This window comes from Microtus oregoni, unplaced genomic scaffold (genome assembly GCF_018167655.1).
Source record: "Microtus oregoni isolate MIOR12 unplaced genomic scaffold, Mior012 000059F_ref0000304, whole genome shotgun sequence".
Lineage (NCBI taxonomy): Eukaryota > Metazoa > Chordata > Mammalia > Rodentia > Cricetidae > Microtus > Microtus oregoni.
The window spans coordinates 11,698,990-11,843,168 of NW_024543835.1; the positions used below are offsets into that span (position 1 = coordinate 11,698,990).

At 45.3% G+C, this 144,179-nt stretch overlaps 4 protein-coding genes across 4 annotated transcripts; 2 read left to right on the top strand and 2 right to left on the bottom strand.

Annotated features, from left to right (window-relative positions):
- The first annotated feature begins 42,372 nt into the window (after positions 1-42,372).
- On the top strand, positions 42,373-43,390 carry LOC121439052 (mitochondrial intermembrane space import and assembly protein 40-like). The gene is made up of 2 exons (XM_041639544.1): positions 42,373-42,718; positions 43,028-43,390. The coding sequence occupies exons 1-2, from the start codon at positions 42,379-42,381 to the stop codon at positions 43,102-43,104; spliced, it is 417 nt and encodes a 138-aa protein (XP_041495478.1). The 5' UTR covers positions 42,373-42,378; the 3' UTR covers positions 43,105-43,390.
- A 16,643-nt stretch (positions 43,391-60,033) lies between these two features.
- LOC121439023 (transcription factor SPT20 homolog) lies at positions 60,034-66,437 on the top strand. The gene is made up of 2 exons (XM_041639515.1): positions 60,034-61,204; positions 66,316-66,437. The coding sequence occupies exons 1-2, from the start codon at positions 60,034-60,036 to the stop codon at positions 66,435-66,437; spliced, it is 1,293 nt and encodes a 430-aa protein (XP_041495449.1).
- Positions 66,438-72,792: 6,355 nt separating this feature from the next.
- On the bottom strand, positions 72,793-73,767 carry LOC121439024 (eukaryotic translation initiation factor 3 subunit A-like). Its single transcript, XM_041639516.1, has one exon. It carries the CDS (start codon positions 73,765-73,767, stop codon positions 72,793-72,795), a length of 975 nt encoding a protein of 324 aa, XP_041495450.1.
- Positions 73,768-73,889: 122 nt separating this feature from the next.
- Positions 73,890-95,092, bottom strand: LOC121439025 (transcription factor SPT20 homolog). The gene is made up of 3 exons (XM_041639517.1): positions 94,004-95,092; positions 74,409-74,678; positions 73,890-74,306 (listed from the first exon to the last, which is right to left on the bottom strand). The coding sequence occupies exons 1-3, from the start codon at positions 95,090-95,092 to the stop codon at positions 73,890-73,892; spliced, it is 1,776 nt and encodes a 591-aa protein (XP_041495451.1).
- Positions 95,093-144,179: the final 49,087 nt, after the last annotated feature.

Genomic DNA, 144,179 nt, shown 5'->3' on the forward strand with positions numbered 1-144,179 from the left:
CACTTTCAAAGTTCATGATATCACTTCATTTTGTCTCTAGAATTTTGAGTCCTTTGTAATAACTTCCTCGTTGCATCATGATCATGAAAATGTCTGAACCAGTTGTAAGAACATTGATCTAAGTCTTGTAGGCATTAGCTAGTATCTTTTGAGGTGGGAAAAAGAATGGATGCCCCAATGTTACAGAGGAACCTTTGGTGACTGTCCAGGCAGTCAGTTGTTTCTGTCATTTCTAGAGTTTTGAAAGTTGTTTGCTCTGTCTCTCCTGGCGTCTCTACCTTCCTTCTTTCCAGAGTCCTCTCTGATCCCAGAAGTCTCGCTTATAGCCCCTGATGAGCTATTTTCCATTTGGCTCTTTATTACAGCAATCACAGCAATGTATCTTCACACCGTGTAGATATATCTTCACACCCACGACTGGACAAGGTGCAGAGTGAGAGATTTTGGCTCCATCAGCCCTAACACAAGAACTAATAAGTAGTTTGAAGAGGGAAAAGCTTTCTTCAGCATGGGAACTCTAGAATTGGAGAGGGCAACGGACTCAAGTGGAGCGAGATCGGTGGCAGGAAACAGGCTAGGGAGTGATTACAATATCCAAGTGGCAAGTGATGAGGTCAATGTTAGAGGCGATGTACTTGAATCATTCCCCAGGCTGATTGAACAGGACTTGAAAACTGATTATCAGAGTTGAAAGCAAGAAAAGAGCCAAGTTTGACATGAAGTTGGTAGCTTAAGGGATAAAATGGTTTTTGGCGTTGTCACATATAACAGACTTTTTTAGAAAGGAGAGGTCAAGATTGTAAGTGGTTAGAACACAGTGACACCTATTAGGCTTCTTGCAGAACAAGGAGTGCCATTATTCTTTCACTTCTAGCTATTTGGAGCTTACCACACAGACTTCCATAGAGCAAAATCCTGAGAAACAGTATCACGGCCCTCAAAGACATCGACCTTCTAATCCTCAAAACCTGGGAATATCTAACCTTCTGCCTTAGTTAGGGCTACTATTACTATGATGAAATACCATGACTAGTGAAATCCCTGGGGGACCTCTGCTCTTTTCTGAAGGGAAATGGAAGAGGAGTGGATTTCAGGGAGAGGGGAGTGGGGCGGCACTGGGACTGGGAGAAGTGAAGGGAAGGGAAACTGGTTGGGATAGATTGAAAACAACAAAAAAAATAACTTTAAAAAAAAAGGAAAAGAAAGAAATACCATGACCAAAAGTAAACCGAGGAGGAAAGGGTTTGTTTGGCTTACTTTTCAAGTCACTGTTCGTCGTTAAAGGAAGCCAGAGCAGGAACTCAAGGCAGGAACTTGGAGGTAAGAATTGATGCAGAAGCCATGTAGGAGGGCTGCTTACTGACTTGCTCCTCATGGATGCTCAACCTGCTTTCTTACACAACCCAGGACCACTAGCCCAGGGGTGGCACCACTGACAACCTCCCCCATCAATCATTAATAAGAAAATGCCTTAAGGCTTGCCTACAACCTGCCCTTATGGGAGGCTTTTGTTTTATTTTTTTTTATTTTGTTTTTGTTTTTCAAGACAGGGTTTCTCTGTGTATGTCTGGTTGTCCTGGAACTTGCTTTGTAGAACTGGCTGGCCTCAAACTCACAGAGATCTACCTGCCTCTGCCTCCCTGAGTGCTGGAATTAAAGGCGTGAGCCACCACTGCCCAGCAGGAAGGCATTTTCTTAACTGACGTTCCCTCCTCTCAAACGACTTTAGTTTGCATCTTTAGCAGAAAACTATCCAGAACCCCTTCCAATGGGAAAGAAGACTTCTTAGAAAAGAGAGAGTAAGTAGGAGGCTTGAGATGAGGATTGTCTTAGTTTGGCTTCTATCACTATGATAAAACACCATGGCCAAAAGCCACTTGAGGAGGGAAGGGTTGGTTTCAGTTTACAACTCTCTGGTCACAGTCTAATACTGAGGGGCATCGGAGCAGGGACCTGGAGGCAGGAGCTGATGCAGAGGCCATGGAGGGGTGTTGCTTATGGACTTGCTCCTCGTGACTTGCCCAGCCTGCTTTCTTGCAAACCTTGTGACCACCAGCCCAGAGATGGCAGTACCGAGAGTGAGCTGGGCCCGCCCCCATCAATCATTAATCAAAAAGTGCCCCACAGGCCTTTCTGGTCCTGGGCATTTTCTCGATTGAGGTTCCCCTTCCAAAACTACTCTCGCTTGTGTTAAGTTGACACAAAACTATCCGTCAGAGGGGTATTCTTCCATGATTTTCTGGGTTGACTCAATGGACTCACAAGGGTACTTGTTAAAAAGAAAAGAGGGAGGTAAAAGAGAGAGAGCTACAGTAAGAGAAAAGAAGAGCATCGTTTAAAGAGGCTGTGCTGCTGGCTTTGAGAAGGGAAGGCAGGTTTGGGGGTCAAGGAGTGCCGATGGCTTCCAGCTGCTGGGAAATGCGAACAGACTCTCCTCTAGCACATCCGGGACAAAATGCAGCCTTGTCAACACCTTTGTGTTCTGCTTAGTGAGCTCTAGTTCAGACTCTAATCTCCAGAACTGGAAATAATCGATTTATTTTGGCTTAGGTCACTACATCTGTGGTAATTTGCTCTAGCAGCACTGATATCTTAATCCATTCAGGCTAGTCTGAGAAAAATACCTTTAATGGGCTCGTTTATAGACAAGAGAACTTCATTTCTCACAGTTATGGGGCCTGTTTAGTTTAGTTTAGTTTTCCTTGGAGGACGCAAAGATGGAGGAGACCCGTATCTAGCCACCCACAGTTCCCTGGATCTACACTTGCAGAAGACTATACCTATCAGTCAGAGAGGCCTGCATAGTTATCTGATCTGATTGAAACTGAGGGAAAGGGGATATGACTCAGCTTTTGCAGAATGCCTAGTATCATCTGCCTTTATTTGATATGATAAAATGCCCTGTTTTCGGAATCACAAATGCTGGAAACCAATCAGTGAGAGGTACCAATGCCTCCAAAGCATCCACATGAAAAGAAGACTGCTGCAGAAACTCAGGCTCTGTGAGCAGGCAGAGCTGTTTCACGTTCCTGTGACTTCGCTGAACTGTACAACTTCTCGGAGTCTATTTCCTCTCCTGGAAAAGGTGGATGCTAGCAGACTCAGAACTAAGTCACTTAAGCAGGCGTATGGTAAGCACTCAGTGACTGATCATTAGCCACTGTCGTTCTATAGAGTTAAGTGGAATTGAAGAACAGATCATCTCAGTTCATAGCTAAGTCTCCGTTTGTGTGATCTCATTTTTCACTGTGGAATTCATCCCTGCCACTGGTGTGCATACAGGCAAGATAGGCAGAGGGTCACCTGTGACATGAGAGCAGAAAGGAGTTGGCAGAGATGCTGGAAAGGAGACCAGTATGAAAGGTCAGAAAATGCAGACCTCTGAGAGGGAAATGAGCCTCATCCATCCAATGACCTTGGAGGTGCAAGCATGTAAACAAACCCTGCTGGAAACACATGCATCGTGGTATGATAGTTCCTCCAGAAGATAAACTCTGTCTTTCCCTTGAAATAGACGCATAGAAGCTTTTGGGCTTCTGTGGTAGTCTCAATGAGAATGGACCCCATAGGCTCATATGTTTGACTGCTTGGTCCCCAGTTAGTTGGTAAACATGTTTGTGGAGGATTAGGAGGTGTAGACCTGTTGGGAGAAGTGTGTCCCAGGGGTTGGACTTTGAGGTTTCAAAAGCCCATTGCCAGGTCAGTCAGTCTTACTCCCTTGCCTGCCTGCCCGCCTGCCTGCCCGCCTGCCCGCCTGCCCGCCTGCCCGCCTGCCCGCCCGCCTGCCTGCCCGCCTGCCTGCAGATCAGGATGAAGCTCTCAACCTCACGTCTGCCTCTGTGCTGCCTGCCATGATGATCACAGACTAGTCCTCCAAACTTGTAAACAAGCCCCCAGTTAAATGCTTTCTCTTTTAAGGGTTGCTGTTGTCATGGTGCCTCTTCACAGCGATGGAACAGTGTTTAAGAAGTTGGTACCAGGGACTGGGTTTTTACTTTAATAAATCTGACCATGCTGTTTGTTGGAGGAATATGGAAGACTTTGGGCTTTGGACTAGAAAATCAGTCGAACATTATTTGCAGGGCTTAATGGCATCCTGGTAAGAACATGGAAGATATTAGTGCTGAGGGTAATATACGGACTATAGGGGCCCAGCTCAAGAGGTTTCAGGAGAGAAGAATATTATTGGATGGCCTAGTAACCATTCTTCTAATATTTTAGCAAAGAATCTTGGTGCTCTTCGCCCTTGTCCTAAGTCTGCTAAAGACTGACTTGAGGAATTTTGGTCGAGGAGATTTCAAGATAGCCTGGTCACATGATTATGTATGATTGCTCTTATGCAGATCGACAGTGAAAAGGAGCAGGCAGGGTAAAGAGAAACACAAAATCTACAATTAGGAAGGAAAAGAGAACCAAGAAATGAAGTGTTGAATCTTAGTCCTGTGCTCAAGCAGATGAGAAGCTAAAGAGAAAGGCCTGATGCTGAGTGGAATAAAGGGAGTGGTAACCTCAGGACAAAACCGGGGACCCAGCTAATCCTGCAGTTTATTAAAGAGAAGGGCTCGAGAGATTTCCTAGGCCTGAACAAAAATGGAAAGCTTAGGAAAACGTAATTCAAAAGGGGGCCACATTTCAATCCCTGCATGCAGAAGAACTTGGTAGTTTGGGCCAAATGGTCTACTTTAGACTCAAAAAGTATACGAGAAAGGGGTGTTCAGGTGGAGGTTCCACCCAAACCTCCTCCCCTGGAGCTGCCTCCGTCTAGACTCTGCCCCTGAGAAAGCCTGCCATCAGTGGCTCCACCCCCAGGGGCATTACCCTGCGCCTGAAAAAGCCTACCATCGGAGGCTCCACCCCAAGAGTATTAAAAGCCCCCACCTCATGGTTTCCCCTGAAGGTCTCTTCAACTTCCCCTGGGGCCACCCAGGGGTGCTGTGCTCAGAATAAACCTGGATTTATTGATTCGGTTTGATTGACTTATTACATCAGCGGTTGCAGATTCCCATTAACCAGAATTTAAAATTAACGAAGGTTTATGGAATATTCCTCTGAGTTTAAGAAAAGCCACTGAGGTAAGCAGCCATCACAATTAAACGTTTTCCTGTATAAGAGCTATTGTGTCTCTTCACAGCAATAGAAACCCTAACTAAGACAGCCATCTAAATGCTTTGCCATCAGACAGAGGAATACAGGCTTTTTAATTTCCCCTGTTGTTTTTCAGTCCTGCTTTGGTCCAGTGTTTCCTCACTGTGCTCCCTTTCCTTCCTTTTGAAATGGCAATGCATATTCTGTGTCATTGGATGTTGGATGTATGTGATTGACTTTTTGCCTTTGCTTTTACATGGGGTTACAGCGAAGAGATTGCCTTGAGCCTCAGAAAAGACAAGGACTTCGGACGTTTAAACATTGTTGAGACTGTGACAGACTATGGGGTCTTTTGAAGTTGGACTGAATGCAGTTGGTATTATGGTCTGACTACAAGCCTGTGGAGCCAGAGAGTGAAATGCGGCAGTTTGAATGAGAATGGCCCTCATATAGGCTCATGTGTCTGAATGCCTGGCACTCAGTCATTAGAACTGCTTGGGAAGAACTAAGAGGTATGGTCTTATTGCAGGACGTATGTCATTGGGGGTAGGTTTTGAGGTTTCAGAAGCCCATGCCAGGCCCAATATCTCTCTGCCTGCTGCTTATGGATCAGAATGTAAAGCTCTCAGCTACTACTCCAGCACCATGCCTGTCTCCTTCACATGTGATTGTCATGGAGTAACCCTCTGAAACTGGAAACAAGTCCCCAATGAAATGCTTTCTTTTTATAAAAGAATTAAGCGGCAATGAAGAGGGTGCCTGAGCTGGCCTTCCTCTGTAATCATATTGTTGACTACCTTAACTGTCATCATAGAACCTTCATCCAGCAATAGATGGAAGCAGGCACAGAGATCTACAGAGAAGCACTGGAATGAGCTACGGAAGACCAGCCCAAGAGAGGGAGGAGTGATAATATGAGCAAAGGGGTCAAGACCATGATGGGGATATCCACAGAAACAGCTGACCTGAGCTAGTGAGAGCTCGCTGACTCTATCTGGACTGATAGCGGGAACACCTGCATAGGACTAAACTAGGCCCACTGAATGTGGGGGACAGTTGTGAGGCTTGGACAGTCTGTGAGGCCACTGGCAGTGGGACCAGGATTTATCCCTAATACTTGAACTGGCTTTTTGGAGCCCATTCTTTTGGGAGGGATACCTTGCTCAGCCTAGATATAGCGGGGAGGGCCTTGGTTCTGCCTCAAAGTGAAGTGTCAGACTTTGTTGACTCTCCATGGGAAACCTTACCCTTTCTGAGGAGTGGATGGAGGGTGGGGTGGGGGGAGTGGGAATGGGGATAGTCATGTAAAATGAGAAAAGATTGTGTTAAAAAATTTAATTAAAAAAAAGAATCGCCTTGATCATGGTGTCTCTCCACAGCAGTAGAACAGTAACTGAGAAAGTTTTCTAACATTTCTATGAAAAATTGTAGCTAGTCTAACAGGAATGTTGGAAATCATAGATGCTACCTCCCCCACCCCACCCCCACCTCCCATTTCTAATTAGTCCCAAAATTAAGTGCTTTACTCAGGGGGGGGGGGGGCTTCCAGTCCATGAGAACCTCAGTTAGTGGACCCTCGAAACACAGGAAAGAAGAAAATCACAAGTTACTGAACAGTTCAAAGATGTGTCCATTCATATCTATGAGACATAATGAAAAGAGCGCTCAGGCTCGGGATCCAGAGCAAACCAAACCAGCGTCACGATCGATGGTCACTAAGGACACACACTATGTGTGTCCTTCCAACTATCTGCTGAAATCCTGGCCACCAGTGTGGTGGAATTAGGGAATGGACCTTTGGGATGCGGTTAGGCCACGAAAGTGGAGCCCTAATGAGTGGGCTGGTGTTCTTATTAAAGGAATTCTGAAGAGCTTCTTCCCCTGTCTGCCATGTAAAGTCAGATAGGAGATGCTATCTACGGGCAAGGGGGCTTTCCTCAGACCTGAATCTTGCAGTGTCTGGATCCTTAACTTCCTATCCACCACAGCCCTTAGACGTTTTGTTGTTTATAAGCTCCACAGGGTAGGAGGTTATAGCAGCCCAAATGCTCTAAGATGAACATACTTTTTAAAGATACAATTACAGAGTGGGATGTTTACAGCACGTGCTGTAATCTCTACACCAGAGACGGAGACAGGAGGACTGCCACCAGTTCAAGGCCAGCCTGAGCTACTAAGTAAGATCCTGTCACAGAAAATATATGCAGAAATAAATAAATGTGAAGAGAAAAGGGAGAAAGCAAGGCTTGATCCCACTTAGGGTTTACGCGCCATACAGGATAGGAGAGCGTCTCAAGAGCGGCAAAGGCATGCCTTAGTCCACGTGACCCCTCACAAGGGTTTCCAGGAACAACGACTGGAAGGGAAAGCCTTCTTCATTAGCCACCACACTTTAGTGCCTAAGCCAGTCCATCTAGCACATGTTTTCACAAGAACTATCCTGTGTAATTGAGAAAAACGGAAATTACGTTTACTGTTCAGAAAAAATAAAATTGTATTCATGCATATTTCTGTATATAATTTTGTAGATAATCACTAAAATTATGTGCGATTATTTTAAATGGTAAATATAAATGTATTAGCCAAATATGAGAATATTACAAATATAAAACAAAGTAGTAGAGTTCAAACAAATATAATTTTATACATTTATAGATTTATTTGTTAAATTATATGTATATTAAGGATCACTATTTTACCTTGCTCAAAGAAATTCACGTAGACAGTATCTCTTATTCTATTTAGTCACCCAACATTTTCAAAAAAGTTAAAAACTTAAAATATTTTTAAAAGAAAAAAATCGTGTCATCAGATCCATTTTAATAAGGCTGACTAATGTTACTAAGTATATAACACTGTCTAATACCAAATTATCGTCAAAATAAATTGCTAAGAAAAAATGATAACCCCAACTATAATTTTAGTTTTGTCAGATATAAAAGCTAAATGTGACTCCTAGCCTACATTTTTCTGGAAAGATTGTTCATTACCTATTCATCTGGCTTAGAGAGCTAATGCCTTTTGCCATCACCGTTTCTATAACAATTTGGTCTTCACAGGGCCAAAGGCTGAAGGTGTCAGCTCTTGTAAGAACCTCTCCTATCTGGGATGACATTTACACTGTAAGTGGAGCCCCACCACTACGTCCCTACTTCTCTTTTCACACGTGCCTTTTCCTCTATTGTCTGTGCAGAAAGGGGGCCTGGCATCTGTCTGTTTCCCAGTCAGCTGCCTGCTTTTTCCTTCGCCGCTTTAGGAGCTCCCGCTCTGGGCCGTCACCTGTGGCTATGTCCTGCTTCATGTGTCAATTTGCTGGCACAGGGCAGAGGAGGGTGATACAGGGTATGCCAACAGCCCATGCCCTTAACACCCCTGCAGACCTCTTGGGAATATACCCAAGAGATGCCCTATCATACTACAAAAGCATTTGTTCAACTATGTTCATAGCAGCATTATTTGTAATAGCCAGGACCTGGAAACAACCTAGATGCCCCTCAATGGAAGAATGGATAAAGAAAGTGTGGAATATATACACATTAGAGTACTACACAGCGGAAAAAAAAAAACAATGACATCTTGAATTTTGCATGCAAATGGATGGAAATAGAAAACACTATCCTGAGTGAGGTTACCCAGACCCAAAAAGATGAACATGGTAGGTACTCACTCATTAGTGGACTCTAGTCATAAATAAAGGACATTGAGTCTATAATTCATGATCCTAGAGAAGCTAAATAAGAAGGTGAACCCAAAGAAAAACATATAATTATCCTCCTGGATATTGGAAGTAAACAAGATTGTCAGGCAAAAATTGGGAACTTGGGGGTGAGGGTGGGATGGGGGTAAGGGGAGATGGGGAGAGAAAAGTGAGAAGAGGAGGATGGGGAGAGCTTGGGGGAATGGGATGGTTGGGATGGAGGAAGGGTGGATTGGGAGCAAGGAAGTATATATCTTAATTAAGGAGCCATTTTAGGGTTGGCAAGAGACTTGACTCTAGAGGGGTTCCCAGGTGTCCAGGGAGATGTCCCCAGATAGTTCCTTGGGCAGCTGAGGAGAGGGAGCCTGAACTGGCCCTATCCTATAGTCACACTGATGAATATCTTGCATATCACCATAGAACCTTTATCTGGCGATGGATGAAGATATAGACAGAGACTCACATTGGAGCATCGGACTGAGCTCCCAAGGTCCAAATGAGGAGCAGAAGGAGGGAGAACATGAGCAAAGAAGTCAGGACCGCGAGGAGTGCACCCACCCACTGAGACGGTGGGGCTTATCTACTGGGAGCTCACCAAGGCCAACTGGACCGGGACTGAAAAAGCATGGGATCAAACCGGCCTCTCTGAACATGGCGAACAATGAGGGCTGACTGAGAAGCCAAGGACAATGGCACTGGGTTTTGATCCTACTGCACGTACTGGCTTTGTGGGAGCCTAGTCTGTTTGGATGCTCACCTTACTAGACCTGGATGGAAGGGGGAGGACCTTGGACTTCCCACAGGGCAGGGAACCCTGACTGCTCTTTGGACTGGAGAGGGAGAGGGAGGGTAGTGGGGGAAGGGGGAGGGAAATGGGAGGCAGGGAGGAGGCAGAAATTTTTTATAATAAATAAATAAAGAAAGAAAGAAAGAAACAAACAAACCCCTGCAGACACAGCTTATGATGTATTTAAGATGACTGGCAAGCAGGGGGTATCTCAACGGCATTGCAAGGCAAGAAATATTCCTTAGCTGAGTGCTAAATGTGACTCCAAGGCCCAAAGAAAGAGGCGTCCCTCTGAAGTCACTCCAGTTCTCAGCCTCGCTCCCTGGTCTCCAGGTCACTCTTATCTCCCCCTTGCAGAGACAGCACCCCTTTCCTCTAACTTGCTTAATATACATTTTCGGTCCTCTGGAAAACAACCCCTCTGGTGTTAGCACCGCGTCAGAGGTACATAGTGGAAGCTGCCACCACTCAGCTCCCTTAGAATCTCTTCTCAGTTCTGCTTTTCTACCCCTTGGCTTCTGTGTGCTTTTCCAACGGTCTGGACCAGAGCATATTTTTGGAAGACTGATCTCCAGCTACTTAAAGTCCATTGAAGAGCTGGGGACTGGCTTACGAAAGCCTCGCTTTATGGCTCCAAGTCAGGACAACCAGAGTCCTAACTCATACTCCAGAGCTCTTGGCTGTACCGCTAAGGCTAGGCCTTTCGTCTGAATCACATCTAAATCTTCTGCCTCTTCCGTGTCCAATTTCCTTAAGCACCAACTTTTAAAAAAAAAAAAAAAACACTTGCATAAGAATCCTCATCTCCAGAGCGTCTGGAAAAGTGACCTAAAGTGTCTTTCCACCAATTTTTAGTATGGACAAAGGTTCTCTAGTTCTTAAGCAATTCACTCCCCTGACGGGTAGAGTAGTCCAGGGTCTGTCTCTAGTGTAATGTATCAAATTCTTCTGACTTTTCTCTCCACCGGAGTGGGATGAACGGCACACTATTGCTCTAGTCTGCAACTGGATAAATGCTGGACAAAATGAACGCTTGTCCCAGGAACAAAAATAGTAGTAGATTTAGATCTTATTAAAGAGGACGCGCTGTTCACAGAGAAACCCGGCTTACAAAAATGGGCAAAATGAGGGCATTCAAATTCTGCTTCCCATTTCTATTTCCTGTCAAGATGTCACAGAAGAAAAACACTTTACATGCCCTTAAGGGAATAAGCCAACTGCCTGGAAGGCTATTTGGAGTAGTGCAGAGATTCAGCAGGGCTTTCAGAGAACTGGCCCTGACCCTCATCTAGCTGTTGCCCCTGTGGTCTCTAGACAGATAGCTTTAGCACTTGCCTGAAAATGGTTACAAATGCAGACTTGAGGCCCCATACCAGCACTCCTCAGAAATCTTGGGGTCTGGGGCTAGAGAGATGGTTCAGTGCTTAAGATCCCATGCTTCTCTTGCAGCACACCCGGGTTCAGTTCCTAGCACGTACATAGTGGCTCCCAGGCATCTGTAACTCCAGTGCCAAGGGATCTGATGTCCTATTCTGATCTCGGAGGGCATCAGTCATGCAAGTGCTACACATATATACATACAGGCAACACATTCACACACATAAATCTAAAAATAAAAATAATAATCTTGGGGTCGGGAGTGGACTGCAATTTAACAAGCCACCCACCCCCCCACACACACCAAGGATGCCTTTAATCTCCGTCTTTAGTTTCTGTTAAAATGAAGGAGACCTCAAAAGTAATGTTGCCTGGATGGAGTGGGTAGGACCTTGGACTTCCCACTGCGCAGGGAAACTTGACTGCTCTTTGCACTGGAGAGGGAGGGGGAGGGAAAGTGGAGGGAGGGGGAGGGAAATGGGAGGAGGGGAGGAGGTGGAAATTGTTAATAAAAAGGAAAATAAATAAAAAAAATAATGTTGCCAAGTGGAGTAAAGACCTCTGATTGCCATTAGGAGTTAAAGAGCTGTTGTTCTTGTATTTACGTAAACAATCCAAGACAGCTGTATACCGAACCCAAATACATCTAAAGCTCACTCTTTTGTGATCTTTGGTAGGGGACGGTGGTGACAATGGAAAGGGCCTTAACTAGAATCTTAAATTGCTTCTAGTCTCACAGCGGAGAAGTCTGGTAGCTTCTCAGGCCCCAGAAAACTTTATTTTAACCATAAATGAGAATAAGTGGTTTATGGAAAGGAGTTTATGCTGTCTCCTGGGTTCCTGAACTTAGTGAGGTTCCAAAGGGCTGGAAGACAAGGTGCCTTTTAAATGACAGTGCTACGGTGAAGAGTGGAATCCACCTCTGACAGGAGACATGGCACCATCTCCTCCCTCAAGCTTTAATTCGGTTGAGCAGATCAATCACTAGGCCAAGGGACTGCTCCTCAGGAAGGCAGGTCCGCCTTAAGCTTTGCTAGAAGGTATGAGGAATCATTAGCCCTTTAAGGAGATTATGTACTTTTCCTTCCCAGAATTCTTGCCCGCTGCCCCCCAACACAGTCTGTATGAACTGCCATGAGGTTCTGTTGGGTCTGCCTGCCTTTTCTGAGCGAGTCCTGGCCCAGAAAGGTGTAACTTTCCCTTTCTCTTTGTTCTTTCAGATGCTAGACAGAGCCTAAAGATATGTTCTCTGCTCCTTTCTCTAAAGTTCCCCTTCCCACTGTGTGGCTTAAATCAAACCACGAGACTTTCTCTCATCCCCATCCTCCTCCTCCAGGTAACTCCTGATATTTACAGCTTACCTGCCCTGGGAATTTTCCTTTAAATGATAATAATATTGCCTTTGAGATTTTTTTTAAAGTCCATTCTTTTGTTTTGTTTTGTCTTTGAGACAGGGTTTCTCTATATAGCAGGCATGGCTCTGTACTCCAAGCTGGCCTCGAACTCACTGAGATCTGCCTGCCTCTGCCTCTCGAGTGTTGGGATTAAAGGCATGTGCCACCAACGCCCAGTAAAGAGTGTTCTTTTTTTGTTTTGGTACTTTTTTGTTTTGTTTTTCAAGACAGGGTTTCTTTGTGTATCCTTGGCTGGCCTGGAACTAGCTCTATAGATCAGGCTGGTGTCAAACTTACGGAGATTCACCTGCCTCTGCCTCAGCAACCAGTGTTCTTAACCACAGAGCTATCTCTCTAACCCCAAGCATTTGAATTTATTCTTAATGTATTAATGAGACTAAGAACAAGAGGGGACTCTGGTTTCTCGGGTAACAAGTGGTGTCTCTGATGGGACTCCCCAAAATTTTTGATAATGGTAGAAGCTGATTTTTTTTCCTGTTCTGTGCTTTCAGTAGTTTTTAAACTTATTTATTTTTTGTGGATTTCACATCATGGCTCCCGATCCCACTTATCTCCCCGTCCCCTGATTTCTGCCCTCTGCCCTTGCAACCTCCCCCACAAAACAAAAGAAAATTTGAAAGAAAAAGCAAACAAAAAAGAAGGGGGGGGGAGGAGAAGAATCTTGTCTCTTGTCGTGGGGGCTGTAGTGTGACCTTGGGAGTCCCACAGTTCACCCTTTAGTCTATTCATGTCCACTTGCCAGTGTTCATTGCCGTGAGTCATCGGTCTGGCTCAAGACCTCTGGCTTCTGCTGCACTATCAACAGTGGGCTCCCTCTGGGGCTCCTCTTGGATACCCTGTTGTTGTCCTGTGTCGTGGAGATCCTGCAGTTTTGGATCTGTAGGTTCGTCGCCTTCACCTGCTCCAACAGTTCATAGAAGCAGTGGATGCTGGAGTGGGCTAACTTACCGGCCTGGCTCTGGGACTGGGTGGTAGCTGGGTTGTCAGTCTGCCAGCTCTCCCTGGGCGAGCTCTCCAGCACTGCTCCGGCTGGCTCACGCAATGCAGCTTACAGCAAGAAGCAAGGCCAGTTCTCCTGCTCTCAGGTCCTCAGATCCGGATACCCACACTCACGACACAGGATCTTTAGCCCAGGAGAGGTGCTAATTGATGTAGCAGGCATAGGGGGCAGGGCAAGGGTGTATCTCCTGCTCTCACACCCTCAGGGCTGGCTCACCTGTACTCGGATGGATAACTGGGTCAACTCTAGTGTGCTGTCCAGGCAGGGTGCAGGGCCTGCTCTCCTGTGTGCTGCAGCCAGTGTAGGGCAGGGCTGGTTCTGTCACCCTCATGACCCCAGGGCCGGCTCTCTCACCTGCTGCAGGTGGCAGCGAGTGAGCAGAGAAGGGCATCTCTCCCTCATCCATTGCCACCACATGGCAGTTAAGAGGGTCGGGGTCAACTCTCCTGCTCGCACACTCTCAGAGTCGGTTCACCTGCATCCAATGATAAGGTCAGTGCTAATGTGCTGCCCAAGTGAATCACGTGCCCATGGTGAGGGATGTGGCCATCATTCGTCAGGGAGAAGAGAGGCAACTCTCCCCTGACGGGTGGAGCCAGCTGTCCTGCTGCAGTATCCAGCAGAGGGCAGGGCCAGTGATCCCAGAGCCTGCGAAGAGCAGAGCTGGCACAGTACAGCCCTCAGATTTCCACACATGTGCTTCCTATGGCCCCCTGTGCTAACACCAGCCATAGAGATCATCGCCGACCCCAGCTGCAGCAGTACCATGGACCCAGACATGGCCCTCAGCAGCAGCTCTGTCCCAGATGTCACCATGGCCCCTGTGGCAGCACAGATCACCCAGGTCAGTATGGCCCTGGCGACAACATGGCCCTCGGACACTGAGGTGGTCTCAGGTAGCTGATCAGATCCTGGTCATCCTCATGGCTCTAGGTGGTAACAGTAGCCACGGACATCAACGCAGACCCTGGCTGCTATAGGGCCCAGAAACAAGACATGGCCTTCAGCAACAGCCCTGGTCCATATGACACCATGGCCCTGGATAACAGCACAGGCCACTCCAATCAGAATGGCCCTGGCAGGAACATAGTCCTCAGACACCCACCTGGCCACAGGTTGCAACCCAGACCATGAGCATCTGTGTGCTCTCTGGTGGCCATAGCCATCAATACAGACCCCAGCTGAATTAGGAACATGGACCCAAACGTGGTCCCAGGCAGCAGCCTGGGCTCATATGTCACCATGGCCCCAGGTGGCAGCACAGACCACTCAGATCATCATGGCCCCCATGGCAGCATGGCCCCCAGACACCAACACGGCCCCCAGTGGTGACTCTGACCCCTGGCATTAGCATGGCTTTCAACGGTGTCAGGAACTGAAGGCATCAGCGCAGATCCTGGCTGCAGTAGGACCATGGACCCAGACATGGCCCTCAGCAGCATCCCTGGCCTGCATGACACCATGGCCCCAGGTGACAGTGCTGGCAACCCAAACCGGTATGGCCCCAGTGGTAGCACAGCCCTTGAACACTAACATGGTCACAAAGTTGGGGTCTAGACATGGGCTACTGGACATCAACACAGACCCCAACTGTGGTGGGACCACAAGATGATGAATTTTGAAGACAGGGTGCATGAACAAATTTAGATGAAGCAGAAGAAACTGAAAAGGTGTGGTCAGTTGCCAACCAAATGCAGCGAGGCTGCAGAGACCAGGGTTCAAGTCAGGTGTTTAGAAAGGATATTTTAAGTTAATACTCATTTACTGTGATAGATAAGATTTAAATATCTTCTAGTAATGGAAGCAGAAGACTAATTCATAAGCAGAAATACTCAAAATATTTTTTTTAAGTCTTAGGAAAACGTTTGTTTGGGATTTTTTGTTTTGGTTTGGTTTTGGTTTCAATGTGGCAAAGGACACCTTACACCTTCAGCTTTTTTGCGAACATGCTGGATTTTCTTTCCCTTTTCTTTGCAGTATGTGTTCACCTTGGTGTTTTCTGGAATGTTTTCTGTCCAGTGACACCTACATGATTTACAAGTCCTTATCCACAACCTTTGAGGTCACTGCTAATAGGGGAAGCGCAAGGACTTGAGACATGACAAATGCTGGGTGGGGTCACTGTACCTACAGACAAGGTTAGGGAAGGCTGTGGGTTAGTCCTCAAGCTAACTGTCAAGGATTACTTCAGACTATAGGAGTACAGTCATCCCTTCCCTCAGTAGAAAATGGAGACTGGTTACAGCACTTGTGGTTACTCGAGGTTCTTGTATAAAATCCCATAGCATCTGCACAGAAATTAGCTCTTTCCATATATTTTAAGCCATCTCTTCTTATTAGAATTCCTGATGCAAAGTGAATGCTGTGTTAATAGATGCCATACTGTATTGTTTAAGGAATAATGACAAAGGGGGAGTTTGTGATGCTCAATGCAGATACAATTTCTCCAAATATTTTCTATCTATAGTTGGTAGAACCCATGAATGTGGAACCCACAGATATAGAAGGATGACTGCATTGGGAAGTTCCTGGAATTGGGGGAATACACAAGGGAGAACAGCCCCCTGTGGAGACTCTCTCAGACCAAAAGCAACGGTATGATTTATATAGGCACAATTGGAGCATTTCCCAGAGTGGTTGCTTAAACAAGGCCAAGTTCAGTAGGTAGTTCAAGATCAACTCCTCGTAGTGAATCTGGGTGCTGAGGAATAATTCTTTGGTACACTATGAAGACGTACTGCTCTCACTGTTAATAAAGAAATGACTGACCAATAGCTAGGCAGAAAGAGGTTAGGTGGGCGAGCCAGACTGAGAGAATGGGGAAGAAGGAGGGCAGAGTCACCAGGCAGACAGAGGAAGCAGGAGATGAGCATGCCATGCGGTGGTAGAGCATAGATAAGAAATACAAGCTAATTTGAGTTTTAAGAGCTAGTTAGTAACAAGCCTAAGCTATCGGTCAAATATTTATAATTAATAATAAGTATATGGTTATTTGGGAGCTGACTATCAGGACAAAGCTGACTGATGAGACAGAAGAACTCTACCTACAGCTGGGCACAGGTGATTTACTGAACCCCGTGCCCAGCATTAGATTTTAGGAATTGTGTTGACACATCAAGTCTTTTGGGTTGGCCCCAGAGATGAAGGCTGAAAGTAGCCATATGTCTAACAACAAGCTCCCTCCCCACCTTTTAAAATCAATTTGGGCCTATTTTCAAAGTCAGTAGTTTCTCACTTCTTCATCCATTTTCTTGGATGTTACTCATTTAGGGAAGCTCTGACCACATTTTATCTTACAGACTTGCAAACCTTCTGTTATGTTAAACCGTTTTGTCAGGAATAGTTACACACTTAAATGCTGATGTTTTGTGTCTTGAGAGAAGGGAACAAGGTGGGAAAATTCTTTATTCCATGTCATGGGGTCTTCAGGACCACTTCCAGGTCAGATGAGTGGGTCAGGGATGCCCAGGATACAGCATACAGTCACACTCATAGTTATTATGGCCTATAAAGCAGATATCAAGTACAACGAGCAAAGGACCAGGCATATGAGGAGAAAGGAGTCAGAATCTGGCACTTCCTTCAAAGGATTCTCTCTCAGCAGAGTCATGCAGGATGCTTAATTCTTCCACTAATGAGCTGCGGTTACACGTGTCAAATATTGTCAGCCAGACTAGCTCATTAAGGATCCGGTACTCAGGATTCTTACTCCAGGGGATAAGCACAGAGGTAATCTCTATTAGCAAATTCCAGGCTCTCGGAGGGAAGCAGAGGTTCAGCACAATATTGCTTGTATAGTTTAGAGACAACGTCTTGGTTACTTTTACATCACTGTGAAGAGACACCATTACCAAGGTAACTTATAGAAGAGTTTATTAGGGCTTGCAGTTCCAGAGGGCTAAAGTTCATAACCATCATGGCAAATACCATGGCAGCAAGGAGGAAGGCATGTCAGTGAAGTCGTAGCTGAGAGCTTACATCCTTAAGGCAACAACTACAAGACAGATAAAGAGCTAACTGGAAATGGTATAGGCTTTAGAAACCTCAAAGCCCACCCCCAGAGGTATGTCTCCTCCAACAAGGCCATACCTCCCAGTCTTTCTCAAACACTTCTACCAACTGGGGACCAAGCATTCAAATATATGGGCCTGTGGGGGCCACCCTCATTCAAATTCCCACAGTCAGCCACTCTTAGTAAAGGCTCGAAACCATCTCCAGTTCTCAGTCACCATGCCAATCAGTGTCCAACTTTAAGCAGGAGTTTCAAAGGTAAAGATTAGACTTGGGATGTTAATGCTTATCTGCAGCTATTCCAATCAGAAGACATTCATTGTCACGTTTCTCTTTAGTTAGGACACCAGAGAGACAATGGGTATGTCTATAAACGATTTACCAAATTGAGGGAAATTGTTTATTTTTCCTCTGATCTTATTTAGGGCCTTTGCTCCTTGAATCAATTTTTATCTCTTTTTTTCCTGGAAAAGTGATTGTCAAAATATGGTCTGTAGATTAAACACAGCCTGTGCCTGATTTTGGAAATAACGTTTTATTGGAACACATTGCTGGAACATATACATTCGTTCTGATATTTTTTATACCTGTTTCCACTTTAAAGTGCAGATTTGGGTCTCAGCCTAATGGATTTACTATCTGACCCATTAGAGAAAAGGTTCAGCGATCCTTATTTTAGACCACAAAAGTGCAAATAACCCATTTCTTATAATGCTCTCATATGTGTTCTTGCACACACGTGTTTTTCTTATCAAATACAATATTCATTCAATAAAGTAAAAACATTGAGCATAAGATCAGTTCACTGATAATTAACTCTTGAGTTGGATTATTCATGAAGTGACTTACCTATGTCCAGTATACAAAAATGTCACTCTGAGAAAAAATACTCTCCAACGAAACAAGAAGCTGTTTCTTCTATGAGAGAATGGAAAGATGCCCCTACCTTCATCAGCTCTTAAATGGGTGCTTTGCCTTCATGAAGGAATCCAACTAATTCAGGGTCTCACTAACCAGAGAAAAGCATGAAAATTGTATTGATTTCACATGTATGGCAGGATCTTCACAAGAGAGCAGCATCTGAAGAAATCACCAGCGCTTGATGCTTTTATACTTTTTAAACAAAGAATAATTAATTTGTGAGGGAATGAGAGGGAAAAATGGATAGCCAGGCTAGGGAGGTGATTTTTAGGAATGCTGCTGAGAGAAGCATGCAAGGAAGTGGAAGATAAAGATTGCTTTGACGTTTGTTTATTCAGCTTGATTGCAGCTCAGGTTACTAGTCTTTGGTGAGCAAGGCTATTTTCCAGATTTGATATGTGAAGACATGCCTCCCTAAAGAATTTTTATGGCTCCGGGAATAGCACACCAACTGGTTATCCAATACCAAATGAACAGTCCTGGAAACATATACAGACAAGTAACATTATATGGACTGATCAGATTATATTTATGTATTTAGGAAAATACACACACACACACACACGAATTAAAGAAAAAGAGGCCTTGAATTTGAAAGAGAGCAAGGCATGGGAGGGGTGCATGGGTACATTTGCAGGAAAGGGGAAAACAATAGAAATACAATATAATCTCAAAAGATAAATTATTTTTTAAAAAGAATTTTTATGATTTGTGCATGCAAGGAAAAACAGGTCAAATGCCCCCCTTTGAAGCTGAAGTTCTTCAAGTAATTTTAACTGAAAGACGTGACAAATTTTGAGATGGCACATCCTTACCTCCTTACTTTTTTCTGCTTTAGGAACAGGCTTTCAAGATATTGGAAAAAATTTAAATCTTCGGGGAAATTTACCACTTCTCTTGGTTCTGGAAATTTTCTAGTGATCACTTATGACCTCAAAGACTATCAGTTTAGACTAATAACTTGCAAGGCAATTTTCAAAGGGTGGAGGGTGTCGCTCATTGGTAAAGTACTTGGCTAACGTGTGAGGCCCTGGGTTCCGTCCCAGCACCTCCAGAAAACACAAAGGATGGCAGGCAGTGTGAGTGAGTCTGAGGAAAAGCCCATAATCAAGGTAAACCAGAGGAAGATGTAGAATCTCTTAAGGCATTTCTAACAACCTAAGCAAAATCACTGCATTGTAGAAGCAAGCACATCTCATTCTTATTTATTTGTCATTCATTCACTCCAGGAAATCTATTAGCATGTTGTATACAAACATCTATTAGTGTGTTCTAGCTGTTATGGAAAAGGACGTAGATGATGTTGTGGTTTGAATGGGAAATGACCCCCTAAGCTCATGAATGTGAACGTTTGACTCCAGTCGGTGGTGCTCTTTGAGAGAGGTCCTGAAACCTTTAGGAGGTTGAGCTTGGCTGCAGGAAGTACGTCACGTAGGATGGACTTTGAAGGTGTATAGCTCTGCTCCACTTCCTGTTCACTCTCTCTGCTTCCTGTGTATGAGTAAAGAAGTAGTCAGCTAGCTTTCTGCTCCTAGTGCCATGCCGGGCCTTACCTACCATTGTGAACTCTAGCCCTCTAGAACCATAAGACAAAGTAAACCTTTTTCTATAAGTTACTTTGATCATGATAATTCATCACATAAAATCTAGAATATAGATATTAGATAAACAGCAATCAGGGACAAAATAGCATCACGGTTAACAATGTAGTCAGATTACCTGAATTCAAATTCTGGCTCTGCTATTTACTGCTATGTCATTTTGAACAAGTTACTTAACCTCTCTGAGACTCCATTTTTCTAATCTATAGACTTAATACCTTATATCAAGTGAACCAACTATAACTCAGATAACCACATGGATAAATCTCTAGCGTCAGAAGCCTAAATAGTGGTTACCCTTGATGGGAGACAATAGTGTAATTTCTAGAAGGAAACACAAAGGGAACTCCAGGAATAGATAATATTTCTTAAGTATAAGTTTGTGTCTGAATGTATGTCATGTGTGTGGGTATGCAAAGGCCAGAAGAAGGTGTCAGATCCCTGGAACTAGAATTCCAGATGGTCGTCAGCATTATGTTGCTGCTGGGAACCAAATTTTATGTCCTCTGGAAGAACAGCAAGTTCTCCTAACCACTGAGTCATCTCTCCAAGCCCAGGAACAAATAATTCTTTATTGTGAAAACATATTGAGTTGGTATTTGCATGAACTTTTTCTATAGGTATGTAAAACTTCTCTGAACAGCTAAGGGGAGAATGCCTATAGGGACAAAGTTCAAATAAATTTAGATTTAATACAAGTTTCTGCAAAAATCTGTTCTTTATAGTTTTATTCCTGTTAAAAATTAGAGACAGTGTGTGTATCTAATAAACAACCTTTAAAAAGATAATCTTGGTGATTGTAACATGGGGAAATTCTATCTACCGATAATTGAGCAAAAGAATTTGCTGCATCTTGAATACATTTTCTCTCTTTAAAAATGAAGTTATCACTAAAAGAAAAAAACAGCTAATGACCCCCTAGGGTTGTTGAGAAGCTCAGATGAGGTATGATTCTTGAAACATATGGAAAAGTCCTTAGCTTTCCTAGTCTGGGAAGCTATAAATAAATAAGGAAGGCATTCAGCCTCTCTTGCTCCTTGGAAACTGGGAAGGAAAGGGTTAGCAAGAAGCTGCAGCTCAATCTCTCTTTCTACTGAGGTCGTCTCTAGTAAAGAAAATATTCTGAGGCAACCAACTATCCATGTGTACATGTTGATGACCAATCTTGCAAATCCACTAACAGCATTAACTAGTGAAAGAATCCTTATCTGTGGAATGCTCTTAGTAGGATTCACCTGCTTTGTCTACTATTGTTATGGTAAACAAACCTGGGATATGTGTGTGTGTGTGTGTGTGTGTGTGTGTGTGTGTGTATTTGTGGGGCATAGCTCCCTGGAAAATATACATAAACTATATAACCATCAGAGTATAAGTAATGACTATATATATTACTTAAAAATTTTATATGTTGGGCTGGAGAGATGGCTCAGTGGTTAAGAGCACTGACTGCTCTTCCAGAGGTCCTGAGTTCAATTCCCAGCAACCACATGTTAACTCATAACCACCTATAATGAGATCTGGTGCCCTCTTCTGGCCTACATGCAGGATACTGTATAAATAAATAAATAAATCTTTTAAAAAATTTTAGATGTTAAGTCTAGGCTAATGCACATCTTAATGGACTAACATGAAAGACAGCTACAGTGACACTGACCTGACTTACCCAGGCTGGGTCTGTATCTCATAATTACTAGTATTACATCATAAATGAGGTTAGTATCCAAAATGGGCAAGATTATGCTCCTTCTAAGATCTCTAGGAAGAATCTTCTTAACTTTTGATATTTACCCACAATCCTTAGGGATTGTGGGTTAACCTTTATAACCTTACTTTATGTTAATTACCTTTGCCAAGATCATATTTGAAAATAAGGCCAAATTCTGAGGTACGAATTCAACATAACTCTTTTTTAATGTATCTTTAACAATAACCCCTGGGGTGAGTCATGGATCTCTGAGGTAGCAGGCCCAAGCCAGGGACCTCTGCGGAAGTAGGCCCAAGCCAGGAACATCTATGGGAACAGGCCTGAGCCAGCAACCTCTGTCAGAGCAGGCCTAAGGCAGTGACCTCCACAGGAGCAGTTACAAGGGAGCCACTGCTGAGAGAGCAGGTCCAAGCCAGAGACTTCTGTGGGACCAAGCATGAATCAGCGACCTCTGGGGTAGCAGGCCTGAGTCAGCAACCTCTGACAGAGCAGGCCCAAGGCAGCAACCTCAGTGGGAACAGCCCCAAGCAAGCAACCTCCGTGGGAGCAGGCCTGAACAACCCCCAGTATTTCAGAGCAACCCCTGTGAGCACTGAGCGATCTCCGAGAAGGCCGAGTAACCTCTAGGGTGACTGGAACCATGGCCCTGACTACACTATAAGGAGCAACCATCTGAGCCTTGGATCCACTGGCACCTGGAAGATTGATCATCAGAGACACAGACAGCCCCAACTACACCAATCAGAGGAAAAGATGGGTAGACACTATGATAGTATACTTGACCTAGCAACTCCAGAGAAAAAAGGTTTATTTTGGCTTATAGTTTCAGAGGGTCTTAGTCCATCATGGCAGGGGAGCCATGGCAGAAAGCCTTAGTTGCTGCAGCAGGAGCTTGTTGCTGAGGCTGTCCACAAGCTACATACCCCTGGTGACCTACGCAACTCCATCACCCTTGCTTTATGTTCCAGGCCCCTTGCCGGCACAGCACTGGCTACAGACCAAGCGTTCCACACAGGAGTCCCTGGGGGACTTGTTCAGATACAAACCACTACAGAAGCCAGAGAGCTAGACAATAACAAGTTTTGATTCTTAGAAGTCTAACTTTCTACTTCCTGCTCTCTCTTAACTCAGGAAAGGTGAGCCAGAACTGTAAGGACAACTGTTGAGACTCTGAATAGTACATGCAATGGGGAAACATCACCAACCCGCAGCCCCCAGGACCTGAAAAATATCAAGAATGTTCTGAATGGCCCAATGTAAGAGGACACAAGGTGCTTGTGTTCACAAATAAGCACTATGGCAACAAGGAATGGTAACCACGCAGGCTTGTCTCCTGGATCAGACCCGTTTCCCACCCAGAAAGCTGGGAATGCGCATACTTAGTAGCCTGGTGAACTGTGCTATCTACAGGGTCAAGCCTCGCCTGAATTCCCCAGACTTTTAAGTTTGTTTATCCCAGATTCTTCATCTCTAGACCTTTATCTTGAATTCCATAAACCCATCCTTACGGGAGATGTCACTTGTACTTTACAACAGCCTAGGTGACTTCTGTGCTAGCTGTAGGTCTGGCTCCCAGAGACTTTTATGTTTGTCTCAGTCATTCTCCCTAGACCCTTATCTTAAGCAATGTTTCCAAGTCAACAAAACCAATCTTTATGGAAGAGGCCACCTGTACTTTTATAAAAAGTTTCAATGTAAACACGTCTTAAACTTGATTGTACACACAGGATGGAGTTATTATCATCAGGTAACTTTTTCCCAAAATCGTGCTGTCCTTAAATATGGCTAAATTATACTACCAGAGGTCAGACTTGAGAATTTTGACCCAACATCAGCTAAGTCATGTTGAACTGGATTTTCTTCTTGCCTGTGGCAGATTGTTACTCTGCCAGCCCTGATGTTTGCAAAGTCCAGCCACAGACCAAACTAAGACAGAGGCAGCCCAAAAGGGTTAGTTTCCGAAAGGGGGCGGGATGATTCCACTGAGAGCCATTTGGGTCTAGATAGTTAATGGTTCCTGAAACAAGGCCTTAGCTCTAGAAAAGACAGAGAATTGATTTTCACTACTGCTCAAACCCAAAACCTTGTTCATCTTCTAAATTTGCTGGCGGTCGTTTATTTTAACTGAGTACCATTTGATAGAAAATGAAAGAAGAAATCCTTCAGGAGGCTTTCCATCACAACCCGCCTCTTCTGCCAATATTTCCGACCACCCTAACTGATTTCAATTACTCTAATCCATAACTGGTTCCCAGAGAGACCCTGAGACACTATTTACAGCCTTTCCTTTGCTATAAATAAACCATATATTGTTCACCAAGTGTGACCCCAGTATGGTTTTGTGCATAAATACTCAAAATGCCAAGCAAATGCATTAGTCACCCACAAGCTCCTTTTGCTAATGTAGGGAATGCAGATCCACAGGAAGTCATAGCCAAAAGGCTCGTGATGGCTCATGCATCCCCTTTCTCCTCCCTCCAATATACAAATAAAAAAATCAGTAACTCTACAGAGTAGAATCTTCTGTGGGAGAGTCCTGGTTCATTCCATCTCCTTAGATGTAACCTAGCTGCAGGGAAAGAAAAAACCACTTTTGCTCTGCTTGAGAAATGGGTTTCTACTATCGACTCTAAGTTGTGATATGGAAGCAAGGTCTTCTGACTTGATCATCTCGGGATGTTTTGTAGCAGAATAAGGCTGACTGTAGCCAATCAGGAGTCATTGAAAAAGAAAACTATCTAGGTGCTTTTGGGTGGCCATGGCTTTAGTCATGCGGCCTAATAGGATATTCATTGGGTCAATACGTAGAGCATGTTGTCTTCTCTCTTGCTTGTGCGACTAGGTCCTGTCTGGCTAATGAGAGGGAGAGGACACTTTAGATTTCCCACTCTTGTCTTTGTCTCCCTATCACAGCCTTCCCCTCACATAAAAGGGTCCATTCTCTGAATGTGACAGTTCTGCATCTCCATTTTTCAAAAGCCTTTGCAGTGTCCAGAAGGTCTCTGTTAGGTAAGAGCAATTCCAAAAATACAAAGAATCTACTTCACACATTCTTGTGTTCACAAAACTTCGCAGGGCATTGTTTTATGTCAGAGATGTAAATAGCTGTGGTCATGGGGATGAATGAGAAAATGTCTTTGCTTCCTTCATCCATAACCACTTCTCTGATCATCACAAAACCCTGTTTCCTTAAGATCCTCTTTGAGATCTCTTGTGTGGTCACGAGAAGAAACAACAGGCACAAATTTTGGTTTTGTTTTTTTGGAATAAATACCATAATGGAGCTCCAGGTTAAGAACATTTGCTGCTCCTTCCAGAGAATTCAGGTTTGGTTCCCAGCACCCACGTCAGGTGGCTTGCAAACACTTGTACCACTAGTTCCAGGGGATCTGAGACCCTCTTCTGGCCTCTTAAGGCACCCACACATATGTGACATACACGTACGCAGCCACATACATATAAATAAATATTTTTTAAATCTTCATTTTAAAATTCCATAATGATGCTGCATGTGCTGGTGCACACTTTTAATGCCAGTACTTGGGAGGCAGAGGCAGGTGGATCTCTGAGTTTGAGTTTAGCCTGCTCTACAAAGCAAGTTACAGGACAAGACAGAGAAATCCTGTCTTGAAAACCAATAATAATAATAATAATAAATGAATGAATAAAATGCCATAATGAAACCTAATTATTTACATCTCTTTATTTTATATTTTTATTGATTTTTATAGAGCTCTACATTTTTCTCTGTTCCCCTACCTGCCTCTCCCCTCCCCCCTTAACCCTCCCCCAAGGTTCCCATGCTCCCAATTTACTCAGGAGATCTTATCTTTTTCTACTTCTCATGTAGATTAGATCTATGTAAGTCTCTCTTAGGGTCTGCATTGTTGTCCAAGTTCTCTGGGATTGTGGTTTGTAGGCTGGTTTTCTTTGCTTTATGTTTAAAAACCACCTAAAAATGAGTACATGTGATAACTGTATTTTTGTGTCTGGGTTACCTCACTCAAAATAATGTTTTCTAACTCCATTCATTTTCCTGCAAAATTCAAGATGTTGTTATTTTTTCTGCTGTGTATTTTTTTCTCCATTGTGTAAATGTACCACATTTTCTTTATCCATTCTTCAGTCGAGGGGCATTTAGGTTGTTTCCAGGTTCTGGCTATGACAAACAAAGCTGCTATGAACATAGTTGAGCACATGTCCTTGTGGCACAATTGAGCCTCCTTTGGATATATATGCAAAAATGATATTACTGGATTTTGAGGAAGGTTGTTTCCTAATTTTCTGAGAAATTGCCACACTGACATCCAAAGGGGTTGTACCAGCTTGCATTCCCACCAGCAATGCAGAAGTGTTCCCTTTTCCCCACAACCTCTCCAGCATAAGTTGTCATCAGTGTTTTTGATCTTGGCTATTCTCACAGGTATAAGATGGAATCGCAGAGTTGTTTTGATTTGCATTTCTCTGAGGACTAAGGATGCTGAACATTTCCTTAAGTGTCTTTCAGCCGTTTTAGATTCTTCTGTTGAGAGTTCTCTGTTTAGGTCTGTACTCCATTTTTTTTATTGGATTATTTGTTCTTTTGGTGTCCAATTTCTTGAGTTCTTTGTATATTTTGGAGATCAGACCTCTGTCTGATGTGGGGTTAGTAAAGATCTTTTCCCATTCTGTAGGCTGTCGTTTTGTCTTGTTGACCATGTCGTTTGCTTTACAGAAGCTTTTCAGTGTCAGGAGGTCCCATTTATTAATTGTTTCTCTCAGTGTCTGTGTTGCTGGGGTTATATTTAGGAAGTGGTTCCCCGTGCCAATGCATTCAAGTGTCTTCCCACTTTCTCTTCTATGAGATTCAGTGTGGCTGGCTTTATGTTGAGGACTTTGATCTTTTGGACCTGAGTTTTGTGCATGGTGACAGATAGGGGTCTATTTTAATTCTTCTACATGTTGATATCCAGTTATGCCTACATTATATTTGTTAAGTATGCTTTCTTTTTTCCATATGATATTTTTTGCGTCCTTGTCAAAGATCAGGTGTTTGAAGATGTGTGGATTGATATCTGGGTCTTCTATTTGGTTCCATTGGTCCTCCTGTCTGTTTTTATGCCAGTACCAGGCTGTTTTCAGTACTATAGCTCTGTAGTAGAGTTTGAAGTCAGGGATTGTGATGCCTCCAGAATGTTAGCCAAGCATGGTGGTGCATGCCTGAAATGCCAACACTTAGGGAGTGGAAGCAGAAGGCTAGTGAAGCCAAGGCCAGCCTTCGTCATTCTGGCTCAGCCTTCAGCAGTCGACACTGGGGATATTGCAGAAGTCTTAACTGCCGTCTCTCTCCCCTCTGGTGTCTTCAAACCATTTTTCCATGAATTAATATTTCTAAAACATTATTGTTTCTCCTCATTTCCCTCATGTCCTCCGTGATCTGACCCCTACCCAGCTCATAGATTTCCCCGTATGTCCTCTATAATCGTTTATGTCAACTTCCTTGTCTTCTTGAAACATACCATACTTCTGTGCCTCTGTCTTGCCATGTGTGTCATTTCTGTGACAACCTTTACTAAGTGATAATTCCTACATCATCTATTTCACTTAAAGTATACACTTCAGTGGCTTCTGTATGTTCAGAGCTGCGCAACTCTTATCATAATCAACTTTAGACCATTTGGGCCTCACCCGTCCACCACCATTCCCTAGCCCCCAAGTTCCTTGTCTCAGCCCTTGGCTAGCACCGATTTAATTTGTCTATTTTGGATACTTTATGTAAATGAAATCCTGTAATACATGGCCTATTGTAGCTGACTCCTTTCATTGGTATTGTTTCAATATTTCATTGTTCATTATTGATAAACAACATTCTATTCATATACATAAGACATCTTGTGTGTGTTCCATCCATTTGTTGATGGATTTTGAGTTATTTTCATTTGGGAATTATTGTGAATGCTGAAAAAAAATTTTCTCTAAACACATATCTCCAAACTTTTGAGTATATGCATTTCAAAGAGAAATTTCTGGATTATATGGCATCTGTGTTTAACCTTGCGACGAACCAGTGAACTGTTTTCTAAAGCAGCTGCATCATTTTACATTCCCACCAATGGTACATGAGAGTTCTAATTTACCCACATGTTACGGACATGTATTATCTTAAGTATACAGAACTAAGGAACGAAGAAAGCCTGGGGGCAAAATGTAGTTGGGATAATTTAAGAAAAGCTGGCAAGAAACTCGCCAAACTAAGGCCAGACATTCCTAACTAAGAATAAGCTTTTGTGTGTAAATTATTTGGAATCTAAGTAGTAGCCCCCCCCCCACACACACACACCAAAAAAGCCAAAAGAGTAAAACATCACCCAGCAATTTTTCTTCTGGTGTTTTGCAAATATAGAATGGTCTGTGTTTAAAACATAAAATTAGGCCAGGCGATGGTGGCATGTGCCTTTAATCCCAACACTTGGGAAACAGAGGCAAGCAGATCTCTGTGAGTTCGAGGCCAGCCTGGTCTACGAGTGAGTTCCAGAACAGGCTCCAAAGCTACACAGAGACACCCTGTCTCAAACAAACAAAACAAAAACATAAAATTGAAAACTGTCCTAAAATTTTTAGCTAGCACGGGACTTTTCGGCCTTGGCACTATTGACATCTTGGGCCAGATAGATTTCTTTTTGTGAGACTATGTTGTGGACTGTGAGCGCTTAGAGCACCCCTACTCTCTACCCACTAGGTGTCAGTAGCTCCACCCACTCTCCCACAGCTGTGGCAACTGAAATGTCTCCAGACATCCCTAACAGGGCTTTTTACCTAAAAGGTTTAACTACAAAATGGTGACTCAAGAAAAAAGTCATTTTACCTCCCAGACAGACAACCACCCACCCTCCACCCCCACCCCATGCACACACAGAGCAAAACCAAAATCTGCCTCAAATGCTAAGAATGTCAAGACTGGGAAACTTACTAAAAAGGAACAAAACCTTGGGAAATGTGAAAGAGCTAAGATTATGCTTTGTTCCTCAGTTCTGATTTTTTACTTTTTTGGGGTTTTTTTTTTACTTTTTTTATTAAATCTTTTCATTTATTTTACATACCAGCCAGTTTCCCCTCCCTCTTTTCTTCCCCTTCCCTCCCCACCACCACTCATTTAGCCCCACCCACTCTTCCTCCAGTCAGAAAGGGGAGGGCCTTCCATGGGAGTCAACAAAGCACATCACATGATGTAGAGGCAGGAGCAAGCTCCTCCCCTTGCATCAAGGCTGGGTGAGGCTACCCTGCATGGGAATAGATTCCAAAAGAGCCAGCTCATGCACCAGGGACAGGTCTTAATCCCACTGCTAGGAGATCTACCAACAGACCAAGCTACACAACTGTCATCCTCGGTTGGTCCCAAGACTATGTTTTTATTATTGGATTATATCCACAGTTAACCTTTGATTATTTGTTATTGATTTAATTGGTTATGCTGCTGGTATCAATTCACACCCCACGTTCTATCTCCCTTGTAACGTCTCAGGGATGTAGCACTTGAGGAGAGCTAAGATAGCGTGTTCCATCTCCCATGCAAGTCATACTCAGAGGCAGTTTCGATGTATGATCCAAGTCAACCAAAACAAATATCAGGAGTTTTTGGTAGGAAACCAGCCAGTATCCTTTTTCCAATTAGAAGTGAAGAAGAAAAAAAAAAAAACCCCGCCTATTGCCAGAAGTCATACTGAGATTGCAAGGGAGTGTGTTTTTCGTTTGCACAATTCTGAACAAAGCCAAGTGGAAATGCAGGGCCCTTGGTGATGTCTTTAGGCTTCCGGCTCAAGCCTCTCCGAAAGCTATTGCCAGTCTCTCGAGTTTTTATCCTCTGGAGTTATGAATTACCTTTATTGTTTAAGCTACTGTGAGTTATATATTTCTGATCTTGATACTCAAAGATTGATATAAGAATCCGCTAATGTTGCTTTAACTTTGGCACAGTGGCTGTGCCTTAATCCACTGCTATCCCAGCCAGCAACTGCAACTCCACAGTTACTGGCCTGCTTCTCTGGGAGTGGCCTGGCGGCTCAGGATGCCGCCTGGTGCCCATTCTGTTCCTGCAGGCACCAGTGCTGTGGCCGCTGCTAAAGGTAGTTTTAACTAGATCTCTATCGTTCTAATTTTAAATAAAACTCAAAATTCAAAGGCTGGAGTGAAAACCTGCGAGCTCAGAGAGGCTGAGTAGCAAAATGCTAACCTTCTCTCCTTACTGGCATCTTCAAAGGACCTTGGCTCTGCCAAAACAGAAAATTCTGCACCATTCCAAATCCCCACCCAACTACTTCCTGTGTGTGTGTCTCTCTCCCAGATGCCCTCTGATAGTGCTATAATCACTTCCTGCCACTAGTTGCTAACTCAGCCTCCTGGGTCAAGGTTAATTTTATTTAATCAATGCAGATGTAAAGTCAAGGATCACTGTGTACTCTTGGGTCTGCCAACATGCTAACATATTTCTAGCCACAGAACACTTCCAAACCAAGCAAATATGTGGTGCTTTCTGCTCCTTAACCAACAGCTCTCCGACTTCCTGGATGCCGTTTGAATGCCCTACAATTCAACTCTTGAGTCTGATCTTCTAGGTTTCAAAATTTAAGGACTCAGTCCCTCCAGACTGCTCCCACCGGAAATCTTAGTTGCAAGTCCTAACCCTGCTAAAAATCTGGGGTTTCTGATCAACTAGCTAGAAATTCGGGAGGTTCTCATCATCCCCTTCCCCCACTTTATAACCTGCTACAGTTGCTCACAGAACTCAGAAGCATCCCTTTCAGTACATGTACCACTTTGTTACAGAGGATATTGTCAAGCGTCCTGGTGAAGAGGTACGTGGTTTTTGGTTTGGTTTTGTTTTTTAACTCTTTACTCTTTGGTCTTTTGTGGGACATGCCCACCCAGCTCCCAAATAATCACATGGAGAATTATTCTTTCTTATGAATGCTTAGCCTTACCTTGGCTTGTTTCTAGCCAGCTTCTTTTACATTATCCAGTCTATCCTTTTGCTCTGGGCTTTTATCTTTCTCTATTCTACATAGCTTTCTTTATTTCTTCCTCCGTGGCTGGCTGTACAGCTAGGTGGCTGGACCCTGGAGTCCTCCTCTCCTTCTCTTGTTCCTCTCTCTCACCTCATTCTTCTATTTTTTTCTCTCTGCCTGTCAGGCCCCCATCCTTTCTTCTGCCTAGCTATTGGCCATTCAGCTCTTTATTAGACCAATCAGGTATTTTAGACAGGCAAAGAATCAGAGCTTCAAAGAGTTAAACAAATGCAACATAAAAGTATGCAACACATCTTTGCATCATTAAACAAATGTTCCACAGCATAAACAATTGTAACACATCTTCAACCAATATTCCAACAGGAACACAGAGTGAACTCCAGGAGCTTATGCCCACATGCTCCCAGCACCCAACCAATCTCGACTCTCTCTGAGTCTGGGCATTTAGGGGCTCATCAAAGAGACATGGCCTATTCTCCCCACCCCCCAGAAGTTCAGGGGTGTAGACCTAAAAGTTCTAAGCCTCTGCTACTCAAGATTTCATTGGTTTTGCAATCAGCTCTCATCTCGAAGTGCTAAGAGTAGTCTCAGTAGAAAAGGAGGACTCCTACCACCCAAGGAATCAAAGAGGTGTGTGGGCAACCAGAATCTTCTATCACCCTCATCACTCACAAAAGCCTGCACTCGACAACGATGCCAAAGGCCAAACATTAGAACAAAAGATGCTGCTTGAGTCTTATCAATCAAGAAATCAGACAGTTTCTGGAAGCCCTTTGTCGGGACCTGGGAACAAAAGTCAAGCATACAGTTCCTTGTGAGTGGAGGACAGAGGTACTTCTTTAATCTGTAAAAGCCTACAAAGCACTGCACTATCTTCACCCAGATGCCTAAAGGGCAGCCATCTTGCTTTGCTTTTCTATGTATGCCACAGTGTCTGGTATCTAACAAGTGCCCAGTAAATGCTTGAAGAATAGCCCAGGAGACTGAAGTGATGGTCTTGACCCCATTAACAAACCCCATTAATCCAGCACTTTAACTAACAGGACATATGCTAGATGTGGCTCGCTCACTGTTAAGTGCAAACTACACTGTTCCTGGTTGTTTCTTTCCCCCATTGGAAAGGCGTAAGTAGTACATCCCTTCTGCTGCAGGTCCCTTGGAGGGAAAGGAAGGTTTCTCAAAGCCACATGCTCTTGGCAACTTCCTGGAGCTATATTTGGCCCCAGTACGAGCCCAACAAGACCACAAAGTTATTGAACACACAACAGCTGCCATGTTCTGGCTACAGGAGGGAAAAGATAAAGCTCTATACCCTCTATGTCTTTTAAATAGCCTAAGGAAAACATCGCACTCCCTAGTGGATGGGTGCTGGCCTGAGAACACCATCAATTCAAGGAAGGTAGGCAGCAAAGAAGGAAGCCTGTGTATTCAACACCAGTCCTCCCTGGAAAACATGCTGAGCTGGCTCCCAGGATCACTCTCGTGACTTTTGTTGATGGGACCATAAAGAAGAGAAGTACCACTTACAAATAACCGTTTCCATTTCTTTTGTTTGTTTGTTTGGTTGGTTGGTTGTTTTTTTCCCACAAGAGGGCGCCAGAGCTCAGGACGGATGGCTGCGAGCTACCATGCGTCTAGGGGGAATCGAACTTGGGTCCTCTGGCAGGAAGGGCGATCAGGCCATGAACAGTGCTCTTAACCGCTGAGACATCTCTCCGGACCCGTTTCCATTTCTTTAGAGTTTACTCTGCATCAGACATTGCATTGATGCCTTTGTGTGTGTGAGAGAGACTCATAGCCAGTCAGGGAGATTCTGTTATCATTATCCCCATTTTACAGATGGGTAAAACTGAGGCAGCGTGAGATCGAGAAGCTTGCTTGGTGTTACCTAAAGAAAGGGCCAGGATTTAAGCCCTGGCAGGCCAGCTCCAGTATCTGTGTCTCCAGTCATTCTTTCACGGTGTCTCCCGTTTGTTACAAATACCAAGGGCTCTACAGCCCTGGCTCCTTCAGAGACGACTAACAGGACAGCCAGGAACAGATACAATGCTTCAAAGGATGATGAGACCAAGAAGAACTCAATGGTCAGCTGATGCTGGAAATCACTGGTCACATGGCGGGGGAAGTAGGATCAGGGTGAACGAAGTAAAGTGCTCCGTATCAAAATGCTGCTATCTATGCGGAGGCAGAGCCAATTCGGGGCGGAAAACTGTGAAAGTCACTTTCTTCTGAGGAGAGCAAGGTCACTAAGCTGCTTCAGAAAATGGGCAAAGTGGCTCGAACGGTTCTCAGGTCCCCTGTGTCCCTTTGCCATGTCTAACTAGAACCATTATCATATAGTCTTCCCTAAGGGTCAATTCTTAGCTGAAATGGAAAGTTCTCTTTCATTCAGTTGCAAATTCAGTATCCTAATAAAATGTTCTCTTTCAAAAAAAAAATGTTCTCTTTCCCTTTTGACTTTCCTTCTTGTCTGGAGATTGAATTTGGTGTGTCGTACATGGCAGGCAAGCGCTATATCATCGAGCTGCAGCCCAAACCCACTCGAGGCAAGGCCTCTGTGCTGGTTACTTTTATTTGTTTATTTGTTTGGGGTTTTTTTTGTTGTTGTTGTTTAGTTTTTGTCAACTTGACATAAACCAGAGCCATCTGGGAAGAGGGGACCTCAATTGAGACAATGCCCCCATCAGACTGGTAAGTCTGTAGGGCATTTTTCTTGATTGATTGATGTGGAAGGGCCCATGCCACTTTGGTGGTGCCACCCCTGGGCATGTGGTCCAGGGTAAATGCAGAAGGAACAGGCATGGAGAGCGAGCCAGTAAGCAGCACTCCCCCCTTGGCTTCTGCTTCCGCTCCTGCCTCCAGCTTCCCGCCCTGACTTCCTTGGATGATGAATTGTGATGGAAAGCTTTAAATGGACCCTTTCCTCCCTGGGCTGCTTTTGGTCATGGTGTTGATCACAGTCATTAAGTCAGTCTCAAAGCTTGATGTGCTCCCTTCCTGAGTAGGTCCTTGAGCTCCTTAATGTCAGTCGCTGCTCTACGGAGGTCTTCACTAGTATTATCCTATGACCAGGTGAAATTACAATTATTTCTCTGCATATAGTGACCTTCAGCTGCAAAAAAAAAAAAAACTTTATGTTTACACTATGTTAAGATGCCAAAGTTCTCTTTCCGGAATGGTCAAGATTCAGTATTGAAGAGAATGATGATGGAGCACAGAAAGGACTAGGTATTTCGGGGCTCGAAAGACGGTTCAGTGGTTAAGAACATTTGTTGCTCTTGCAGAGAATCCTGATTTGGTTTCCAGAACCCACATCGTGGCTCACAACCGTCTTAGCATTCCAGTTCAAGGGACTCCTAGCCCCTCTTCTGGCCTTCATGGACACCAGGCATTGATAGGATATACAGATGCACCTGCAGGCAAAACACAAGATAAAAATAATCTTTTTTAAAAGAAGAAAAACAACTACATATTTAGACTTTATTGCCAGCTCCTCCTAACAAAGAGCTCATAGAGCCCTTGTAGTTTCCTGAGCGATAAGGGTTGTGGGAGCATTTTTTGTTCAAGCTCTAAGTTGCCCAGCCTGGCCTTGAAAGCAGTCTGCTGAGTCTCCTGCCCCAGGCTCCCAAGTAGCTGGAATTACAGGCCTGTGCCACCAGGCTTAGCAAATGTGTTTCCCATGATACTCTCTGTGCCCATCATATCTACTCGTTTACTCGTTTTTTTTTTTTCATTCAAAATTCCTGAAATTTATAGATAGTGCTTTTTTAAAAAGTGGTCCTTTTATACCATAAAAGACTCTATAAATATGAAATTGCATTTGACAGAGAACAGAATCTGGAGTTATAAATTATACATGCCTATAAGACGATCTAAGATCAGCTCTTGGAATTTATTCCTTGCAATGCTCACTTCGCAAGATGGTGAAAATCATGTCTCAGTCAAGATCCATGTTCCTCAGCCTTGGGATGGTGTGAGGGGGACTACCCAGGGAGCTTCAAAAGCTGCTGACAGTCGTGCCACTTCCGAACATTCTGGGTTTGACTTCCTGACCGTGTAATTTATTTGTTTGTTTGTTATTATTTATTATCACCACCATCACCATCATTATTATATGAGTCACATTAGGCTGTTTTGTACAAGTATATAAGTTACTTTGAGCATCTTCCTTTATACCTTGCTACCCTCTCCTTGCCACGCCCGCCATTAGTCTCCTGTGCTCCTAGGACAGCTGCACTTCTAGTATCCTAAGATGCTGTAAAGCTCACAGTGTGACTCGAAGGTATTGTCAGAGCTGAGGACCAGTTCTTGCAGTGTGGAGTCCTATCCCTGCCGTTGGCATCTTATTTGCTCCCCGGGGAAAGCCTTGTGGCTTTTAGTCACTGAGTTTATGTTTGATTGGGGAACTTTGAAAGTTTCTGACTCGTACATTTTCACTAATTAAAGATGGAACTGAATTTCATGATATCCTAAAATTAAAAATAGATGAGACAGAGTAGCTCTCATTATGCAGCCCTGGCTGTCCAGGAACTCGATGAGTAGACCAGGCTGGCCTTGAACTTCCAGAGATCTTCCTGTCTCTGCCTCCCACGTGCTGGGGTTAAAGGTGTGTGCCACCATGCCAGGGTCTAAAAAACAAAATTAAGCATATAGAACTAAGAAGTGTTTCTGAATATGGAAGAACGTGGAAACAGGAGGTTCACTTTAAAGCAAATAAATAGACCAGGAGGCAAAAAAATGTTCAATGAATACTTTTTTCAGACACCTCAGAAGGAGCTTTGAAAGACCAAATGTATGGTCTTGGAAGCTAAGCAGGGTTGGCCTTGGTTAGCACTTGGATGGGAGACAGAGGATCTAATACAAATGCACTGCCAAAAGCGTACTTGTTTTCAGTGAATTTGTTCCTCAAGATCAGAAAAGAAAATTTCTCATCTGTTTGACAGTCTATAATACTTCCTCCGGCACTCTTTCGGTATCAAATATTAGGGTCTTCTTCCATGCACCACAAACCTCAAGCTGACCAAAGAATGTATATTTGTCATCTTAATGTGTTAGGATCTCTTGCTATAGAAAACTAGCTGGTCACAGAGTGATGACAGGCCCGTGTGTCCTCAACTTAGAGGGAACATGTGGCCACACTGAGGTATGGGATACTTTAGCATTCATGGATTCACTTGGACCTGTTCTTCCTCCCTGCAACCGGGAGCCAGTCCTCCTCTCCCTGATTGTCTCATGGTAGGAGCATCTACTGCTGCCTCGCACAGGGACTCAGACTTTTCCAAACACCAGAACTACATGGTGAGTCTATCCTATCTCAAAATAGAAATTTAAGAAAAATGGGGGGGGGGGGCTAAGGAGATGGCTTGATGATGCAGAAAACCTGAGTGCAGGTGTCTGCATCTAGAAGAGGCTGTCATATCCCCTGGGGCTGGAGTTACAGGTGGTTGGGCAGCTCACCGTGCACATGCACCCACGCAGAAACACACACATATATAGGTAGTTTTGAAAAAATGAAAATGAAAAATAAAAAATTGGAACACCAGATCAGAAGAAAGTACATCTGAAAATTTCTCACTGAAGTAAACCATAGGAAATGACTCCCAATCAAAGGGATTTCAAATGTCCATCACGATTGTGAAGAGCTATTTGCTAAATTTCTCTCCTTTTTTGCAACTCTCTGCCTTTATAGGCTCCCTCTCGATGCTCTTTTCTATTCTGTCTAACAGTTGGTAATTAAAAGGTATATACTTTTCCCATAGCTAGATTGAGCACCACCATAACATGATCTAAATAAAACAAATTCTATGTGTTTCTGAAATATGAGAAGCGTCAAATTTTTTTCTATTAACTTGGAATTTTAGTAATTTCAATCTGAGAGATACAAAACTAAAAACCCGTACAAAGAGCCCGTATTAGCATCAGCCCACATCCACCTCTCCTCTTCCCTCCATTTTTGCAAATCTCACAGATCACAGTCCTTGAGGCCTAAACATTTCCGCGTGTTTCCTGAGAATAGTCCCACAGAACCACGATAGTCATTAATCAGATGCCGGACACTAGGGCCATTGTTCAGCGCTGGGTCCTTCTGCTTAAATAAAAAGGGCTTCTTTAGCATTGTGTAACTTAATCTTCGCTAGGCTGAAGCTCTGTGGAAATAGTTTGAGTCCTTCAAGGCCAGCTTTTCAACTCTGTGAAGCTAGCGCAGATAGGAGCAACCTTCAGTCACTACCGAGGGCACGTTCGTCCACATAGTCTACCAAATGCTTGGCTATTGCAATGCTTGTCCAATCTGGCTACAGGAAAGAACTCTTTCCAGGCCCGTGTAATACCCCAGGACTTCCCTGGCTTCCTGAAACACCCAGATAAGCATGGGGATGCAGGTGTGGGGACAGCCTGTGCAGATCTCCAGACTTCAATCTGGAAGTAGTATTTCCTTCTCCAGTCTCCTACCTGCAAGTCCTCCAAACCCTTTCTTAAATTGTCCTTTTAAAATGATTCTATAAAGATCTTAATATAAAAACTGAAGCTGCTGGAGGGACCCTTACAGAAAACACTTCAAGAAAGAGCGCAGAAGGAGCCCAACAGTACAGGAAATAACTTCAAGAGTTGACAAATGGGATCATATACAATTAAAGGGCTTCTGCACAGCAGAGGAAACCTACTGCCGGAGTGAAGAGACAGCCTACAAAATGGTAGCAAGTCTTGGCCAGCTATACTTCAGAGAGGTGGCTAACATTTAAAACACATAAAGAAAAGTGAGAAGGAGAGGATGGGGAGAGCTTGGGGGGAATGGGATGGTTGAGATGGAGGAAGGGTGGATATGGGAGCAGGAAACTATATATCTTAATTAAGGGAGCCATTTTAGGGTTGGCAAGAGACTTGACTCTAGAGGGATTCCCATGTGTCCATGGAGATGTCCCCAACCAGTTCCCTGGGCAGCTGAGGACAGGGAACCTGAAATGACCCTATCCTATAGCAATACTGATGAATACCTTGCATATCACCATAGAACCTTCATCTGGCGATGGATGGAGATAGAGACAGAGACCCACACTGGGGCACTAGACTGAGCTCCCAAGATCCATATGAGGAACAGAAGGAGGGAGAACATGAGCAAGGAAGTCAGGACCGTGAGAGGTGCACCCACCCACTGAGACAGTGGGGCTGATCTATTGGGAGCTCACCAAGGCCAGCTGGACTGGGGACTGAAAAACTATGGGATCAAACCGGCCTCTCTGAACATGGCGGACAATGAGGACTACTGAGAAGCCAAGGACAATGGCACTGGGTTTTGATCCTACTGTATGTACTGGCTTTGTGGGAGCCTAGCCAGTTTGGATGCTCACCTTCCTAGACCTGGATGGAGGAGGGCAAAAGCAGGTGGATCTCTGTGAGTTCGAGGCCAGCATAGTCTACACAGTAAGTTCCAGGACAGTCAGGGATACACAGAGAAACCCTGTCTCAAAAAAAGGAGGGGGTGCTGTGGGAACTCCTTCAGCCTTTAAGATATTGGCACACCCTGGGTGTGGCCACATGTACTAAATAAAGAACCCTTTACTACACTCCATTCTGAGCTAGTGTGGGACTGCTTTATTGTAATCGCCTATAGGGGGTTAAAAAGTGGTCGATTAAGGCACTAGATGCCAGTCTATGGCATCCATATGCATGCATGCTTGGTCTCTCACGCACACGCGTGCACACGCGTGTCTGCACACACATACACACACAAGACTGCTAGAAGGCTGGTCTCAGATGCAACCAGCTGTGGATGTCAGAGGTTTATCAGAGGTTTGTTTGATCCTGCTGCTTTCTGGGACAGATCATGGTAGACATAAGGGGAGCATAGAATATTTTTTATGTGCTAGGAAGGAAGAAAGTGACGGGAAAAAAGATGCCGACATTCGGGCTGGAGAGATGGCTCAGTGGTTAAGAGCATTGCCTGCTCTTCCAGAGGTCCTGAATTCAATTCCCGGCAACCACATGGTGGCTCACAACCATCTGTAATGATGTCTGGTGCCCTCTTCTGGCCTGCAGACATACACACAGACAGAATATCGTATACATAATAAATAAATAAATATTTTAAAAAAACAAGATGGTGTCCTTCTTCAAGGACAGAGGAGGCAAATCATAGCACCAAAGCAAACTTATGAAGCTCAGTACTAAGTTATAAAGCCATGGAAATATAGGAACATATGTCTGTTCTGATTGGCCAGATAAGCAGATAAACGGAGAGAAGGAGGGCTTGCTTTCAGCTTAATGTCAAGGGCTAATAAGTATTCAGTGCGGAATCTCAGAAAAGAGGAACTGTGGGAAATGATCATACGGCAACCATCATAGCCAAGAATAAGCAGGCAGACAAGAACCATTGGCAAATACTAACTCTAGGGGAGATCTTCATAAACAACAGGGCGTTTTCATGATCCTTAACTGTTTCTCCTTGAGCTGTTGGTTAGTTGTGCTGGGGAAAGAATAATATTGGTGTTGCACAAAAGAACACATGAACAAAGCTACCACCTTATTTTCTGAGAGTCTCTCATTGAAGCTGGGCCTCACTGATTAGCTAAACAGCAAGTTCCAGGGATTCTCCTACCTCTGTCTCCTTGGCCCTGGGATTACAGGCACACACAGCATTCAGCTGTGTGAGTGTTAGGGATCAGAACTCAGGTCTTTTTGCTCACCCGACATGCTCTTTACTGACTAAGCCAGCTTCTCAGCACCTAATAATCTTGATAACTTTTTTATTCGAATAAATCAATCAAGGAGTGCAATAAATTATGGTGGCTCTCTGATTTCATCCAATCCCATTTGTCAGCCCCTGAACTTCTTTCCTGTACAACTGGGGTTCTTTTCAGAAAGTGTTTGCCTATGCTTGTATTTTGAACTGTTTTCGCTATATGTTCATTGGGAAGTTCCAGTGTTTAGGGTTTTATACTGGGATCTTTTTTAACATTTTTATGGTTTATTTAACTTTATTTTATGTGCATTGGTGTGAAGGTGTCAGATCCCCTGCAACTGGATCTTAAGACAGTTGTGAGCTGCCATGTGGGTGCTGGGAATTGAACCCGGGTTCTCTGGAAGAGCAGTCAGTGCTCTTAACCACTGAGCCATCTCTCCAGCCCCTATACTGGGAGCTTTTATCCATTTTGAATTCCTCTTTTTGTGCAGAGTAAGAGATATATGTCTTACTTTATTCTTTTATATATGGGCATCCAATTTTCCCATCACTGTTTGGTGAAAAGGAAACATTCATTTCCAATTACTGTTTTTGACAAAAGTTAGGATTATACATGTATGAAATTGCCACACAATAAATAAAAATATTTAAAGCAGTTATAAAGATCAACAAAAAAGTATGCATGAAAATCCCACAGTGAAACTTTTTATGCTAACTCAAAAATAATTTTCTATGAAGATACTATCTGTAATCTTTCCTTTAAAAAGAAAAGAAAGCTGAGCTGAGGAGATGGCTCAGTGGGTAAGAGCACTCGCTGTACGAGGATGGGGACAGGAGTTCAGATTATCCACACCCCCACAAAACGTCAGGTGTGACCCTGTGAACCTGTAACCATAGTGCTGGTGCTTGGGTGGGAGGGAGACAGGAGGCTCTCTGGAGTGTGCTGGCCACCAGCCTAGCCAAAGAACAGTGAGCTCCGGGCTTAGCAAAGGCTTGAGAGAAGAAGGCAGAACACAGCAGAGGAGGGTCCTGGATACCAGGCTTCTGCAGCTAGTGCCTTCACCCACGGAGTCACCTGACTAGAACCTTTGATCTTATTGTTTGATACAGGGCCTCACATACCCAGGATAGTCCAGAACTTGCTACCTAACTGAAGCTGGCCTTGAACTCCTAATCCTCCTGTCTCTGTCTCCTAATTCTAATATTACAGGCTTCTGCTACCATGCTAGTTTTAAAGGTGGGTGGGGGAGAAAGGAAGGAATGAAGGGAGAGATGGAGGAAGGGAGGAAGGGAGAGAAGGAGGAAGGGAGGAAGGGAGAGAGGGAGGAAGGAAGGTTGTCTTTTCAGCGCTGGGCAGATGTGTCAAATGACTGACTGGTTGCTTTAGTTTCGCTCATCGCATAAATATTTCCGGGTTTCTAATCTGGCCAGCTGCCTAAGCTGTTCCATTATCACTACTGTGGAAGAAAACCCAAGTCTTGTGCCACAGAAGGCTCCTGACTTCACCGCAGCCACCCTTGGTGGTGTTTCAGGATGCAACCACTTCAGGGACCACCCCGCCCCTGTGGCTGTCAGCCAGCTCAAGGTCCGACCGATCTTGGTAATACTTGTGAAATGGGGGGAGCCCACTCTCCTTAGCTAGGTAGGATGGATTGCACTGTCCCCTCTGTACAGCTGTGGATGTGAGACTCGCAATGACTTTATCATAGTTGTACTGACAGCAGGTGAAAGAGCAGAATGTCAAGCCTGAAGTTTCGGATTCCTTCCGAAGCTTTTCAACACCGTCCCTGAGCAAAGATGTCTCAGAGCGTGGAATTGAAGAGCATGCCTCTGTGAGTCACGGGCTCAGTCAGGGCTTTTGAGGCAAGTGATGGTTGAGCTGCACTTCAGCTGAGTCACGTAAGCCTTCAGTGGTTTCGCTCCCCCCCCAGGAACTCCAGACTTAGGCTGGACAGCACAATGACTGTGGGCTAGGCTGTATGTCATCGTTCTGGGTCACAGTGCTCGCCAAGTCATTGTCCATTCTGGAAGCTCTAACTGTTTGAATTCTACTTGCAAAATTAAAAAATAAAAGGCATGTCCATGGGTTTTTTTTGGGGGGGGTGGAGGGACATTAAGGACCACCTCTTTAATTTTAAAACAACAGTAATCAAACAAAATAAGAAATACAGGCTCGCAGTTCAGGCCTACCTTTTGATAAAGCAGAGTTGGCATCAGAAGAAAAATAACTGAAAGGAAATACCCATTTTCCTTTGTGCTGCCATTAAAGAACTCCTACTTCCTCTAACTTATATCCACAACCTCTTTATTTCCAAATTAGGAAACTGTCCTGTTCCTATTGATCAGTGAACTACTTTAAAATTCAGCTTCCAAGTACCTCCACTAACCTACCCAACAATCATGTTCAGTTGCGGAAGCCGGGAACGTTCATTTTAACAAGCTTATGCCAGCCAAGTTTGCAATTAGCTCATGTACAGATAAAGAAGAATCGCATAAGACAGCTTTACAACAAAATGCCTGATCCAGGGAACTTAGGAAGTAAAGAGAGCTCTATTTTGGCTCATGGTTCTGGAGATTCAAATCTAAGATTGAGCAGCTCCAGTGGATGACGGTGACAGGTGACACATGCACATAACCAGAGAAACCGTGGTCACACCATGACCCAGGATGCAAAGGGCCTGGATGAGTTCAGACTCATTATTCCCTTCCAGGAAATACCCTCAGTAACCTAAGGGTCTTCCAGTCGTTTCTACAGGAATGCTTAAAGATTCACCGGAACCGTCCAATAAATAGCACTACGCTGGGGACCCAACTTTTACACATGGACCTTTGAGGAGTACTCATCAAAACCGCAGGGGATTATGTTTTCCTTTGAAAAAATACTGAGGGCCAGCGGAGCCGGCCTGGAAGGGGCGGGCATCTGCGGGCCTTAGAACCGCCCTCCACGCCTCCAGGCCGAGGAGCAGAGAGGGAGGAGGTCACAGCCTGAAGGTGTAACAGAGACAGCCACTCCCTCCAGCATTGCGAGCAGTGAGCTGCGAACTTGAAGCTGCTAGTCAGTAGCAACCAGCAGCACTGAGCACCAACACCCAGAGCTACCATGGCCTACTGCCAGCAGGAAGGGAAGGATCAAATCATATTTGTGACCAAAGAAGACCACGAAAGTCCCAGCAACGCAGAGCTGGTGGTCGACGACCCCAATGATCCCTATGAGGAGTACCGCTTGACACTGCCAAGTGGAGAAATTAACTGGAATTGCCCGTGCTTTGGGGGGATGGCCAGCGGTCCTTGTGGAGAATCCTTCAAATCTGCCTTCGCCTGCTTCCATTACAGCACGGACGAAATCAAGGGGTCAGACTGCGTAGAGCAGTTCCAAGCCATGCGGGAGTGCGTGCAGACGTATCCAGCCGTCTATCCCCAAGAGGAGAATGAGGCCAACGGTGAGAACAAGGATGAGGACAAGGGAAACTTCTACGAGGAGGGCAAGGAGGGCAAGGAGGACAAGGAGGACAAAGAAGAGAGTGAGGAGGAGGCGGATAACTACTACGATAGCTACTATGTGGAGGGCGAGGAAGACGATGTCTACTACGAAGGGGCTGAAGAGTGGGAGAGCGACTATTACGAAGAGGGCGACTTCTACTATGAGGAGGAGGAGGAAGATGAGAACATCTACTACGAGATTGACTACTATGGGGAGGAGGAGGAGGAGGAGGACGAGGATGTTTACTACGAGGTTGGCTACTACGAAGTGGAGGAAGAAGAGGAGCCAGCACAATCGGTGGAGGAAGCAATTGGCACTGAGGCCTCTGCTGCCACCAAGCAGTAGCCAAGTATCTAGAAGTCCCAGTCCCCAGCTGCCGCCGCCCTTTTGCTTAAGCCTCAGGACTTTCTGCACAATAACCGCCTTCCGATAGCCCTCCACGAAAGCACCTTTCCCTCTGCTGTTCTACGCTCTGTCCTATAGACAATAACTTACCTTGATGATCAGGGGTCTTGGCGGCTTGCCATATACCCTGAAGAAAAGCGGTGTGTGTGGTGTGCGCCTGCACCCTACATAAACCTACCCCCAGCACACTAGGTCGCTGCTCAACTGTCCTCTCGAGTGCCCTGGACTTTGCTGCCTTGAAAAAAAACGTGACATTCTCAACAGTCAAAAGTTGTTACTCAAGAAAGTCTCTCGTGAGTAAGCCGACTTATGCTGATCCATTGTGTTCCTTTTGGTAGATTTTATAAGTCTTTGGGAAATTAAGTAGAGGCCGTTCCTGTGGGAGGAGCGATCAGAGCCTCGCCTTGAAGTGTGTAGGGGCTGCCTTGCTTCATCTCTGATATGCTAGCTTGTGGTGTTTGCAGTGCATCCAGGTTCTCGGGTGTCTACAGTTGGAAAGTAGAATTTGGATCCTTTAACTCCCCGTTCCTTGCTAAGTGAAAGGAGAGGGTGGTTTGGGGGAAGGTGCTGCTTGTTTTACAGTTTCAAAGGCCTGATTTGGGGCTCCTGCTCACTCAATACAGTCAGTTGTAACATTCTTGAGAAGTGGGGACCAAATGGTTGCCTGAAAAGCATCCAGAAGGGGATGTGGTCTGAATGAAGTATTCAATTAAAAGAAATGATTCCTTTAAAAAAAATGGAAGACAGAAAGAGAATGAGTTCTAAGACTTCGGGGGGGAGGTATGTGGGGGACAAGGGGACAATGTGGAGGGAGAGGGAGGATATGTGGGGGGGAGAGGGAGAATATGTGGACTCATGAATGCCACAGCATTCGTGCGGAGGTCAGAGAACAGCCCAAGGCTGTCACTGTCTGCTTACCACCTTGCCTGAGGCAGGGTGTCAGCTGGTTTTCGGTTGCATATGCCAGGCTAACTGTCCCTCTGGCTTCTGGGAATCCTTTCTCTCCCTTTAGGAGCCATGGGTCACAGACGTTCCGGTTGGCATGTCTTACTTCTCTCTGGGTTCTGGAGATTCAAACTCAGGTCCTCGTGCTTGCACAGAATGCACTTTTACCCACTGTACCATCTTCCAGCCATTTTTGGTTGGTTTGTTTGTTTTTTAAATGAGGTCTTGCTGCAGTGTGGCCCAGGACAGCCGTGAACTCTTGATCTTCTGGTCTCAGTTTTCCCAAGTGCTAGGATTACAAGTTTTGTTGCCACACCCTGTCATTAGATCTAGTTTGGGCACCTAAGAAAATCATTTACACTGGCGAGATAGATGAGCGGGTATAGGCACTTGCCACATGATGACCTGAGTTCAATCCCTGGGACCCGCATACTGGAAAGAGAGAACCTCTGACCTCTACACACAAATAGTGGCACACACAGACCCAACACACACACACACACACACACACACACGGAATAAATAAATGTACTTTTATTTGTGATATAGAGAAACTGGACTAGCTTGGTTTAGAAGAGGTGAATAGAAATAGGAAAAGCAATCAAACTATTAAGGTTGTTTCTCTCATCCAACTACTAAACCAGGGCTAAACCTGCTTAGCTTCCAAGATCAGACAAAACGGCATGTTCATGGTATGGCCAGTACCTAAGGTTGGTTTTCAATTGTATTAGTATATTAGATAGAATGACTTACAAAGGTTTTGAAAGTGACCATTACGCAGTCACCAGCATGGTTTTTGAAGCAGAATTTCTGAAGAATACATGCTCCTGTTTTTCAGCTCTTCCCAGGTGACTGCAGTGACTAGCTCTGCTCCAGAGGATGACGTCAAGCACCATCAAGTGGAACAATTTTGATTAGTTTTTCTGCAAATGTTCGCTTCTCTATGCCCTAGGAGGCCGTTCCCATCTTCTGTGACGTATGGCTTCTATTTATGGAGGACCTACTATTATGAGTTTAAGGTCCTTCCTGACAGACAGTAAATCATCTGCTGTGACTCAGGAGAAAATTCTTATTAATGAAAGAAAAGTCAAACCTCCCCATCACTGACAACAGTGACGTCACTCTCCAGGCTCATCAGGACTCATAAAAATGAATGAGATAGTAATACAGATAGGCAGGGGTGGGTATGTTCACTGAAGAGATCACCCCCCCCAAAAAAAAACCCTGTTCTTTCTAAAATGAATTCCAGAACGTTTTTGTTTTTTTTTTGTTTTTGTTTTTGTTTTTACCAACCCTGATATTAAGACTCTAATTTTCCAAAAGAAACTCACCTGGTTATTGGGCCACTGGGCAGACTGACCAGCAGCAATGGGGACCTGTGTGATCCTGATTTGCCTTTTCTGCATGGGCTAACCTATCAGTTGACTTCTTCATTCTTTAATAATCCACAGATCCTTGGAGTATCACACCATCAGAGAAACTACAAATGGAAATGGCTGGAAAATGGCATCTGGTCTTCAGGCTTGGGGAAAGAAGATTTAGTGACATGATTTCCTGGTCAATTGGTGGCTTTCCAGGGGTGCCGATTTGCCATAGACTGTGGGTCTGGCCAACTGACTCATTTTGTCCCCGCATCCCACCTTTCTCATGGCACATGGTCTTTTCCTGGATGGTGGTGGTTTTTTTTCTTCCATTTAATGAGAAAGTAGTAAGGTAGGTGAAATGTGTCTGCTTCCTCAGGATGTGTTTTGTGTCTCCTCAGATACCCTGTGGCTTCTCACCTCCTACACTGTGCACCCTTAAAATGAAGTAATTAAGATCCCCCAAGATCTCAGGAAAGACCTTCTGGAATTTGTTCACAGAGCCCCTAGTTTGAAACTTCGATTCTGACCTCTGATATATCAAACCGGAGAAGACGTGACTTTGGAGCAAGGCCCCTGGAATCAGGCAAGAAGCTGTTGCCTAAGGCCTGTACTCAGGCTGGCCTGTGCGTGTGTCTTTTGCACGTTTTTGAAATTCCAGTCGTTCCCCCCATAGGGTGCTCACATTTTGCTCTGAGACCTGTTAAAACATGAAGATCCCTGGAGGTCTGTCCAACAGATGAGGTCCCTAGGGTGTCCTCAGGCTCTGTCTGCAAAGTTGAATATTTTGTTGATGTGGCAAGTAAACATGACAATTGAGCTAAGAGAGTAGTGCGAGCTGAGGTACTAAGTCTGAGGTAGGTCTCCTGCTGCTGGCCTTCTTCTTGGGCATGGGAATGACAGGACTCCTGCTGGTCATCCTCTTTGGTTTCAAGGCACGGTGAACAGACGTTGGGAAGTACAAAGCACGCTAGGAATGTGCAGTGTTTGTATGCCTGGATGATATACAAACACAAGAGCATTCCTGTAGCATCCCTCAAGATAATCGCTACGAGTCTGACAAAGCTTCTGAGGCTTGAATCTGTACGTGTCTGTGTAACTCTAGGCAATTCTATTTCTCCCATGTTAACCTCCAAACTCTGTGGTCCTCCTGGAAACAGCCCTTGCCTCCCCCATTTTCCCAAAAGTCTCAAAACTTGGTCTAGCTACCCATCCCCATTTATTTTTCTCATCTGTATCTCTCTACTAGGACTATGAGCAAAACGGAGTAATTCCCTTATATTTTCCTTTCTTTTTTAGATTTAAAGATTTATTTCTATTTGTGTATGTGTGTCTTCTGTCTGTGTCTACCATATGTAATATGGGTGTGGCCGCCCATGGAGTCCAGGAGACGGTATAGGACCTCTTGGAGATGTGGTCACAGATTGCCTGACACGAGCCCTGGGAATCAAGCCTGGGTTCTCTGGAAGAATAAAGCCCACCCTGACAGCTTCCTTTGGCCCTTCCTAAGTCCATCTGCATGATTACAGATGGGAGTCTTACAGGTGACCTGTCAGAACTTGTTGGCATTAATAGTGAACATTCAAGACCTCACAGATTCAAAAGCGCTGTCATATGGGAGTAACAGGTGAAACTCCTAAACTATGTCTTGACTGATTCTTTTCTTTTCTTTTTTCTTCTTTTGTTGTTTGACAGGAAAAACCAACTCAGGCCATGAGATCAACTTTTAATCTTCTGTGGAAAGCCTCAAAACAGGAAATGCACACCTCTGATCAAGAGAAGGATGAACACGTTTTGTAAAACTGATTTCCTTTGGGTCCATCTTCCTTTTCTGAAACAAAAAAATAACTAAAATGATTTATAGAGCAGCCAAATATCTTCTTCTACCTAGAGTTCATAGAGATATGTATTTTTCTCATGAGACAAGAAAATTCATTTTCTTATACATGTTCTATTTTATGACCTAGCATTTCCCATCGAACAAAAGGATCTTAGTGAAAACCAGGGGAGCAAACCTAAATAACACCATTAGTGGTGAATGGGAGCTCCATTGCCTTAAGCAAACAACCCTGGGCAAAATCAGTTCTCAACCAGTATGGTCATCTGTAAATGATATGAATTTGCTTATTTTTTGCAGAGTACTCTTTTTGTTTAAAGCTATATAAAGAAAATACTTTGATATTAGCTGATTTACCATTGGTCCCCTGTAAAAATTAAAATTCTTTTTGACTAATTTGGTTACCTCCATAGCTAGAAGGGTACCTGTAATTGAACAAATTGATTTTTGATTAATGTTTAGAATACCTACCATTCAGAGGGTTTGCCAAAATGAATACAGAAAAGCAAACCTTCACTGACAAAAGACTATTACACTCAATTCACAACCAGCTGTTAAAGTTTGACAATAAGAAAATGAATGAACAATCAGACATAAATGAACACAGTTCATGAACAGACACTTTTCTAAATAAGACCCCCCGACTCCTAGCATGATGAAATTGCCATTTCTTAAGATGGAGATGCTCCTTGGAGAATTGCATACCATGTTACCTTACACAGGGCCATTTCCTTACTTCCTCTCCTCTAGATCTGCCCACTGATGTAGACTGACAGATAGCCTCATAGCTTGCTGCAGTTCTAGGCTAGGGGTGATCAAATAAACACTGTTGAGATCTGGAAAGTAGAATTGGAACATCAGCCATTACACCTTGAAGGTTTGGGTCAGGTGTCAGATACCACTGCAGCTTCTAACAGTCTCTAGTGATGGATGATATGGGGCAAGGGTAAGCAACAGCTGGAACCTCAGCTCCCGCTGGATCTCTTCCCTCAACTTTCCTGAATCCAGGGCCAGGTTTCTGTACAGATCAATGAGAAGGGAGTTAGACCCTTCTATAGGTTACCTCTATCATCAAAGTTCAAGGCAGTGAGACCAGACAGACTTGTTCTCACTGGTCCCAGTTAAACCTTGTACATTCCTAATGATCCTTGATATCTTCTGCTTCATGCCCCGCTTTTCTTTTGCTTTGCACTGCTAGCCTGCCATGCAATCAGGCTCTCCCTCTGAGAAAGAAGCAACAGCCCTTCATAGATTCTAGTAGCTTCCCTTAGTGATCCCTGGTGGATAATGGCTTCTGCGCTCTTATCCTTCAACTGTCTTCTCCCACCGCTCAGTTCCCTTGCGTCTCCTATGATCGTGTGGAGCCTGATTCCTATAAATAAATATGTCATTCCATAGCACACACAGCAGTTCCAATTTCTTGTTGAAACGCCACCGATGCACTGCTAAAGGAGCAAGTTGTCAGGAGTTCAGCTTCAGTGTGTGAAATTTAGATTTCCTATTCAGCATCCAGGTACCTGAATATTTGGAATAGGAAGCTTAATGCTGTGAGTAGTATGTGGTCCATGCTAGGGATGGAAACTGGCAAGCCATAACTGTACAGGGAAAGCCTTGCATAAGACTAATGACATCATCCAAGTTATTGGCTCCTAGATCAATATCAATGTACAACTGATCTTAAAGCCATAAGACAAAATGAGGTCATTGAAGCATTAAGGGTTAGCAGAGAAAATTCAGTAAAAATACTGGATAAAGAATGCTCTAATATTAAAAAATGTAAAGTGCCAGCTGTGGTGTCTCACATTTGTAATCCCAGCAGACTAGAGAACTGCCATGAGAGCCGGGCGGTGGTGGCGCACGCCTTTAATCCCAGCACTCGGGAGGCAGAGGCAGGCGGATCTCTGTGAGTTCGAGACCAGCCTGGTCTACAAGAGCTAGTTCCAGGACAGGCTCCAAAACCACAGAGAAACCCTGTCTCGAAAAACCAAAAAAAAAAAAAAAAGAGAGAGAGAACTGCCATGAGTTCAAGGACAGAGTGAGTTACATAGTGAGTTCCGGGCCAGCCCAGACTACAGGGTGGAACTCTATCTCAAACAATCCAAAAAGGAGAAAAATAGACAGGGAGAGAAAATAGTTAGGTATGAAGGTGCAGGCCAGTAATCCGAGCACTCTGGAGTCTGAAGCAAGAGACAAACAAACTTCAGGCCAGCCTGGGCACCCTGTCTCAAGAAGAACAGAAGCCATTGCTCATGATAGCAAGTCACCAATTAAAACCTGACTGAATAAAGAAAGGGGCAGGGACTTAACAAGCCTCCAGGTCTGAGGATCTAGAGACAGCTGATGACTTCTGCGGGAAGGGAGAAGCAGCTTTCTTCAACGTGTGGTCCTGGATAGGTCCATCATGCCTCAGTGGATGGCCCCACACTCAGGTGTATACGGGCAGCTCAAATGGACACAACAGGTCATTTTTAAGAAAAGACATGAAGTTGGAAGGAGGAGAGGGGTGGGGGTGATTTAGGAGGAGTTAGGGGGTATTGATAGGGACGAAATACATTGTAATAAGTTCTCAAAGAATTAATAAAATGTTATATATTTTAAAGTTGGTCGGACAAATTTAAAACCACTGAAAACTGGCAAGGGATTTTAAAGAAGAAACCATGGGAAAATTTGTTTTACACTAAAAGAACAAACACTGAGTGAAGACTAAAAAGACTAAAATGAGGAAATTTGGGCATGGTTATAGATTGCTTCCAAAGCAAATAAATAAAATACTTTGTTAGTTTTAATGCACTTTCTAAAGATTTGGTGATGTTTTTGTTTGCATCGGACCAAAGACTCTATTAACTAAGAAAAATTGGTAAATTTTAGAACATTCGAAAGACAAAATGAAATAAAAACAAAAAGTCAAATGGGAAGCACACTATCATGCCCAATGTGTAAAGGGCTGTGTGGCCGAGGGACTACTGTCTCTGTTTCCAAAGCTTGACTTGTTACATAAGAGGAGTGACTCACAGTCACAGATTGTTTTGTCCCTCCGGGACGTTTGGAAATGTCTACAAATATGTTTAGCTGTCAGAAAATGCAGGAGGCTGCTGCTGGCACCCAGTGGGTAGAGATTAAGCATGCTGATAAACATCCCACAGAGCACAGGGTGGCTCCCAAGGTGCGTGGAGATAATGCACACAGTGAGAAATTACGACCTCAGCACAAGATGTAGAGCAATTTGCTTTTTCATTTTTATTCGTGTGTGTGCGCGTGCGTGCGCGCGCACGTGTAGGAATGTGCATGTGTACACTTGAGGAGGCCCTAAAAGGACACCAGATTCCCCAAATCTGGAGTTGCAGGTGGTTTGTATGGTGCCTGACATGGGAGCTGAGAACCAAACTCTCGTCCCCGTCTTCTGTGAGAGCCCAAAAACCTGCAAAAGATCACAAGAGAGAGAAACAATGATGAGGAAGGTCGGGGTCATCAAAAGGATGATGGCAAGTGGAAGAGGAAAGAGACTGGAGGGAGGCTATAAGGGACCAGGATTAGTGCAGTGAGGAGATGTGGAAGTGGAGGACCACTAACTGGAGGAAAGGGGCTTGCAGGGAGGAGGGGCCACGGGTAGTAGGATGGAAGGCGAGAGGGTGAAGGTACCATAATCAGAACATACTCTATAGAGTATATATTTTGTATACATAAGAAATTGTCAAAAAATGAATTTAATATAAGACTTAAAATTTAAAAAGAGAAGGAAGATAATGCGATGCAAGACTTATGGGCTCTGAGACATTTGACGCTCCAATAAACAACACAGGGCAGATATAGAGGCAATAAGTGAAGTAATGGGCAATGGGAAGTGCTGTCCGTTCAGTTTCTCTTACAGAGCTACAGCTGCTGGAGCAGAGACAGATTGACAGATTAAGTCTCAAGCCAACTGATAGACTGCTAACCCAGAATGAGACGTACTGAAAAGTATCATCAACTTCCCCGCTCTGGGTACTCTGTTCTTCTAAGATCTCTGGTGCCCCGTCTAATGAACTGTACCACGGAAGGGAAGCACAGACCTGGGAACCAATGGGCAAGGATGGATGTGGCTTACTAATTGTAAACTCAGCCAATGATCTCTCAATTAAATGAGTTCTCTTACTCCTCTAGCAAGATCTTCCAGGCCATAAGTTTTCCCGTCTTGCGCTGCTGTAAAGAGAGGACTGTTCACAGAGTTCTGAAATCCAGCCACTATGCTCCTTTACATGCTTAGGGTTCCAAAGGCTGTGCACACGGTGTAATTAAAAGCAAACAAACACACACACAAAAATACTTCACCTTGTTGGAAAGATGAGGCAATAGGCCAGCTGCTGCCCTACAGAAGAACACACACAAAAAGAATACAAGTCTAGAGTCTCCTGGGACAATTGTGCCCAGGCTGCTTTGGGGACTGTCCAGTGGGGACATCAAAGAGTAGACTATCTTTGGTCTTTTGACCTTAAAGCATAAAATTGCTTGCTCCCCTTAAATGGGGCACAGTCTCACTTATCCACATGCCCTGGTTCATTCCATAGCACCTGTCTATGTCAGGAAGCATGAACAACTGACTCATCCCACTTATCTTCAGTATTAAAAGAAAGAAAATGTTGTCTGAGCCCTATCCATCTCCTGGGGTATCGCCATTCTGTACACACATACAGGATCATACTGCAAGGATGTGAGACTCACAATTTGAGGACATCCTCAATCCACATTGAGAGGAATGGTCCTTGTCTGAGACAACCACAACTGTCAAGGAGCACTGTTGTTGGCCCTGCCCCAGGCAATGAGAGAGGAGTGTGGATAAATGCCACAGCTTCCTTGCCTCTAAGATAAAACCAACTGAGGCTCATTCTGCACTGCTTCCCATGAGTCTCCAATGGGGACCAGTTGCCTACATCTCTCTTGTAGCTTTTTCTTGTCTTCTTTCCTGTCCCTAATTTGTCTCCTTGTTTCCTCACTGGTACTTCTTCAAACAAATGGTCAGAAAACTGCTTGTTCTCCAATCCTCTGCTCAGTGAAAGCTGAAATCCCATGAGACGCAATGTAAAACACAGTTTGTGCAACAATTGAATACTTGCAGTAATTTTTAACTCTCGACTCGAAATAGCCTCGAATCTCCTCGAGAGTCTTTTTCTCTCAAGATTTATTTTATTTCTAGTTATGCATAGATGTCTACATGTGAGTATGTATATATGAGTGCAGGTGCCTGCAGAAGCCAGAAGAGGGTGTCACATCTTTTAGAGCTTGAAATACAGACATTTATGGGCCACTGGGAATTGGACTTAGGTCTTCTGCAAGAACATAAAGGCTGTTAACTGCTGAGCCATCTCTCTAACCCTAAGGGGAAAGAATCTCAATTAAGAAATTGTCTAGAACAGATTGCCCTGTGTGTATGTATGTGGGCAATTGTCTTGACTATCAATTAATGTGGGAAGACCCAGCCCACAGTGGGTAGCACCATTCCCTAGGCAAGGGATCCTGAACTATATAAGAGAGGAGAAAGAAAAGCAAGTCATCTTGTATGTATTTATTTCTCTCTGCTCTTAACTGTGACATGCCATGGCTTGCTGATTTGAGTTCCTGCCACTGTAACTTCTCTGCTATGATGGACCTGGAATTGCGAACCAAATAAACTCCTTTCTCCCCTAAACTACTTTTCATTGGGGTGTTTTATCACAGGCACAGAAATGAAACTAGAACATCATCTTATGACCGGGTGGGCAGACAAGCCTCCTGTGCTAAAGCAGATGTACTCTGCAATAACAGCCTCCTCCTCCCCCAAAATAAAGATATAAAGATATCACCCATCAAGGTAAAAAGTTATAGAAAAGGTGTTGACAGTGGTTTCTGTCCCGCCTAGTCCACAGCCATTCAGCCCCAAATAAACACAAAGAGGCCTACATTAATTATAAACTGGTTGGCCTATTAGCTCAGACTTCTTATTAACTAACTCTCATATCTTTCATTAACCCATAATTCTTATCTTTGTTAGCTTGGTACATTTTATCAGTGAGGCATTCTCATCTTGCTTCCTCTGCATCTGTGTGACAACTGCAGACTGGCCTTTCCTCTTCCCAGAATTCTCCTATACTGGTTACCCTGTCTATACTTTCTGCCTGGCTACTGGCCAATCAACATTTTGTTAAACCAATACAAGTGACAAATCTTTACAGGGTACAAGACCACCACATTGGACACCATTTTGTAGGCAGAGACTGCTTGTTCATTTCCTGGCTGCCCAGATGCAAATAATCACACAGAAACTAAATTAATTACAACACTGACCAATAGCATATGCATATTTCTAGCTAACTCTTACGTCTTAAATTAACCCATTTTTACTATTTTGTATTTTATCACAAGGCTCATGATTTACCAGTAAGGTTCTGCTGGCAGCTGGTGTCTTTCTCCTTTGGCAGTTACATGGCATCTCTTTGACTCTGCCTACACTCTCTCTATATCTCTATTCGGATTTCTTGCCTGGCTTTACTCTACTAAGCTGAAACAGCTTCTTTAATAACCAATGGTAATAAAACATATTCATAGTATACAGAGGGGAATCCCACATCAAAAAGCAAAATTAAAAAAAAAAAAGAACTATCCAAGCCTTTAGTTAGCTTCAGTTCACATATGGAAATTTTTAAAAAGAGAAACAATGATAAAAAGAAAAGAAAATAGGAGGCTGGAGAAATAGGTCAGTTGGTAGAGTACCTGTCTCATAAGCGTGAGGACCTGAGTTCAGCCCTCCAGGACGCAGGTTAAAAAAAAAAAGCCAGATATGGCCTAGTACAACTGCAGTGCTTAGGGAATAGTGACAGGCAGATCCTTAATGCTCAGTGGCCAGCCAGGTTAACCAACTGGGGAGCACAATAATTAGTGAGAGATACAGTCTCAAAAGATAAGGTAGAGAGTGATTCAGGAAGACATCCAGTATTGACCTCTGCCCTCCTTATACATGCACACACATGTGTAGACACACCTGCACACACACACACACACACACACACACACACAGTGTACACGCACACACTCTATACATATACATATACCAAAAACAGAAAGGAAACCAGAAAGGCCCTCTGTGATGTTCCAGAAGTGTTGTCCATCTTCGTAAGGATAACCAGGGAGCTAGAAAATCACTTTTTTTACATGTTTGTTTATTGGTTTGCTTTTTATTTGTGGTAGTGGTGATGGCTGATTTGTTTTTATTTTCCATTACTATGGGTTGAGTCTAGGGCCTTGTCTGTGCTTAGGCAAGTGAAATCCAAAAATTATATACCCAGCCCTACGAAACAACTATCTGTTGCTTAACACCAGTCATTTCAAAGAAACTCAAGCAAAGTTTTTTTTTAATTATTCTTTTCATTTTGACTGATTCTTTGTGAATCTCACATCATGCATTCTGATCCCACACGTCTCCCTATCCTCAAGGATGTGCCCTCTGCCCTGGCAAACGCCCTCCCCTTAATAAACAAAATTTAAAAGAAAAACCAAAACAAAGGAAATGAAAGGAAAAGGAGAAGAATCTCGGCGTGGAAGCTATAGTGTGGCCCTGGGAGCCCCACATTTTACCGTCTGTCCAGTCATCTTTTCTTTAAGTGTTCACTGCCATGAGGCATTGGTCTGCTTGGAGGCCTCTGGCTTCTGCTGCCCTGTAGATACTGGGCCCCACTGGGACTCCTCTTGCATATTCTGTTGTCCTGTGTCATGGAGGTCCTGTATCTTTGGATCAACAGGTCTGGTCCCTTTACATACTCCAGCAATTCAGGTAAATGTTGGGGTGAGGTAATTCATAGCCCTGGTTCTGGGCCTGGGTGATAGTCAATCTGCCAGTTTTCCCTGGGTAAGCTCTCCAGCACTGCCTTGGCCAGCTCACCCAATGCATCCTGCAGCAAGGAATGGGGCCAGTTCTCCTGCTCTCAGATCCTCAGATCTGGTCACCCACAATCACACCACCAAAGCCAGCTCTACTGTTTTGCCCAAGCAAGGTGCAGGGCCCTATCTCCTGATTACTGAAGGGGGCATACGAGGGGAGGCAGAGTCAGCTCTCCTGTGTGCGCGCGAACACACACACACACAGAGTGAGCATGGTCAGCTCTAATGTGCTCAGGCAAAGAACTTTCAATCCAACCAAATATAATGTATCTATGATAATGTATAACAATCACAATTCCTACTGAATTTTTTTTTTGGGGGGGGGTTGAGACAAGGTTTCTCTGTAGCTTTGGAGACTGTCCTGGAACTAGTTCTGTATACCACCAGACTGCTCTTGAACTCACAAAAATCCTTCTGTCTCTGCCTCCAGAGTGCTGGGATTAAAGCCGTGTGCCACTGATTTTTTTTTTAAAAAAAACCGTTATGATAGTGCAGCACTCCTTAGGCAGAGATACACAGACCTCTGTGAGTTTGAGGTCAGACTGATCTACATGTTGAGTTCCAGGCCAGCCAGGGCTGTACAGTGAGACTCTGTCTCAAAAACAAAGCAAAGAAACCAAAAAATATATATATTTATTATAAATCTGCCTACTTCTGGGACTTCACAAACTTATCTTGGATTCTTGTTGTTATAGGCAATTACAGTGAATATTGGTGTCATTGCTGTATGTAAATCTAAACATTAGAGAATCTAAACATCTGTCAAAAAAGAACTGGCAAATTTCAAGGCAACAAAAGGATTGGAAAATGAGATTCTATAAATAGTCAAAGAAATCTAACAACATAAAAAAATAGAGAGCGAGAAAGAAAAAGAAAGAAAGAAAAGAAAAGAAAAAAGAAATAAAGAGAAAAGCTGGGGTTGGAGAGATGGCTCAGCAATCACGAGCTCTGGTTGCTCTTCCAGAGAACCTGGGTTCCATTTCCAGCACCCACCTGGCCACTCACAACCTCTGGAACTCCAGGCCCACAGGGATCTGATGCCTTCTTCTGGCCTCCGAGGGTATTACACATGTGTGGTACAAAAACAAACGCGTGGGCAAAACACCCTACACAAAATAATAATAAAAAGAAAAGAAAAACTAGAAACACATAGGAAAATAAAAGCTAAGTAGTTGTGAATAAGAACGCCACGTTACTCTGTCTCGGAAAAAAAAGAGTGCCACGTTACTGGGCGATGGTGGCGCACGCCTTGAATCCCAGCACTCAGGAGCAGAGGCAGGCGGACCTCTCTGAGGCCAGCCTGGTGTACAAGAGCTAGTTCCAGGACAGTCAGGACTACACAGAGAAGCCCTGTCTCGAAAAACCAAAAAAGAAAAAAAGAAAAAGAAAGAATGCCATGTTATGTGTCTAGCTATATGAAAAGCCTGGGGCAGGAATAGGAAGAAGCCTTGTGATAACTCACTCTTAGCATCCGGGCGAACATGGCCACACCCGCTGAGGACCTTATAGGGTGCCTCACACCTGCTTGTTAGAAGGCCCGTACCCTGTTCCTTTAAAAGGCGGAACTCTGCCTGCCTCTCCCACTTCCTCCTCTTCGCCTTTCTCTCTCTACATCTCTCTTCCTCTCCCTCTCTCTTTCTCTCTCCCTTCCCTTCCCCCAGTCCCTTTATCTCAATAAAACTCTCCACTTAAGTGCTGTCTACCTGGCATGTCTGTCCCTCACCGCCGTGGGTTCTCACCTGCCACGATTTAGAGCCACCAGCTGCCAAGGTCCCTCTCGGCAGAATTGTATCACTCACACCAAGCATACAGTGACTTTCTTAGGTATGCCAAATGGGTATCAGAAGCAGCCTAAACAATGGCGACAATAGATTCCAAATACAGATTTGTTTGTTTGTTTGTTTGTTTCGAGACAGGGTTTCTCTGTGTAACAGTCCTGACTGTCCTGGAGCTCACTTTGCAGACCAGGCTGTTCTCGAACTCACTGAGATCTGCCTGCCTTTGCCTCCCGAGTGCTGGGATTAAAGATGTGGGCAATCACATTATTTTTTACAGACATAGTCTCACTGGAGGGTGGTAGCAGCGCATGCCTGTAGTCTCAGAGGTAGATGCAGGTGGATCTCTGGGTTCGAGGAAAGGGGGGGGGGAAGGGAGGGAGGGAGGCAGGGAGAGAGAGAGAGAGAGAGAGAGAGAGAGAGAGAGAGAGAGAGAGAGAGAGACCCTCAGGTGACTTGTACGGCCAGGCTGGCCTCAAACTGGTTATGTATGCCAGGCTGGCCTCGAACTACCAGAGATCTGTCTACCTCTTCCTCCCACAGATTGGTTCTTTTTTTTTTTTTTTTTTTGGTTTTTCGAGACAGGGTTTCTCTGTGGCTTTGGAGCCTGTCCTGGAACTAGCTCTGTAGACCAGGATGGCCTCGAACTCACAGAGATCCGCCTGCCTCCCGAGTGCTGGGATTAAAGGCGTGCGCCACCACCGCCCGGCTCACAGATTGGTTCTTAAAGGGCCCACCCAGACAAATAAAATGGTGCACGATGACTCTGCAAGTTGTTCGGGTGTGAAATGGTGGATATCGAAACTGTAACAAAAAAATTTGCTATGCGCGCTCAAGCCCCCAAAACCTTCCCGCCTCTCCTGCGGAAACAGGGCGGGCCCTGGAAAGGAAGTTTGAAAAGGGACACGCCTACCCACGAGGCTATATAAGGAGGGCGAGCCCGAGCGCGGCATTCAGCGTGCAGAAGGCGACAGGGGAAGACGACGCGGCAAGCTTGCCGCTCGTCAGCCCCATCAGCCCTTCACGTCCATTTTGCAGCACAGAGCGCACCAGGCCGACCCACCTCAGCGTGCACGGCGACGGAGGAAGACGACGCGGCAAGCTTGCCGCTCGTCAGCCCCGTCAGCCCTGCACGTCCATTTTGCAGCACAGAGCGCACCAGGCCGACCCACCTGCAGTGAGCGACGAAGAGCGCCAAAGGTATGGATGCTTTTAAAAACTTGCAAAATTTGCCGGGCTGAGGTGGCGCCCTTTAACCCCAGCCCTCGGGAGGCAGAGGCAGGCGAATCTCTGTGAGTCCGAGGCCAGCCTGCTCCAGGGCAGCTTTTCCACCACAGAGCGCCCCAGGCCGACACACCGGCAGCGGGCACCAAACGTGTGGATGCTTTTAAAAACTTGCAAAATTTGCCGGGCTGAGGTGGCGCCCTTTAACCCCAGCCCTCGGGAGGCAGAGGCAGGCGAATCTCTGTGAGTCCCGCAGCTTTTCCACCACAGAGCGCCCCAGGCCGACACAACGGCAGCGAGCGCCATATTTCCCGATGGTGGTGGCGCCTGCCCGCCTTTAACCCCAGCCCTCGGGAGGCAGAGGCAGGCGAATCTCTGTGAGTCCGAGGCCAGCCTGCTCCAGGGCAGCTTTTCCACCACAGAGCGCCCCAGGCCGACACACCGGCAGCGAGCGCCAAAAGTACAGACGCTTTTGTAAACACTAGGACAATTTTTCCTGGCGGTGGTGGCTCCCGCCTTTAACCTCAGCACTTGGGAGGCAGAAGTAGGCGAATCTCTGTGAGTTCGAGGCCAGCCTGTTCTTTTTCCAGTACAGAGCGCACCAGGCCGACACACCGACGGTGAGCGCCAAAGGTATGGATGCTTTTAAAAACTTGCAAAATTTTTCCAGGCGGTGGTGGTGCCCTTTATCCCCAGCACTCGGGAGGCAGAAGTAGGCGAATCTGTTAGTTCGAGGACAGCCTGGTCCAGGACAGCTTTTCCACCACAGCGCACCAGGACAACACACCGACAGTGAGCACCAAAGGTATGGATGCTTTTTAAAAACTTGAAGAATTTTTTCGGGTGGTGGGGGCGCCCTTTAACCCCAGCACTCGGGAGGCAGAAGTAGGAGATTCTCTGTTAGTTCGAGGCCAGCCTAGTCCAGGATACCTTTACCAGCACAGAGCGCACTAGGCTGACACACTGGCAGTGAGCGCCAAAGGTATGGATGCTTTTAAAAACTTGCAAAATTTTTCCAGGCAGTGGTGGTGCCCTTTATCCCCAGCACTCGGGAGGCAGAAGTAGGCGAATCTGTTAGTTCGAGGACAGCCTGGTCCAGGACAGCTTTTCCACCACAGCGCACCAGGACGACACACTGACAGTGGGTGCCAAAGGTACGAATGCTTTTTTAAAAACTTGGGGAAGGGCTGGAGAGATGGCTCAGTGGTTAAGAGCACTGTCTGCTCTTCCAGAGGTCCTGAGTTCAATTCCCAGCAACCACATGGTGGCTCCAAACCATCTGTAAAGAGATCTGGCACCCTCCTCTGGCGTGTGGGTATAAATGGAGGCAGAAAGTTGTGTACATAATAAAAACTTGGGGAATTTTTCCGGGTGGAGGTGGCGCCCTTTAACCCCAGCACTCAGAAGGCAGAAGTAGGCGATTCTCTGTTGAGTTCAAGGCCAGCCTGGTCTACCTGGTCTACAAGAGCTAGTTCCAGGATAGTTAGAGTTGTTACACAAAGAAACCCTGTCCTGAAAAAAAAAACTTGCAAATTTAAATGTAGCTCTTGGTTCCTTTGGCTTGTCTTCGCAGTTAAGTCAGGGTCTCTTGGTGCAGCCCAGACTGGTTTGCCCATGCCTAATCCCCCAGAATCTAATCCCCCAGAATACAGTACAGGAATTGGCAGCATCTGCATCACACCAACGGGAGGCAGGTTTCTTGGGGTCCGTATTAAATTCAAAGTGTACACTCCTACACAGAGTTGTAAAGTTTTGCCTCACCGTTGATAGAACTGCCATGATTTCTACCTGTTCACCAATACTTTTTGTTTTTCTTTAAGGGCCCCGATTTTCTATTAGGATGGAACAAACTTTACAGGACACTTTGGAGGGGGGCGATGAGACTGTTCAGCAGCAACCCCCTCCACTGAAACCCACGTCTTGTGGGGAAAAATCTCTTCAGGAAAAACTGTATGACATTTATGTGGAGGAGTGTGAAAAGGAGCCAGAAGCAGAGGGCCTTCGAAGCAATGTCAACTTGCTAGAGAAGCTTATGAAGAGAGAGCCATTGCCATGTTTAGTGGTCAGCCTGTACCCAGAAAACCAGGACTATTCTCTCATGCTCAAGGATAAAGATGGAGTCCTTATAGAGCCCTATCCAGGGCCGTATGTAGGACAGAAACTGCTTGAATATTTGGATGCTGAAGAGTTACCTTCCTTTCTGATTGATATTCTGGAAAAGTCTCCTGTGAATGTTTTTCACAGTGGCTGTGTCATAGCAGAAATCCGAGACTACAGGCAGTGTGGTGACATCTACCCTCCCGAGGAGCCTGCTGCAGAGGCTGCTGTGTCCTCTCCTGCTTGCCAAGTCCGGCATATTCTCTTACGTCCAACGATGCAGTCTCTAGTAAGCGATGTCGAGTCCATGACAAGTGACAGCAGTCAGTGGACCCAGGAAGCAAAACAGGAGCTTGAGAGCCAACTGATCTTAGCTACAGCAGAGCCACTGTGTCTGGATCCTTCTGTTGCTGTCACCTGCACGGCCAACAAATTGCTGTTTAATGAGCAGAAGATGAACACTAACCCCATGCGGCAATGCTTCAAGAGGCATGCATGCCCCTCTCTGGATCAAGAGGAGGTACCATCTGGGTGTTCTTGTCCCCCTGACTTAATGACAACCACTCCTTGCAAAAAGCAGGCAAAAATAAGTCCAGATAACCCATCTGACCTGCAGATTGATGGAACAGAAACATGCAACCAGAGTCCCTGTGAACTGACTGTGCCTTCAGAGATGGACTTGGAGAGCTTTGTTAAAGAGTTGCTATCTCTGCCCTTTGATGAGACTGAACCAACCATCTCAGCAATTCCTGAGGTAAAATATGATTGTATGTTTGATTGTGAGGATGACAGTCAGCTATGGGATAGGAATGAAGATATCATGGAGTGCCTTAATACGCTTCTCAATGAGGAAATAGAGCCACTTCCAGAGGGCAGCAGTGCTAACGCCATGTCTCTCCCTCCTGTTGCCCTGGGTGATTATTCAGATGATTTCCTGACAGGGATAAACACTGAGCCAAGGAAGACAGTGCCTATGTGCCAGGAGGCTGTCCAGAGCCAAGCTAGTTGTCCCAGCAAGATGACACAGGGGTCCAGTAGCTCAGTCTGTCCTCCTCAGCCCACCCCAGGGAAGAAGTGGTCTTGTAGCTCAGTCTGTCCTCAGCCCACCCCAGAGAAGAAGCGGCCTAGTAGCTCAGTCTGTCCTCAGCCCACCCCAGGGAAGAAGTGGCCTAGTAGCTCAGTCTGGCCTCCTCAGCCCACCCCAGGGAAGAAGTGGCCTAGTAGCTCAGTCTGGCCTCCTCAGACCACTCCAGAGAAGAAGTGGCCTAGTAGCTCAGTCTGTCCTCAGCCCACCCCAGGGAAGAAGTGGCCTAGTAGCTCAGTCTGTCCTCCTCAGCCCACCCCAGAGAAGAAGTGGCCTAGTAGCTCAGTCTGGCCTCCTCAGCCCACCCCAGAGAAGAAGCAGCCTAGTAGCTCAGTCTGTCCTCAGCCCACCCCAGAGAAGAAGTGGCCTAGTAGCTCAGTCTGGCCTCCTCAGCCCACCCCAGGGAAGAAGTGGCCTAGTAGCTCAGTCTGTCCTCAGCCCACCCCAGGGAAGAAGTGGTCTTGTAGCTCAGTCTGTCCTCAGCCCACCCCAGGGAAGAAGTGGTCTAGTAGCTCAGTCTGTCCTCCTCAGACCACCCCAGAGAAGAAGTGGCCTAGTAGTTCAGTCTGGCCTCCTCAGCCCACCCCAGGGAAGAAGTGGCCTAGTAGCTCAGTCTGTCCTCCTCAGACCACCCCAGAGAAGAAGTGGCCTAGTAGCTCAGTCTGTCCTCCTCAGCCCACCCCAAGGAAGAAGCGGCCTAGTAGCTCAGTCTGTCCTCCTCAGACCACCCCAGAGAAGAAGTGGCCTAGTAGCTCAGTCTGTCCTCCTCAGACCACCCCAGAGAAGAAGTGGCCTAGTAGCTCAGTCTGTCCTCCTCAGACCACCCCAGAGAAGAAGTGGCCTAGTAGCTCAGTCTGTCCTCCTCAGACCACCCCAGGGAAGAAGCGGCCTAGTAGCTCAGTCTGGCCTCCTCAGCCCACCCCAGGGAAGAAGTGGCCTAGTAGCTCAGTCTGGCCTCCTCAGACCACCCCAGGGAAGAAGCGGCCTAGTAGCTCAGTCTGGCCTCTTCAGCCCACCCCAGGGAAGAAGCCCACAGCCAGTCTAGTGTCATTGTCAGCCTTAAAGAAGGAAAGCAAAATTCCTCTACTGGTGTCACTGGCCCCCATCTCGAGACAGGGCCCCTCATCTCTCAGGTCCGTCACACCAGAGGCCAGGCGAGACCCGCCTCCTGCTCCTCAAGCAGTCAGGGTGGTTCAGCGGACCACTGTGGGAATGAGCAGAGTTCCTCCAGCTGGCCAACCCAGTGCTAGGTCATCAGAAAACAACCCCAAGATCCAGCCCCCCACTTGGACCACTCGTGTTCGCGTGATCCGTTTGGTAAGGTCTACTATGGTGGGTAATTCAACCCAGGTCCCAGTCCGCCTCACTAGCGCCCCAGCTGCTGAGGGAACCAGTCATAATAGCCACATTCCAGCCAGAGAACCTAGGCCAGCACAGCGCACCGTGAGGCCACCTGTGCGACTCATTATAAATAATACAGCAAATCCCATAAGTGTAAGGACTCCCCCTGGCTCTCTCATTATGCACACAGACTCTCAGATGTCATCCCAGAGACCACTGCAATTTCCACAGCAGACATATGTATTGATTCCAAAACAGCTGCAACCACCCAGCGCCCCTGTCCCCCAGCAGCCACAGCCAGGGCCAGCAGCTTCCTCCCAAGGGTCTAATCCTCAGCAGGTGTCCTTGCCAGATCAGCAAACTAGTCGCCTTAACAGTGAGGGGCCCAGAGTGGTTCAACAGACCCAGAGGTCTGTGGTGTTTCGGGTGAGCTCCACCCCACAGAGCCACAGGCAGAATGTTCGGGCCCAGGGCTTCCAGGTCTCTGCTATCATGGTCCGGCAGGGGCAGAGGCAGGGGCAGACCCAGAATGTGCATGTGCGAATCATACCACGCATAGTGACTGTGTCCAGAGCAGACATTCGGTCCTATGCACGTGGGAATGCATCTAGCGAACCCAGTGATAGAGGAACGGGAGGGCAACCAAACCCCCCAAGGTCCTGACTCTTACTTCTCTGTAAAATGTACCAGTATTGAGCTAAATCATTCCTAGTTTTTATTTTTTTGTTGGTGTTTGGAATGTGTCAGTATGTGACTGCTTAAAATGCAAAAGTAAAAAGCTCAATGCCCAAAGTTTTGCGTAGAAACAGAGAAGGAATTTTAAAACCTAGGACTGTTTTGCTTATTTTGCTCCTTGTGTTTGATAAAGGAGTGTTTATTGTAGTGTCCCAGTGTGAATTCACATCTGAAATTTGTTATCTTTAGTAATTCCAGATTGTCATTTAGATAAACATTCAAAGTGCAGTCATAAGGGGCTGGACAAATGGCTCCACAATTAAGAGTACTTGCCGCCCTTTCAAGGGCTGGAGTTTGCTTTCCAGCCCCCACTTCAGTCACCTCCAGCTCCAGAAATTCTGACAGACACTTTTCTGGCCTCTGAGGGGACACACATGCATGTGTCCCTCTCACATAAATAGAATTGAAAAATAAAATAGCTCAAGCGATGGCTTAGTGCTTAAGAAAATGTGTGGCCTTGCAGAAGAGCGGGGTTTAGTTCTTTGTGCCGACATGGTGGCTCACAACCAACTGGAAGTCCAGTGCCAGGGGATATGATGCCCTCTTCTTAGCTGCATGGGCACCAGGTACCTACATGGTTCACATGCATATATGCTGGCAAAACTCCCAAGCACATAAACTTCATATGTTTTTTTAATTGCAACAATATACTTTAAGTTCATAACTTAGCAATAATTGAGAGGCTTATTGTAAATGATGATTAAAAACAAACACACATTTTGCTGTTTTAACAAAAAATTTGGAATGAGTTTTGTCTTCAATGGCTTTTTTTCTCACCACCCCTACCCGCCCCCCTCCCCAGCAAAAACAGGGTTTTTCTGTGTAGCCCTGGCTGTCCTGGAACTCACTCTGTAGACCAGGCCAGTCTTAAGTGTACAGAAATCCTCCTGCCTCTGCCTCCCCCCGAGTGCTGAGATTAAAGGTATGCCTACGCCACCACTGTTGAGGCTGTTTTAACAATTTTATAGTCACAGCTCAGTATTAGAAAGCACAATCCCAAAGCTGTGCCACGTGCTTCTAGAACTAATTCATTTGTTTTCGGGACTGAAACGCTGCACCCCTAAACCATAAAATCCCCCATTTCCTGTCCCCACCCCTGGCTGCTTATGCCTCCAGGAGTCTGAGTGCTCCCAGTACCTCACATGTGTGGAACCATGAGGTGCCTATTATATCAGACAGTCTTTTTCACTTGACATGATGTCCCCAAGGCTCGTGCATGTTGTGCCTTGTGACAGATTTGTAAAAATGATTTTCCTGTTAAATATGTAAGGAACTGACTTGTGAACCAGGAGAAATGTCTTTCAGGAGAACTTAGTTTGTCCTTCTTAGTTTAAAAGGCCTGCATGCAGCATCTGAAATGCGATTGCTGCGAGCCCGCTGGCAAAACTAATCCCAAAGGAGACCAGAACAAAGGAAAGTCGTCACACTGAAATGTGTCTGCCCTAGACAGGCACCCTGTGCAAGGGAGTCGGTGGCAGATTTGTTTATGGCCCTCCCAGCCCTCGGAAGGTTTCCCAGCACTCGGGGCTCTGGCCAGCCCCAGCTCTCCTCCAGACCCTGCCACTGGCCTGGAAGAGGCAGTCTGGGATGGCTTGCTGTGGTGCTCCTTGGGAGGCCATTTACCTATTTTAGAACATTCTAGGATACTTGCACCAAGGGAATAAGCACTTGGAAATAACATTTACTGCTCTGCTTCTCCAGTGCCCACAGCCTTCTGAGCTGTAAAGTGGACTGTCGTCCTCCTTCTCCTTCTCCCCCTCCTTCTCTCCCTCCTCCTCCTCCTCCCCCTTCCTCTCCCCTACTCCTCTTCTCCATCCTCCCCCTTCCCCCTCCTCTCCCCCTCTACCACTTCCCCTTTCCCCCCTCCTCCTTCCCCCCTCCTCCCCCTTCCTCTCCCCTACTCCTCCTCCCCCTCCCACTACCCTCTCCTCCCCCTCTTCCCCTTCCCCCCTCCCCCTCTTCCCCTTCCCCCCTTCCTCCCCTTTTCCTTCCTTTTTCCCCTCTCCCCCTCCTCCTCCTCCCCCACCCCCGTTTATCCTTCCCCAGTTGTTCAGCTCATTTCAGTTTTCCTGTTTCAATGACCTGAACTGCTCCATCTCTTTTTGATCTGTTCCCTTCAGAGAGTCGAGGTGTGCTGGGCTGGAGAGATGGCCTGGCCCTTAAAGGCTAGGCTCACATCCAAAACAGGAGAGAGTCAAGGGGTGATCAGTTCTGTAGGGTTACCCACACCAAGGTAACATTTCCGTTACCGTGATCCTTTCGCATTTATGACATTGGCAGCGCTGTGCAGTCAGCCCCTCTGTCTGTATGCCAACCATGCTCGGCACTTCAAAAGAAGTCCCGGGCCTCTTAGGCACAAAGGGGGAAGGCTTCCTCCCCTCCCCCCAGCCACTTTGCTTTGTGGCCCTATAGATTTAATTGTTCTTAGTGTTTATAGTGTATGACTTATACAGTGTTTGGTACAACGTTGTACATCTTGTGTCTGCCTTTTTGCCTGGCATGTGTTTGATGTGTATTCGTCTTGTACTATGCACCGGCACTTGGAGCCTCTTTGGCACATTCCCTGTGTATGGCCTGACCTGTTTATCTGTGTTTGGGCTGTTGCCATCTTTTGGCTGCTGTGGGTAGTGGTGCTGCCATCATTCAGACACAGGTGTTATTTTGCTGTTTGTTTTGTTCCTTTGTAACTCTTAAGGATAGTCTGCCTACATGAAGTCTGCCTTTGTAAGGGCACATGTATGTTTGTTTGCCTTTTGCCCTAAGAAGTGGAAACACGGCCTGTCCATTCTGAAAGAGATTAGCGAAGGGACGGTGATGTCACTGGCATAAACCATGCTGGGCTTCCGCGGTTGCTCTTCAACAAAGATTTGGCCTCCTTCAAGCCCGCTGGTTCCAGTGGCCACCAGAGTGACAGCGAGCAGACGGGAGCATCCTGGACAACGCCAGGAGTGGAGCCTGCACTCGAAAGAAGTGACATGGTCCAGTGAGCAGTTACAAAGGACTGAGCTCAGCCTCTGAGCCCAGCAGATCTAACCTCAGTGTGCTGCCAGTTTTGGTGTCCTTCCTCCCTTTGCTCTGTAACCAGTCCATTCAGGTACAATAAGCAGAATGTTTTGCTTGAGAGATGTGTCCTTTGTTTTCAGACAGGCAAATAAATTCATCTTTGTTTCCAATTTCCATTTAGTGGCATCTGTTTGTTTTCATCCAGTGATCCCCATTGTGGTGACAATTTGTCTCTATCCAGGATCCTATCCCCATATTTCTTACCTCTCAACTAGTAGGCTGACAGACGGCAGCCCCAGAGAGCCTCCTGTCTGCTCCTGCCCCAGGAGGGGTCTCCAGAGTGCTGCAAAGCACAGCTGATTAGCTCCACGGTGCTGGCATCTGAACTCAGGGCCTTGTGGCTGTGCAATAATTTCTCTTAACCAACGTGCAGTTTCTCCACAGCAATATTTTGAATGTGCTTTTTGGTATTCATGTCCTTTGCCAAGACTCTATTTAGTCCAGTTTTCTTATTGACTTGAATTAGACCTTTGCAAAGTATTTTAAAGACCTATTTACTACAATTGTTATTTTTCCCCCTCTGCTATTAAGTCTTGTTAGTTTATTGTGGCCCACTTTTATGATAAAGTTTTCTATATGTATGAGTTTTTCCTTTGTCATTCTAGATCGTATTTTATGCCTCGAGTCCTTTTTTGGCTCCTGAGATTTTTGCTTGAATTTACCAATGTTTCCCTCCAGTTATTTGTGGATTCCTATTTACATTTAAATTTCTGATCCAAATAAAATGCTATCAATGTAAAAAAAAATAGAATATGAAGTTCCAGATGTGATAGCTCACACTTGTAATGCCAGCATTCGAGAGTCTGAGGTAGGACTGGTTGCCTGAGCTACAGATAAACGCGCAGTCTTGACCCTGCTCCACAAAATAGAACCATGAAGGGGCTAACACAAGTTAGCCTGCTATCGTTTCATGGATGCTGAAAGAAGACAAAAGAATATCGGGTCGAGACAGGACTTTATTATTTATAATGTAGCAAGCAGCAGTGAGAGATAGGTTATTGATTCCTTTCTCCCTAAAGTCCCATGACTGCAACAGTAATATGGGCCCAGGTAAATGTTGCACACACAGGGATGTGTGTCACAGCTGACCAATCCAAATGCAGGAAAGAGCAGCGCTTTTACTATTTTTTAGATTTATTTATTTGACATGTTCAAGCATTTGCCTGAATGTATATCTGCACCACGTGTGCCTGCAGGGGTCAGAAGGTAGCATCTGATCCCCTGGAACTAAAGTTACAGATGGCTGTGAGCCACTTTGTGGATGCTTGGAACTGAACCCCAGGCCTTCTCCAAAAGCAGCAAGATCTCTTAACTACTGGACCATTTCTCTCGTCCCAGGAAAGGGGAGTGTTTTAGAAGAGGCTGAAAAATGGTCTAAACCTGCTCTTGAAGGAGCTATTTTAGCCCTGAGCTCCATAAGGTTTTCCACTATACAAACTTCTGGAAAAGTAAGTTTAGGAACCTGGGGATGGCTCTATACTGGTACCTCTTTCAGGGGTCCTCTGTCACCAGGCATGCATATGGTGTACATACATACATGATGCAGGCAAACATGCACGCACAGGCAACTAAAGTAATTTATTTTGGCTGGAGTGGTTGTTCGGTGGTTTGAGAGCCCCACTGCTTTCGCAGATGACCCGAGTTGGTTTCTAGCACCTCCACTGAACAGCTCACATCTGCCTGTAACTCCAACTCCATAGCATCCTTTTTTGGACTCTGTAGTCACTATAGGCACATGCACCTATACAGACATGCACACACAACTCAGGAATATGAAAATGCAATTTAAAAAAGAATGATGGACGGGCTGGGGATATAGCCCAGTGGTAGACTTCCCTAACTTGTGTGAAGCCCTGAGTAAGATCCCTAGTGCTAAAAGAAATGCAGCCAAGCAAAAAAAAAATGATGGAAGGAGGGGCGGGGGAGATAGCTCATTTGGTTAAAACGCTTACCTAGCAAACATGAGGACCTGAATCCGCATTAAAAGACAAACAACAAAAACCAGGCTTGCTGATACACACTTATAATCCCAGCACTGAGGAGGTAAAGTCAGGAACATCCCTGGGGCTCCATGGCCAGCCAGCGTGGCCTATTTAGAAAGCTCTGGGCCAGTGAGGGACCCTGTCAAAGAGTGAGGTAGATGCTTCTAGAATAGTAATTCTCAACCTGTGGGTCGCAACCCCTTGTCAAACCTCTATCTCCAAAAATATTTACATTATGATTCATAACAATAGCAAAATTAACATGACGTAGCAACAAAAATTACTTTTGGGGGTCACCCCAACATGAGTTTTATGATTTAAAAATGCTGGTGGGTCCCGAGTGGGTCCCTTCAGCCTGCAGAGCAGCTAGTCCCAGGCAGAGACAGCTGCCGGGCTCCGGAGCCATTGCAAATTCCCCTGGGGCCATGAGGCGGCAGCCAGGCAGCCGTGGTCCTGGCGGCAGGCAGAAACATGGCGGGCAGGCAGGAGGCAGACACATGGATAGACACATTAGAGTAAGATTTAATATTTATTCACGGGGTTATGGAGGGGAAAGGGAGAAGGGAGAGAGACAGAGAGACAGGAGAGAAGGGAAAGGGGGGGCGGGCGGTAGGGGGGGCAGAGAATCTAAGATGGCGCAGAGGAGAGGCCCGGAGTCGCCTGGAGTGGGCGTGGCTTGCCTCTTAAAGAGACAGAAAGGGGGGGGGCCGCCAGAAGGAGACCGAGAGAATCTAAGATGGCGCCGAGGAGAGGCCCGGAGTCGCCTGGAGTGCGCGTGGCTTGCCTCTTAAAGAGACAGAAAGGGCCCCCCCCCCCCCCCCCCCCCCCCCCCCCCCCCCCCCCCCCCCCCCCCCCGCCAGAAGGAGACCAAGAGAATCTAAGATGGCGCCTAGGAGAGGCCCAGAGTCGCCTGGAGTGGGCGTGGCTTGCCTCTTAAAAAGACAGAAACCATAACAATGAGGAACTGTGTTAAAGGGTCACAGCATCAGGAAGGCTGAGAACCATTGATCTAGAGGAACCACAAGTCGTTCCCTGGCCTTCGCATGCATGTGTGCACATTTGAGAACACACACATACCAACACACACATGTAAAACAATGACAGAAGGAGCGAGGTGGGGTGGCATAGGTCTGGAATCCCAGCATTGGAGACAAGGAGGATCAGGAGTTCAAGGCTTGTCTGGGCTACGTGCAATCTTGCCTGGAAAAAAAAATTAAAAGATAAAAAAGACAATGAAAGAGTACCTGCCTAGGACACATGAAGTGAAAGACCCCAGTGGTGGGCAGTCTTTCAGGCTGAGGAGACCCTCCCAAGGAACAGCGAGTCACTCTTCGGATGCAAATAGCAAGAGGCTTTATTCAGTACACAGGTACCTGGGGCGACTTAGTCTCTCGGGAGACAAGCGTGCCTGCAGACTGGGGGAAGGTCTTTTTATAGGAAAGAGGGCAGCAGAAGCAGATTACAGAAGCAAATGCATCGTTAGTGGTCAGTTGGAATGGGGCAAGGGGCACAGGTGGGTTTTCCTCTCCCAGCACAGATGTATGGGAACAGATATCCTGTTAATTGATGTCCTGTCCGAATCTATGGATATAAATATCCTGTTTTGCAGCCAGGGACCCTGACCTTACTCTGCACTTACAGTCGTTCGTCAAAAGCTTTGTGAAATGACGTTACAGCAGCTAAGCTGGGATCTTTCATAGGGGGAGTTGTCTCTTCTGTGAATTACTGATATTCTAAGTTGGGCACATGTGCTGACTATAGGCCTCCTGTTTCCCTAAGCAAACGGGATGTTCTCCTTAGAGCAGGCCAGCTGCGGGTTCCTTATCGCTTGGGGCCAGATGGCTGACCGGCTGACCGCAGATATCTTGCCTGGCTTCTCCGCCCTTGTTCTCAAGTCGAACTTCCCTGCTCTAATGTTACTTGTGTTGCTCCAAAGTTTAAGCCTGGCATTGCTGCTGCTTAGCTGTTTGTCTATACTGTGGGGGTCTTTCATCCCCCCCTTTTTCTATCAACTGAATAAAACCCTTTATTCATTTAGCTGTGGTTTCCATGTCTTCGGGATCAAACTGTCTAAGCTGATGATACTGTTGTGTCAGGACCAGAGCCTGGATGACAGACAGCCTGTCCTTCATGAATTGGACCAAGCGATTTAGGATACAAGGCCCAAAAAGCAAGATTAAAAGTATAACGATTAGGGGGCCCATGAGGAGCTAGGCTTCCAAAACGCATCCCCGGTTGTTTCACATCCCCAGGCATTACAGAATAAGCTTTCCCATCCTCCACAGCGTCGGTGCTGGTCTCGCTCCCGCCCATCCCGGGGACAGACATAGAAATCTAATTGCCCCAGGAAGCATCTTCCTTCAGGGCTTCTGCAGCCGAATTTTCCCCCAGGAGAAAAGCGGCTGCCTGCCCGGTCCTTTAACTGTGTAGGTAGCAAATCAGGAATATCCCATATCTCTGATCCTGCTGCAAGCTGGCAGAAATCCGGGGTAAGTGGGGGCCACCAGGTGAGGGCTGTCTCCCCGGACTATCATCCCTAGTCCCAACAAGATCCATAAACCAGTCAATGGGGCCCCCAGGTAAGTCTTATCTTTAGAGGGTTTTGAGAGCGCTGGACCCTCCATAGCGGTTCTGCTGTATCTCCTTCCGTACGAGCTGCTTTTACGTGGGAGGAGTGGACCCAGGCCGCGATGCTGTCAACTTTCAGTGCCGTTGGAGTGGTTAGCAGCACGGTGTAGGGTCCTTTCCAGCGGGGTTCCAGATTCTTAGTCTGATGTCTGCGGACCCAAACTGTATCGCCAGTCTGGTAGCTGTGAGGTACTGCTGGTCTGTCTAATTGTTCCTTATAGGCTGCAGCAAGTGGCTTCCAGACCTCTCTCTGCACGATCTGGAGTGCCTGTAAATGAGCTTCCAGAGAGGGGCTATTAGCAAAGTCTGAAATGTTGGAGTCAAAGAAATTAATGAAGGGCGGGGGCGCCCCATATAGTATCTCAAAAGGTGTGAGCCCGTGGGGTCCTGGTGTATTGCGAGCTCTGTAGAGGGCTAGGGGTAGTAGGAGCACCCAGTCTCTAGTGCCAGTTGCAAGCGTTAATTTGGTCAAAGTCTCCTTAATAGTTCTATTCATTCTTTCTACCTGTCCTGAACTCTGGGGTCTGTATGCACAATGTAATTTCCAATCAATCCCCAATAGCTTGGCCACCAACTGACTTACCTGGGAGACGAAGGCAGGTCCATTATCAGTGCCCAGCACTTGGGGCATGCCATACCTGGGGAAGATTTCTTTCAGCAGCTTTTTGGTCACAATTTTTGCTGTCTCATGCTTGGTCGGGAAGGCTTCCACCCATCCCGAAAAGGTGTCCACAAATACCAATAAGTACCGGTATCCATACATGCCTGGTTTTATTTCAGTAAAGTCAATTTCCCATTGTACTCCTGGTCGATGTCCACGGATTCGCACCCCCTGTCCCACTTTGGTTTTTCCTGCATTTACCTGTGCACATGCTCTACATTTGTCCATAACTTTTTGGAGGATGCTGTCTCTCCCTAGTAAATAGCAAAAAGTTTCCTGCCGGTCTAACAAAGTTTTCATCTTTCGGGGGCTTAGATGGGTCAATTTATGTAAGTAATCAAGCATCTTATAAGTGTATGCCATCGGCATCACTGTTTTTCCCTTCCATGTCCATTCGCCCGTTTTCTGGTCCTGCTCCGCTCCCATGTCTGCCAGGAGCTTTAGATCCTCCTCATCATATTTGAGGGGGTCTCTCTTATCTTGGTGCATGGGCAGTATGGCTAGCGGAGCCTGCAGGGCCACCTGTTTGGCGGCTTCATCAGCCAGCCGGTTTCCTCGAGCCTCAGGGCTGTCTCCTTTCTGGTGTCCTGGGCAATGTATAATGCTCAGTTTCCGAGGCAGAAATAAAGCTTTTAACAAGGCTAAGACCTCTGTTTTATTTTTAATTTCCTTTCCTTCTGAAGTCAGTAGCCCTCTTCTTCTGTATATTTCCCCATGAACATGAGCAGTGGCAAAAGCATATCGGCTGTGAGTATAGACATTGAGCTTCTTACCTTCTGCCATCCTCAAAGCTTGTGTCAAGGCGACAAGCTCTGCTCGCTGCGCAGAAGTCCCCGCAGGCAGAGGCTGTGCCCAGATCACCTCGGTCTCCGTGGTTACCGCTGCACCCGCCTTTCGCTCACCTTCCCGCAGAAAGCTGCTGCCGTCAGTGTACCAGGTGACATCCTCATCCCGGAGGGGTTGATCCGTCAGGTCCGGTCTGGTCCAGGGCATTTCCGCAAGGATAGGCTATTGGCCGCCGCCAGGGCCCCAGCCTTTGGGTGAAGACCCCTTTTCTTTCCAGTAGGCACATTGGTCCTTGTCGAGGGGTAGCCCTCTTCTGTCTCCCCCCTGTCTATCCTGTCTTTGCCCTGACACTACGGTGGCCAAAAGTTTACTCATTTCCTTATGTCTCTTGCGGTCCCTCTCTTTTTCCCTTTCCTTTTCCCTCTCCTCAGCTTCTTTTCTTAGGCGGTCCTCCCTCTCCTCCTGAGTCTCCCTCTTATTGAAAATCTTTTCTGCTTCCTTTAGCAGATCCCTGAGTGAGCTTTCCCTGAGGTTCTCTAGACTCTCCAGCTTGCATCTGATATCTGGAGCTGACTGCCAAATAAAAGACATGGAGATATTGGTCTCCTGTCCGGGGTCGTCAGGGTCATAGGGAGTATATCTGCGGTAAGCCTCTTTGAGCCTCTCAAGGAACGCAGAGGGAGTTTCCTCTGACCCCTGTATAACCTGCTTTACCTGAGCCAAATTCGTTGGGCGTCGAGCCGCCCTGTGGAGACCCGCTATGAGCAACTGGCGATAGAGGGCTAGGTGATTCCTACCTTCCACCGTGGTGAAATCCCAAGAGGGGCGTTCAAGGGGAAAGGCAGAATCTATTTCATTAGGCAATTGGGTGGAGCGGCCATCAGGTCCCCGGACTTCCTTCCGGGCTTCCAGGAGGACCCTCTGCTGTTCCTCCGAAGTCAGCAGGGCCTGCAGCAGCTGTTGGCAGTCGTCCCATGTAGGCTGATGGGTAATCAAAATAGATTCAATCAGAGCAGTCAACCTAGAGGGGTCCTCAGAAAAAGGAGGGTTATTATGTTTCCAGTTGTAGAGGTCTGAGGAGGAGAATGGCCAGTACTGCAGTTGGCCGTTCATTCCCATGCGAAGAGGGAATGCCTGTGAGGAGGTTGTATCCGCTGCATGCAGCTGGTCCCTTCGTCCCCTCAGGCATGCGGCCATCGGAGAAGGACCAGCAGAGGCTGGCGCTGCTTGTTCTTCTTTTCTTTCAGTTGAGTCAGCCTCATTCGGAGGCCATGGAGCTGGCTCCTGATATGGGGGAGGGCCTTCCGTGAGGAGGTCCATCAGTAGGTCATCATCTGGGGGCAAGACTTTTGGAGGAGGGGGCTTGGGCACCGGGGACTTGGTGAGGGTTGGGTACAGGGAGGAGTGGGGCGGAGGTCCCGTTGGGGTGCGAAGGAGTGGAGGGGGTAAAGTAGGTGCAGAGGGGGTTTCGGGGTGACGAAAGGCTTGACCCAGGGCGGTGGGTCATAAGCCATCGCCTCCCAGATCACGATATACACGACCTGGTCTGGATGCCCGTGAGGGCCAGGATCCATCACTTTAGCCTTTACCTGTAAGATAACATTGATGTCAAAAGTACCATCCCTTGGCCAGCCCACATTGAACGTGGGCCATTCCGAGGAACAGAAAGTTACCCAGCATCTCTTCCGAACGTCCACTGACTGGTAATTTGCAATGTCTTGGACGTCTCGCCAGTGCTGTAAAGTCAGACTTAGAGGGGTGGTTACAGATTGGCCCATTCTCTCAACCGCGGTGACAGTAACAATTAGACAGACAAACAAAATACAACTTAGACAGACACAGAAACTCGCAGCGCGGCTTTGGCGTAAAACCGAAAGCAAGAATTCAAACGGAGACTTTGAGGACCCGGGCTCCTCGTCTCCCAAAAGAGTCACGAATCCCTCAGACAGTGGGGCAGCCCCCAACAGTCCCAGTTCCACGCGACTCACAAACTGCAAATGGGCCACGAATCGGGCCCCCAAACACCACTGAGACGTCTCCCAGGGCTGCGGTGGGGAGTACGAGCTCGTCAGCTCCTCCCCGGGTCCGCCAAATACAAATCTGATTAGCTAACCAGTACAAACGCAGGCACAAACATAAAAGACAGAAGACAGACAGAAAACAATTGTGCTGGCCAGCTTACCTCCCGGTGGTGAGTCGGTGGTCCCTGGGCAGGGGTCTCCAAATCTCGGTGGAACCTCCAAATGAAAGACCCCAGTGGTGGGCAGTCTTTCAGGCTGAGGAGACCCTCCCAAGGAACAGCGAGTCACTCTTCGGATGCAAATAGCAAGAGGCTTTATTCAGTACACAGGTACCTGGGGCGACTTAGTCTCTCGGGAGACAAGCGCGCCTGCAGACTGGAGGAAGGTCTTTTTATAGGAAAGAGGGCAGCAGAAGCAGATTACAGAAGCAAATGCATCGTTAGTGGTCAGTTGGAATGGGGCAAGGGGCACAGGTGGGTTTTCCTCTCCCAGCACAGATGTATGGGAACAGATATCCTGTTAATTGATGTCCTGTCCGAATCTATGGATATAAATATCCTGTTTTGCAGCCAGGGACCCTGACCTTACTCTGCACTTACAGTCGTTCGTCAAAAGCTTTGTGAAATGACGTTACAGCAGCTAAGCTGGGATCTTTCATAGGGGGAGTTGTCTCTTCTGTGAATTACTGATATTCTAAGTTGGGCACATGTGCTGACTATAGGCCTCCTGTTTCCCTAAGCAAACGGGATGTTCTCATTAGAGCAGGCCAGCTGCGGGTTCCTTATCGCTTGGGGCCAGATGGCTGACCGGCTGACCGCAGATATCTTGCCTGGCTTCTCCGCCCTTGTTCTCAAGTCGAACTTCCCTGCTCTAATGTTACTTGTGTTGCTCCAAAGTTTAAGCCTGGCATTGCTGCTGCTTAGCTGTTTGTCTATACTGTGGGGGTCTTTCAGAAGTTTGATTCCCCAGTAGTTCGAAAACTGGGGTACAGTTTAAGGAAAGAAGGGATTCTGACATAAATATCTGTCTTTAATAACCTGGCAGCTAAGCATATAGAGTATAAAGCAGGAAATCTAGGATCTAGTCTTTGAGGATGCCCACATTTACAGGTTGGGAGCTGGGAAAGAGTGACAAATAGAAGGGTGGGGGAGGGGTGGGAGGCTGGAGAGATTGCCTTAAAACACTTGCCTTGCAAACCTGAAGACCAGAGTTCAAAGGAGCCACAGAACCCACATACAATACAGGGTGGCCTTGCCAGCCTGCATAAAATGCCTGCCAAAACAGACTCGCTGGAGGAAGCCGGCGAGCCATATCCAAGAGCTCTGGGTTTGACTGAGGGACCCTGCGTCAATGAATGAAGTGAAAATGTGACCAAGAATGATGCCCAATCTAAGCCTCGGGTCTCCACAAGCACGTGTACACATGCTTATGCACGAACACACATATACACATGCACACCACACACAAGTGAAAATGTAAGCGCAAGACTGAGAAAGGGTGTCCGTCCGCTGGCTGGCTCCGTAGCCCCACCCCCACCCCACCCCGGCCACGGGGGGGGGGGGGGGGGATAAGCGGAGCAACAGAGCTCCTACTGAGTTTCCAATCAGGCCCAGCTCTAGTCAGAAAGGACAGACCGTTCCCCTGCCTGGAGGGAGTTTTGCTGTGGTGGGCTTTGGCTGTTCTCCAGCATCTGCAATTTGCAACAGATTGTCATTGAGATGCACAGGACTGAATGGAGTTCTTTTATCTAAATAGGAATTTTGTAGGTTTCTAGTGTGGATAGGAAAAGAATAGCTGCCCAATGTATGTGTGACATTGTGAAACACACAGGAATGTGGAACTAGCAAGAGGGTGCCCATTATTTCCCATTAAGAGATCCAGTTAACATTCTCAGGCTTAAGATGTCTGCCTAGGTTTTAAATGAGGCAATGTTTCCTACCCAATACAAGTCCCCCTTTCTTCTATAGCCCAATCAAGGATCTGTACTTACTGTAAAATTGTAGTGATAATTTGGGAGAATTCCCCTAATATCTATAGGAATTACAACTGTTTCATATCGGCAAGTGCGGTCCCTGTACAGTGACTTGAAATGTGCAGAGCGTTATTTTTCAGTCACGGCATCTCTCACAGTCAGTGTCTCTTGTAATGACGCTCTCACTTTGCATACTGACTTTTCCATCACCACACACACACACACACACACACACACACCTTGTTTTCTGAAACCTAGTACATTGTGAAAGAAAAATAACACACATAACAAAATACATGGTGATCAATATGTCTCCTAAGTTTCTAACCCTCCCTATTGGAGGTTTGGCTGATGTTTATTTTTTTTAAGATTTACTTATTATTTATTTATTTATTTATTATGTATACGGTGTTCCGCCTACATTCATGCTTGCAGGCCAGGAGGACACCACATCTCATTACAGATGGTTGTGAGCCACCATGTGGTTGCTGGGAATTGAACTCAGGACCTTTAGACAAGCAGGTGGTGCTCTTAACCACTGAGCCAGTTTATAACTAGAGGGTGGAGGGAAAATGGGACTGGAGAGTAAATGCAGCTATCCTTGAAATGGAGCAAGAGGAAAGATAAAGAGTCGCTGATGTCCCAACCACCTCTTCCCTGATTGATTGCACTTTGAGGGGGGTTGGTTTTGTGTTGGCGTGGGGGGGGGCGTTAAGACAGGGTTTCTGTGTGTAACAGTCCTGGCTTTCCTGAAACTTGCTTTATAGACCAGGCTGGCCTCGAGCTCACAGAGGTCCATGTGCCTCGGCCTCTGCCTCTGCCTCCCAAGTGCTGGGATTAAAGGTGTGAGCCACCACCCACCACTGCCCAGCTGATTGTGCTTTTTGAACTGAGTAGAATATTTGAAAATAGCTCACAGCATTCATTTCATTCAGGAATTCTTGTTATTGGGATTTTTTTCTCTTTTGCTATTTTTGGGGGGCTGCCATCCAGCTCCCAAATAAATCACATGGAGGCTTATTGTTACTTATAAATGCCCAGCCTTGGTTTAGCTTGTTGTTAGCCAGCTTTTCTTAAACTATCCCACCTACCTTTTGCCTCTGGGCTTTTTCCCTTTCTCACGTCTGTGCATCTTGCTTTCACTCTTACCCCATGGCTGGCTGGGTGACTCGGTGGCTGGCCTTTTCTTTTCTCACTCCTTGATCTCCCTTGCTTCCTGAGCCCTTTTTATCTCCTATTTATTCTCTCTGCCTGCCAGTTCCTCCTATCCTTCCCCCCCCTCCCCGCCTCGCTATGGACTGTTCAGCTCTTTATTAGACCATCGGGTGTTTTAGACAGGCAAAGTAACACAGCTTCACAGAATTAAACAAATGCAACATAAAAGACTGTAACACATCTTTGCATCATTAAAACAAAAGTTCCATAGCATAAATCAATGGAACATATCTTAATATTCCGCAACAATTCTTCTGGCCAAAATTAATACAACCCAAATCTACCACCATGATACCCAGTGGTGTGGTCCTACCACAATCTGCAGTGCCATCTCTGGGAGCTCAGTGGAGGTGTGGGAGAGCTGTCCTCATCACTCATCTGTCATGTGGTGGCATAGGCAGGGGAGAGATGTCCTCCCAGCGCCCATCAACACCTGAGACAGGAAGGAAAACTAGCCCTAAGGTCATAAGAGCAGGAGAGCTAGCCCTGCCCCTCATCAGCTGCAGCATTCGGGAGAGTGGCCCCTACACCATGCCTGGGTAACACAGGAGAGCTGGCCCTGAAGGTGTAGGTGTGGGAGATCTGACCCGGAGGACATGAAAACAGGAGAATTGGCCCAGGCCCTTGTTCACAGCCAGGACAATGCAGAAGAACTTGCCTTGGTGGTGAGGACAGGAGAGAGCTGGCAGACTGACCAACCCTGCAACTACCCAGGCTCAGAAACAAGGTTATGGGTGGCCCATCCCAATATCCAGGCCATCTGTGATCTGCTGGAGCACGTGAAGGGACCTAACCCACAGACCCAAAGTTACAGGATCTCCACAATATAGGACAACAGCAGGATAGCCAAGAGACCCATGAGGGCCCAGCACCAATAGTGTAGTAGAAACCAGAGACCTCGAAACAGACCAATGACTCTCTTTGCAATGAACGCTTGCAAGTAAAGGTATAAGGACAAAAGGGTTTGCTGTGTGACTCACTGTGACACACTGCAGCTCCCCCACCAAGACTGATTTGTCCTTCTCTCTCTTTTTCTTTTTTCTCTTAAATTTTATTTTATTTTATTTTGGGGAGGAGGTTTCAAGGGCAGAGCATGGATACAAAGGGGCAGGGAAATGAATGGGGTGGAGATGCATGATGTGAAAGACACAGGATAAACAAAAAGGAGAAAAAATAATTTCAAAACTAAGAAAGAGAGAGAAAGGGGGAAGGAAGGAAGGAAGGAAGGAAGGAAGGAAGGAAGGAAGGAAACAAGGAAGGAAACAAGGAAGGAAACAAGGAAGGAAAGCTCCAGGAGGCTGGAGAGATGGTTCAATGATTAAGAGTATTGACTGCTCTTGCAAAGGACCCGGGTTCAATTCCTAGGACCCACATGTTAACTCACAACTGCTTGGAACTTCAGTCCCACGAGACCCAACACACATACTTTTTGTCTCAGAAGGCACTACACACAGAAGGTACACAGACATACATGCAGGCAAAACACTCACACAGAGAAGGAAAGAGAGGGGTAAAATGAAGGTACCCTGGCTGGGGATGCTGCTCAGGTGGTAGAACGCTTACCTAGCACGCACAGAGCCCTGTGTAGTCACAGTACATTAACAGGGCGTGATGGTACCTGGTGTGGTGCCCACGCCTTTAAAGCCAGCACTCAGGAAGCAGAGGCAGGTGGATCTCTATGAGTTTGAGATCAGTCTGGTCTACAGAGTGAGTTCCAGGACTGATAGAGCTGTGTAGAGAGACCCTGTCACACAGACACACACACAAACACAGACACACACACACACACACACACTATATATATATATATATATATATATATATATATATATATATAATTATTTATTTTAAAAGAAAAAAAACAGGGTGTGAGAGTGTATGCCTATAATCCCAGGACTTGGGAAGTAGCTACAGGAAGATTAGAAATTCAAAGTTGTCAGGCAATTGTGGAACATGTCTTTAATTCCAGCACTCAGGAGGCAGAGGCAGGCAAATCTCCAGGTTTAAGGCCAGCCAAGACTACACACAGAGAAACCCAGACCCCAAAAAAACAAAAACAAAATAAAAATAGAGAAAGAAAGAAATTCAAACTCATTCTTAGCTTTATAGTGAACTCTAGACCACCCTCTCTGGGGTCAGGAGTAGTAAAGAAGGGACTGGGAGAGAGATATGCAGACTTGCAGGCTATACCCCAATACCCCAGAAGCTCTGAGTCAGAATGAGCATTTTTGACAAGACTCCTACATGGAGTCTGAGAAATACTGCTATGGAAAATCTGGTAAGTGATGAAGAAGGCCTCTACCCCATGCCACGTGGCCCGGTTGGGCAGGACATAGTGGAACTCGGTCCAGGAATTTGGCCACAGGGTTCCAGCACCACCTTGGCACCTATCAGGAGAGTGCAATGACGCCAGGCATTTGGCACTATAATGATCTCTCTGTGGTGAGGAAGCATGGCCCAATCTAGCATCTTATTGAACTAAGTGGGACAAAGAGAACCACATGCAGTCCTGGGGCTGTCCACCCTGGGCTCTGAGGAGAAAACACAGGCTCACCCAATACCTTGCAGCACCCGCCAGCTGGGCACAATTGGAGTGAGCAGAGGTTTGGTGTAGTATGGGAGAGAGACAGAATGGTTCATGTCCTGTGGATAGAGGCTGGATGTGGGAGTGATTTCTTTCTAATCTGTTGCTTTCATTGGTTAATTAATAAAGAAACTGCCTAGGCCCATTTGATAGGCCAACCCTTAGGTGGGTGGAATAAACAGAACAGAATGCTGGGAGAAAGAAGCTGAGTCAGTGAGTCGCCATGATTCTCCTGCCGAACACATACGCAGGTTAAGATCCTCCCTGGTAAGCCACCTCGTGGGCTACACAGATTATTAGAAATGGGTTAGATCTATATGTAAGAGCTAGCCAATAAGAGGCTGGAATTAATGGGCCAGGCAGTGTTTAAAAGAATACAGTTTCCGTGTAATTATTTCGGGTAAAGCTAGCCGTGTGGGTGGCCGGGTGCCGGGAAAGTAGCCCGCCGCTCCTAACACAGCAGAGTGGCGCCCAACGTGGGGCTAAATCCACTTAAAAACCTGAGAGAGCTTAATTTTAAACAGAGAAAAAACAGAGTTTAACGCAGAGTTTTGCTCTTTGTTGGTGGCATGCCATAGAGAGATTTCCTGATTTGGCATCAGCAGCAAAAAAAAAAAAAAAATGCTGCGTCATTTTAAAGCGCGGCTGTGCTGCCAGCGTGAACTCTGGCTTTAAAGCATTTCAATGGATTTTATGGGACTGGATGTTTGTGTTCCTGCTTGGGATTGGAAGGAGAGTGCTCTGAGACCGTGCCAATGGCTCAACGCTCCCCGTCTGCACCTGGGCAGACGGCAAAATCAGGTTTAGACAGGCGGAAGAGCATGGCGGATTCCTGCTGCCATACAGAGACGTGTTTTCAGACTGTGCAGTGCTCTGCCTGTCAGATTTGGCTGTAACTTGGATGAAAAGAATTTCTGTGCTGCGCGTTCAGTCTCAGAGTTAAACTGCTGAATGCGGCTCCAATGTGGACTTGCTGTGTACCTGGAACTGTGCACAACTCAGGGGCACCAGATGGATCTGAGGCAGGAGCGACTGCTCCGTGCTGAACTGTGCTGGTCGAAACTACCGTAATTACTGTAATAACAGCACAGTTAAGGTTTTGACTGGGCAGGACACAGACGGTACCGTATTACCTGTACATGGTGCAACTTAAGTTTTTAAGAACTTCTTAACATTTTAAAAAATGCTCCTGGATAGTAAAAAAAAAATGTTACAGATTCACAATAAAACAGATTCAGACATAAAAGACCACACTGTTGGATAAATGTACGTAGGCTTGAGAGAAAAAAAAATATAGAAAGTAAAGTTAATGGTTTAAAAAAAAAGATAAAGTCTTTAAAGAGACAGAGTACAGATAGTTATAGATTAAGAGAAATAAAGTAAAAGTAAGCCACGTAAAAATGGAAAATTCACAGAGAGTCTGGATTATGTACATTGCGTTTTCTTTAAAATTTTTGCTCTTTTTTTTGGTTATTTGAGACAGGGTTTCTCTGTAAAGGAGCTAAGTACAGACAGACATTTCATTATATGGGCAGCCAAGTGGAACCAGAACAGATATCATGAGGGTATGACTTCAGAATTTGGGTCTAAGGATATGATGCTTTGGAAAGGGTCTTCTTTTGTTTTCACAGAGGATGAGACCCTGTGGATTTCTTCTATTCCAATATGGTATGATAGACCTCGCCCTCCTGAAAGGTTGCTGTGAACACCCTCAAAAAATTACTTTGCTCAACTGCCGACTGAGATGAACCTAGGAGACAGGTTATACCATAAAAGACATGAACCCCCATTCAGCAGGAAACAGTTTGGAGAGAAAAAACTGTGCCCATGTTCCCAAATATTGTTTATAAATGTTCTTTTACATTTAAAGGGGAATATGATATAGATATGAATAATTTACATTGGTATGGATTTTAAGGTCAATTTTGTTATATGTATATGTATTTCTGCTCTTGATTAAGGTATTGTGATTGTGTAGTTCATTTAAAGTGTAATGTATAATAGGAAATATAGGTTGCTAATGGATAATCATCGATAATAGTAAAGCTTGTAGTCATGTGAGTTAGATTTTCCAGATATATAGAGATATATTTCAGTTAGATAGACATTTTTCATATCTCTCAAAGACTGCAGAATATGGCATTTAAAATATTTTAATAACTTAAGGCTTTTCATGACAAGGAGACATGTCTGCTCCTGGCAGCACCAGCTACTTTAAGAAAAAGATAGGCATCGAAGAGGATCCTTATGGAGTTTGATAGCCATTTGGGCAAGAAACTGCTCTTGCCTGGACTATTGTATAAACTGGACACAGAGAACCCGCAGAGAGAGGACTGCTGAACTTGCCTAAAGGTGAGACGGTCTTTTGGGGTTCATGACTCATGAAAGAGTCTGCGAGACATTCTGCAGGACACAGCAGAAAGTGACTGAACTGTCTTTGAAATTTCCTGCTTCATGGAAGTGTCTGCTGGAAACTATGGGCCTGAAGGCTGAAGATGGATGCCCCAATGGTACAGAGGAACTTTGGGTGACTGTACAGGCAGCGAGATGTCTCTGTCATTTCTAGAGCTTTGGATTTCTTGTTTGCTTAGGTAATATTATATCCTTCTGGAGTCTTTGATGGAGTTGAAGAATGGTTAGTTATAGTTATAGTTTTCCTTGGTTATGATAAAAGATAAAATAGATATAAATACTGTAACTGTAATTCTTGCTTGATAACTGTTTTGTTATATGTAATCTTACCATGTTAAAGTTAAAGCCTTCCTCTTTGTTTAAACAGAAAAAGGGGAAATGATGTGGGAGTGATTTCTTTCTAATCTGTTGCTTTCATTGGTTAATTAATAAAGAAACTGCCTAGGCCCATTTGATAGGCCAACCCTTAGGTGGGTGGAATAAACAGAACAGAATGCGGGGAGAAAGAAGCTGAGTCAGTGAGTCGCCATGATTCTCCTGCCGAACACATACGCAGGTTAAGATCCTCCCTGGTAAGCCACCTCGTGGGCTACACAGATTATTAGAAATGGGTTAGATCTATATGTAAGAGCTAGCCAATAAGAGGCTGGAATTAATGGGCCAGGCAGTGTTTAAAAGAATACAGTTTCCGTGTAATTATTTCGGGTAAAGCTAGCCGTGTGGGCGGCCGGGTACCGGGAAAGAAGCCCGCCGCTCCTAACACAGCAGAGGCCTATCTGAAAAGGCAAAAGAAAGGAAAGGAGTGAGCTGAGGTGAGTGGCTTGATTGTCCCCGAGGGCCAAGGTGATTTCTGGACCTGGGCTGCTGCTGGGATCCATGCCTAGGTTCCTGGTTTAACACAGCTGTGGTCTCTGTTGATGTCCCTGGCCACTTATACAACCAAAGGCCGAGAGGACAGCATTGTACAGAGTTGGTCCCACCCCTCACTGGCTGCAACCCTAGGGAGAATTGGTCCCACCCCTCACTGGCTCAAGCACTCTGGAGAGAAGGTCCCACGCCTTACCTAGGCAGCACAATAGAGCTGACCCTGTGAGCAGGGCTATGGGTAAGCTGGCTCTGAGAGCATGAGAATGTGTTCTGTGTGGTGGCATGGGGAAGGGAATGATGTCCTCCTCCCCTTGCCCCTCACCACCTGCAGCAGGTGGAGGAAGACCCGATCCAACCCCTCACCAGCTACCTTACTCAGAACAGGCCCCGTGTCTCCCCTGGGCAGCACGGTAGAGTGATCTTGTAAATGCAAGTGTGGGAACAGCCCTGAAAGCATGAGAGGGGCACAGCTGGCACCACCTCCCTCATCTGCAGTGAGATGGTGGGGATGAGGATAAAAGGTCCTCCCCCCTTACCCCTACCGCCTCCAGCTGGCAAGGGAGCTGAGCCCTTTATCACCTGCAACACTCGGGAAAGCAGGCCCTGCACCTCATCTGGGCAGCACAGCAGAGCTGACCCTGGTGAGTCAACCCTGAGGATGTGAGCATGGGAAACCTAGCCCCACCCCTCATCTGCCATATGACAGCATAGACTGGGAAGAGCTGTCCCCCACCAGCCCATCAACGTCTAAGGCAAAGTGAGAGAACTGACCTTGAGGTAACAAAAGTGGGAGAACTGTCTCTGCCCCCCACACACATGCAGGGCTGCAACTCTCAGGAGAGCAAGCCCTGCACCTCCCAAGGGCAACACAATAGAGCCAACCCTGTTGGTGGAGGTGTGGGTGAGCCAGCCCAGAAGTTGTGAGCATGGGAAAGCTCTCCCCATTACTCAGCTGTCTTGTGTAAGCATGGGCAGGGAAAAAGTGCCCTCCCTCCACAGCCCACCCACCAATGTCTGAGGCAGGTGGCAGAGCTGGCCCTGAGGTTACAAGAGCAGGAAAGCAGGCCCTGCATATTGCCTGGGCAACACAATAGAGCTAACCTTGGTGGCGGTATGGGTGAACCAGTCCCAAAGTAGTGAGCATGGGAGAGCTACCCCTATTATTCATCTCTCTTGTGGTTTCAAAGGGCAGGGGAAAGATGGTCTCCCCTTCCTGCCCATCAAACACCTGAGGCAGGTGGGAGAGTTGTCCCTGACCCCCACCAGCTACAACACTCAGGAGAGCAAGCCCTGCATCTCTCCTGGGCAGCATAGTAGAGACTACCCTGTTGGCAGAGGTGTGGGTAGGCCAGTCCTAAAAGTGTAAGTGTTGAAGACCTAACCCCACTACTTGTCTGTCATGAGGTGGTGTGGGTGGGGGATAGATGCCCCCTTACCCCTCACCCCTTACTGCCTGCAACAGACTAGTGAAATCACCCTCCCCCTTACCATCTGCAGCACTCGGGAAAATGAACCTGCTCCTCTCCTAGGCAGCACACCGGAGCTGGCCCTGTTTGTCAGAGGTGTGGGTGACCCAGCCCTGATGTTGCCAGCAAGGGAGAGCTGACCCATTACTCATCTGGCATATGGGGAGAGGAGAGACTGCCTTCCCTGCCCCATCTTACCCCCACCCATCAACACCTGCGACAGGTGGCAGAGCTGGTTCTGGGGTGATAAAAGCAAGGAAGCTGCCCCTGCCCCTCACCAGCTGCAGCACTTGGGAGAGAGGCCCCTGCACCTCACCTGGGCAATACAGTAGAGCTGGTCCTGATGGTGTAGGTGGGAAGAAGTAATCCTGAGGGCATGAAAGCAGAACTGGCCCTGCCCCTAGCTCATTGCTGCAAAGATGAATTAGCAGAGGGCAGTGCTGGAGAGCTCACCCTGGTGGTGAGGACAGGGAAGAACTGGCGGGCTGACTAATCCTGCAGCTGCCCAAACTCCAGATCCTCCTGCCTCTGCCTCCTTCGCCAAATCCTACCAGCGTATGTCACCACAACCAGCTGGGGCAGCAGGCAGGCTCGGAGACCTTTTGCAGCTACTATGTGGGTTTTTGGGGTACTGTGAGAAAACCTGCTGCTCGCCCACAAATTCTTGGGTATGCGGAGCCGGGAACCACCACGGCCTTCTCCTCACTCTGCCACTGCCTTCTCCATATGCTGCACACAGACGGGCTGCCCAGCAGGGTCTGTGTGGCTCCAGCTTGTCTTGGCCCAAGCACTTGTTGCCACATTTGCCCATACTCTTGGTACCACCGTGGTGTCCCACAGGCCAGGCACCAACTGGGCCTGGGCAACGTGCCTTCTGCCACAGCTGTCCAGCAAAGCTCTACTCCAGCTACCTTCTGGCTCCAGCCGCACTCACTCTGGGTCCAAACTGGTGCATGGAGTGGAGTAAAACTCGGGGAACCAGGCTTGCTGCTCTGGAACCACTGAAGGGGCCCCACTTAAACAATCTTTTAGGGAATTTGGGCATCATCAACCTGTCTGGCTACTTCCTGCTGAGCGGGGGTGCTGCATTCTTGGAGGTATTTTACAGCAACATTTCAGGGGGTCTCAGTGAATCAAACCATATGAATCTGGAATGATTCCACAGGTTCTCATCCTCTGTGGAGACAAAAGCAGAACCTCTTTTCCAAAGCATCAAATCCTTAGGCCCGTACTTTAAAGTAAAAATACCTTTCTTAGCAGTTTTTAGAATTAAATGTCTTTCTCTAGTCCAGGACACAAAAGACAACACAATCAACATAATAACATACATCTGTACACATTTTATTTTTTTGAGGCCCTCAATTCACCCTCCCACTCCTCTTTATTACTTTCCTACTGGCCAGTCTTTCAGAGAATGTCCCTCAGAGTATCTCTGGGGATAAAAAAACATACATAATTTAAATTCTTTGTGCACATTTTATATTTTTATGGGTTTTTTTTTATTTTTGAGGCCTTTAATTTACCCTCCCACCTCTTGTTTATTACTTTTTGCTGACCAGCTTTTTGGAGGGCATCTCTCAGAGAGTCTCTAGTTTTCAATCTCCACGGTGCCTCCTACTGTGCTGCCTGCACCTCCCAGAACCGCTATCAGGCAAGAGTCTGGGGATGAAAATACACATAAGACACATACCAATCTTTAATCCACCCTCACCATTTCTGAGGGTGATCTCTCAAAGTGTCCCTTGTTCCCAATCTCAGTGGAACCTCCACTTGTACCATCCATACTATTACATATACTACGGTACTATGCCTGTAGTGCAGAGCCTGCATTACAGGACCATTCACAGGCTGGGCAAGGGCCTGGAGATTTAAACACACTAAGACACACAGACAGAGACACGGGTCATCCTTGAAACAAGAATGCCCCCTTTATTGTGTACCAGAACCGCTTATATAGAGCTCCTTAACTGATAACCATGCCTCAGGCAAACCCACCAGAAACCACTCCCCTGCCATCAGGAACTCCTGAGGGTCTCATGCTCAGAGCAGCTGCAAACACAGGAAAACAAGTTTTTTTTGCTCAGAGCAGCTGCAAGCATAACAAGTTGTTTACAGGAAATTCAGGGTCTGGGTCCACAGCCCCCAACAATTTTAGGTTCCTTCGGGTCATGGTATGCCTTCACAGAAAGAGAACAGTAACTAAGACATCAATTAAGTGTGCCAAAAGCAGTTTGGAGTTGCAGATTTGACACAGACAATTCAAGGATGTGCTACTTGGCTAATAAACACATCGCAGAGGGAAACTAAGAAAGCAGTAGGTAAAGTTAGAGATGCAGCACTGGCCTCACATGTGCAAGGTCCTCAGTTCGATCCCTGCAACCCCAGAAAGAAGAAACAAAAAAAAACACTAAGAAAGACTTTAAAAGCTTCTATACAGGGGCTGAAGAGATGGCTTAGAGGTTAAGAGCATTGCCTGCTCTTCCAAAGGTCCTAAGTTCAACTCCCAGCAACCACATGGTGGCTCACAAGCATCTGTAATGGGGTCTGGGCCCTCTTCTGGCCTGCAGGCATACACACAGACAGAATATTGTATACATAATAAATAAATATTTTTTTTAAAATAAAAGCTTCTATACAGTTATCATGTTTCCCAGAAACATGACCTTTTCCCTGTATATATGCCCAGAAAACCTGATTTTACACAGGCCACCTAACCTGGCTCTTCAATGTGCTTACAACTATCAGAAAACTGCATCTCTCCAGATTTGGCCCTATTCCCAACAGAATACACGGAAATATCATTTCCACATGGCCGCCTCCTGGCTTCTTCGGGAGTCTCTTTGGTCCCACATATGGTTTTTGTACATGTCGTACATCTTCAGCCTTGGCTTCTCATATGACAGTGGGGCTACAGTCACCCAAATTGTGATAGCAATATCCTTTATTGCTTCTGACTCCAAAACATCCCTCCATTTGAGACTCTGAGACTTTCCAAAAGGCACCCAACTAGTTATCACCATAGACTAGCTTACTTTAGGGAGAGCAGCATGGTCAGACATTATCATCTGCTATCTTCTTGTTCCAGCTCCAATCCCTGATGTTTCAGCTCCCCTTAACAATGAGCCACAAACCATGAACACCATACTCCCTCTGATCAATCATTCCCTGGCCAAGGTGTTCGCTTGAGCCCCCTCTCCATTTGGGATTAGTAACTCCCAGTGAAGCCGAGAGCTAGAGTAGTGAGAAAACCCCTGGCTGCTGGCTAGCCATTGTCCTTTCTAGGGCTGGGATGAAGATAGGCAAGAAACTCACTCCCAAGGTTATGCAAGTATAGGTGTAAATCTGTTTATACATTTTATTATTGTTATTATCATTATTGGGTTATTGGAGGCAGGGTTTGACTATGGAGCCCTGGCTGGCCTGGAAATCACTATGTAGACCAGATTGGTCTCCAACACACAAAAAATCTGTCTGCTTCCACTTTCTGGGTGCTGGGATTAAAAGTATGAGTCACCAAACCTGGCTTTCTTTGATTTTTTTTTATCTGCATTCATCATAGATACTTTTGCCCAAACATTTCTTCAAAATATTGTTGACTGTTGATATTTTGCCTTTAAGAATTTTTTAACAACTTTAGTACTACATTAAGTTTTTGAACTAGTGCCTAACTCGGTTTCATCTTAGTCCCAAGCTCTCGTCCTGGCAATCAGGTTCCCTTAATCCCCATTCAAGCACAGCATCAATGTCCCTCTCATGCCATCATGCTACATTTGCCATAAGCCCCAGCATCCAATGATCACCTCGTTAAACTCACGCTAATCACCACGATTTTATATTCTGTTTAATTTTCACAAACAATAGCTTCCTAAACAATTTCCCCTGAAGTAGTGACCATATATTGGAGACAGGAAAGAGGAAAGAAGAAAATGTCTAAGTTTGAAAATAGCGCCTATTCACTTTTCTTTTACAATTATGATTCTAAGCAGCTGGCAACAAAAAAGACCTGTATAGAAAGCCATAAGGAGCACACCTGTAGACCGCACCAAATTAGTTTTGTGTAGCGTGAGCAGTGAGCAAAACATAACTTCAGGGGTCCTAAGAGATGTTTCCTCCACCACAAAAGGGAATAGGGATTTGAGCTGGACTTAGGCAGATGTTAAGAGGTTCTGGGAAAATTTTATGGAAGTGGTGGTGTATCCTGATTTCATATTGTCAGGATGCAGAGACAGCATAATAATTGGCAATCCTGTGTTTGGGAGCCAGGGAGAATTAAAACAGAGTTTAGATTGTCAGAGTTAAAGGAGCCTTAGTGAGGTTTGGAGGGACAGCTAGTCATGTACCTGGTTAAAGAATGTCCAATTCCCAATGAGGATTACTGAGAACTCAAGAACAATGGCAATGGGTTTTTGATCATACTGCACGTACTGGCTTTGGGGGAGCCTAGACAGTTTGGATGCTCACCTTACTAGACCTGGATGGAGGTGGGTGGTCCTTGGACTTCCCACAGGTCAGGGAACCCTGATTGCTCTTTGGGCTGATGAGGGAGGGGGACTTGATCGGGGGAGGGGGACTTGATGGGGGGAAGGGGGAGGGAAATGGGAGGCAGTGGCGGGGAGGAGGCAGAAATCTTTAATAAATAAATAAATTTAAAAAAAAGAATGTCCAATTCCAAACATGATCTCCAGGTGGCCTTCTTAGAACATCATTTATTTCCCATGAGAGCTATTTTTGTATCACTGGAAACAACATGGCCTCACTGCCAACAGGGTTTTTTCACTTCCTTAAATCCTGCTTTGGACAAAGGCAGTCAAGCTGAGCCTGAAGTACATTACACTGAGATCTAGGCCATATGAGTCGGGGCACTCTGTTCTTCAACAGCTGTATAAGTCACCAAGAGACTAATTTTTGTTTTTCACAGATGAGTGCACTAGGAGATCATGGGTGTCCACTCTGGCATGTTTGGGACATGGAGTTTCTGCTTCATGATAGACAATGTTCTTTGACAGCACCTGTATTTCAACACGCCTTTTCTGTCACCCAAGATTTCTGAAGAGAAATAAATGCTGGCCTTGGCTTCATTCTCTCTAAATACAGACTGTTACTAAATTCCAACAACTACCCTTTCTCCTAGAGTCCAGGGGCAAACCAAGGTACTATTCCACTACAAGCCACTCTGGGGAACCAGTGAGTTTATTAGGCTTCCTTACAGGGTGTAGATGAGAGGTTACCTACACCAGATGTTGGTGCTCTTCCCCCAAAAAACCTCACCAGACCATCTTTATATCTCTGTCTCCACACAGCTGCATTCTTTACATACAGCTACATATCTCTCTTTACATACATATATCACTCTCCTACACGGTCATACATATCAATACACAGTTACATCACTTTTCCCATGGCTACACATCTTTCTTACATACGTTTCTCTTCTACATCTCATTTCTATACAGATTCACCTTCCTTGGCTCCACACAGTTAACATTCTTCATAAATTCTCCACATAGCTACATTCCTTCATGTTTCTTCTCACATCTCCCTTTCAGCACACATACCCTCATTCGTACCCCTGCACAGCTCTTTTTCTAGCCACTCCCTACATAACTCAACACAGTTTTCTCTCCTACACCGCTCTCCTTCTCACAGCCAAACTCTGGACAATTACATGTTACATTTTCAGGGCCCAACCCATTCTCATAACACAAGATAAGTCACATAGTTTCCCTTAGGCTAAGAAGGTCACATCAACTGGCCAGCGAGTAACTGTTTGGCCATGCACGTAGCTCTAACTTGGTGAGAGTTCTCAGACAGAAAGTAAACAGTTGGTTGAACCTTGAGCCTGTAACATAAATTGGGACTACGTGCAAAAAAGTCAAGTACTGAGAAATTTTTGTCTACTAAAGTTGCTTCTAGCCTGACCTTGAATCAGCAGTAAATAACACCTGGGAATTTGTCCTTGTTTATTTGTCTCTAGGAGCAACCAGATATTTGTCTCCAGGGGTAAAGAGCTCTGAAGTCTAGAATTAGCTGTCTTTGTGACTGAGAAAACTATTACTTTCTTATGTCAGTCTGAATAATGGAAGATATCTTAGTATTTCTATTCTTCAGAATTATATAATTAAGCAGGAATCATCTTCCTGACTATCCACAGCTATATGTATGCCCAATAGATGGAATATTTACATGAGATAAACACACAAGCAACAGAAAAACACCCATAGCAATTCTTAGGGAAGAAATGTAGTTCTTAGGAAAGAAAGGAAGTGGCACATGAGAGAAATTACAGACTGGCCTGGTCTACAGAGTGAGTTCCAGGACAGCCAGGGCTACACAGAAAAACCCTGTCTTTGGTGGAGAGAGTAAAAAAAAAAGTCATTGAAGACAAAACTCATTCTAATTTTTTTTTGTTAAAACAGCAAAATGTGTTTGTTTTTAATGATCATTTACAAATACACCTCTCAATTATTGCTAAGTTATTAAATTTAAGTATATTGTTGCAATATTGAGAAAGGGAGTATAGGCAAGACTTAAGACTTTGGGGTGGTTGGTGGACCTCGACTCTCTGTATGTCTGTGCTGGCCACCTGTGTGGCCCTGATGACTAGGCTGAGTGGCTGCTCTGGGCACAGACACAGTATGTGGCAGCAATCTCAGCTGCACATTCTGGCCCCAAGCCCATAGCTGCTGTACCTGGGCAGTAGGGTGCTGGAAACTTTGTGAAGGAAGGATCTGCCCAGGACTTTGGCTAGAACCCACCTGGCACACCACAGTTGTCTGAGGTTGGCAAACCCTCCTGGCCTCAGCAAGGTTAAAGAGACCAGTTTGCTGAGTTGGCACTGCCCATTGCTGAACGCTAGCTCCCTGGCTGCCCTGGTAAGTTTGTGGTGCTGGCTCTGGAGGGATAGGAGCCCTAGGTAGTTGATGCTGTTTTGGAATGAACACATACAAAGGCTGGGGCTGCTCAGGCTGCTGGGGCTGCTGGGGCTGCTGGGGCTGCTGGGGCTGCTGGAGCTGCTGGGACTGCTGTGGCTGCTGAGGCTGCCAGGGCTGCCAGGGCTTCTGGGACTGCTGTGGCTGCTGGGGCTGCCAGGGCTGCAAGGGCTGCCGGGGCTGCCAGGGCTGCCAGAGCTGCCGGGGCTGCCAAGGCTGCCAGAGATGCCGGGGCTGCTGGAGCAGCTGGGGCTGTTGGGGCTGCTGGGGCTGCTGAGGCTGCTGCAGCTGCTGGGGCTGCTGGGCCTGCTGGGCCTGCTGGGCCTGCTGGGACTGCTGCAGCTGCTGGAGCTGCTGGGACTGCTGGGACTGCTGCAGCTGCTGGGACTGCTGGGACTGCTGCAGTTGCTGGAGCTGCTGGGACTGCTGGAGCTGCTGGAGCTGCTGGGACTGTTGCAGCTTCTGGGACTGCTGCAGGAGCTTCTGGGACTGCTGGGACTGCTGGGACTGCTGCAGCTGCTGGAGCTGCTGGGACTGCTGGGACTGCTGGGACTGCTGGAGCTGCTGGAGCTGCTGGGACTGCTGGAGCTGCTGGGACTGTTGCAGCTGCTGGGACTGCTGCAGCTGCTGGAGCTGCTGGGACTGCTGGAGCTGCTGGAGCTGCTGGGACTGCTGGGACTGCTGCAGCTGCTGGGACTGCTGCAGCTGCTGGGACTGCTGCAGCTGCTGGAGCTGCTGGGACTGCTGGAGCTGCTGGGACTGCTGGAGCTGCTGCAGCTGCTGGGACTGCTGCAGCTGCTGGAGCTGCTGGGACTGCTGGAGCTGCTGGGATTGCTGCAGCTTCTGGAGCTGCTGGGACTGCTGGGACTGCTGCAGCTGCTGGAGCTGCTTGGACTGCTCAGCTGCTGGAGCTGCTGGAGCTGCTGCAGCTGCTGGAGCTGCTGGGACTGCTGCAGCTGCTGCAGCTGCTGGAGCTGCTGGGACTGCTGCAGCTGCTGCAGCTGCTGGAGCTGCTGGGACTGCTGCAGCTCTGGCTGTGGATACAGCCATGACTGTGGCTGTTGGTGTGGTTGCTGTGGCTGCTGTGTTTGTGACTCTGGGCGAAAAATGACAGTGCCAGTTGGAATCCTGACAGCTATGGGGCCTGAAGTACTTTTTAGAATTAATTGCACAGAGCCCTGTGGTGTGCTGGTCTGGGTACTGGGCATCTGACCTATAGGAGACAGAACGTCTCTGGAAGAGGTTTCTGTAAATGCTAGGGCACTAGTGGGGAAGCTCTGCACCTGGGGTGAACCTCTCTTCAAACCAGGGGATCCCTGTGCTAGGCTAAACAAATTGGTAACATTTTGGGCAGTGCCACTGCTGGGGCTCTGGGTGACTGGATGGCTTTCTGATGAGCTGGCAGAGGGCTGGACAGCTGCAGCAAGGGTATTGATACTGCTCATTCCCCACAAAGTTTGCTGAGGAAGACTAGCTGATTGGAGAGAAGGAGCAAGTCTTGGAAACTTCCTACCTCTGACTGCTATTGAGGGAGGATTGGGTGCTGAAGAGCCCTTATCTGAGGTGGAGGGTAGTGTGAACAGTGGAGCTGGGCTCTTCACTCTTGTCTCTAAGACTGGGGATGTCAATGATGGGGAATTGGCCTTCATCCCTTGGGAGGGCTGGCCAAGACAGATGGAGTCATTGGATCCCTGCAGCTCTTTGCTTAGGCATTCAGCCTGGCTCTGGGCAGACCCTTGGCACACATCCGTTGCCTTCTCAGACTCAATCTTTCCCCCAGCTATAGAACCAAGTAAACAACCACTTAGGGCAACTTGGGGAAGAAGCATCTGACTATCACATCTGCCCTCTGTCGGTGACCCTATTTCAGAAGAAAAAAATGGGTCACTAAGGGACTGCATCACACTTGGCTCTGTTTCCCATGGATGACAGCCCTTTTCATAATCAAATAAATAACCACATGTTACCTCAGGATCTGGCCAGGCTGTGGATTCTGAGTCATCTGGCCAGGCTGTGGATTCTGAGTCATCTGGCCAGGCTGTGGATTCTGAGTCATCGCCATGGGGCCTAGACTGCTTCCCTTTAGCGTATTTCTGCACATCCACCTCTGAAGGGGCCACCAGTTCACAGGGTTTCTGCTTCCATGTATCTACACACTTTCCTGCTTCAGGGATCTTCAGATCGTATGGGTCACCTGGTTTGATCTCTGCTCGTTTTCTGCAAGCGATCATTGTTGCAACATCAGGAGGAGATGTACATGCATGCTTTTCTTCCTCCAGGTCTAGACAGGACCAATCATGACCCATGAAGGATTTTTTCATGGAGGCTATCATTATCTTCTTCTCATTAAACAGCAATTTGTTGGCCGTGCAGGTGACAGCAACAGAAGGATCCAGACACAGTGGCTCTGCTGTAGCTAAGATCAGTTGGCTCTCAAGCTCCAGTTTTGCTTCCTGGGTCCACTGACTGCTGTCACTTGTCATGGACTCGACATCGCTTACTAGAGACTGCATCGTTGGACGTAAGAGAATATGCCGGACTTGGCAAGCAGGAGAGAACACAGCAGCCTCTGCAGCAGGCTCCTCGGGAGGGTAGATGTCACCACACTGCCTGTAGTCTCGGATTTCTGCTATGACACAGCCACTGTGAAAAACATTCACAGGAGACTTTTCCAGAATATCAATCAGAAAGGAAGGTAACTCTTCAGCATCCAAATATTCAAGCAGTTTCTGTCCTACATACGGCCCTGGATAGGGCTCTATAAGGACTCCATCTTTATCCTTGAGCATGAGAGAATAGCCCTGGTTTTCTGGGTACAGGCTGACCACTAAACATGGCAATGGCTCTCTCTTCATAAGCTTCTCTAGCAAGTTGACATTGCTTCGAAGGCCCTCTGCTTCTGGCTCCTTTTCACACTCCTCCACATAAATGTCATACAGTTTTTCCTGAAGAGATTTTTCCCCACAAGACGTGGGTTTCAGTGGAGGGGGTTGCTGCTGAACACTCTCAATAATATCATCTGTCCGCTTCCAAGCCTCCTCTAAACTCCAGTCCATCATAACGGCAAGTCAGGACACTTAAAAAAAAAACATGCCCTGTCAGCAATAGGAAGTGGCAATTATGAACTGTTGTGGTTTTCCTGTCTGCTTAGGACTCCATTGCCACCCTAATTTAATGTGGAAACCAGGAATCCAGCCTTCCCAACACAGCCCATGCCATAGGACCCCATGGCCACCCTAATTTAACGTGGACCCCAAGAATCGGGCCTACCTGCCACAGCCCATACCATAGGACTCCAATGCCACCCTAATTTAATGTAGACACCGAGACTCGGGCCTACCTGCCACAGCCCATACCAACGGACTCCATTGCCACCCGAATTTAATGTGGATACCAAGAATCCGGACTCCCCGCCACAGCCCATACCATAGGACTCCATTGCCACCTTAATTTAATGTGAAAACCAAGAATTCAGCCTCCCTGGCACTGGCCATGGCCTACAACTCCATTGTCACCTTCATTTCAGACACCAAGAATCTGGCCTCCAGGCCACAGGCCATGCCTAACAAATCCATTGCCACCCTAATTTAACGTGGACACCAAGAATCGGGCCTCCCCGCCACAGCCCATACCATAGGACTCCATTACCACCCTAATTTAACGTGGACATCAAGAATCCGGCCTCCTAGCCACAGGGCCCGCCATGAGCCCGAGAGCGTCGCCGTATGCTACGTCCACACGGCTGAGGTGACAATTCTAGAGGCCACCGGGATGCTCCGTACCTCAAGGGATTAAAAAACAATAACGGCCAACACACCTAGGGACACTAATTTCTCAAGAGTGTCTAAAAATTCGGTACCTGTCAGTCCTCCGCGGTGGGTGCAAACGGGTGGCCGCTGCGCCAACGATGACGACCAGCGGCCGAGAGGCGCCTCTCAGGCGGAATCCTCGCTGGCCCGAAGTTCCTCACGAAGAGGAGGCGCGTGCGCACGTCAGGCCACACTTGCTTTCCGGCTGTGTGCCGCTGGGGGGGTCACAGGGGGGTTACACTTCCGCTGCAGAGTGGGAGGCCGTGGGGGGAGGGGAACCACGTCACCCATTTAACTTCCAAAGCCATGCGCACCACACCGAAGTATAAGCAGAGCCCCCAAACACAGAGCCCTTCAGTTAGGAGGTCATTAGCCACCAATTTTGATAGGAAGTCAACTGCCGCTGTCAGCCATGACCCGTGTCATGTCTCGATAGGACCTTTAAGAACGGAACAGGCTGGCGCGGCAAAGGGCTTGCTGTGGTGGCGCACGCCGTTAGTTACAGCCCGCAGGAGGCAGAGGCAGGAGCACCTCTGTGAGTTCGCGGCTGCATAGACATGTCCAGGACAACCAAGGCTCCGTAGTGATGACCCTTACTTACTTACACTGACAGGCTCTGGTCTCACGGTTTTCACAGAGGCGGACACATAACATGGTGTTCCTATTCACAACCATTTATTTGTGTGTGTGTGTGTGTGTGTGTGTGTTTCTTTATGCATTTCAATTTTTCTTTGTTTTGATGAAGGATTTGAAATGGTTTGATTCTTTGACTACTTATAGACTTTTGTTTTCTAATCCTTTCCTAGCCCCATTGTTGCCAGTCGTTGGACAGGTGTTTAAAAGATTCTCTAATGTTATAACTTACATACAGCAATGACATATACTGACAATAAGACATTCAATGACAAGAATCCCACATAAGTTCCTGAGACTCCTAAATTATAGATGAGTTTAAAATAAATGCTTTTTTTTATTATACAGTCTTCGGTAATTCATACAAAAATCCAATGTACCTAGAGCATATCAACTCCCGCTTAACTGGGCACATTATTTTCTACTGGATTAAAAGCACTTTAGTTAAGATTTCTTGAAAACTTTTGATCCTGCTTAATGTGCTGGCTTTGTGGGAGCCTAGCCAGTTTGGATGTTCACCTTCCTAGATATGGACGGAGGAGGGAGGACCTAGGACTTACCACAGGGCAGAAAACCCTGATGGCTCTTTGGACTGGAGAGGGAGGGGAAAGGAGTGGGGGGAGGGGGAGAAGGGTGGGAGGAGGGGGAGAAGGGTGGGAGGAGGGGGAGAAGAGTGGGAGGAGGGGGAGGGAAATGGGAGGCTGGGAGGAGGTGGAAACTTGTTTTTTTTTTCTTCTCCTTTTCTCAATAAAAAAAGTAACTGATTTTTTTTTTTTTTTGGTTTTTCGAGACAGGGTTTCTCTGTGGCTTTGGAGCCTGTCCTGGAACTAGCTCTGTAGACCAGGCTGGTCTCGAACTCACAGAGATCTGCCTGCCTCTGCCTCCCGAGTGCTGGGATTAAAGGCGTGCGCCACTACCGCCCGGCTTAAAAATAACTGAATTTTTTAGTTACTTTTTATGACCAAAGATATACCTTGCTATTCATCCCACAGAAAATTAGTGCCTACAATATACCAAAACAAAAACAAAACTTTCAAAAACAAAACATTAATAAAATAAATAATTCAATTAAAAATGGGCTATAGAACTGAACAGAAAATTCTAAAAAGAAATGCAAATACATATGAAACCTTTTTAAAGTGCTCAATAGCTTTTACCACCAGGGAAATGTAAATTATACTATTTTATTATTGCACTTCACCCCAGTTAGAATGGCCAAGATTAAAGCAAATTACAGGCCGAGCTGGCAAGGAGGCAGAGAAAGGGGAATACATATTCATTGCTGGTAGGAGTGCAAACTGGTACAGCCACTATGGAAATCAGAAATCAATGTAAAGAGTGCCTCAAGAATCTGAAAATTGCTGAGGGGCATGGTGGTGGATATCTTTAATCCCAGTATTCAGGAGGCAGAAGTGGGCAGATGTCTGTGAATCAAGACATCCAGGACTGTGACACAGAGAATCCTTTTCTAAAAAATAAAAAAATAAAAAAAAATTAAAAAAGGTGAAAATCGACTTACCATAATTTCCAGCTATAGCACTCTGGTCAAATACACAAAGGGCATATCTCTGTATCCTATTACAGAGATACTTGCTTATCCATGTTCATTGCTGGTCTGTTCCCATTTTGTGTAAATAAAAATAAAAAGTTTTAATTTTAGCACGTAAAACTATATACAACAAAAATGTTATAAAATAAGAATTACATTTACCATATTCAGTCCATTTGTATTATTCAAATTCAGAGAAAATACTTCACTGCCTATCTTATCTTATCTTATCTTAGTGATTCTAAAGTTGTATACCTAATTTACTTTCTATCATAACCAAGGATAAGTATAACTCTAATTATTTAGTCTTTAACTCCATCAAAGACCCCAGAAGGAATTAATATTACCTAACAATAGAGAAATCTAGTTGCCTGGATAGTCACCCAAAGTTTCTCTGCAATGTTGGGACATCCACCTTTATAAGGTTTAGAGTATCTGACAGATTTTACAGTGAAGCAGGAAATTTGAAGGGCTGACCTGCCCTGTATTGGCAAAATTCATCAGTCGCTTTCCTCTGTGCTCTGTAGAATGTCTGCAGACTCTTCCATAAAGCAGGAACCCTGAAGGATCATCCCACCTTGTTTTGACAAAGTTCAGAAGTCATTTTCATGTGGATCCTGCATGTCCAGTTTATATCACATACTATCAAGCAGTCAAGGCAAATGCAGTTTCTTACCCAAATGGCTAATCTTGCCACAAAGAAAGCAAACTTCTCTGAAGTAAATTGGTGCTGCCAGAAGCAGATGTGTCTCATCATGAAAAACCTTAGCTTATTAAACATCTTAAAGGCCATATTTTGTAGGTTGTTGAAGTGTTTGAAAATCATTTATCTGAAAAACAATAAAAAAAAACTTAAATGTGTGGTCAGACATAATGGTACATGTCAGGAGGCAGAGGCAGGCAGATTTCTGAGTTTGAGGTCAGCCTGTTCTACAGAGTGAGTTCCAGGACAGTCAGGGCTACACAGAGAAATCCTGTATTAAAAAGCTAAAATAAATTAATTAAATTAAATTGAAAATGACTAAAATAAACAAAAGGTCTTTAAGCTTAAAAAAATCCCTGAAATTGCTGTTACACAAAATACCTCCTATGAATATAATAGACATGGGTGCCTGGACAACAACAAAGGAAAAAGAAAATCATTTATCTGTCTAAAATATACCTATTTAACCTTGAAAACATATGTAATGTGACTACAAGTTTGATTATTATAGATTAACTACTAACCTCATTTCTTAATTATTGCATTTTTAAATGAGCCGCATAAGCACAATAGAGTAGAAGCATATATACAATGTAACAAAATTAACTTTAAATGTGTACCCATATACCAAAATCCATGCCAATGCAAAATATTTGAGATTAATAGCTGCCTTTTATCCCAAATTCCTATATTTCCCTAAATGATAACACACATTTATAAGCCACCAAATAAATAAAAGCCTCCCACACCCTCCTTGGGAAGGTGGGCATCATGTTCTTCAAACTGCATTCTGTTGTCTGTGGGCAAAGACATCTTTAGGTGTCCCTGAGAAAATCTGAGATAATGACCAAGTCCTGGGAAGACCAGCTATTACCTTTGTTGATCTATATCACCTATCAAGATTCAGGAGGTCTCCTTTGATCAAACCGGATCCATATTATTCCTGAAGGGACCCAGAGCTTCTTGTCTCCTGTGGGAAGAAAAGCAAAAAATAAATAAAAATAAAAATAATTAAAAAAAACCCTCTTCTCCAAAGCATTTTTAACTTCCCTTTGAAAAATGTATTTTTGACTTCTTTTTTAAAGTTAAGATAGCCCTAAAGTATCTAGGTTGGTTCAGTTTAGCAGTCCTGCTCACAATCCCATGTCTGTCAACAGCTGTCTTTTGCTCATCAGCATTCAAAATCAACACAATACTACGTATAACCCAGACTCCCTGTGTGTTTCCCATCTTCTGTGGCTCTTTTCTTTTCTATTACTTTTACTCTCTTTAAAGACTTTATTATTTTTTAAACTATTTCTTTCTATGACTGTCTATACACACACTCTTTCTTTCTTAAGCCTATGCACATTGTAAAGCACCCTGGAACCTGCTTAGAGATTTGCTCCGTCTGGACCTCTCCTCCTTTTTGACCACAAGAGCAAACTTTAAACTGCTAAGCTACACCTGAATCCTTCCTGCAGCTCACAACTCTCAACCCCACTTCTTGGGTTGTGAGAGCCAAGCTTAAAGCTCATGCCGCCCAGGTAGGTGACTGAGAACTACATTCAACCTTCCCAGAGATCTAGAATGCTTGAGCTGCCCAGGTTTTATTTAGCTTGTACTTTCTATTTGGTGCTACCCCGCTGTCTAAACAGTAGCACTTGTCAAAGCAGATGTGTCCTCTTTTGTCAGCTTTCTCAGGCCCTATATGGAAATGTGGGGCCCGTGTTGGGCACCAAACTGTCATCGGTTGTTTTTTACTCTTTTGCTCATTCTGGGGCCTGCTACCCGGCTCCCAAATAAAACTCACGGAGTCTTCAGCTTGTTTCTAGCTGGCTTTTCTTAAACTATCCCATCTACTGTTGGCCTCTGGGCTTTTTTCCTTTCTTACTTCGGTGTATCTTGTTTTCACTCTTACTCCGTGGCTGGCTGTGTGGCTGGGTGGCTGACCCCTTCTTTTCTTGCTTCTAGATCTCTTCTTCCCAGATTTTTTCTATTCATTCTCTCTGCCTGCCAACCCCGCCTATCCTTTCTCCTGCCTAGTTATTGGCTGTTCAGCTCTTTATTAGACCAATCAGACGTTTTAGACAGGCACAGTAACACAGCTTTATAGTTAAACAAGTGCAACATTAAAAGCATGCAGCTTGTCTTTGAATCTTAAACAAATTTCCCACAGCACAAACAAATGTAATCATCTTTAACTAATAATCTGCAATAGCTCTTTCATAATACCCAGAAATTGGAAACAGCCCAGATTCCCATCAAATGATGACTAGATAAATAAAATGTGATACATTTACACAATGGAATATTATTCAGCAGTTAAGAAAAATGAAATTATGAAGTTTCTGGGTAAATAGATGAAGCTAGAAACAATTGTTTTGAATGATTAAGCCCAGACCCCCACAAAAAATATTGAATATTGAATGCTTTCTCTTATAAGTTAACTTTTAAGCTTTAGACATGTGTGTCTCAATCCAAATAACCGTAGAGGATAGGTAACTAGTAAGAGACCATGGGGAAAGGAGAACCTTCCAAGGAAGAAGAAATAGAATACAGTGCTATAAAAAGATAAAAGGGAAACTAGAGTAGGAAGACGGAAAGGCAGGGTAAAGGAAGAAATATGAGGAGAGACAACTAACAGTAAAAACCTGTTCTATGAGAGAGAAGTCATACTTGACACCGTTAATGAGGTCAAGAGCCTGAGACTAGATAGGTCATGGCTTAAGGGAAAGCCTACTACTATTATTCTGCTAAAGAAATATAACAATGAAGTGACTCCTAACTGCAGAGCTCTACACCCATAAATCAATGCATCACTCCTCCCTCATCAGAGAGGCTTCTTCTTGAAGTAGATGGGAATGAAGACAGAGATCCACATGTAGACAGAATATTCTTTTTGAGTTGCTAGCCAGATGCAGAATAAGTGGGATAGGCACTAGCCAGATGCAGAATAACAGTGATGGCACTAGTCAGACGCAGAATAACAGGGATGGCACTAGCCAGACACAGAATAACAGGGATGGCACTAGTCAGATGCAGAATAACAGGGATATCACTAGTCAGATGCAGAATAACATGGATGGCACTAGTCAGATGCAGAATAACAGGGATGGCACTAGTCAGACACAGAATAACAGGGATGGCACTAGCCAGACACAGAATAATTGGGATAGGCACTAGCCAGATGCAGAATAACAGTGATGGCACTAGTCAGATGCAGAATAACAGGGATGGCACTAGTCAGACACAGAATAACAGGGATGGCACTAGCCAGATGCAGAATAACAGGGATGGCACTAGTCAGACACAGAATAACAGGGATGTCACTAGTCAGATGCAGAATAACAGGGATGGCACTAGTCAGACACAGAATAACAGGGATGGCACTAGTCAGATGCAGAATAACAGGGATGGCACTAGCCAGATGCAGAATAACAGGGATGGCACTAGCCATATCTACAATAACAGGGATGGCACTAGTCAGACGCAGAATAACAGGGATGGCACTAGTCAGACGCAGAATAACAGGGATGGCACTAGTCAGATGCAGAATAACAGGGATGGCACTAACCAGACGCAGAATAATTGGGATAGGCACTAGCCAGATCTAAAATAACAGGGATGGCACTAGTCAGATGCAGAATAACAGGATGGCACTAGTCAGATGCAGAATAACAGGGATGGCACTAGTCAGACACAGAATAACAGGGATGGCACTAGTCAGACGCAGAATAACAGGGATGGCACTAGCCAGACACAGAATAATTGGGATAGGCACTAGCCAGATCTAAAATAACAGGGATGGCACTAGTCAGATACAGAATAACAGGGATGGCACTAGCCAGATGCAGAATAACAGGGATGGCACTAGTCAGATGCAGAATAACAGGGATGACACTAGTCAGATGCAGAATAACAGGGATGGCACTAGCCAGATCTACAATAACAGGGATGGCACAGGTCAGACACAGAATAATTGGGATAGGCACTAGCCAGATCTAAAATAACAGGGATGGCACTAGTCAGATGCAGAATAACAGGGATGGCACTAGTCAGACGCAGAATAACAGGATGGCACTAGCCAGATGAAGAATAACAGGGATGGCACTAGCCAGACACAGAATAACAGGGATGGCACTAGCCAGACGCAGAATAATTGGGATAGGCACTAGCCAGATCTAAAATAACAGGGATGGCACTAGTCAGACACAGAATAACAGGGATGGCACTAGTCAGACACAGAATAACAGGGCTGGCACTAGCCAGACGCAGAATAATTGGGATAGGCTCTAGCCAGATCTAAAATAACAGGGATGGCACTAGTCAGATACAGAATAACAGGGATGGCACTAGCCAGATGCAGAATAACAGGGATGGCACTAGTCAGATGCAGAATAACAGGGATGGCACTAGTCAGATGCAGAATAACAGGGATGGCACTAGCCAGATCTACAATAACAGGGATGGCACTAGTCAGACACAGAATAATTGGGATAGGCACTAGCCAGATCTAAAATAACAGGGATGGCACTAGTCAGATGCAGAATGACAGGGATGGCACTAGTCAGACGCAGAATAACAGGGATGGCACTAGGCAGATGCAGAATAACAGGGATGGCACTAGCCAGACACAGAATAACTGGGATGGCACTAGTCAGATGCAGAATAACAGGGATGGCACTAGTCAGACACAGAATAACAGGGATGGCACTAGTCAGACACAGAATAACAGGGATGGCACTACTCAGATGCAGAATAACAGGGATGGCACTAGCCAGATGCAGAATAACAGGGATGGCACTAGCCATATCTACAATAACAGGGATGGCACTAGTCAGACGCAGAAAAACAGGGATGGCACTAGTCAGACGCAGAATAACAGGGATGGCACTAGTCAGATGCAGAATAACAGGGATGGCACTAACCAGACGCAGAATAATTGGGATAGGCACTAGCCAGATCTAAAATAACAGGGATGGCACTAGTCAGATGCAGAATAACAGGGCTGGCACTAGTCAGATGCAGAATAACAGGGATGGCACTAGTCAGACACAGAATAACAGGGATGGCACTAGTCAGACGCAGAATAACAGGGATGGCACTAGCCAGACGCAGAATAATTGGGATAGGCACTAGCCAGATCTAAAATAACAGGGATGGCACTAGTCAGATACAGAATAACAGGGATGGCACTAGCCAGATGCAGAATAACAGGGATGGCACTAGTCAGATGCAGAATAACAGGGATGACACTAGTCAGATGCAGAATAACAGGGATGGCACTAGCCAGACGCAGAATAATTGGGATAGGCACTAGCCAGATCTAAAATAACAGGGATGGCACTAGTCAGACACAGAATAACAGGGATGGCACTAGTCAGACACAGAATAACAGGGCTGGCATTAGCCAGACGCAGAATAATTGGGATAGACTCTAGCCAGATCTAAAATAACAGGGATGGCACTAGTCAGATACAGAATAACAGGGATGGCACTAGCCAGATGCAGAATAACAGGGATGGCACTAGTCAGATGCAGAATAACAGGGATGGCACTAGTCAGACGCAGAATAACAGGGATGGCACTAGCCAGACGCAGAATAATTGGGATAGGCACTAGCCAGATCTAAAATAACAGGGATGGCACTAGTCAGACACAGAATAACAGGGATGGCACTAGTCAGACACAGAATAACAGGGCTGGCACTAGCCAGACGCAGAATAATTGGGATTGGCACTAGCCAGATCTAAAATAACAGGGATGGCAGTAGTCAGATACAGAATAACAGGGATGGCACTAGCCAAATGCAGAATAACAGGGATGGCACTAGTCAGATGCAGAATAACAGGGATGACACTAGTCAGATGCAGAATAACAGGGATGGCACTAGCCAGATCTACAATAACAGGGATGGCACTAGTCAGACACAGAATAATTGGGATAGGCACTAGCCAGATCTAAAATAACAGGGATGGCACTAGTCAGATGCAGAATAACAGGGATGGCACTAGTCAGACGCAGAATAACAGGGATGGCACTAGCCAGATGCAGAATAACAGGGATGGCACTAGCCAGACACAGAATAACAGGGATGGCACTAGCCAGACGCAGAATAATTGGGATAGGCACTAGCCAGATCTAAAATAACAGGGATGGCACTAGTCAGACACAGAATAACAGGGATGGCACTAGTCAGACACAGAATAACAGGGCTGGCACTAGCCAGACGCAGAATAATTGGGATAGGATCTAGCCAGATCTAAAATAACAGGGATGGCACTAGTCAGATACAGAATAACAGGGATGGCACTAGCCAGATGCAGAATAACAGGGATGGCACTAGTCAGATGCAGAATAACAGGGATGGCACTAGTCAGATGCAGAATAACAGGGATGGCACTAGCCAGATCTACAATAACAGGGATGGCACTAGTCAGACACAGAATGATTGGGATAGGCACTAGCCAGATCTAAAATAACAAGGATGGCACTAGTCAGATGCAGAATGACAGGGATGGCACTAGTCAGACGCAGAATAACAGGGATGGCACTAGCCAGATGCAGAATAACAGGGATGGCACTAGCCAGACACAGAATAACAGGGATGGCACTAGCCAGATGCAGAATAACAGGGATGGCACTAGTCAGATGCAGAATAACAGGGATGACACTAGTCAGATGCAGAATAACAGGGATGGCACTAGCCAGATCTACAATAACAGGGATGGCACTAGTCAGACACAGAATAATTGGGATAGGCACTAGCCAGATCTAAAATAACAGGGATGGCACTAGTCAGATGCAGAATAACAGGGATGGCACTAGTCAGACGCAGAATAACAGGGATGGCACTAGCCAGATGCAGAATAACAGGGATGGCACTAGCCAGACACAGAATAACAGGGATGGCACTAGACAGACTCAGAATAATTAGGATAGGCACTAGCCAGATCTAAAATAACAGGGATGGCACTAGTCAGATGCAGAATAACAGGGATGGCACTAGTCAGATGCAGAATAACAGGGATAGGCACTAGTCAGACACAGAATAACAGGGATGGCACTAGTCAGACGCAGAATAACAGGGATGGCACTAGTCAGATGCAGAATAACAGGGATGGCACTAGTCAGACACCGAATAACAGGGATGGCACTAGTCAGACGCAGAATAACAAGGCTGGCACTAGCCAGATGCAGAATAATTGGGATAGGCACTAGCCAGATCTAAAATAACAGGGATGGCACTAGTCAGATACAGAATAACAGGGATGGCACTAGCCAGATGCAGAATAACAGGGATGGCACTAGTCAGATGCAGAATAACAGGGATGGCACTAGTCAGATGCAGAATAACAGGGATGGCACTAGCCAGATCTACAATAACATGGATGGCACTAGTCAGACACAGAATAATTGGGATAGGCACTAGCCAGATCTAAAATAACAGGGATGGCACTAGTCAGATGCACAATAACAGGGATGGCACTAGCCAGATGCAGAATAACAGGGATGGCACTAGTCAGACACAGAATGACAGGGATGGCACTAGTCAGACGCAGAATAACAGGGATGGCACTAGCCAGATGCAGAATAACAGGGATGGCACTAGCCAGACACAGAATAACAGGGATGGCACTAGCCAGACGCAGAATAATTGGGATAGGCACTAGCCAGATCTAAAATAACAGGGATGGCACTAGTCAGATACAGAAAAACAGGGATGGCACTAGTCAGACACAGAATAACAGGGATGGCACTAGTCCGACGCAGAATAACAGGGATGGCACTAGTCAGACGCAGAATAATTGGGATAGGCACTAGCCAGATCTAGAATAACAGGGATGGCACTAGTGAGATGCAGAATAACAGGGATGGCACTAGCCAGATGCAGAATAACCTGGAGGCGAGGTAACAGGTGAATGGAAGAAAGCAGGTTTAAAAATACAGCTTAATGTTAGTTCTAAGAGGTACTTAGGAACAAGCCAAAGCTAAGGCCTAGCTTTCATAATTAACAAGTCTCCATGTCATTTTTTCATGAGATGGTGGCCCAAAAAGAAAAGTTCATTTACATAAAGTGCAGATGCAGAATAACAGGGATGGCACTAGCCAGATGTAGAATAACTGGGATATGACCTACCTTGAAGGTTGGACCTACCCTTCAAGTTACAGTGAATAACACTTTCAAAGTTCATGATATCACTTCATTTTGTCTCTAGAATTTTGAGTCCTTTGTAATAACTTCCTCGTTGCATCATGATCATGAAAATGTCTGAACCAGTTGTAAGAACATTGATCTAAGTCTTGTAGGCATTAGCTAGTATCTTTTGAGGTGGGAAAAAGAATGGATGCCCCAATGTTACAGAGGAACCTTTGGTGACTGTCCAGGCAGTCAGTTGTTTCTGTCATTTCTAGAGTTTTGAAAGTTGTTTGCTCTGTCTCTCCTGGCGTCTCTACCTTCCTTCTTTCCAGAGTCCTCTCTGATCCCAGAAGTCTCGCTTATAGCCCCTGATGAGCTATTTTCCATTTGGCTCTTTATTACAGCAATCACAGCAATGTATCTTCACACCGTGTAGATATATCTTCACACCCACGACTGGACAAGGTGCAGAGTGAGAGATTTTGGCTCCATCAGCCCTAACACAAGAACTAATAAGTAGTTTGAAGAGGGAAAAGCTTTCTTCAGCATGGGAACTCTAGAATTGGAGAGGGCAACGGACTCAAGTGGAGCGAGATCGGTGGCAGGAAACAGGCTAGGGAGTGATTACAATATCCAAGTGGCAAGTGATGAGGTCAATGTTAGAGGCGATGTACTTGAATCATTCCCCAGGCTGATTGAACAGGACTTGAAAACTGATTATCAGAGTTGAAAGCAAGAAAAGAGCCAAGTTTGACATGAAGTTGGTAGCTTAAGGGATAAAATGGTTTTTGGCGTTGTCACATATAACAGACTTTTTTAGAAAGGAGAGGTCAAGATTGTAAGTGGTTAGAACACAGTGACACCTATTAGGCTTCTTGCAGAACAAGGAGTGCCATTATTCTTTCACTTCTAGCTATTTGGAGCTTACCACACAGACTTCCATAGAGCAAAATCCTGAGAAACAGTATCACGGCCCTCAAAGACATCGACCTTCTAATCCTCAAAACCTGGGAATATCTAACCTTCTGCCTTAGTTAGGGCTACTATTACTATGATGAAATACCATGACTAGTGAAATCCCTGGGGGACCTCTGCTCTTTTCTGAAGGGAAATGGAAGAGGAGTGGATTTCAGGGAGAGGGGAGTGGGGCGGCACTGGGACTGGGAGAAGTGAAGGGAAGGGAAACTGGTTGGGATAGATTGAAAACAACAAAAAAAAATAACTTTAAAAAAAAAGGAAAAGAAAGAAATACCATGACCAAAAGTAAACCGAGGAGGAAAGGGTTTGTTTGGCTTACTTTTCAAGTCACTGTTCGTCGTTAAAGGAAGCCAGAGCGGGAACTCAAGGCAGGAACTTGGAGGTAAGAATTGATGCAGAAGCCATGTAGGAGGGCTGCTTACTGACTTGCTCCTCATGGATGCTCAACCTGCTTTCTTACACAACCCAGGACCACTAGCCCAGGGGTGGCACCACTGACAACCTCCCCCATCAATCATTAATAAGAAAATGCCTTAAGGCTTGCCTACAACCTGCCCTTATGGGAGGCTTTTGTTTTATTTTTTTTTATTTTGTTTTTGTTTTTCAAGACAGGGTTTCTCTGTGTATGTCTAGTTGTCCTGGAACTTGCTTTGTAGAACTGGCTGGCCTCAAACTCACAGAGATCTACCTGCCTCTGCCTCCCTGAGTGCTGGAATTAAAGGCGTGAGCCACCACTGCCCAGCAGGAAGGCATTTTCTTAACTGACGTTCCCTCCTCTCAAACGACTTTAGTTTGCATCTTTAGCAGAAAACTATCCAGAACCCCTTCCAATGGGAAAGAAGACTTCTTAGAAAAGAGAGAGTAAGTAGGAGGCTTGAGATGAGGATTGTCTTAGTTTGGCTTCTATCACTATGATAAAACACCATGGCCAAAAGCCACTTGAGGAGGGAAGGGTTGGTTTCAGTTTACAACTCTCTGGTCACAGTCTAATACTGAGGGGCATCGGAGCAGGGACCTGGAGGCAGGAGCTGATGCAGAGGCCATGGAGGGGTGTTGCTTATGGACTTGCTCCTCGTGACTTGCCCAGCCTGCTTTCTTGCAAACCTTGTGACCACCAGCCCAGAGATGGCAGTACCGAGAGTGAGCTGGGCCCGCCCCCATCAATCATTAATCAAAAAGTGCCCCACAGGCCTTTCTGGTCCTGGGCATTTTCTCGATTGAGGTTCCCCTTCCAAAACTACTCTCGCTTGTGTTAAGTTGACACAAAACTATCCGTCAGAGGGGTATTCTTCCATGATTTTCTGGGTTGACTCAATGGACTCACAAGGGTACTTGTTAAAAAGAAAAGAGGGAGGTAAAAGAGAGAGAGCTACAGTAAGAGAAAAGAAGAGCATCGTTTAAAGAGGCTGTGCTGCTGGCTTTGAGAAGGGAAGGCAGGTTTTGGGGTCAAGGAGTGCCGATGGCTTCCAGCTGCTGGGAAATGCGAACAGACTCTCCTCTAGCACATCCGGGACAAAATGCAGCCTTGTCAACACCTTTGTGTTCTGCTTAGTGAGCTCTAGTTCAGACTCTAATCTCCAGAACTGGAAATAATCGATTTATTTTGGCTTAGGTCACTACATCTGTGGTAATTTGCTCTAGCAGCACTGATATCTTAATCCATTCAGGCTAGTCTGAGAAAAATACCTTTAATGGGCTCGTTTATAAACAAGAGAACTTCATTTCTCACAGTTATGGGGCCTGTTTAGTTTAGTTTAGTTTTCCTTGGAGGACGCAAAGATGGAGGAGACCCGTATCTAGCCACCCACAGTTCCCTGGATCTACACTTGCAGAAGACTATACCTATCAGTCAGAGAGGCCTGCATAGTTATCTGATCTGATTGAAACTGAGGGAAAGGGGATATGACTCAGCTTTTGCAGAATGCCTAGTATCATCTGCCTTTATTTGATATGATAAAATGCCCTGTTTTCGGAATCACAAATGCTGGAAACCAATCAGTGAGAGGTACCAATGCCTCCAAAGCATCCACATGAAAAGAAGACTGCTGCAGAAACTCAGGCTCTGTGAGCAGGCAGAGCTGTTTCACGTTCCTGTGACTTCGCTGAACTGTACAACTTCTCGGAGTCTATTTCCTCTCCTGGAAAAGGTGGATGCTAGCAGACTCAGAACTAAGTCACTTAAGCAGGCGTATGGTAAGCACTCAGTGACTGATCATTAGCCACTGTCGTTCTATAGAGTTAAGTGGAATTGAAGAACAGATCATCTCAGTTCATAGCTAAGTCTCCGTTTGTGTGATCTCATTTTTCACTGTGGAATTCATCCCTGCCACTGGTGTGCATACAGGCAAGATAGGCAGAGGGTCACCTGTGACATGAGAGCAGAAAGGAGTTGGCAGAGATGCTGGAAAGGAGACCAGTATGAAAGGTCAGAAAATGCAGACCTCTGAGAGGGAAATGAGCCTCATCCATCCAATGACCTTGGAGGTGCAAGCATGTAAACAAACCCTGCTGGAAACACATGCATCGTGGTATGATAGTTCCTCCAGAAGATAAACTCTGTCTTTCCCTTGAAATAGACGCATAGAAGCTTTTGGGCTTCTGTGGTAGTCTCAATGAGAATGGACCCCATAGGCTCATATGTTTGACTGCTTGGTCCCCAGTTAGTTGGTAAACATGTTTGTGGAGGATTAGGAGGTGTAGACCTGTTGGGAGAAGTGTGTCCCAGGGGTTGGACTTTGAGGTTTCAAAAGCCCATTGCCAGGTCAGTCAGTCTTACTCCCTTGCCTGCCTGCCCGCCTGCCTGCACGCCTGCCCGCCTGCCTGCCTGCCCGCCCGCCTGCCTGCCCGCCTGCCTGCAGATCAGGATGAAGCTCTCAACCTCACGTCTGCCTCTGTGCTGCCTGCCATGATGATCACAGACTAGTCCTCCAAACTTGTAAACAAGCCCCCAGTTAAATGCTTTCTCTTTTAAGGGTTGCTGTTGTCATGGTGCCTCTTCACAGCGATGGAACAGTGTTTAAGAAGTTGGTACCAGGGACTGGGTTTTTACTTTAATAAATCTGACCATGCTGTTTGTTGGAGGAATATGGAAGACTTTGGGCTTTGGACTAGAAAATCAGTCGAACATTATTTGCAGGGCTTAATGGCGTCCTGGTAAGAACATGGAAGATATTAGTGCTGAGGGTAATATACGGACTATAGGGGCCCAGCTCAAGAGGTTTCAGGAGAGAAGAATATTATTGGATGGCCTAGTAACCATTCTTCTAATATTTTAGCAAAGAATCTTGGTGCTCTTCGCCCTTGTCCTAAGTCTGCTAAAGACTGACTTGAGGAATTTTGGTCGAGGAGATTTCAAGATAGCCTGGTCACATGATTATGTATGATTGCTCTTATGCAGATCGACAGTGAAAAGGAGCAGGCAGGGTAAAGAGAAACACAAAATCTACAATTAGGAAGGAAAAGAGAACCAAGAAATGAAGTGTTGAATCTTAGTCCTGTGCTCAAGCAGATGAGAAGCTAAAGAGAAAGGCCTGATGCTGAGTGGAATAAAGGGAGTGGTAACCTCAGGACAAAACCGGGGACCCAGCTAATCCTGCAGTTTATTAAAGAGAAGGGCTTGAGAGATTTCCTAGGCCTGAACAAAAATGGAAAGCTTAGGAAAACGTAATTCAAAAGGGGGCCACATTTCAATCCCTGCATGCAGAAGAACTTGGTAGTTTGGGCCAAATGGTCTACTTTAGACTCAAAAAGTATACGAGAAAGGGGTGTTCAGGTGGAGGTTCCACCCAAACCTCCTCCCCTGGAGCTGCCTCCGTCTAGACTCTGCCCCTGAGAAAGCCTGCCATCAGTGGCTCCACCCCCAGGGGCATTACCCTGCGCCTGAAAAAGCCTACCATCGGAGGCTCCACCCCAAGAGTATTAAAAGCCCCCACCTCATGGTTTCCCCTGAAGGTCTCTTCAACTTCCCCTGGGGCCACCCAGGGGTGCTGTGCTCAGAATAAACCTGGATTTATTGATTCGGTTTGATTGACTTATTACATCAGCGGTTGCAGATTCCCATTAACCAGAATTTAAAATTAACAAAGGTTTATGGAATATTCCTCTGAGTTTAAGAAAAGCCACTGAGGTAAGCAGCCATCACAATTAAACGTTTTCCTGTATAAGAGCTATTGTGTCTCTTCACAGCAATAGAAACCCTAACTAAGACAGCCATCTAAATGCTTTGCCATCAGACAGAGGAATACAGGCTTTTTAATTTCCCCTGTTGTTTTTCAGTCCTGCTTTGGTCCAGTGTTTCCTCACTGTGCTCCCTTTCCTTCCTTTTGAAATGGCAATGCATATTCTGTGTCATTGGATGTTGGATGTATGTGATTGACTTTTTGCCTTTGCTTTTACATGGGGTTACAGCGAAGAGATTGCCTTGAGCCTCAGAAAAGACAAGGACTTCGGACGTTTAAACATTGTTGAGACTGTGACAGACTATGGGGTCTTTTGAAGTTGGACTGAATGCAGTTGGTATTATGGTCTGACTACAAGCCTGTGGAGCCAGAGAGTGAAATGCGGCAGTTTGAATGAGAATGGCCCTCATATAGGCTCATGTGTCTGAATGCCTGGCACTCAGTCATTAGAACTGCTTGGGAAGAACTAAGAGGTATGGTCTTATTGCAGGACGTATGTCATTGGGGGTAGGTTTTGAGGTTTCAGAAGCCCATGCCAGGCCCAATATCTCTCTGCCTGCTGCTTATGGATCAGAATGTAAAGCTCTCAGCTACTACTCCAGCACCATGCCTGTCTCCTTCACATGTGATTGTCATGGAGTAACCCTCTGAAACTGGAAACAAGTCCCCAATGAAATGCTTTCTTTTTATAAAAGAATTAAGCGGCAATGAAGAGGGTGCCTGAGCTGGCCTTCCTCTGTAATCATATTGTTGACTACCTTAACTGTCATCATAGAACCTTCATCCAGCAATAGATGGAAGCAGGCACAGAGATCTACAGAGAAGCACTGGAATGAGCTACGGAAGACCAGCCCAAGAGAGGGAGGAGTGATAATATGAGCAAAGGGGTCAAGACCATGATGGGGATATCCACAGAAACAGCTGACCTGAGCTAGTGAGAGCTCGCTGACTCTATCTGGACTGATAGCGGGAACACCTGCATAGGACTAAACTAGGCCCACTGAATGTGGGGGACAGTTGTGAGGCTTGGACAGTCTGTGAGGCCACTGGCAGTGGGACCAGGATTTATCCCTAATACTTGAACTGGCTTTTTGGAGCCCATTCTTTTGGGAGGGATACCTTGCTCAGCCTAGATATAGCGGGGAGGGCCTTGGTTCTGCCTCAAAGTGAAGTGTCAGACTTTGTTGACTCTCCATGGGAAACCTTACCCTTTCTGAGGAGTGGATGGAGGGTGGGGTGGGGGGAGTGGGAATGGGGATAGTCATGTAAAATGAGAAAAGATTGTGTTAAAAAATTTAATTAAAAAAAAGAATCGCCTTGATCATGGTGTCTCTCCACAGCAGTAGAACAGTAACTGAGAAAGTTTTCTAACATTTCTATGAAAAATTGTAGCTAGTCTAACAGGAATGTTGGAAATCATAGATGCTACCTCCCCCACCCCACCCCCACCTCCCATTTCTAATTAGTCCCAAAATTAAGTGCTTTACTCAGGGGGGGGGGCTTCCAGTCCATGAGAACCTCAGTTAGTGGACCCTCGAAACACAGGAAAGAAGAAAATCACAAGTTACTGAACAGTTCAAAGATGTGTCCATTCATATCTATGAGACATAATGAAAAGAGCGCTCAGGCTCGGGATCCAGAGCAAACCAAACCAGCGTCACGATCGATGGTCACTAAGGACACACACTATGTGTGTCCTTCCAACTATCTGCTGAAATCCTGGCCACCAGTGTGGTGGAATTAGGGAATGGACCTTTGGGATGCGGTTAGGCCACGAAAGTGGAGCCCTAATGAGTGGGCTGGTGTTCTTATTAAAGGAATTCTGAAGAGCTTCTTCCCCTGTCTGCCATGTAAAGTCAGATAGGAGATGCTATCTACGGGCAAGGGGGCTTTCCTCAGACCTGAATCTTGCAGTGTCTGGATCCTTAACTTCCTATCCACCACAGCCCTTAGACGTTTTGTTGTTTATAAGCTCCACAGGGTAGGAGGTTATAGCAGCCCAAATGCTCTAAGATGAACATACTTTTTAAAGATACAATTACAGAGTGGGATGTTTACAGCACGTGCTGTAATCTCTACACCAGAGACGGAGACAGGAGGACTGCCACCAGTTCAAGGCCAGCCTGAGCTACTAAGTAAGATCCTGTCACAGAAAATATATGCAGAAATAAATAAATGTGAAGAGAAAAGGGAGAAAGCAAGGCTTGATCCCACTTAGGGTTTACGCGCCATACAGGATAGGAGAGCGTCTCAAGAGCGGCAAAGGCATGCCTTAGTCCACGTGACCCCTCACAAGGGTTTCCAGGAACAACGACTGGAAGGGAAAGCCTTCTTCATTAGCCACCACACTTTAGTGCCTAAGCCAGTCCATCTAGCACATGTTTTCACAAGAACTATCCTGTGTAATTGAGAAAAACGGAAATTACGTTTACTGTTCAGAAAAAATAAAATTGTATTCATGCATATTTCTGTATATAATTTTGTAGATAATCACTAAAATTATGTGCGATTATTTTAAATGGTAAATATAAATGTATTAGCCAAATATGAGAATATTACAAATATAAAACAAAGTAGTAGAGTTCAAACAAATATAATTTTATACATTTATAGATTTATTTGTTAAATTATATGTATATTAAGGATCACTATTTTACCTTGCTCAAAGAAATTCACGTAGACAGTATCTCTTATTCTATTTAGTCACCCAACATTTTCAAAAAAGTTAAAAACTTAAAATATTTTTAAAAGAAAAAAATCGTGTCATCAGATCCATTTTAATAAGGCTGACTAATGTTACTAAGTATATAACACTGTCTAATACCAAATTATCGTCAAAATAAATTGCTAAGAAAAAATGATAACCCCAACTATAATTTTAGTTTTGTCAGATATAAAAGCTAAATGTGACTCCTAGCCTACATTTTTCTGGAAAGATTGTTCATTACCTATTCATCTGGCTTAGAGAGCTAATGCCTTTTGCCATCACCGTTTCTATAACAATTTGGTCTTCACAGGGCCAAAGGCTGAAGGTGTCAGCTCTTGTAAGAACCTCTCCTATCTGGGATGACATTTACACTGTAAGTGGAGCCCCACCACTACGTCCCTACTTCTCTTTTCACACGTGCCTTTTCCTCTATTGTCTGTGCAGAAAGGGGGCCTGGCATCTGTCTGTTTCCCAGTCAGCTGCCTGCTTTTTCCTTCGCCGCTTTAGGAGCTCCCGCTCTGGGCCGTCACCTGTGGCTATGTCCTGCTTCATGTGTCAATTTGCTGGCACAGGGCAGAGGAGGGTGATACAGGGTATGCCAACAGCCCATGCCCTTAACACCCCTGCAGACCTCTTGGGAATATACCCAAGAGATGCCCTATCATACTACAAAAGCATTTGTTCAACTATGTTCATAGCAGCATTATTTGTAATAGCCAGGACCTGGAAACAACCTAGATGCCCCTCAATGGAAGAATGGATAAAGAAAGTGTGGAATATATACACATTAGAGTACTACACAGCGGAAAAAAAAAAAACAATGACATCTTGAATTTTGCATGCAAATGGATGGAAATAGAAAACACTATCCTGAGTGAGGTTACCCAGACCCAAAAAGATGAACATGGTAGGTACTCACTCATTAGTGGACTCTAGTCATAAATAAAGGACATTGAGTCTATAATTCATGATCCTAGAGAAGCTAAATAAGAAGGTGAACCCAAAGAAAAACATATAATTATCCTCCTGGATATTGGAAGTAAACAAGATTGTCAGGCAAAAATTGGGAACTTGGGGGTGAGGGTGGGATGGGGGTAAGGGGAGATGGGGAGAGAAAAGTGAGAAGAGGAGGATGGGGAGAGCTTGGGGGAATGGGATGGTTGGGATGGAGGAAGGGTGGATTGGGAGCAAGGAAGTATATATCTTAATTAAGGAGCCATTTTAGGGTTGGCAAGAGACTTGACTCTAGAGGGGTTCCCAGGTGTCCAGGGAGATGTCCCCAGATAGTTCCTTGGGCAGCTGAGGAGAGGGAGCCTGAACTGGCCCTATCCTATAGTCACACTGATGAATATCTTGCATATCACCATAGAACCTTTATCTGGCGATGGATGAAGATATAGACAGAGACTCACATTGGAGCATCGGACTGAGCTCCCAAGGTCCAAATGAGGAGCAGAAGGAGGGAGAACATGAGCAAAGAAGTCAGGACCGCGAGGAGTGCACCCACCCACTGAGACGGTGGGGCTTATCTAATGGGAGCTCACCAAGGCCAACTGGACCGGGACTGAAAAAGCATGGGATCAAACCGGCCTCTCTGAACATGGCGAACAATGAGGGCTGACTGAGAAGCCAAGGACAATGGCACTGGGTTTTGATCCTACTGCACGTACTGGCTTTGTGGGAGCCTAGTCTGTTTGGATGCTCACCTTACTAGACCTGGATGGAAGGGGGAGGACCTTGGACTTCCCACAGGGCAGGGAACCCTGACTGCTCTTTGGACTGGAGAGGGAGAGGGAGGGTAGTGGGGGAAGGGGGAGGGAAATGGGAGGCAGGGAGGAGGCAGAAATTTTTTATAATAAATAAATAAAGAAAGAAAGAAAGAAACAAACAAACCCCTGCAGACACAGCTTATGATGTATTTAAGATGACTGGCAAGCAGGGGGTATCTCAACGGCATTGCAAGGCAAGAAATATTCCTTAGCTGAGTGCTAAATGTGACTCCAAGGCCCAAAGAAAGAGGCGTCCCTCTGAAGTCACTCCAGTTCTCAGCCTCGCTCCCTGGTCTCCAGGTCACTCTTATCTCCCCCTTGCAGAGACAGCACCCCTTTCCTCTAACTTGCTTAATATACATTTTCGGTCCTCTGGAAAACAACCCCTCTGGTGTTAGCACCGCGTCAGAGGTACATAGTGGAAGCTGCCACCACTCAGCTCCCTTAGAATCTCTTCTCAGTTCTGCTTTTCTACCCCTTGGCTTCTGTGTGCTTTTCCAACGGTCTGGACCAGAGCATATTTTTGGAAGACTGATCTCCAGCTACTTAAAGTCCATTGAAGAGCTGGGGACTGGCTTACGAAAGCCTCGCTTTATGGCTCCAAGTCAGGACAACCAGAGTCCTAACTCATACTCCAGAGCTCTTGGCTGTACCGCTAAGGCTAGGCCTTTCGTCTGAATCACATCTAAATCTTCTGCCTCTTCCGTGTCCAATTTCCTTAAGCACCAACTTTTAAAAAAAAAAAAAAAACACTTGCATAAGAATCCTCATCTCCAGAGCGTCTGGAAAAGTGACCTAAAGTGTCTTTCCACCAATTTTTAGTATGGACAAAGGTTCTCTAGTTCTTAAGCAATTCACTCCCCTGACGGGTAGAGTAGTCCAGGGTCTGTCTCTAGTGTAATGTATCAAATTCTTCTGACTTTTCTCTCCACCGGAGTGGGATGAACGGCACACTATTGCTCTAGTCTGCAACTGGATAAATGCTGGACAAAATGAACGCTTGTCCCAGGAACAAAAATAGTAGTAGATTTAGATCTTATTAAAGAGGACGCGCTGTTCACAGAGAAACCCGGCTTACAAAAATGGGCAAAATGAGGGCATTCAAATTCTGCTTCCCATTTCTATTTCCTGTCAAGATGTCACAGAAGAAAAACACTTTACATGCCCTTAAGGGAATAAGCCAACTGCCTGGAAGGCTATTTGGAGTAGTGCAGAGATTCAGCAGGGCTTTCAGAGAACTGGCCCTGACCCTCATCTAGCTGTTGCCCCTGTGGTCTCTAGACAGATAGCTTTAGCACTTGCCTGAAAATGGTTACAAATGCAGACTTGAGGCCCCATACCAGCACTCCTCAGAAATCTTGGGGTCTGGGGCTAGAGAGATGGTTCAGTGCTTAAGATCCCATGCTTCTCTTGCAGCACACCCGGGTTCAGTTCCTAGCACGTACATAGTGGCTCCCAGGCATCTGTAACTCCAGTGCCAAGGGATCTGATGTCCTATTCTGATCTCGGAGGGCATCAGTCATGCAAGTGCTACACATATATACATACAGGCAACACATTCACACACATAAATCTAAAAATAAAAATAATAATCTTGGGGTCGGGAGTGGACTGCAATTTAACAAGCCACCCACCCCCCCACACACACCAAGGATGCCTTTAATCTCCGTCTTTAGTTTCTGTTAAAATGAAGGAGACCTCAAAAGTAATGTTGCCTGGATGGAGTGGGTAGGACCTTGGACTTCCCACTGCGCAGGGAAACTTGACTGCTCTTTGCACTGGAGAGGGAGGGGGAGGGAAAGTGGAGGGAGGGGGAGGGAAATGGGAGGAGGGGAGGAGGTGGAAATTGTTAATAAAAAGGAAAATAAATAAAAAAAATAATGTTGCCAAGTGGAGTAAAGACCTCTGATTGCCATTAGGAGTTAAAGAGCTGTTGTTCTTGTATTTACGTAAACAATCCAAGACAGCTGTATACCGAACCCAAATACATCTAAAGCTCACTCTTTTGTGATCTTTGGTAGGGGACGGTGGTGACAATGGAAAGGGCCTTAACTAGAATCTTAAATTGCTTCTAGTCTCACAGCGGAGAAGTCTGGTAGCTTCTCAGGCCCCAGAAAACTTTATTTTAACCATAAATGAGAATAAGTGGTTTATGGAAAGGAGTTTATGCTGTCTCCTGGGTTCCTGAACTTAGTGAGGTTCCAAAGGGCTGGAAGACAAGGTGCCTTTTAAATGACAGTGCTACGGTGAAGAGTGGAATCCACCTCTGACAGGAGACATGGCACCATCTCCTCCCTCAAGCTTTAATTCGGTTGAGCAGATCAATCACTAGGCCAAGGGACTGCTCCTCAGGAAGGCAGGTCCGCCTTAAGCTTTGCTAGAAGGTATGAGGAATCATTAGCCCTTTAAGGAGATTATGTACTTTTCCTTCCCAGAATTCTTGCCCGCTGCCCCCCAACACAGTCTGTATGAACTGCCATGAGGTTCTGTTGGGTCTGCCTGCCTTTTCTGAGCGAGTCCTGGCCCAGAAAGGTGTAACTTTCCCTTTCTCTTTGTTCTTTCAGATGCTAGACAGAGCCTAAAGATATGTTCTCTGCTCCTTTCTCTAAAGTTCCCCTTCCCACTGTGTGGCTTAAATCAAACCACGAGACTTTCTCTCATCCCCATCCTCCTCCTCCAGGTAACTCCTGATATTTACAGCTTACCTGCCCTGGGAATTTTCCTTTAAATGATAATAATATTGCCTTTGAGATTTTTTTTAAAGTCCATTCTTTTGTTTTGTTTTGTCTTTGAGACAGGGTTTCTCTATATAGCAGGCATGGCTCTGTACTCCAAGCTGGCCTCGAACTCACTGAGATCTGCCTGCCTCTGCCTCTCGAGTGTTGGGATTAAAGGCATGTGCCACCAACGCCCAGTAAAGAGTGTTCTTTTTTTGTTTTGGTACTTTTTTGTTTTGTTTTTCAAGACGGGGTTTCTTTGTGTATCCTTGGCTGGCCTGGAACTAGCTCTATAGATCAGGCTGGTGTCAAACTTACGGAGATTCACCTGCCTCTGCCTCAGCAACCAGTGTTCTTAACCACAGAGCTATCTCTCTAACCCCAAGCATTTGAATTTATTCTTAATGTATTAATGAGACTAAGAACAAGAGGGGACTCTGGTTTCTCGGGTAACAAGTGGTGTCTCTGATGGGACTCCCCAAAATTTTTGATAATGGTAGAAGCTGATTTTTTTTCCTGTTCTGTGCTTTCAGTAGTTTTTAAACTTATTTATTTTTTGTGGATTTCACATCATGGCTCCCGATCCCACTTATCTCCCCGTCCCCTGATTTCTGCCCTCTGCCCTTGCAACCTCCCCCACAAAACAAAAGAAAATTTGAAAGAAAAAGCAAACAAAAAAGAAGGGGGGGGGGAGGAGAAGAATCTTGTCTCTTGTCGTGGGGGCTGTAGTGTGACCTTGGGAGTCCCACAGTTCACCCTTTAGTCTATTCATGTCCACTTGCCAGTGTTCATTGCCGTGAGTCATCGGTCTGGCTCAAGACCTCTGGCTTCTGCTGCACTATCAACAGTGGGCTCCCTCTGGGGCTCCTCTTGGATACCCTGTTGTTGTCCTGTGTCGTGGAGATCCTGCAGTTTTGGATCTGTAGGTTCGTCGCCTTCACCTGCTCCAACAGTTCATAGAAGCAGTGGATGCTGGAGTGGGCTAACTTACCGGCCTGGCTCTGGGACTGGGTGGTAGCTGGGTTGTCAGTCTGCCAGCTCTCCCTGGGCGAGCTCTCCAGCACTGCTCCGGCTGGCTCACGCAATGCAGCTTACAGCAAGAAGCAAGGCCAGTTCTCCTGCTCTCAGGTCCTCAGATCTGGATACCCACACTCACGACACAGGATCTTTAGCCCAGGAGAGGTGCTAATTGATGTAGCAGGCATAGGGGGCAGGGCAAGGGTGTATCTCCTGCTCTCACACCCTCAGGGCTGGCTCACCTGTACTCGGATGGATAACTGGGTCAACTCTAGTGTGCTGTCCAGGCAGGGTGCAGGGCCTGCTCTCCTGTGTGCTGCAGCCAGTGTAGGGCAGGGCTGGTTCTGTCACCCTCATGACCCCAGGGCCGGCTCTCTCACCTGCTGCAGGTGGCAGCGAGTGAGCAGGGAAGGGCATCTCTCCCTCATCCATTGCCACCACATGGCAGTTAAGAGGGTCGGGGTCAACTCTCCTGCTCGCACACTCTCAGAGTCGGTTCACCTGCATCCAATGATAAGGTCAGTGCTAATGTGCTGCCCAAGTGAATCACGTGCCCATGGTGAGGGATGTGGCCATCATTCGTCAGGGAGAAGGGAGGCAACTCTCCCCTGACGGGTGGAGCCAGCTGTCCTGCTGCAGTATCCAGCAGAGGGCAGGGCCAGTGATCCCAGAGCCTGCGAAGAGCAGAGCTGGCACAGTACAGCCCTCAGATTTCCACACATGTGCTTCCTATGGCCCCCTGTGCTAACACCAGCCATAGAGATCATCGCCGACCCCAGCTGCAGCAGTACCATGGACCCAGACATGGCCCTCAGCAGCAGCTCTGTCCCAGATGTCACCATGGCCCCTGTGGCAGCACAGATCACCCAGGTCAGTATGGCCCTGGCGACAACATGGCCCTCGGACACTGAGGTGGTCTCAGGTAGCTGATCAGATCCTGGTCATCCTCATGGCTCTAGGTGGTAACAGTAGCCACGGACATCAACGCAGACCCTGGCTGCTATAGGGCCCAGAAACAAGACATGGCCTTCAGCAACAGCCCTGGTCCATATGACACCATGGCCCTGGATAACAGCACAGGCCACTCCAATCAGAATGGCCCTGGCAGGAACATAGTCCTCAGACACCCACCTGGCCACAGGTTGCAACCCAGACCATGAGCATCTGTGTGCTCTCTGGTGGCCATAGCCATCAATACAGACCCCAGCTGAATTAGGAACATGGACCCAAACGTGGTCCCAGGCAGCAGCCTGGGCTCATATGTCACCATGGCCCCAGGTGGCAGCACAGACCACTCAGATCATCATGGCCCCCATGGCAGCATGGCCCCCAGACACCAACACGGCCCCCAGTGGTGACTCTGACCCCTGGCATTAGCATGGCTTTCAACGGTGTCAGGAACTGAAGGCATCAGCGCAGATCCTGGCTGCAGTAGGACCATGGACCCAGACATGGCCCTCAGCAGCATCCCTGGCCTGCATGACACCATGGCCCCAGGTGACAGTGCTGGCAACCCAAACCGGTATGGCCCCAGTGGTAGCACAGCCCTTGAACACTAACATGGTCACAAAGTTGGGGTCTAGACATGGGCTACTGGACATCAACACAGACCCCAACTGTGGTGGGACCACAAGATGATGAATTTTGAAGACAGGGTGCATGAACAAATTTAGATGAAGCAGAAGAAACTGAAAAGGTGTGGTCAGTTGCCAACCAAATGCAGCGAGGCTGCAGAGACCAGGGTTCAAGTCAGGTGTTTAGAAAGGATATTTTAAGTTAATACTCATTTACTGTGATAGATAAGATTTAAATATCTTCTAGTAATGGAAGCAGAAGACTAATTCATAAGCAGAAATACTCAAAATATTTTTTTTAAGTCTTAGGAAAACGTTTGTTTGGGATTTTTTGTTTTGGTTTGGTTTTGGTTTCAATGTGGCAAAGGACACCTTACACCTTCAGCTTTTTTGCGAACATGCTGGATTTTCTTTCCCTTTTCTTTGCAGTATGTGTTCACCTTGGTGTTTTCTGGAATGTTTTCTGTCCAGTGACACCTACATGATTTACAAGTCCTTATCCACAACCTTTGAGGTCACTGCTAATAGGGGAAGCGCAAGGACTTGAGACATGACAAATGCTGGGTGGGGTCACTGTACCTACAGACAAGGTTAGGGAAGGCTGTGGGTTAGTCCTCAAGCTAACTGTCAAGGATTACTTCAGACTATAGGAGTACAGTCATCCCTTCCCTCAGTAGAAAATGGAGACTGGTTACAGCACTTGTGGTTACTCGAGGTTCTTGTATAAAATCCCATAGCATCTGCACAGAAATTAGCTCTTTCCATATATTTTAAGCCATCTCTTCTTATTAGAATTCCTGATGCAAAGTGAATGCTGTGTTAATAGATGCCATACTGTATTGTTTAAGGAATAATGACAAAGGGGGAGTTTGTGATGCTCAATGCAGATACAATTTCTCCAAATATTTTCTATCTATAGTTGGTAGAACCCATGAATGTGGAACCCACAGATATAGAAGGATGACTGCATTGGGAAGTTCCTGGAATTGGGGGAATACACAAGGGAGAACAGCCCCCTGTGGAGACTCTCTCAGACCAAAAGCAACGGTATGATTTATATAGGCACAATTGGAGCATTTCCCAGAGTGGTTGCTTAAACAAGGCCAAGTTCAGTAGGTAGTTCAAGATCAACTCCTCGTAGTGAATCTGGGTGCTGAGGAATAATTCTTTGGTACACTATGAAGACGTACTGCTCTCACTGTTAATAAAGAAATGACTGACCAATAGCTAGGCAGAAAGAGGTTAGGTGGGCGAGCCAGACTGAGAGAATGGGGAAGAAGGAGGGCAGAGTCACCAGGCAGACAGAGGAAGCAGGAGATGAGCATGCCATGTGGTGGTAGAGCATAGATAAGAAATACAAGCTAATTTGAGTTTTAAGAGCTAGTTAGTAACAAGCCTAAGCTATCGGTCAAATATTTATAATTAATAATAAGTATATGGTTATTTGGGAGCTGACTATCAGGACAAAGCTGACTGATGAGACAGAAGAACTCTACCTACAGCTGGGCACAGGTGATTTACTGAACCCCGTGCCCAGCATTAGATTTTAGGAATTGTGTTGACACATCAAGTCTTTTGGGTTGGCCCCAGAGATGAAGGCTGAAAGTAGCCATATGTCTAACAACAAGCTCCCTCCCCACCTTTTAAAATCAATTTGGGCCTATTTTCAAAGTCAGTAGTTTCTCACTTCTTCATCCATTTTCTTGGATGTTACTCATTTAGGGAAGCTCTGACCACATTTTATCTTACAGACTTGCAAACCTTCTGTTATGTTAAACCGTTTTGTCAGGAATAGTTACACACTTAAATGCTGATGTTTTGTGTCTTGAGAGAAGGGAACAAGGTGGGAAAATTCTTTATTCCATGTCATGGGGTCTTCAGGACCACTTCCAGGTCAGATGAGTGGGTCAGGGATGCCCAGGATACAGCATACAGTCACACTCATAGTTATTATGGCCTATAAAGCAGATATCAAGTACAACGAGCAAAGGACCAGGCATATGAGGAGAAAGGAGTCAGAATCTGGCACTTCCTTCAAAGGATTCTCTCTCAGCAGAGTCATGCAGGATGCTTAATTCTTCCACTAATGAGCTGCGGTTACACGTGTCAAATATTGTCAGCCAGACTAGCTCATTAAGGATCCGGTACTCAGGATTCTTACTCCAGGGGATAAGCACAGAGGTAATCTCTATTAGCAAATTCCAGGCTCTCGGAGGGAAGCAGAGGTTCAGCACAATATTGCTTGTATAGTTTAGAGACAACGTCTTGGTTACTTTTACATCACTGTGAAGAGACACCATTACCAAGGTAACTTATAGAAGAGTTTATTAGGGCTTGCAGTTCCAGAGGGCTAAAGTTCATAACCATCATGGCAAATACCATGGCAGCAAGGAGGAAGGCATGTCAGTGAAGTCGTAGCTGAGAGCTTACATCCTTAAGGCAACAACTACAAGACAGATAAAGAGCTAACTGGAAATGGTATAGGCTTTAGAAACCTCAAAGCCCACCCCCAGAGGTATGTCTCCTCCAACAAGGCCATACCTCCCAGTCTTTCTCAAACACTTCTACCAACTGGGGACCAAGCATTCAAATATATGGGCCTGTGGGGGCCACCCTCATTCAAATTCCCACAGTCAGCCACTCTTAGTAAAGGCTCGAAACCATCTCCAGTTCTCAGTCACCATGCCAATCAGTGTCCAACTTTAAGCAGGAGTTTCAAAGGTAAAGATTAGACTTGGGATGTTAATGCTTATCTGCAGCTATTCCAATCAGAAGACATTCATTGTCACGTTTCTCTTTAGTTAGGACACCAGAGAGACAATGGGTATGTCTATAAACGATTTACCAAATTGAGGGAAATTGTTTATTTTTCCTCTGATCTTATTTAGGGCCTTTGCTCCTTGAATCAATTTTTATCTCTTTTTTTCCTGGAAAAGTGATTGTCAAAATATGGTCTGTAGATTAAACACAGCCTGTGCCTGATTTTGGAAATAACGTTTTATTGGAACACATTGCTGGAACATATACATTCGTTCTGATATTTTTTATACCTGTTTCCACTTTAAAGTGCAGATTTGGGTCTCAGCCTAATGGATTTACTATCTGACCCATTAGAGAAAAGGTTCAGCGATCCTTATTTTAGACCACAAAAGTGCAAATAACCCATTTCTTATAATGCTCTCATATGTGTTCTTGCACACACGTGTTTTTCTTATCAAATACAATATTCATTCAATAAAGTAAAAACATTGAGCATAAGATCAGTTCACTGATAATTAACTCTTGAGTTGGATTATTCATGAAGTGACTTACCTATGTCCAGTATACAAAAATGTCACTCTGAGAAAAAATACTCTCCAACGAAACAAGAAGCTGTTTCTTCTATGAGAGAATGGAAAGATGCCCCTACCTTCATCAGCTCTTAAATGGGTGCTTTGCCTTCATGAAGGAATCCAACTAATTCAGGGTCTCACTAACCAGAGAAAAGCATGAAAATTGTATTGATTTCACATGTATGGCAGGATCTTCACAAGAGAGCAGCATCTGAAGAAATCACCAGCGCTTGATGCTTTTATACTTTTTAAACAAAGAATAATTAATTTGTGAGGGAATGAGAGGGAAAAATGGATAGCCAGGCTAGGGAGGTGATTTTTAGGAATGCTGCTGAGAGAAGCATGCAAGGAAGTGGAAGATAAAGATTGCTTTGACGTTTGTTTATTCAGCTTGATTGCAGCTCAGGTTACTAGTCTTTGGTGAGCAAGGCTATTTTCCAGATTTGATATGTGAAGACATGCCTCCCTAAAGAATTTTTATGGCTCCGGGAATAGCACACCAACTGGTTATCCAATACCAAATGAACAGTCCTGGAAACATATACAGACAAGTAACATTATATGGACTGATCAGATTATATTTATGTATTTAGGAAAATACACACACACACACACACGAATTAAAGAAAAAGAGGCCTTGAATTTGAAAGAGAGCAAGGCATGGGAGGGGTGCATGGGTACATTTGCAGGAAAGGGGAAAACAATAGAAATACAATATAATCTCAAAAGATAAATTATTTTTTAAAAAGAATTTTTATGATTTGTGCATGCAAGGAAAAACAGGTCAAATGCCCCCCTTTGAAGCTGAAGTTCTTCAAGTAATTTTAACTGAAAGACGTGACAAATTTTGAGATGGCACATCCTTACCTCCTTACTTTTTTCTGCTTTAGGAACAGGCTTTCAAGATATTGGAAAAAATTTAAATCTTGGGGGAAATTTACCACTTCTCTTGGTTCTGGAAATTTTCTAGTGATCACTTATGACCTCAAAGACTATCAGTTTAGACTAATAACTTGCAAGGCAATTTTCAAAGGGTGGAGGGTGTCGCTCATTGGTAAAGTACTTGGCTAACGTGTGAGGCCCTGGGTTCCGTCCCAGCACCTCCAGAAAACACAAAGGATGGCAGGCAGTGTGAGTGAGTCTGAGGAAAAGCCCATAATCAAGGTAAACCAGAGGAAGATGTAGAATCTCTTAAGGCATTTCTAACAACCTAAGCAAAATCACTGCATTGTAGAAGCAAGCACATCTCATTCTTATTTATTTGTCATTCATTCACTCCAGGAAATCTATTAGCATGTTGTATACAAACATCTATTAGTGTGTTCTAGCTGTTATGGAAAAGGACGTAGATGATGTTGTGGTTTGAATGGGAAATGACCCCCTAAGCTCATGAATGTGAACGTTTGACTCCAGTCGGTGGTGCTCTTTGAGAGAGGTCCTGAAACCTTTAGGAGGTTGAGCTTGGCTGCAGGAAGTACGTCACGTAGGATGGACTTTGAAGGTGTATAGCTCTGCTCCACTTCCTGTTCACTCTCTCTGCTTCCTGTGTATGAGTAAAGAAGTAGTCAGCTAGCTTTCTGCTCCTAGTGCCATGCCGGGCCTTACCTACCATTGTGAACTCTAGCCCTCTAGAACCATAAGACAAAGTAAACCTTTTTCTATAAGTTACTTTGATCATGATAATTCATCACATAAAATCTAGAATATAGATATTAGATAAACAGCAATCAGGGACAAAATAGCATCACGGTTAACAATGTAGTCAGATTACCTGAATTCAAATTCTGGCTCTGCTATTTACTGCTATGTCATTTTGAACAAGTTACTTAACCTCTCTGAGACTCCATTTTTCTAATCTATAGACTTAATACCTTATATCAAGTGAACCAACTATAACTCAGATAACCACATGGATAAATCTCTAGCGTCAGAAGCCTAAATAGTGGTTACCCTTGATGGGAGACAATAGTGTAATTTCTAGAAGGAAACACAAAGGGAACTCCAGGAATAGATAATATTTCTTAAGTATAAGTTTGTGTCTGAATGTATGTCATGTGTGTGGGTATGCAAAGGCCAGAAGAAGGTGTCAGATCCCTGGAACTAGAATTCCAGATGGTCGTCAGCATTATGTTGCTGCTGGGAACCAAATTTTATGTCCTCTGGAAGAACAGCAAGTTCTCCTAACCACTGAGTCATCTCTCCAAGCCCAGGAACAAATAATTCTTTATTGTGAAAACATATTGAGTTGGTATTTGCATGAACTTTTTCTATAGGTATGTAAAACTTCTCTGAACAGCTAAGGGGAGAATGCCTATAGGGACAAAGTTCAAATAAATTTAGATTTAATACAAGTTTCTGCAAAAATCTGTTCTTTATAGTTTTATTCCTGTTAAAAATTAGAGACAGTGTGTGTATCTAATAAACAACCTTTAAAAAGATAATCTTGGTGATTGTAACATGGGGAAATTCTATCTACCGATAATTGAGCAAAAGAATTTGCTGCATCTTGAATACATTTTCTCTCTTTAAAAATGAAGTTATCACTAAAAGAAAAAAACAGCTAATGACCCCCTAGGGTTGTTGAGAAGCTCAGATGAGGTATGATTCTTGAAACATATGGAAAAGTCCTTAGCTTTCCTAGTCTGGGAAGCTATAAATAAATAAGGAAGGCATTCAGCCTCTCTTGCTCCTTGGAAACTGGGAAGGAAAGGGTTAGCAAGAAGCTGCAGCTCAATCTCTCTTTCTACTGAGGTCGTCTCTAGTAAAGAAAATATTCTGAGGCAACCAACTATCCATGTGTACATGTTGATGACCAATCTTGCAAATCCACTAACAGCATTAACTAGTGAAAGAATCCTTATCTGTGGAATGCTCTTAGTAGGATTCACCTGCTTTGTCTACTATTGTTATGGTAAACAAACCTGGGATATGTGTGTGTGTGTGTGTGTGTGTGTGTGTGTGTGTGTGTGTGTATTTGTGGGGCATAGCTCCCTGGAAAATATACATAAACTATATAACCATCAGAGTATAAGTAATGACTATATATATTACTTAAAAATTTTATATGTTGGGCTGGAGAGATGGCTCAGTGGTTAAGAGCACTGACTGCTCTTCCAGAGGTCCTGAGTTCAATTCCCAGCAACCACATGTTAACTCATAACCACCTATAATGAGATCTGGTGCCCTCTTCTGGCCTACATGCAGGATACTGTATAAATAAATAAATAAATCTTTTAAAAAATTTTAGATGTTAAGTCTAGGCTAATGCACATCTTAATGGACTAACATGAAAGACAGCTACAGTGACACTGACCTGACTTACCCAGGCTGGGTCTGTATCTCATAATTACTAGTATTACATCATAAATGAGGTTAGTATCCAAAATGGGCAAGATTATGCTCCTTCTAAGATCTCTAGGAAGAATCTTCTTAACTTTTGATATTTACCCACAATCCTTAGGGATTGTGGGTTAACCTTTATAACCTTACTTTATGTTAATTACCTTTGCCAAGATCATATTTGAAAATAAGGCCAAATTCTGAGGTACGAATTCAACATAACTCTTTTTTAATGTATCTTTAACAATAACCCCTGGGGTGAGTCATGGATCTCTGAGGTAGCAGGCCCAAGCCAGGGACCTCTGCGGAAGTAGGCCCAAGCCAGGAACATCTATGGGAACAGGCCTGAGCCAGCAACCTCTGTCAGAGCAGGCCTAAGGCAGTGACCTCCACAGGAGCAGTTACAAGGGAGCCACTGCTGAGAGAGCAGGTCCAAGCCAGAGACTTCTGTGGGACCAAGCATGAATCAGCGACCTCTGGGGTAGCAGGCCTGAGTCAGCAACCTCTGACAGAGCAGGCCCAAGGCAGCAACCTCAGTGGGAACAGCCCCAAGCAAGCAACCTCCGTGGGAGCAGGCCTGAACAACCCCCAGTATTTCAGAGCAACCCCTGTGAGCACTGAGCGATCTCCGAGAAGGCCGAGTAACCTCTAGGGTGACTGGAACCATGGCCCTGACTACACTATAAGGAGCAACCATCTGAGCCTTGGATCCACTGGCACCTGGAAGATTGATCATCAGAGACACAGACAGCCCCAACTACACCAATCAGAGGAAAAGATGGGTAGACACTATGATAGTATACTTGACCTAGCAACTCCAGAGAAAAAAGGTTTATTTTGGCTTATAGTTTCAGAGGGTCTTAGTCCATCATGGCAGGGGAGCCATGGCAGAAAGCCTTAGTTGCTGCAGCAGGAGCTTGTTGCTGAGGCTGTCCACAAGCTACATACCCCTGGTGACCTACGCAACTCCATCACCCTTGCTTTATGTTCCAGGCCCCTTGCCGGCACAGCACTGGCTACAGACCAAGCGTTCCACACAGGAGTCCCTGGGGGACTTGTTCAGATACAAACCACTACAGAAGCCAGAGAGCTAGACAATAACAAGTTTTGATTCTTAGAAGTCTAACTTTCTACTTCCTGCTCTCTCTTAACTCAGGAAAGGTGAGCCAGAACTGTAAGGACAACTGTTGAGACTCTGAATAGTACATGCAATGGGGAAACATCACCAACCCGCAGCCCCCAGGACCTGAAAAATATCAAGAATGTTCTGAATGGCCCAATGTAAGAGGACACAAGGTGCTTGTGTTCACAAATAAGCACTATGGCAACAAGGAATGGTAACCACGCAGGCTTGTCTCCTGGATCAGACCCGTTTCCCACCCAGAAAGCTGGGAATGCGCATACTTAGTAGCCTGGTGAACTGTGCTATCTACAGGGTCAAGCCTCGCCTGAATTCCCCAGACTTTTAAGTTTGTTTATCCCAGATTCTTCATCTCTAGACCTTTATCTTGAATTCCATAAACCCATCCTTACGGGAGATGTCACTTGTACTTTACAACAGCCTAGGTGACTTCTGTGCTAGCTGTAGGTCTGGCTCCCAGAGACTTTTATGTTTGTCTCAGTCATTCTCCCTAGACCCTTATCTTAAGCAATGTTTCCAAGTCAACAAAACCAATCTTTATGGAAGAGGCCACCTGTACTTTTATAAAAAGTTTCAATGTAAACACGTCTTAAACTTGATTGTACACACAGGATGGAGTTATTATCATCAGGTAACTTTTTCCCAAAATCGTGCTGTCCTTAAATATGGCTAAATTATACTACCAGAGGTCAGACTTGAGAATTTTGACCCAACATCAGCTAAGTCATGTTGAACTGGATTTTCTTCTTGCCTGTGGCAGATTGTTACTCTGCCAGCCCTGATGTTTGCAAAGTCCAGCCACAGACCAAACTAAGACAGAGGCAGCCCAAAAGGGTTAGTTTCCGAAAGGGGGCGGGATGATTCCACTGAGAGCCATTTGGGTCTAGATAGTTAATGGTTCCTGAAACAAGGCCTTAGCTCTAGAAAAGACAGAGAATTGATTTTCACTACTGCTCAAACCCAAAACCTTGTTCATCTTCTAAATTTGCTGGCGGTCGTTTATTTTAACTGAGTACCATTTGATAGAAAATGAAAGAAGAAATCCTTCAGGAGGCTTTCCATCACAACCCGCCTCTTCTGCCAATATTTCCGACCACCCTAACTGATTTCAATTACTCTAATCCATAACTGGTTCCCAGAGAGACCCTGAGACACTATTTACAGCCTTTCCTTTGCTATAAATAAACCATATATTGTTCACCAAGTGTGACCCCAGTATGGTTTTGTGCATAAATACTCAAAATGCCAAGCAAATGCATTAGTCACCCACAAGCTCCTTTTGCTAATGTAGGGAATGCAGATCCACAGGAAGTCATAGCCAAAAGGCTCGTGATGGCTCATGCATCCCCTTTCTCCTCCCTCCAATATACAAATAAAAAAATCAGTAACTCTACAGAGTAGAATCTTCTGTGGGAGAGTCCTGGTTCATTCCATCTCCTTAGATGTAACCTAGCTGCAGGGAAAGAAAAAACCACTTTTGCTCTGCTTGAGAAATGGGTTTCTACTATCGACTCTAAGTTGTGATATGGAAGCAAGGTCTTCTGACTTGATCATCTCGGGATGTTTTGTAGCAGAATAAGGCTGACTGTAGCCAATCAGGAGTCATTGAAAAAGAAAACTATCTAGGTGCTTTTGGGTGGCCATGGCTTTAGTCATGCGGCCTAATAGGATATTCATTGGGTCAATACGTAGAGCATGTTGTCTTCTCTCTTGCTTGTGCGACTAGGTCCTGTCTGGCTAATGAGAGGGAGAGGACACTTTAGATTTCCCACTCTTGTCTTTGTCTCCCTATCACAGCCTTCCCCTCACATAAAAGGGTCCATTCTCTGAATGTGACAGTTCTGCATCTCCATTTTTCAAAAGCCTTTGCAGTGTCCAGAAGGTCTCTGTTAGGTAAGAGCAATTCCAAAAATACAAAGAATCTACTTCACACATTCTTGTGTTCACAAAACTTCGCAGGGCATTGTTTTATGTCAGAGATGTAAATAGCTGTGGTCATGGGGATGAATGAGAAAATGTCTTTGCTTCCTTCATCCATAACCACTTCTCTGATCATCACAAAACCCTGTTTCCTTAAGATCCTCTTTGAGATCTCTTGTGTGGTCACGAGAAGAAACAACAGGCACAAATTTTGGTTTTGTTTTTTTGGAATAAATACCATAATGGAGCTCCAGGTTAAGAACATTTGCTGCTCCTTCCAGAGAATTCAGGTTTGGTTCCCAGCACCCACGTCAGGTGGCTTGCAAACACTTGTACCACTAGTTCCAGGGGATCTGAGACCCTCTTCTGGCCTCTTAAGGCACCCACACATATGTGACATACACGTACGCAGCCACATACATATAAATAAATATTTTTTAAATCTTCATTTTAAAATTCCATAATGATGCTGCATGTGCTGGTGCACACTTTTAATGCCAGTACTTGGGAGGCAGAGGCAGGTGGATCTCTGAGTTTGAGTTTAGCCTGCTCTACAAAGCAAGTTACAGGACAGACAGGGCTACACAGAGAAATCCTGTCTTGAAAACCAATAATAATAATAATAATAAATGAATGAATAAAATGCCATAATGAAACCTAATTATTTACATCTCTTTATTTTATATTTTTATTGATTTTTATAGAGCTCTACATTTTTCTCTGTTCCCCTACCTGCCTCTCCCCTCCCCCCTTAACCCTCCCCCAAGGTTCCCATGCTCCCAATTTACTCAGGAGATCTTATCTTTTTCTACTTCTCATGTAGATTAGATCTATGTAAGTCTCTCTTAGGGTCTGCATTGTTGTCCAAGTTCTCTGGGATTGTGGTTTGTAGGCTGGTTTTCTTTGCTTTATGTTTAAAAACCACCTAAAAATGAGTACATGTGATAACTGTATTTTTGTGTCTGGGTTACCTCACTCAAAATAATGTTTTCTAACTCCATTCATTTTCCTGCAAAATTCAAGATGTTGTTATTTTTTCTGCTGTGTATTTTTTTCTCCATTGTGTAAATGTACCACATTTTCTTTATCCATTCTTCAGTCGAGGGGCATTTAGGTTGTTTCCAGGTTCTGGCTATGACAAACAAAGCTGCTATGAACATAGTTGAGCACATGTCCTTGTGGCACAATTGAGCCTCCTTTGGATATATATGCAAAAATGATATTACTGGATTTTGAGGAAGGTTGTTTCCTAATTTTCTGAGAAATTGCCACACTGACATCCAAAGGGGTTGTACCAGCTTGCATTCCCACCAGCAATGCAGAAGTGTTCCCTTTTCCCCACAACCTCTCCAGCATAAGTTGTCATCAGTGTTTTTGATCTTGGCTATTCTCACAGGTATAAGATGGAATCGCAGAGTTGTTTTGATTTGCATTTCTCTGAGGACTAAGGATGCTGAACATTTCCTTAAGTGTCTTTCAGCCGTTTTAGATTCTTCTGTTGAGAGTTCTCTGTTTAGGTCTGCACTCCATTTTTTTTATTGGATTATTTGTTCTTTTGGTGTCCAATTTCTTGAGTTCTTTGTATATTTTGGAGATCAGACCTCTGTCTGATGTGGGGTTAGTAAAGATCTTTTCCCATTCTGTAGGCTGTCGTTTTGTCTTGTTGACCATGTCGTTTGCTTTACAGAAGCTTTTCAGTGTCAGGAGGTCCCATTTATTAATTGTTTCTCTCAGTGTCTGTGTTGCTGGGGTTATATTTAGGAAGTGGTTCCCCGTGCCAATGCATTCAAGTGTCTTCCCACTTTCTCTTCTATGAGATTCAGTGTGGCTGGCTTTATGTTGAGGACTTTGATCTTTTGGACCTGAGTTTTGTGCATGGTGACAGATAGGGGTCTATTTTAATTCTTCTACATGTTGATATCCAGTTATGCCTACATTATATTTGTTAAGTATGCTTTCTTTTTTCCATATGATATTTTTTGCGTCCTTGTCAAAGATCAGGTGTTTGAAGATGTGTGGATTGATATCTGGGTCTTCTATTTGGTTCCATTGGTCCTCCTGTCTGTTTTTATGCCAGTACCAGGCTGTTTTCAGTACTATAGCTCTGTAGTAGAGTTTGAAGTCAGGGATTGTGATGCCTCCAGAATGTTAGCCAAGCATGGTGGTGCATGCCTGAAATGCCAACACTTAGGGAGTGGAAGCAGAAGGCTAGTGAAGCCAAGGCCAGCCTTCGTCATTCTGGCTCAGCCTTCAGCAGTCGACACTGGGGATATTGCAGAAGTCTTAACTGCCGTCTCTCTCCCCTCTGGTGTCTTCAAACCATTTTTCCATGAATTAATATTTCTAAAACATTATTGTTTCTCCTCATTTCCCTCATGTCCTCCGTGATCTGACCCCTACCCAGCTCATAGATTTCCCCGTATGTCCTCTATAATCGTTTATGTCAACTTCCTTGTCTTCTTGAAACATACCATACTTCTGTGCCTCTGTCTTGCCATGTGTGTCATTTCTGTGACAACCTTTACTAAGTGATAATTCCTACATCATCTATTTCACTTAAAGTATACACTTCAGTGGCTTCTGTATGTTCAGAGCTGCGCAACTCTTATCATAATCAACTTTAGACCATTTGGGCCTCACCCGTCCACCACCATTCCCTAGCCCCCAAGTTCCTTGTCTCAGCCCTTGGCTAGCACCGATTTAATTTGTCTATTTTGGATACTTTATGTAAATGAAATCCTGTAATACATGGCCTATTGTAGCTGACTCCTTTCATTGGTATTGTTTCAATATTTCATTGTTCATTATTGATAAACAACATTCTATTCATATACATAAGACATCTTGTGTGTGTTCCATCCATTTGTTGATGGATTTTGAGTTATTTTCATTTGGGAATTATTGTGAATGCTGAAAAAAAATTTTCTCTAAACACATATCTCCAAACTTTTGAGTATATGCATTTCAAAGAGAAATTTCTGGATTATATGGCATCTGTGTTTAACCTTGCGACGAACCAGTGAACTGTTTTCTAAAGCAGCTGCATCATTTTACATTCCCACCAATGGTACATGAGAGTTCTAATTTACCCACATGTTACGGACATGTATTATCTTAAGTATACAGAACTAAGGAACGAAGAAAGCCTGGGGGCAAAATGTAGTTGGGATAATTTAAGAAAAGCTGGCAAGAAACTCGCCAAACTAAGGCCAGGCATTCCTAACTAAGAATAAGCTTTTGTGTGTAAATTATTTGGAATCTAAGTAGTAGCCCCCCCCCCCCACACACACACCAAAAAAGCCAAAAGAGTAAAACATCACCCAGCAATTTTTCTTCTGATGTTTTGCAAATATAGAATGGTCTGTGTTTAAAACATAAAATTAGGCCAGGCGATGGTGGCATGTGCCTTTAATCCCAACACTTGGGAAACAGAGGCAAGCAGATCTCTGTGAGTTCGAGGCCAGCCTGGTCTACGAGTGAGTTCCAGAACAGGCTCCAAAGCTACACAGAGACACCCTGTCTCAAACAAACAAAACAAAAACATAAAATTGAAAACTGTCCTAAAATTTTTAGCTAGCACGGGACTTTTCGGCCTTGGCACTATTGACATCTTGGGCCAGATAGATTTCTTTTTGTGAGACTATGTTGTGGACTGTGAGCGCTTAGAGCACCCCTACTCTCTACCCACTAGGTGTCAGTAGCTCCACCCACTCTCCCATAGCTGTGGCAACTGAAATGTCTCCAGACATTCCTAACAGGGCTTTTTACCTAAAAGGTTTAACTACAAAATGGTGACTCAAGAAAAAAGTCATTTTACCTCCCAGACAGACAACCACCCACCCTCCACCCCCACCCCACGCACACACAGAGCAAAACCAAAATCTGCCTCAAATGCTAAGAATGTCAAGACTGGGAAACTTACTAAAAAGGAACAAAACCTTGGGAAATGTGAAAGAGCTAAGATTATGCTTTGTTCCTCAGTTCTGATTTTTTACTTTTTTGGGGTTTTTTTTTTACTTTTTTTATTAAATCTTTTCATTTATTTTACATACCAGCCAGTTTCCCCTCCCTCTTTTCTTCCCCTTCCCTCCCCACCACCACTCATTTAGCCCCACCCACTCTTCCTCCAGTCAGAAAGGGGAGGGCCTTCCATGGGAGTCAACAAAGCACATCACATGATGTAGAGGCAGGAGCAAGCTCCTCCCCTTGCATCAAGGCTGGGTGAGGCTACCCTGCATGGGAATAGATTCCAAAAGAGCCAGCTCATGCACCAGGGACAGGTCTTAATCCCACTGCTAGGAGATCTACCAACAGACCAAGCTACACAACTGTCATCCTCGGTTGGTCCCAAGACTATGTTTTTATTATTGGATTATATCCACAGTTAACCTTTGATTATTTGTTATTGATTTAATTGGTTATGCTGCTGGTATCAATTCACACCCCACGTTCTATCTCCCTTGTAACGTCTCAGGGATGTAGCACTTGAGGAGAGCTAAGATAGCGTGTTCCATCTCCCATGCAAGTCATACTCAGAGGCAGTTTCGATGTATGATCCAAGTCAACCAAAACAAATATCAGGAGTTTTTGGTAGGAAACCAGCCAGTATCCTTTTTCCAATTAGAAGTGAAGAAGAAAAAAAAAAAAAACCCCGCCTATTGCCAGAAGTCATACTGAGATTGCAAGGGAGTGTGTTTTTCGTTTGCACAATTCTGAACAAAGCCAAGTGGAAATGCAGGGCCCTTGGTGATGTCTTTAGGCTTCCGGCTCAAGCCTCTCCGAAAGCTATTGCCAGTCTCTCGAGTTTTTATCCTCTGGAGTTATGAATTACCTTTATTGTTTAAGCTACTGTGAGTTATATATTTCTGATCTTGATACTCAAAGATTGATATAAGAATCCGCTAATGTTGCTTTAACTTTGGCACAGTGGCTGTGCCTTAATCCACTGCTATCCCAGCCAGCAACTGCAACTCCACAGTTACTGGCCTGCTTCTCTGGGAGTGGCCTGGCGGCTCAGGATGCCGCCTGGTGCCCATTCTGTTCCTGCAGGCACCAGTGCTGTGGCCGCTGCTAAAGGTAGTTTTAACTAGATCTCTATCGTTCTAATTTTAAATAAAACTCAAAATTCAAAGGCTGGAGTGAAAACCTGCGAGCTCAGAGAGGCTGAGTAGCAAAATGCTAACCTTCTCTCCTTACTGGCATCTTCAAAGGACCTTGGCTCTGCCAAAACAGAAAATTCTGCACCATTCCAAATCCCCACCCAACTACTTCCTGTGTGTGTGTCTCTCTCCCAGATGCCCTCTGATAGTGCTATAATCACTTCCTGCCACTAGTTGCTAACTCAGCCTCCTGGGTCAAGGTTAATTTTATTTAATCAATGCAGATGTAAAGTCAAGGATCACTGTGTACTCTTGGGTCTGCCAACATGCTAACATATTTCTAGCCACAGAACACTTCCAAACCAAGCAAATATGTGGTGCTTTCTGCTCCTTAACCAACAGCTCTCCGACTTCCTGGATGCCGTTTGAATGCCCTACAATTCAACTCTTGAGTCTGATCTTCTAGGTTTCAAAATTTAAGGACTCAGTCCCTCCAGACTGCTCCCACCGGAAATCTTAGTTGCAAGTCCTAACCCTGCTAAAAATCTGGGGTTTCTGATCAACTAGCTAGAAATTCGGGAGGTTCTCATCATCCCCTTCCCCCACTTTATAACCTGCTACAGTTGCTCACAGAACTCAGAAGCATCCCTTTCAGTACATGTACCACTTTGTTACAGAGGATATTGTCAAGCGTCCTGGTGAAGAGGTACGTGGTTTTTGGTTTGGTTTTGTTTTTTAACTCTTTACTCTTTGGTCTTTTGTGGGACATGCCCACCCAGCTCCCAAATAATCACATGGAGAATTATTCTTTCTTATGAATGCTTAGCCTTACCTTGGCTTGTTTCTAGCCAGCTTCTTTTACATTATCCAGTCTATCCTTTTGCTCTGGGCTTTTATCTTTCTCTATTCTACATAGCTTTCTTTATTTCTTCCTCCGTGGCTGGCTGTACAGCTAGGTGGCTGGACCCTGGAGTCCTCCTCTCCTTCTCTTGTTCCTCTCTCTCACCTCATTCTTCTATTTTTTTCTCTCTGCCTGTCAGGCCCCCATCCTTTCTTCTGCCTAGCTATTGGCCATTCAGCTCTTTATTAGACCAATCAGGTATTTTAGACAGGCAAAGAATCAGAGCTTCAAAGAGTTAAACAAATGCAACATAAAAGTATGCAACACATCTTTGCATCATTAAACAAATGTTCCACAGCATAAACAATTGTAACACATCTTCAACCAATATTCCAACAGGAACACAGAGTGAACTCCAGGAGCTTATGCCCACATGCTCCCAGCACCCAACCAATCTCGACTCTCTCTGAGTCTGGGCATTTAGGGGCTCATCAAAGAGACATGGCCTATTCTCCCCACCCCCCAGAAGTTCAGGGGTGTAGACCTAAAAGTTCTAAGCCTCTGCTACTCAAGATTTCATTGGTTTTGCAATCAGCTCTCATCTCGAAGTGCTAAGAGTAGTCTCAGTAGAAAAGGAGGACTCCTACCACCCAAGGAATCAAAGAGGTGTGTGGGCAACCAGAATCTTCTATCACCCTCATCACTCACAAAAGCCTGCACTCGACAACGATGCCAAAGGCCAAACATTAGAACAAAAGATGCTGCTTGAGTCTTATCAATCAAGAAATCAGACAGTTTCTGGAAGCCCTTTGTCGGGACCTGGGAACAAAAGTCAAGCATACAGTTCCTTGTGAGTGGAGGACAGAGGTACTTCTTTAATCTGTAAAAGCCTACAAAGCACTGCACTATCTTCACCCAGATGCCTAAAGGGCAGCCATCTTGCTTTGCTTTTCTATGTATGCCACAGTGTCTGGTATCTAACAAGTGCCCAGTAAATGCTTGAAGAATAGCCCAGGAGACTGAAGTGATGGTCTTGACCCCATTAACAAACCCCATTAATCCAGCACTTTAACTAACAGGACATATGCTAGATGTGGCTCGCTCACTGTTAAGTGCAAACTACACTGTTCCTGGTTGTTTCTTTCCCCCATTGGAAAGGCGTAAGTAGTACATCCCTTCTGCTGCAGGTCCCTTGGAGGGAAAGGAAGGTTTCTCAAAGCCACATGCTCTTGGCAACTTCCTGGAGCTATATTTGGCCCCAGTACGAGCCCAACAAGACCACAAAGTTATTGAACACACAACAGCTGCCATGTTCTGGCTACAGGAGGGAAAAGATAAAGCTCTATACCCTCTATGTTTTTTAAATAGCCTAAGGAAAACATCGCACTCCCTAGTGGATGGGTGCTGGCCTGAGAACACCATCAATTCAAGGAAGGTAGGCAGCAAAGAAGGAAGCCTGTGTATTCAACACCAGTCCTCCCTGGAAAACATGCTGAGCTGGCTCCCAGGATCACTCTCGTGACTTTTGTTGATGGGACCATAAAGAAGAGAAGTACCACTTACAAATAACCGTTTCCATTTCTTTTGTTTGTTTGTTTGGTTGGTTGGTTGTTTTTTTCCCACAAGAGGGCGCCAGAGCTCAGGACGGATGGCTGCGAGCTACCATGCGTCTAGCGGGAATCGAACTTGGGTCCTCTGGCAGGAAGGGCGATCAGGCCATGAACAGTGCTCTTAACCGCTGAGACATCTCTCCGGACCCGTTTCCATTTCTTTAGAGTTTACTCTGCATCAGACATTGCATTGATGCCTTTGTGTGTGTGAGAGAGACTCATAGCCAGTCAGGGAGATTCTGTTATCATTATCCCCATTTTACAGATGGGTAAAACTGAGGCAGCGTGAGATCGAGAAGCTTCCTTGGTGTTACCTAAAGAAAGGGCCAGGATTTAAGCCCTGGCAGGCCAGCTCCAGTATCTGTGTCTCCAGTCATTCTTTCACGGTGTCTCCCGTTTGTTACAAATACCAAGGGCTCTACAGCCCTGGCTCCTTCAGAGACGACTAACAGGACAGCCAGGAACAGATACAATGCTTCAAAGGATGATGAGACCAAGAAGAACTCAATGGTCAGCTGATGCTGGAAATCACTGGTCACATGGCGGGGGAAGTAGGATCAGGGTGAACGAAGTAAAGTGCTCCGTATCAAAATGCTGCTATCTATGCGGAGGCAGAGCCAATTCGGGGCGGAAAACTGTGAAAGTCACTTTCTTCTGAGGAGAGCAAGGTCACTAAGCTGCTTCAGAAAATGGGCAAAGTGGCTCGAACGGTTCTCAGGTCCCCTGTGTCCCTTTGCCATGTCTAACTAGAACCATTATCATATAGTCTTCCCTAAGGGTCAATTCTTAGCTGAAATGGAAAGTTCTCTTTCATTCAGTTGCAAATTCAGTATCCTAATAAAATGTTCTCTTTCAAAAAAAAAATGTTCTCTTTCCCTTTTGACTTTCCTTCTTGTCTGGAGATTGAATTTGGTGTGTCGTACATGGCAGGCAAGCGCTATATCATCGAGCTGCAGCCCAAACCCACTCGAGGCAAGGCCTCTGTGCTGGTTACTTTTATTTGTTTATTTGTTTGGGGTTTTTTTTGTTGTTGTTGTTTAGTTTTTGTCAACTTGACATAAACCAGAGCCATCTGGGAAGAGGGGACCTCAATTGAGACAATGCCCCCATCAGACTGGTAAGTCTGTAGGGCATTTTTCTTGATTGATTGATGTGGAAGGGCCCATGCCACTTTGGTGGTGCCACCCCTGGGCATGTGGTCCAGGGTAAATGCAGAAGGAACAGGCATGGAGAGCGAGCCAGTAAGCAGCACTCCCCCCTTGGCTTCTGCTTCCGCTCCTGCCTCCAGCTTCCCGCCCTGACTTCCTTGGATGATGAATTGTGATGGAAAGCTTTAAATGGACCCTTTCCTCCCTGGGCTGCTTTTGGTCATGGTGTTGATCACAGTCATTAAGTCAGTCTCAAAGCTTGATGTGCTCCCTTCCTGAGTAGGTCCTTGAGCTCCTTAATGTCAGTCGCTGCTCTACGGAGGTCTTCACTAGTATTATCCTATGACCAGGTGAAATTACAATTATTTCTCTGCATATAGTGACCTTCAGCTGCAAAAAAAAAAAAAAAAAACTTTATGTTTACACTATGTTAAGATGCCAAAGTTCTCTTTCCGGAATGGTCAAGATTCAGTATTGAAGAGAATGATGATGGAGCACAGAAAGGACTAGGTATTTCGGGGCTCGAAAGACGGTTCAGTGGTTAAGAACATTTGTTGCTCTTGCAGAGAATCCTGATTTGGTTTCCAGAACCCACATCGTGGCTCACAACCGTCTTAGCATTCCAGTTCAAGGGACTCCTAGCCCCTCTTCTGGCCTTCATGGACACCAGGCATTGATAGGATATACAGATGCACCTGCAGGCAAAACACAAGATAAAAATAATCTTTTTTAAAAGAAGAAAAACAACTACATATTTAGACTTTATTGCCAGCTCCTCCTAACAAAGAGCTCATAGAGCCCTTGTAGTTTCCTGAGCGATAAGGGTTGTGGGAGCATTTTTTGTTCAAGCTCTAAGTTGCCCAGCCTGGCCTTGAAAGCAGTCTGCTGAGTCTCCTGCCCCAGGCTCCCAAGTAGCTGGAATTACAGGCCTGTGCCACCAGGCTTAGCAAATGTGTTTCCCATGATACTCTCTGTGCCCATCATATCTACTCGTTTACTCGTTTTTTTTTTTTTCATTCAAAATTCCTGAAATTTATAGATAGTGCTTTTTTAAAAAGTGGTCCTTTTATACCATAAAAGACTCTATAAATATGAAATTGCATTTGACAGAGAACAGAATCTGGAGTTATAAATTATACATGCCTATAAGACGATCTAAGATCAGCTCTTGGAATTTATTCCTTGCAATGCTCACTTCGCAAGATGGTGAAAATCATGTCTCAGTCAAGATCCATGTTCCTCAGCCTTGGGATGGTGTGAGGGGGACTACCCAGGGAGCTTCAAAAGCTGCTGACAGTCGTGCCACTTCCGAACATTCTGGGTTTGACTTCCTGACCGTGTAATTTATTTGTTTGTTTGTTATTATTTATTATCACCACCATCACCATCATTATTATATGAGTCACATTAGGCTGTTTTGTACAAGTATATAAGTTACTTTGAGCATCTTCCTTTATACCTTGCTACCCTCTCCTTGCCACGCCCGCCATTAGTCTCCTGTGCTCCTAGGACAGCTGCACTTCTAGTATCCTAAGATGCTGTAAAGCTCACAGTGTGACTCGAAGGTATTGTCAGAGCTGAGGACCAGTTCTTGCAGTGTGGAGTCCTATCCCTGCCGTTGGCATCTTATTTGCTCCCCGGGGAAAGCCTTGTGGCTTTTAGTCACTGAGTTTATGTTTGATTGGGGAACTTTGAAAGTTTCTGACTCGTACATTTTCACTAATTAAAGATGGAACTGAATTTCATGATATCCTAAAATTAAAAATAGATGAGACAGAGTAGCTCTCATTATGCAGCCCTGGCTGTCCAGGAACTCGATGAGTAGACCAGGCTGGCCTTGAACTTCCAGAGATCTTCCTGTCTCTGCCTCCCACGTGCTGGGGTTAAAGGTGTGTGCCACCATGCCAGGGTCTAAAAAACAAAATTAAGCATATAGAACTAAGAAGTGTTTCTGAATATGGAAGAACGTGGAAACAGGAGGTTCACTTTAAAGCAAATAAATAGACCAGGAGGCAAAAAAATGTTCAATGAATACTTTTTTCAGACACCTCAGAAGGAGCTTTGAAATACCAAATGTATGGTCTTGGAAGCTAAGCAGGGTTGGCCTTGGTTAGCACTTGGATGGGAGACAGAGGATCTAATACAAATGCACTGCCAAAAGCGTACTTGTTTTCAGTGAATTTGTTCCTCAAGATCAGAAAAGAAAATTTCTCATCTGTTTGACAGTCTATAATACTTCCTCCGGCACTCTTTCGGTATCAAATGTTAGGGTCTTCTTCCATGCACCACAAACCTCAAGCTGACCAAAGAATGTATATTTGTCATCTTAATGTGTTAGGATCTCTTGCTATAGAAAACTAGCTGGTCACAGAGTGATGACAGGCCCGTGTGTCCTCAACTTAGAGGGAACATGTGGCCACACTGAGGTATGGGATACTTTAGCATTCATGGATTCACTTGGACCTGTTCTTCCTCCCTGCAACCGGGAGCCAGTCCTCCTCTCCCTGATTGTCTCATGGTAGGAGCATCTACTGCTGCCTCGCACAGGGACTCAGACTTTTCCAAACACCAGAACTACATGGTGAGTCTATCCTATCTCAAAATAGAAATTTAAGAAAAATGGGGGGGGGGGCTAAGGAGATGGCTTGATGATGCAGAAAACCTGAGTGCAGGTGTCTGCATCTAGAAGAGGCTGTCATATCCCCTGGGGCTGGAGTTACAGGTGGTTGGGCAGCTCACCGTGCACATGCACCCACGCAGAAACACACACATATATAGGTAGTTTTGAAAAAATGAAAATGAAAAATAAAAAATTGGAACACCAGATCAGAAGAAAGTACATCTGAAAATTTCTCACTGAAGTAAACCATAGGAAATGACTCCCAATCAAAGGGATTTCAAATGTCCATCACGATTGTGAAGAGCTATTTGCTAAATTTCTCTCCTTTTTTGCAACTCTCTGCCTTTATAGGCTCCCTCTCGATGCTCTTTTCTATTCTGTCTAACAGTTGGTAATTAAAAGGTATATACTTTTCCCATAGCTAGATTGAGCACCACCATAACATGATCTAAATAAAACAAATTCTATGTGTTTCTGAAATATGAGAAGCGTCAAATTTTTTTCTATTAACTTGGAATTTTAGTAATTTCAATCTGAGAGATACAAAACTAAAAACCCGTACAAAGAGCCCCGTATTAGCATCAGCCCACATCCACTTCTCCTCTTCCCTCCATTTTTGCAAATCTCACAGATCACAGTCCTTGAGGCCTAAACATTTCCGCGTGTTTCCTGAGAATAGTCCCACAGAACCACGATAGTCATTAATCAGATGCCGGACACTAGGGCCATTGTTCAGCGCTGGGTCCTTCTGCTTAAATAAAAAGGGCTTCTTTAGCATTGTGTAACTAAATCTTCGCTAGGCTGAAGCTCTGTGGAAATAGTTTGAGTCCTTCAAGGCCAGCTTTTCAACTCTGTGAAGCTAGCGCAGATAGGAGCAACCTTCAGTCACTACCGAGGGCACGTTCGTCCACGTAGTCTACCAAATGCTTGGCTATTGCAATGCTTGTCCAATCTGGCTACAGGAAAGAACTCTTTCCAGGCCCGTGTAATACCCCAGGACTTCCCTGGCTTCCTGAAACACCCAGATAAGCATGGGGATGCAGGTGTGGGGACAGCCTGTGCAGATCTCCAGACTTCAATCTGGAAGTAGTATTTCCTTCTCCAGTCTCCTACCTGCAAGTCCTCCAAACCCTTTCTTAAATTGTCCTTTTAAAATGATTCTATAAAGATCTTAATATAAAAACTGAAGCTGCTGGAGGGACCCTTACAGAAAACACTTCAAGAAAGAGCGCAGAAGGAGCCCAACAGTACAGGAAATAACTTCAAGAGTTGACAAATGGGATCATATACAATTAAAGGGCTTCTGCACAGCAGAGGAAACCTACTGCCGGAGTGAA

Bases quoted from the DNA above. Each gene is read 5' to 3' on its own strand.
- LOC121439023 (XM_041639515.1), top strand. From the start codon at position 60,034: ATGGAACAAACTTTACAGGACACTTTGGAGGGGGGCGATGAGACTGTT. The intron at 61,205-66,315 runs GTGATTATTCAG...TCTTCAACAAAG, and splicing joins TCTCCCTCCTGTTGCCCTGG to ATTTGGCCTCCTTCAAGCCC.
- LOC121439052 (XM_041639544.1), top strand. From the start codon at position 42,379: ATGGCCTACTGCCAGCAGGAAGGGAAGGATCAAATCATATTTGTGACC. The intron at 42,719-43,027 runs GTGAGAACAAGG...GCTACTACGAAG, and splicing joins AGAGGAGAATGAGGCCAACG to TGGAGGAAGAAGAGGAGCCA.
- LOC121439025 (XM_041639517.1), bottom strand. From the start codon at position 95,092: ATGGACTGGAGTTTAGAGGAGGCTTGGAAGCGGACAGATGATATTATT. The intron at 74,679-94,003 runs GTAACATGTGGT...TGTACTGGTTAG, and splicing joins CAGCCTGGCCAGATCCTGAG to CTAATCAGATTTGTATTTGG. The intron at 74,307-74,408 runs GTCTGTCTAAGT...CTGACTTTACAG, and splicing joins GCCGCGCTGCGAGTTTCTGT to CACTGGCGAGACGTCCAAGA.
- LOC121439024 (XM_041639516.1), bottom strand. From the start codon at position 73,767: ATGGCCGCATGCCTGAGGGGACGAAGGGACCAGCTGCATGCAGCGGAT.